The sequence below is a fragment of the Heteronotia binoei genome, chromosome 9 (assembly GCF_032191835.1).
Source record: "Heteronotia binoei isolate CCM8104 ecotype False Entrance Well chromosome 9, APGP_CSIRO_Hbin_v1, whole genome shotgun sequence".
Taxonomy (NCBI): Eukaryota; Metazoa; Chordata; class Lepidosauria; order Squamata; family Gekkonidae; genus Heteronotia; species Heteronotia binoei.
In genome coordinates, this window is record NC_083231.1 from 41397528 (window position 1) to 41541706 (window position 144179).

General features: G+C 41.9%; 2 protein-coding genes across 2 annotated transcripts; one reads left to right on the forward strand and one right to left on the reverse strand.

The window, feature by feature from the left end:
* Positions 1–41595: 41595 nt before the first annotated feature.
* Positions 41596–58903, forward strand: AGA (aspartylglucosaminidase). The gene is made up of 9 exons (XM_060246497.1): positions 41596–42093; positions 46431–46584; positions 48437–48549; positions 49572–49684; positions 52907–53024; positions 55531–55606; positions 56459–56566; positions 57910–58043; positions 58695–58903. The coding sequence occupies exons 1-9, from the start codon at positions 41952–41954 to the stop codon at positions 58793–58795; spliced, it is 1059 nt and encodes a 352-aa protein (XP_060102480.1). The 5' UTR covers positions 41596–41951; the 3' UTR covers positions 58796–58903.
* A 22653-nt stretch (positions 58904–81556) lies between these two features.
* NEIL3 (nei like DNA glycosylase 3) lies at positions 81557–114499 on the reverse strand. The gene is given in 13 exon segments (XM_060246499.1): positions 81557–82066; positions 82068–82196; positions 85898–86072; positions 88226–88560; positions 91474–91483; positions 92006–92179; positions 94579–94659; positions 94661–94743; positions 94936–95010; positions 97604–97817; positions 99736–99870; positions 106183–106289; positions 114343–114499. Coding segments are annotated over 13 exon segments (1725 nt in total). The 5' UTR covers positions 114496–114499; the 3' UTR covers positions 81557–82012.
* Between the last annotated feature and the right edge of the window lie 29680 nt (positions 114500–144179).

Sequence of the window (144179 nt, forward strand, 5' to 3'; positions counted from 1 at the left end):
TAAAGAAATATAACAGTAAATGAAATAGAGAATATTCGCCCATCCCAACCACTACACTATCCCACAGTTACATATTTTATGTTCTCTTTCTTCTCTCGTTTCCATTTTATGCACATCTACAGGATGGTATAGATTTTCAATTACATTGTTTTGCAAGAGTGATAACAGCTTAAAGAGCAGCCCACTGTGTCAGAAGGAGAGAGCACATTTGTACAAGGAAAATGTGAACTGTAGTAACAGGACAAGAGATGAACCAAAACATTATGAACTGGAAGAATGTGTGTTGATGCAACCATAACTTAATGATCAGAACCCCAGAGTATATTTGTATCCTCTGGCACACTAAAGATTAATATGCAGTGCTTCTAGGTTTTAAAATGCTAGACAGGAGCTTGCAGAGTCCAGTATCAATGGCACACAGATTCAAATGTTACAGAATATTATGGACAATAAGAGAATAGTGAATAATCTTACCAACTGAATAATAGCCAGTGTTTGGGTTCCCTTATTGCAGGCTGAGCAGTTCCCATTGGCATACTGGACACTTGGGATTCAGGAGGTTGGCCTGTTTTCTTCCATGATTAATTTTATGCCTGAGGGTAGGTGCCAGCAATGCTCATTTCTTATGTCGACTCCCGCTGCCACATCGACTGTCAGAGAGACAGCAGGAGTGAAAAAAAAGGAAGAAAGGAGCCACCTTAAAGAAATGCAGTGCCACTCTGTCATTTTTAAATTGACACCTTTTTGCAGTCCAATTTCCCTGAGAGAGAGAAAAGGACTTTCATTTCCACCTCCCACTGCTGCCTTGACAGGGAAAGACATTCACCTGTGTTTGAATGCCTGTGGGAAGCAAAAACGTAAAACTGTGGCACAGTGTTTTATAAGTGGGCTCGGTCTACCCCAGAAAGTATGAAATGGTTTGGGACAGGTGGAACTCTAACCTCTGCTGACTGGAAAGCAACAAAGGAAAATGTGTCCACCATGCACATTATAGTGTAGAATATCAATAGATCCACAAGAGCACAAAACAGGCACAGAGCAGTAATATGTCAGCTCATCAGTTGGTAAGGAATGCTATAGGCCTTCAGCACAAGCTTGCAATTAACAGGAGATTTCACCAAAGGACATACAGATTCAGAATGGCTGAACAAATAATGAATGGAAAGCGATCTGTTCCACTGAATAAAATTCTCTTATGTGAAACTAAGGAAACAGAATAGCAGATGCATAATACTGTTTCCAACTATTCAAGCAAAGCTATTGTATTTTCAAGACACCAAGACACCAAAAGGAACTGGCACATCAACTCTGAGGAATGGGAGGAAGTCACTGTGCCAAAAAGAGGGGGGAGATCCCTGCTCTACATGCAGAGATGACCTGTTTCCCCAAGGATGTTATCCAAATCAGTCCCCATGTCAGGTCTGTCCCATGGAGAGTGCCCCTTACACAAGAAAACTCTAAAACATTAGTTCAAGGGCATAAAGGGATCGTTTGAGTCTATTACATATATGGGTCCAAGTCTGGCACAATCATTTATCTAGAAGAAAGGATAGAAGAGAGGAAAACAGGGAATGGAAGGGAGGAGGTAGTTTTATCCAAGGTACAGAAAATAGAGGAGTAAAATCAAAGCAAAAGTTCAAGATAGCAATCCAATAAAATCATTCACATTTGCAGATTCCTACTGTGTTGTTGCTTTACCTTTAAGCTAAATGCACAATTAAAGTCACTGTTAACCCAAGTTGTGTTCCTCCCAAGTGTCTTGTCCAGAGCAAACCAGTCCATAGGGGTTGCCCTAAAGGGGACCAAAAGGTACACTGGGATCAAAAGAGAAAAAGATTGGGATAGCAAGGAAATACCATCTTCAAGTACTTGAAGGGCTGTCATATACAGCAGGGGTGGCCAACGGTAGCTCTCCAGATGTTTTTTGCCTACAACTCCCATCAGCCCCAGCAAGTATGGCCAATGGCTGGGGCTGATGGGAGTTGTAAGCAAAAAACACCTGGAGAGCTACCATTGGCCACCCCTGATATAGAGGATGGTGTGGAATTGTTTTCTGTGGCCCCAGAAGGCAGGACCAGAACCAATGGGTTGAAATTAAATCAAAAGAGTTTCCAGCTCAACATTAGGAAGAACCTCCTGACAGTTAGAGAGATTCCTCAGTGGAACAGGCTTCTTCGGGAGGTGGTGGGCTCTCCTTCCTTGGAGGTTTTTAAACAGAGGCTAGATGGCCATCTGACAGCAATGCAGATCCTGTGAATTTAGGGGGAAGTGTCTGTGAGTTTCCTGGATTGTGCAAGGGGTTGGACTAGATGACTCTGGAGGTCCCTTCCAACTCCATGATTCTATGATTCTAAGTTCTTCAACAGGTGAGAAGCTATGAGGTAGACCAGCTAGCAGTAAAGCAAACCAGCCAAGAATAGGAGATGGAGGAGGTAAGAGACAGCAAGTGAGCAGGAAGACTTGAGATTTGAGAAGGAAAGTAGGACAGGAGAAAAGAAAATATACTACATCTGAATGGATAGGGAGATCTGGTGATTTTGTGCTCATGGTTCTAAAAGAAGGTTCTGGCAAGGAAACCAACTACAAATATGGAGAGCTTGAGATACCTGTTTTATGTACTTAGTATTGCCCGGGCTTCAATGGAGGGAGTTCTAATACTCGCCAAATTCTTCGCAGAGTCAGGATCGATGATGACATTAGGCCAAAGGTGCAGGATCTTGTTTTCTATTGATGGGCTCGAATTTGTTGTGAGGAAAGGTGAGCAATCCAAGCATCATGACTGCACCTTACACATGTACTAAAAAAAGATTCCTACAGGGAAGGAGTGCCCTGTGTAAAGAACAAAATAAATAAAAACCATGCTGTAGATACCTTTATCCTCTGAAACAGCCGTTATTGATATACTATACACGGTTCCAAATCTGTAGGAGCATTGACCAGGTACATCATTTCACAGGATAACATTAAACACATTACAACATATTGGCAATGAGAAGTTTGACTTAGATCCTATTGAGAACACAGCTGCATTTCAGTTTGTACCACCTCTGCGTCCCCCCTGAAATTTTGCCCCTGTGTGTCTCTGGATCCCCAGGAACATCCTGAACCAGGAGACTGTAATGACCAGGGGGATTATTGGGAATCACTTCCATGATAAATGGAAGTAACTGGAAAGGGAGACTAGGATCCAATTCGCCGGCACTGATTCATAGCAATGTATCCAACTCCATATTTTAAATGGCAGCCATCTATTCACTTTTCCCCCCAGAATTACATTATAATATAAGAATGGCACCATCTTGAAATGAATACACCACTGATTAATCAAAATGTCACATTCAACAATATTCTAAACCACCACCAATGATTTGAAAGTAACTAAACCAGCCCTTATGTGAACTACAGGTGAACTACAGCCTACTTTATCAGATTCTTGAAACATTATCCTCCGTTGTCAGATAAGAAACACAAACACACACACCATTGTAGGTTGTGACTATGTAAACAATGGGGCTATACATTCATGAAATACAATGTAGCAGTGATACTTCTATGTATGTAATGTATTTTAAATACAAAGTCTTTGGGCCAAACTGGAGCACAGCATTGCAAAGTTATATTTGCTATATGGCAACTGTGGGACTAACTTTGCTCAGTGTGACACAACTTGTATTCCAATTGGACTCAAACTGCCCTCAGATTCAGTGGTCTGCTGGTGACCCTAGAGCTACTCCTATCCACATACTCATTCACACACTTCCTTGTTGGTTTAGCCACCAACACAAAATCATTTAGTTGCTATTGTATGAAAAATTACTATTCAAAATAAGAAAACAAATTTCAAAATTTTTGTTTACTATCTCATTTCTGTTTTCATATAAGCACACCCTGGTGATTTATGACATAAAAGAAATATACAGAGAGAGAGGGGGGTTTTGGGAGAGGAAAGCTACAATTTTTGAAAAAGCCGCTTTTTAAGGACAACATACATGCTCATCCTTAATGCTGCTTTGATGAAAGGAAAATGCATTCAGGAACTATGAATGGTGACAACACCAGATAGATTTTCAAACAGAAGAATACATGGGGAAAAATGTTGAGCTGCAATTGGATAACTATCTCTCACCTGAAGGCTGAAAAGACAATAGGAGAATTTTCAATGTTTTATTATTTCAATACAGTTGGGGAGCTTCTGTGCTAAGATACCCATTGCTTGGATGCTTCTGATGAAAATCTTAAAAGCAATCCTGTTCTCTGATGTCTGGCTTTAATGCATTTCTATCACAAGCAATTTAACCTTTGAAAACCCTTTATCTAGGAGACTTTGAACTCCCATTGTTATGTAAGCCTTCTGCATTTGGAGATAACAGAAATTAACTTTTTAAGGATCCAAAGGTCTAGAAACCTGAATATTATTTAAGAGATTTAGCTCTAAGCATACCTGCCAATTCCCAATCCTTAATTATTGAGCACAATCTTTAGTTCCTTATCAGCATCAAAGTTATAGTTCCGTTAATTAACTTTCTTCAAATAAATAATCAAAAGTATTGTTTTTAAATGGAATTTAAGTTTACTATGTGTTTTCACATACTTAATTGGTGGCTGGATACAGCCTTGCAAACCAGCCGTGGGCTTTTACTGTATTTGCTTTTTCCTGTGGATTTTTGTCTTGATGAAGTAGCTACATAGTGTGCTACATAGTGTGCCCATCCTTTTTGTTTTAGTCAATATTTCTATTTCCTTTGCAAATTATATGGTTGGAAAGTAGGGAGTATCCTCCTGTCTTATTGTAGTCAGTGGGGATTTGGGGTCCTTAGCAACTCTCAAAATGACATATTTACCTGACAGATCCTTCTCTCTTGTAGATTGTTTTTTTGGTAAACATGCAGAATGCCATTCCTTTCATTAAAGCACTGTATGATTTATATAAATGTACTTTCAGTAATCAGGCATGTATCAAGCTAATTTGCCTTGGCATGAAAACAATCATCTTGGGGGATTTGTTGTGAACTAAATTGAAGCAAATTGATGCATGTGGTATAAGTTCATTCAAACAAAATGGTAAGAAATTATCTATATCCTCTGCTCTATATTAAGGGCATAACCCTAATGGCATTTTGCAGCATCTTAAATGACAACTAAATTTCTACGTCAGCTTAACTTGGAGATATGCCAGTAAAGCTGGTACAATGCCAAATCGGTATTAACTTGAAATCAGCACACCTACGTCAATATAGTGTGATGCCCTAGGACACTAAGGCTTGAAATGAGGGATCCTCCAAAGTCAGTACAGTTGTGCTACAGCAAGGGAAAAGGATAGGTTCCTCAGCATTCACAATCCCCTTCATCTCTGCTAGTGTGATAAACTAATTTAGCTTCATAACAGGCATGAGAAATGTAGAACATGGATCTATGAGATAATTAGCAGTAGACAGTGATATCATATCCATACAAACACTGTGCAATATGTTTCACTCAAGAAGGAGAAGCCATTTGAAGAGGCAAGCATGAGCAGAAGCAAGATATACTTGCCCTTCAGGTCCAATTTCATTGAGGTGTACATCTATTCAGGAAAGACAACCTAGGGGTAGGAATAAGGTCTATGTGACTTCACAAAAGTTGTGGACTTGCAACAGATGATTTGTTAAAGATTAGAAGTACTTCGGGTCAGCCACAGTTCTTGCAGAGCTGTTCTCTTAAGAGCAGTTCTCTGAGAGTTCTCTCAGCCCCACCTACCTCACAGGGAGTCCTTTGTGGGGAGAGGAAGAGGAGAAGATTGCAAACTGCTCTGAGACTTCGAGGGAAGGGTATAAATCCAATCTCCTCTTCTTCTTCTCTTTGGGGATAGATTCTGACTTCGGGTATAGGGTCAGATTCTTGAGTTCTGAGGGGTGGGAGATTCTTTTTCTCTCTCAGCTTGGATAGCAGGGAATGGGCCATGTGAATAATATGTATGTCTTTGAGTTCATTAGTTCCTTCTAGAATTTAAACCTTTGTCCAGGAAATGCCATAGGCTTTCCTACAAGTGAGCTGCACATCTGGTTGAAAGGCTATCCTCCTTTCACTTCATGACCAGGGGTCGTTTTGTAGCAAAATAGGTGGTGGAGCTCATCCAGGGATTGTTTTGCAGCTGCACCTACTATTCAATGGACAAGGAGATGGAACTCTCAGAAAGGTTCAGGAGCTGCGCTTCTTTGAGCTCCCACTGAATCTGAGGTCTGTTCATGACCACCTGTCAAAAAGGGTAGAGGTTTCGACTTCCAGTTTGACGGCGGGGCGGCGCAGCTGTGTCTCGGACCTTCTCTGGCCGAGACTTGCTGAATTTCGGCTTTTGGGGGACCTTTTCGGTCCGTACAAACTCCAGTTGAGGAGTTTTCGTACATAGAAGGGGCGAGGGGAAGGGGGGTCTCACAAGGCTCCCCTAGCATTTCCCCATTTACCTTTATCCCAAGGCCGAAGGCGTCTTAGGGCACTTTAGCTCCAGCCACCGGATCACAGAGGTGGAGTGTGGAAGGCGTTGTTGTTTTTTGTCGGTTTTCTACACATGCTTTTCGACGTAGACGTATTTTTTTTTCCTTCTGGACGCCGTTTAGAGTTTGTTTGGGGTCTCTCCCTCTTTACTTCAGCTGGGCGTCCGCCTGGTAGGGCGGGGCGGAAGTTTTGGACATTTACTGGAAGAACGCGGAGAGGCTCGCCCCGCTACCAGCGTATTTTCTTTTGTTTTGTTTCCCTTTTTTGCCTCCATACAGCTGGAGAGGTTTTCTGGAAGGCACCGGACTGTTTCGGAGGTGCCTGTATTGGTTCGGGAGTCTTCGGAGGTCCTCGGTCGGCAGCGGATTGGTTTGAACTGCTTCGGTGTGTGTTTGGGGCACGCACTTTTTTTTGTGTTCCGTTTGGTGTTTCTTTTTTCTCTCTTTCGCGTTGGTCGCTTCTCTCGTGGCCCGAGTTATTTTGATGTAAAGAAATTGTCGGAGGTGGAATTGAGAAGGCGTGAGAGGTTTGAGAGGAAGACGACAGAGGAAGGCGACAGAGAGAGGTGAGCCGACGGTTAGGAGAGCTGTAAGGAGCTACAAGGAAGTAGACTTTGGACTTTGGACCCAATTAAGCTAGAAGATCTTCCAGGGCGGTGACAGAGGAAGAGGTGACGGGGGAAGACGTTGGATAAGAGTTGAAATGTGGAGGGCGAGGATAGAGAAAGAAGAGTCTGAATGCTGAAGGAAAAGAGAGTTTGACTGGCTTAAGAACTTGAAGGATCACTAAGACAGACTTTATATAGTTAAAGTAACATATCTACAGCTGACATAAGGTGTTGTTCCCAATTTGACGCACTCTGGGACAAAATCAAGAATATATATTGACTTGGTCTTTAAAGATTTTAGTGTTCTGGTGGTTTTGGTTCTGATTGTAATTAATTAATTAATTATTAATTAATTGGTGGATTATTATTATTTTTTAATCAGGCCAACGTTTAATTTGTATGGAGTGATAATTTTTTTCTGATTAGGCAAGGGCGAAGTTTAGCTCAATTTGTAGAGAAAATAATTGAACCTCTTATTTGTTGGTTTCTTTTGTTTTTTTTCGGGTTGTGTTTTTGTTCTGTTGTTTTGCTTTTTCGGTTTTGTGCCTTTGCTTCTTTGGTTCATAGTTTTCTGTAGGTCCTCCAATGTAGTGCATACTCCGCTAGAATATAGAGGCAATAGAATTCTACAACAATTATGTCTCAACAAGGTAAAACTAAATTATCGCCAGGTCATCCGAAAGCGGTAGGAGCTTCACTGTCCCAAGATCCATTTAGAGAAATTCAGCAAAACTTTTTAGAGGCACTAAATCAGATGCAGATCACATTATCCAGACAGATGGAGGGACTGTCAGATAAGTTGGTAGGACTGGATGAGAAATTTAAAGATACTAAGAAAGATATTACTGAAGTTATGAAAATTACCAAATCTATAGAAGATAAATTAAAACTAACAGAAAATAAAGTTGGAGAACTTGAACAGAAACAGGTTGAAAAACTCTAAAGGATAAGGAGGGAAGGTATAAAACACGAATAGAAGACCTGAAGACAATAGTAAGAGATTTTTATACGAATTTGTATAACAAGGCGGAGTTGAATGAGGAAAAACAAAACGATTACTTATCTAGTAAACAACTGACAAAGCTAACAGAAGAAAAGAAAAGAAGAAGATTCTAAATGATCCAATTACTATGTTTGAAATAGAGGAAGCCTGGACTAAATTAAAGAAAAATAAGGCAGCTGGACCTGATGGTATCCCGCCAGAGTATTATATCACCTTCAAAGATATTATTATAAATCATTTTAAAAACTTAATAGATGAGGTCTGGCTTTTAGCTAAGGTGCCAGTATTGTGGAGATCTAGTAATGTTACTCTGATTCCAAAAATTGAGGGAGACGTTGATGATATTCGACTTTATCGTCCTATATCCCTACTTAACGTAGACTACAAGTTGTATGCTCTTATTCTGGCAAATAGAATGAAAAAAATATTAAATACGTTAATTCACCCAGATCAGACAGGGTTTTTACCTAGGAGGTATATGAGAACCAATATCCGGATGTTATTAGACATATTAGAGTATTATGAAATAAATATAGATAAAGCAGTTGCTTTCTTTTTTCTCGATGCAGAAAAGGCATTTGACAATTTGGATTGGAATTTTTTTTTTCAAAATCTTAAATAAAATGGATTTTGGGTCGGATTTCATTAAGAACATTCAAGCAATTTATGATGTACAATATGCGAGAATAATTGTAAATGGAGATTTAACGGAGGAGATAGTCTTAGGTAAGGGTACCAGACAAGGCTGCCTGCTATCCCCTTTATTATTTATATTATCATTGGAAGTCCTCAATAATGTGATACGTGGGAACACAAAAATTAGAGGAGTTAAAACAAAAGGGGAAGAGTATAAATTGTTCACGTATGCAGACGATATGGTTTTGATTCTTCAAAACCCCGTAGAGTCAGTGGATGAGGTCTTAAGAGAATTAAAAGAATATGGAGAGGTTGCTGGGTTAAAGATAAATAAACAAAAATCTAAAATAATGATTAAAAATATGACCCCACAGGAGAGCCTAGATCTAGAAAGAAGAACGGAGTTTAAAGCTGAAAAAAAGATAAGGTACCTCGGTATAACAATTACAAATAAATGCAGTTCTATTTATGAAAATAATTATACCCCATTATTAAAAGATACGGAATCAGCATTAAAAAAATGGCTCAATCTAGGTTTATCTTTCATGGGAAGGGTGGCCTTAGTAAAAATGAATATACTTCCAAAAGTTTTGTTTCTTTTACAAATGGTTAATTTTGCTGCTAGGAAACCCTTTTTCAATAAGTTGAATCAGTTGATAAGGTTATTTATCTGGCAAGGAAAGAAACCTAGGGTGAGATGGAAGATCTTAACCGACTTAAAAGAAAATGGAGGTCTAGGTCTTCCTGATTTTGAGATTTATTATGCTGCATGTGCTACTTTATGGCTAAAAGAATGGATAATATTACAGGACAACCGTATTTTGGCGCTAGAAGGGTTCGACCTTCAGGCTGGGTGGCACGCTAATCTTTGGTACATAGAAAAAACTCCAAAGTATTTCAGAACTCACTTGATTAGAAAATCGCTGTGTGAGGTTTGGTCGAAAATTAAGAGAAAAGTATATGGAAGTATAACCCCCAGATGGATTTCCCCGGAAGAAGCTTCAGTGCAACCTCAGTTAAGAAACAAGAGGAAGGTGATTAGATATACGGACTTGCTTGATGAAAAGAATAAATTGAGAAAGAAAGAGGAGCTAGAAGTGGTGGGGATAAAACCGGATTGGTGGGTAATGACCCAAATAATAACAAAGTACAATAAAGATAAATTATCCGGGTTCACCAAGGAGAACTTTGACTTTGACAGAATATTGACGTCAGGACAAAATAAAGTAATTAACAAAGTCTATAAATATTTGCTGCAAAGGAAGCTTGAGGACGAAACGGTTAAGGTTCCCATGATAAAATGGGCAAGAAATTTTAAGAAGATTATAACTTTAGATCAATGGGCATTATTCTGGAAGAGTAACTACAAGATTGTGAAACCAACTAATTATAGAGAAATTTTTTTTAAGCTTTTCCACAGATGGCATGTTACGCCGGTTCAACTGAATAAAATTAATCCTACAGTCTCCCCGAAATGCTGGAAGTGTGATATAGTGAATGGATCGTTCTACCACATGTGGTGGTCGTGCAAAATAGCGAATAGATATTGGGTAGGGGTTCATAGAATGTTATCGCAGATACTAAAGATAAATATACAATTTAAACCGGAGTTGATGCTACTTTCTTTTGTTAGGAATGAGATTCCGCGGGACGAAGAGTATATAGTAGTCTATATTTTGACGGCAGCTAGAACGCTCTTTGCCAAATTTTGGAAACAGAAGATTTGCCCCAAACAAGATGAACTAATCCAAAAAATATTTCAAGTTGCCGAATTAGACATTCTAACAAATTTAGTTAGAGGGATGGTAAAAAGTGAAGCTCTAGAAAAATGGGAAAAAATTTATAATTGGGTAGAAAAACAAAAAGGATATAACTGATACATATATGTATACTATTGTTATATTAATAATTTAACTTAAGCAGGAGATATGTTTGTGTTTTGAGTTCCCACAACCATCCTCTTTTAATATGTATTCTAACTGTATAAGCTGACAATAGATGTAGTTAATTTGTGTTACTTTGTTTTTTTCTTTTTCTTTACTGTATTGTCTGATATGTTCAATAAATGTTGAAAATTGAAAAAAAAAAAAGGGTAGAGGTTGAATGTGATGAGATCCCAGGACTCTGGGAGGTAAAGGATTCCTATGGAGCATGCCACAACTATCTATCTCTCTCTCGGCTTGACTTCGCGAACGAAGATTTAAGAAGGGTGCAGTAGTCCACGTCTGCTGCAGGCTCGCTGGTGGCTGACAAGACCAATGCGGGACAGGCAGATCCGGCCACAGTGGCTGCAGGGAAGAGTCTGATTTGGGGTTGGTGCTGTAGCAGTGCGATTCTTTCTCAATCTCCTTTTGTCCTCAAGACCAGCTATGCGTGCGTTCTCAAAGGAAGAGACAGCCTGGTGGATGGTGTGCCTCCATGCTTTGCGATCTGAGGCTAGGTCAGACCACTGGTGATGGTTGATGCGACAGGTGCCAAGGGGTTTCTTCAAGGAGTCCTTGTATCTCTTCTTTGGTGCCCCTCTATTTCGATGGCCGGTGGAAAGTTCGCCATACAGAGCAATCTTAAGAAGGCGGTGGTTTTCCATCCTAGAAATATGCCCTGCCCAGCGCAGCTGCGTCTTCAACAGCAGTGCTTCGATGCTTGTAACCTCCGCCCTCTTGAGGACTTCAGTGTTGGTCACAAAGTCACTCCAGTGGATGTTGAGGATGGTGCGAAGGCAGCGCTGATGAATACGGTATAAAACCCACGATTCGGAGCCGTAGATGAGGGTTGTCATCACAACCGCTTTGTAAACATTGATCTTTGTGCCTTTTTTCAGATGCTTGTTGCTCCACACTCTTTTGTGCAGTCGGCCAAATGCACGGTTTGCCTTTGCCAGCCTGTTGTCAATCTCCTTGTCGATCTTGGCATCTGAGGAGATGATGCACCCCAGGTAGCTGAACTGCTGGACTGTCTTCAGAACTGATTCACCCACAGTGATGCAGGGAGGGTGATAATCTTCCTGGGGTGCAGGCTGGTGGAGAACTTCTGTCTTCTTCAGACTAACTTCTAGGCCGAATAGCTTGGCAGCCTCTGCAAAGCAGGACGTCTATAGAATGCTATCTATAGAATCTATACAACTATCTATAGAATTGAGGGAATTATGCTGCTTTGTTTCTTTCTGGTCCTGTTTTGTATGTGATGCAGATCAAAGTGAGATCAGAGGGGTATCAGCTTCTACATGCGTTGGTTGGCTTCCTGCATATACATAGGCATCATCAGCATGCATTTCCATGATTTTTGGGTTCCATAAGTTTCCTCTGTTTCTTGGGATTTGGTCTTTTAAAAAAATGTCTCCTCTCTGATGAGAGAACACAGAATGCTGACTAGCTTTGCTGGCATTGCAAGACTTAGGCTTTGCTGCCCATGTTGACAAATCCAACCCTGTGGCTACTTCCAAGAGGCTACAAATCCAAGATTTAAGCTCCAACAATAACCCCATCATTAATGTAAGTTAAAACAATGTAACATGATGTTGTGCACAGAGGATATGCACTGGTCTCAGTCAGAAATATATATCCCTTTCCTATGCAAAACAATTAGGATGAAATTCTGAGGGACTGCAGTCTTCAAATTCTCCTTCACACTTTTCCTGAAGATTTGAGAAAGCTTTCCTGGTATATGGACCATGACAGTTTTCATTTGGAGAGCAGACAGTGGGAACATTCCTAAATGCATGAATCAGCATGTGTTTGAATTTATTCTTCCATACCTAAGAACTGGGGGGCTATTTTTCTAATAAAAGTGGAACATGTAGGTAAGAGGAACAAAAGTTTGCACTTCACTTTACTGTATTCCATTTCTTCCCCAATACTCATTCATACATTGGCACAAGGGAGAAGTGAAAATGAATGAGGCATTTTGAAGTAAAACAATGGGCTGCAGAATTTGGTGGCATCCTAGACTCTAATGGTGGATGGAACAAAGCTGAATGAAGACTTTGAGAGCTAAGGTACATATATTGGTCTGACTACCTTAAAAATGAGTGCTGCGCAAAGGAGACAGAATTACCTTGAAACATGTCTTAGCCTATGCAGGATTTTGTGCCCTATGTGACCCTGGGCATGATTAAACGGTATGGCATGGCATCCTTAAGGCATTTTAGAAAAATTAGAAGAGTTACCATGATTCAGGGAAAGCAGATGGATGGAGCAGATCTATTTGTACAGCAGGGCTTGATCTTTTTTGCTATAGCTGACCCCTCCCCCCATTCCTACATGGCATGTTGTCCGGCCAGTTTGGAACTCTCCAAAGCAATATATATATATATACTCCCTGGATTGCAGCTGATGTAATTTAGATTTTCTTCTACTAAAACTGGAATGTAAGAAAGAAAAAACATGGTTTTCATATATACATATTGATGTCACAGGGTTTTGTTCCATGAGATAACTAATAAAAGATAAAAGTCTGTTTTATGCATACCATGATTTAAAATGCATTCTTAGGCTCTACAAGGCAAGTAATTTGGTCTCCAAAATCTTTTGTCCTTTCCCAATACTATAGGTTACATAATTGTACACAGAAATTCACACACACACACATTTGCAAAATGCGGGGGGTGGGGGTTGTTAATTAGCATTGACAGCTTCAGGTTGGGAAATTCCCGGTGGTTTTGGGGTGTAGCCTTGTGAGGGTGGGGTTTGGGGAGTGGAGGACATTAGTGGGGTATAATGCCACAGAGTTCATCCATCAAAGCAGCCATTTTCTGTAGGGAACTTATCTCTGTTGTCCGGAGAGCAGTTTTAATTCTGGGAAATCTCCAGGTCCCATCTTGTGGTTGATGGAGCACATAATCCATTTCTGCCTTGCTGTTTTTCCTACCCAATCCCTTCCCTCATCCATATGCACCTCATTTAACCCCTACATGTCTGGGAAAATAAAAATAAGGCTGTAACTCAAAGAGGGAGTTGCAAACAGGGAAGGAGTAAGAAAAAGAAGGGTTGCCTTGCTGCCCACCAGGTCTCCCCTGAAAGTGCTCCCCCATGATTTAGAATGGGTTTGGGAATCCAGGGCTTTTTTGGGAGGAAAAAAAACACAGCAGGAACTTATTTGTATATTAGGCCACACCCCCTGATGCCAAGCCAGCTAGAATTGGGTTCCTGCTCAACAAAAGCCCTGTGGGAACCTATGTTTGTTCATTAATATGTAGTTCCTTCCACTAAATGCTTTGAGGGAGGAAGGGCTAGGGGAACAAAATTCCAGGGTCCCTGGTCATCCTCTGTGGTTGTGAAGCTGGACAAGTCATGTGGTTTAGTTTCATATGGCATTTGGCTTGGGTGTTCTTTTCAATGGGGACCCAAAGCAGCTTGCAACATTGTTCTTCCTTGTCCTTTTTTATCTTCAAATCAACAAGCATGGAGGTAGTTTAGGCTGAGAATGAGTAACTGGCCCAAAGTCACCAGTGAGCTTTCATGGCAGAGTAGGAATTAGAACCTGGGACTCTTAGATCCTAATGTAACAATTCTAGTCCAACTTCTACACCTTGCTGTACACAGAGCTCATCAAAATTAGCATCTTCAGTTTAATACATTTTTCCTGGTCTTTTTTTTTTTAAAGGACAGGCACTGTGAAGGTTATTTAAAACAAACTGCCATCAGCAGCAAATTGGAGGTTCCTTGCCTTTTCTGAACTGTTGAGTATTTGGCCAGGCTGCTAACAAGCTCAGTTTGCAGAAAACTGAAGCCTTTAAAAAAAAGGGAAGGTCAACAAAGCAATCACAAAGGGTCGATGCTTTTATGAGAGCCAGACTAACCTCGACTACCTTGAGAAGGGTTTTCAAAAGCATTGGGGACTGTTGGTCACTTTAAGGCTGCTTTTCAGCCTTAACCAGAGGACCGCACCAACAATTCTAGTATTTATAGAACACACTCTGTGAACAGCTGCACATTTCTTAATAACAGATTATTAAACTTATACCTGTATATAGGCCTGAAGTTTTCTTTATACCAGACAGTACATTAACTATAGCTGCCGAGGTGAAATGACAAACAATAGCAACTTTTTTTATTATTGCAACTCTAGCGCAGCATTACAATTGCCCTGGAATAACCCAAGAATGAGATAAATGACAGTGATCCATAGAATCATTTCTGCCTGGAAAAGGACATTACATATATTTAATTGGATATCAAAATGCTTTTAAATGCCAACAGGCAGATTTCCAGAGTGAAATGGCAAAGAACAATAGTGAGGAAATTTAGAATGTCCCTGGTAGTCTAGTTAGGAAATTCATTTCCACTTGAAATACATCCACATTGGGTGCTTTTAAATTGTTTTAATTAAATTGTATGAAAATTGTTTTAAATTGTTTTGTTTAAAAGGTAGGAAGAGATGGCTCTACACATGGAGATGGGGATGCACAGGTGAACCTCAGGCTCTTCTGGTGACATGTGCCCCAGCGTTTATTCTAGACTCTGTGCCAAAAAAAATCTAAATAGAGCGTAAACATGGGGCATAAACATGTGCATTTGTGGACACATATAGCTAAAGTTGATACAGAATGCTTCAGCCAGAATGTCAAATGCAGTGAGTCATAGAACAAATCACTCCAGTCTTGGTCCATCTACACTGACTCCCATTTACTTCTGGGCCTAATTCAGGGTGCTGGTCTTGATCTTTAAAGCCTTATACAGGTTGGAGCTAGCATACTTGAAAGACTACCTACTGCCCATTCATTTTGGAGGCTCTGCTATGGGTGCCCCTGCATCTCAGGCTAGATGGGTGGCCACCTGAGAAAGAAACTTCTCAGTTATGGCACTAAAATTCTAGAACTTCCTCCCAAGGGAGATACATTTTTATTTTTCTTCTCTACCAGTAAGTGAAGGCTTTTTAGTTTTGTTTGGCATTCCCCCACTAATTGTTATCAGTTGTTTAAAATTTTAAATATACTTTATTTTAAGTGTTGTTTTAATGATTCAAATGTTTTAATGTTGAAATTTTAAAATGTTTTTGATGATCACGTCCTTGGGGATCTTGTTTGGGTGGGGAAGTGGCATAGAAATATTTTAAACAAATGCACAAATAAAATATAATCTACAGGGATGGAGGCACCAACCTAAGGCATTCGCATCATACCTAGAACCTGGAAGCCTGGATAAAGTGTGAACCTGAGCCAACTGTTTCAGGAATCTCATACATAACAGAATAGTATTGTGGCTTGTAATCCAGTATACTGAGTTCTGTCAATACTAAACTGAAAAGTATCTAAATTTAAATGCAGATTTCTATGGCAAACAGAATGTAACAAGTGTAGGCCTGCAGTATTTGTGGGAAAGATTTCCCCCTTACTTTGGGATTCCCTGCACACTTCCTTGTGGGGCCACACCCAGCATGACTCCTTGACCTGTGCCTTTGCCACAAACATGCCCAGCACAGTTTCTGGCTTCTGCAGTGCTGCTAGTGGCAGCATGCCCAGAGTGGAGCCTCAGGCTGCACTGCCACTACTGCTGGACCCAGCATGGCTCCCTGGTGCTGACCTCTGGAGGAAAGTGCATTCTATGCTCTTGTGCAATGAATGCTATTTTACTGGGGGAAGGATTTAAACCCCCATGTATTTTTTTTCCAGAATCTCAAGTTTACTGAAAAATCTGTTTAGCACGTATGTGGTCCTGATCTGTGGATCTGCAGATAGGGAGCACACATCACTAATGGTATATAGATGGTGGAGTATGACTTCTAGTTGCTGTTTTTAAAAAGAACAGTCAATCAGCAGACCAAAAAAATGGAATAAACCTTCCATGAATCACCCAATCACTGCTGCAGGCAGCATTTTTTTTAAAGAAAATAATAATCCCTTGGAAGCACAGGTGTATTGCACAAAGATCTTGCTTCCAATATGGGTAATTTGTTCTGATTTTCAGATCTGCATGGAATGGTACATGCAATAATTTTTTGTGTTCCCAGTATCATATTTAGGCATATTTTTGAGCAAAAGAAGGTATTCTTTTGCATGGCTGTATTTTTATATAGGATTAGTTGGGAATCTGCCTCTGGACTCAAATAAGCACATGTGGGAGGATTACTGGAGGGAGGGGGAGCAGTGTATTTTCCTAACAGCTGCCTGTATGCACAAACATACATACACACAAGGGAGGTTCTTGAGGGCCTCACAGTTTGATAACCATTGTTGTATAACCCACAGCTGGTTGTTCCCACTAGTGACATGTCCTCCCCTTGTATGTTTGACATTTAAACAGCTGTTCTTATTAGCTATGCATTGCTCTTATAAATAGGTCTGTTTGCCTTTGGTACCATATTGCTCTGAGTCTGACATCTCTGAAATGCTGAAAAGTCGCTTGCAAATTGTTTCTTACGGCGCAACATGCCATGGCATCAAAAAGGTTCAAACAACAACAACAAAGGGAGTCCTATAATGTTTCATTACGTATGTCCTGACACAGCTTGAGTGGCTGCTGGGTAGCAAAAGCAAAGTTAAACAACAACCCTCTTTAGTCCTGACCTCGAGCCAATGACAGGCCTGACATTCTGTGTCTCTGCTGGCAAAGTGCATTCCAAAGCCGCAGGGAAAAGCTCAGCGATGTGGTGATTTATAATCATAGCTCTGAACAAATGAAAGCCCACCATTTTTGACACTGGAGTAAAAATTGGAGCTGGACAATAGGGAGCCGAAAACTCATTTGGATACATGGGGAGTTTTAAAATACATCCCTAGGTCTTAAAATCGATCTGGTACCTAATTGGCAGCCAGCATAGAGATCTCCGTGCTGAAACGTATGATGACCAGCTATTGTGCATGTTTAAAACCACAGTGGTGAAATTATGGTCGATGCTATTTGTCTTGGGAAGGGAAGACTGAATGAGACCTACAAACTGAGAATTATAGTAATTCAGCCTAAAGTGTCACAAAAGCACAAATTAATATTTTGGTATCTCTGTGAGACAAACAGTTCAAACTTACTATATTCATAAGCTGATAGTAGGAGTTTTGTTCTTCTAGATCCCCAAAGAAAAGCCCTCAATTAAAGTTTACCCCTGTATTCAACACAGATGCAGAATACAGCATTTATCTGAGCTGTGGAGTCGGCAAAAAAGCAGAAAAAAGAAAAGAACACCGTTCAGGCACCACGTTAAAAGCATTATTAAGCACTGAGGCTCGTCTTTTCTATAACTGAGACAATTTTCAGGCATCAAGAGCCAGTCTGCACAAGATAAAGGGGAGCCAGATGCCCCTGTTGAGTCGGCAGTGAAATAATTTTTAAGTATCATTTCTAATAGCTGTGCCAACTTTCAATTGTACCATCCTTATCATTCCCTTCTTATCTGTTTTGTCCACTACGCAAAGCCAAATACACAGCAATTTGAGAATATAAGAAGCTTGCAACAATGTCTTCATTACCTACAATTTTATACAACAAAAGATAGTGGCAACTAAATTACCCAATCAAGTCTAGACGGAAACGTCACCAGAACGTTCTTATGGGCAAAAATGTTGGAGTCATCAATTCTTAATCAATCTTCCTAAGGCCAATCACACACATAGACCCCCACATACACACACACTTAAAGGGGAAGATGATAGTTTAATAAATAAGATTGGAAGCAGGAAGAGGAAACTGTGAGACTGGAGTGATCATCTGCTAACCGAGTATGCAAGGGCAGCCAGGTAAGCACACAGGCTAACCCAGCAAACAAAGTAATTTTATCTAAGTGCATAAAACACACAGCTAAATTACAGTCAGGTTTGCCCACAGTTTCATTCATTAAAAAAGGAAATTTGTTTGCAGAAGTGGTAAGAGAGCTAAACTGCAGGCCTCTGTTTGCACACTGTGATTTTTCCATCTTTGTACATTGTAATTTTGCAACACCTGAGCATGTATGCATGAAAGTTCTTGTTTCTAGATCATGCCAACTATTCAACTGAAGACAGTGCAATCCCAAGAAGATTTACTCCAGTCTAAGCCCACTTGAAATAAATAGGCTTAGACTAGAGTAACGCTCCTTAGGATTGCACTTTGGTTGTGGAAAAATGCAACTGATCTCTAGGAGCACTAACTGGAAAATAAGGAAGAGAGAGTAGAGAAGGTTGCCATCATATGGCAAAAACTCACTACCAGTAGAAAGAAGGTGATACTTTGTGTATAACTTACTTATACATTCAATCATACCACAGCCATCTTTCTAAACATGTGGAAAGTGTGCTAATGGCTCACTCAGAAGGATGGATGGATAGATAATGGCTTTAAAGACTCTGCATGTATATCCTAGATCAGGGGTGGCTAAACTGTGACTCAGGAGCCACATGTGGCTCTTCCACACATATTGTGTGGCTCTTTAAGCCTCAGCCACTCCATCAGCCGGCTTGGAGAAGGCATTTGTCTCTTTAAATCACTTCTCCAAGCCACACCAGCTGGCAGCTTGGAGAATGCATTTAAAGTTAAAGTTGCTTTCTTTCTACCTCTCCCTCCTCTCCAACTATTTCCTTTCTTTCTACCTTTCTTTCCACCCTTCCTTCCTTTCTTGCAGCTCTCAAACATGTGATGTTCATGTCTTGCGGTTCTCAAGCATCTGACATTTATTCTGTGTGACTCTTATGTTAAGCAAGTTTGGCCACTCCTGACCTAGATTCTATTAGCCACTCATGCCCCCAACTCCAGATAACTAAATCCACAGATTGAGGACACAAGGAGACTAGATAGATTTTTCAGCAAATTCCCTGAAAAGAAAGTGCAGAGAATGCTCTTTCCTTCTGATCTGTGTGGGATCTGTGATAGGCCATTCAGCATCTGCTTTGGGTCCCACTGTAGCAGCGGATGCCAGAAGCTGTTCGGGATGCTACCACAGCAGATGCGAGGTCTGCTCTGGGCCTTGATGCAGCAGTGGCAGACGTCAGGAGCTGCTTCGGGCCATGCCACAGCAGTGGCAGATGCCAGGAGTAGAAATGGGCATGAACCAGCTAATGCATGAAAGTTTGTCATGAATTTTGACTAGTTTGTGGTTCATGAACCAATGTTTGTGGAAGGGCAACTGGCATGAACATGCCATGAACTTCCATGCTGTTTGTTGAGGTTTGTAAGCAGTTCATGAATGGATGCATTTCCAGAAAGACCAACTCTAACTTGTAAACTGTTTACAAAACTTCAAAGCAATGGTGGACTTTGCAAGGAGCCCTCCAAAGCTTAACAGGCACTGCTGGCTGCTAGTATCAGAGTTCCCATTCTGCTCTATGGGATGAGAATGCTATATATAATCTCAGTTCAGCTTCATACCGTCTCCTCTGTTGGCTGTTGGCAGTTAGACAGAGAGGCAGGGAACTTGTTGAAAGTAGAGCATATTAATTTGTTCCTGATTGTGAACTCCTCTCCCCTGCTGGGATTTGGGTGTTTGGTGGATTCCATGCTCTAGACCACCCCATCTCTTTGCTCATGCCAAGCCTCAGCTGAGAACCCACATTTATAAGCATCATGATTGTGATCACCTCTGTGCTATGATGGTGGAAGTGGATGCAAATGGTGCTTGTCATGGGGAGAAGAAGTCCTCTGCCCCCCGGGACCATCATCCCCAGGCACCAAACCCATCCTTCCAGCCCACTGAAGCCTGGCCCTATCAGGGAATCACCAGTGGTCTCAGAGCCTTCTTTCTCTGAATTGTTCTTGGGGCTTCCCACAGAAGTGACAGAGTTATTAGCAATGCCCAGACACCAGTAGTTGCTAACATTCTTTGGAGAGTAGGACTCTGACAGCAGTGATTCATAGGGGTGGTGGAAGCATCGTCCCATATCAGAACTCCCTGTTGCTGCTCTGGCCTCAAGTATCCCCCTCTGTGGCTCCTCCCAGTCCAGCACCAGAAAATAGCAGTCCCTCCCACCTTTTCTAATCCTGGGGCCCAGTTTTCAGACCACATTTTTGAAATATTTTCCCATACCCTGTGCCCCTGTGTGGCAAAATTCCAGGAATGTCACACCCATGTTTGTAGGGGATGCAACCTCCACTCAACACATGTCCTCCTCTGTCTTCTGCAGGCACCTGCAAAGGGGGCACTCCAGTATGTTGTTACCATAGGAAAGAGTAGTGGCCTGAGGAAGGAAGAAGAGACCCACTACCTCTCAGTGGAGAGAAGTGGAGGGGGTGCAGGAGGCCACTCCAAAAGTACCATGAGTGGGATGTCAAGGCAGGCCACCCTCTAAGTGTGATACCTCTAGCTTTAAAAGGGCCCATTCTATACACTCCTGAACCTCTTGAAGCTGTGCCTGACATTTCCACAGAAAGTACATTCCTGAGGGCACTGTTTTGTTTGTGTGTGGTTTTTTTTTGGGGGGGGGGCACAACTCAGACTTCATAAAACCAATCTTCATCAAACTTGGAAGGCAAGTATAGAACTGTCATCTGAAGAGCATGCTAGGGTGGCATTCTACCACATCACAAACCAAACCAGTTTGTTTATTCTGAATTAGCAACATAGATTTGTAATGCAAGTGCATATACTATTGCCACAGGAAAAGCTCCCACCTTAGGACTACATATACTGCAGATTTCACCATGAATGCATTCAACAGTCAAATATGGCATGTTTAAAGGTATTGATCATATGCCAAGTTGGTAGTCCAATCTGTTCAGTTCACAGTGAACAGCCATGAACGTCTTGCAAACATTGTTTGTATTGGATTCCCACCCCCCAAAAAAAATCCTAAAGACACTGCCAATTCAAACTGATCAGCAGCCTTTACTGTCACTAAGGACTACTCAGACTAACCCTGTTTATTGAAACATAGCACTGAGTTATTACTGATTTATTTGATTTGTCTGTTATCTATTTAAACAACTGCCTACTGAGCTGAACAGCTATGCAGCAAGGATGGGAAAGTAGTGAAAGTAAATCCAGCTCTGTAACATTGCACATGTGCAAAAAGTCACTTGTGCTGTACTGCATGGTTAGGAATAAGTTCACTGAAGTTATACAGCAAAGCAACCTGTTGAACATCAACAAAAAGACTGAGGAACTATTGACCCAAATTGCTGGAAAATCAGGTCTCTGTTCACAACCAGAACACAGGACACAAGCCAAATCTTGTGGGTGTTCAAGCATCCTGATTTATGACTTTCCAGGAATTATTCAAGATGGTAGCAATTTTCCACCTAGACAAAGAGTAGATAAAATTTATCCCATGGTCACCCAGTTAGTTTCCATGGCAGAGCCGGGTTTCAGGACTGAGTCTTCCAGCTCTAAATCTGATACTCTAACCCATTACATCACAGGTTTTTTTTTCATTTCTGTACACATTTAAGATGCCCTCCCCACAAAAACACAAGCTAGCTTCTGCAGAGAGGAGAAAGAGAACAGTTAATTTAATGTACGCCACATTAATAATCCAGTTCATACCCTGATCCAGTCTAATGGTATTGCAAACGCACACCTGTGCAGAAAAACCCTGTTAAATCCTGTGTTGCTTTGATCATCCCATTATGCATCATCTATATAACAGGATTTTCTTCCTTCTGCTTCATTTCTTTCACAGACTTATAATGCCAGTGAAATGTATTAAGAGATCAATGCAGCTCAATAAATATAGATCAGTCTGTAAAAAAAAAACAAGCTAAAAAGATTGCTTGTTACTACCACTTACATGCACTATCAAGAACACCTCTTTTTGGTGCTCAGAACAACAGAGAATCTGGGCTGGAGCTGGTTTCTTTGCCTGTTTTACACAAACAGCACAGGGTAGTTTCATTGTTACAGCCCTAAGCAAGCAAGTGCAGCCTGTCTGTGCACTACAGTCAGGAGAGGTGAGAGGCAATGAGTCAAGGACTGGACCAGGCCAAGGTATTGCAGCCTAGTATGTTTCCTCAGTCACACTGATCTTTTCCAAAGAAAGGCAGCTCAGCTGTTTCAGGCTGTCTTGGGCAGGCCCTTTGAAGTTTATATGGAGTGCACAAGAAAGCATGAAAAACAGCTCCCTGCTACTCAGCTGTTTTAAGGCTTTTTGCAAACCTCATTGAAAGGGACTGCATTGGAAGCCTGCCATCCCTGAGCTGGTTCGGTACACAAACGAACCTCCCAGTTCAGTTTGCGGTTTGGGCCAATCCATGAACCAACATAAACCACATTTTTCAATTCATGCCCATCCCTAATTGTGAGATCCTATCCGGACAGATACAGTCCAGGATTACTTGTTTTTTTCCTCCATGGTGGATTTGTCTCATTAATTCAACCTTGCTTGAATTCAATTAATTCAACCTTACCATCATTTCAATTATGTGATGCCTCTTTGTCATTCATTGTCTGTATCACTTCTCATTCCTCTTTGTCTTCAGTACAAACTTGATCTGCTTATATTTAAATATCTGAGAGTAATTGTTGCTGACTATCCTTCCTTTCTTTTCTGTCACTGTAACCATATTTAGGAAGAGCCCCATATCTTTCATTCTAGTCCCTATTACCCTTATTCCATTCTGTTACTCATCCTGAGCCATATTGGCACTGGCACCATATTTGTTTCTTTACTGAAAATGTGGCTAAAGACCTCTTCCTTTATTCATTCCGCTTCATGTTTCTTCACCATTTGCAAGCAATCTCTTAGTTATAAATACTTTGCTTCTACAAACATAATTGTTCTTAGCTGTTATGTTTAATTACCGTTACTTAGCTGTGGCTTGTCTTATATCTCATTGCTGGTCAAAGGGCAAAAAAGATCACATGACTACGCATGCATGCTACCAGGCAGAGGTTTAAATTTTTTCCTATTAATATTCATATTAATGGATTGTCATAGAGGTCAACTGAAGTTCAGACTGTGCTTCATATTTCTTCAGGCCACCAAATTGACACCTGTGCTATAACAAGGTAAAGAACTGAGCAGTAGGAGCACACTGACTTTCCATGCTGGTTAATTGTCCAATAGATGCCTTACCTGCTCACACCTTGTGTAAGTCTTCTCTTGAAAAGGTGACTGAGGAGGAAAGATGCAGAATTAGCTAAGCATGAAGAGAAAGGAACACAAACATGAAGACTTTTCTTTCATTTGAGGGAGGAAAGATGGGAAATAGGAAGGGAAATGGCTTGACTTTAAGTTAACTGAAGACAATGTGATTAGGACTCAGCTGGGTGGGAGAGGAAAATAAATTTAAGAGCAACAACACACACTCCAGCTGTCTATATTCACCATAGATATTAACCCTGTACACACGACCCTTCAATAGTAGGCACAAACATGCTGGCCCCACCCACCACCTTTGAGGGATCATCAGCTTGTGATGTGTAGAGGAAGTGTTCAAATGTATAGTCTCCCAGAAGCCATTGGAAAGCACTGACAACAGAAAGAGAGCACGTTCACAGACACGTCCTCCATTTATTGACACTATGCTGATGCTCACTATCCCACTCTATGTGCTCAGTCAACTTGTGGAGGCATCTTGTGTAGAGGACTATTTAGTCTTTATTTTCAGCTACCTGTCACTATTGAATCACTGCCCCTATTCAAGAGACTGTGAGGGTATACTTTTTAAAAGCAGAGTAAAGAAAATCCTCTACCTCTGCATAAATGAAAATAGGTATGTTCCTACTGCAGTCCAATAATTAATAGGTAGAAACAGAAAACATTATTATTACAAGCAGAAATGATTGTTCAGCTTAATGAGTTGCATCCAGGTGGAAATGGAAGGGTGAGGGTTCCCTTTGACCACCAAAAAAGCTATGCTGAAGATCATGGTATCTACATGGACAAAAGTCACGTAGAATGAATGGCTATAGCAATTACAGGTACCTGGTGACACTGAATTAAAAAGTGTGTGGATCCAACTCAATATTCACATCCATTTAGTACTTAAGACTCTTCTTCAGAATTGTTGACCAGCAGACCATTATCAGTTGTGTACATTTGGGAAAGTTGTTGCTAGAGTGTGCTTTCAATAGTTGTACTGAAAAATTCAAAACTATAACTAAGTAGCATAGAAATATATGAAGTTGTTGTACACTGTCAGGCCGATGGCCCTTCTCCAAGGTCTCAAACATGTTGGGCATGTTCAAGACCAGGGCCGCCATTCTTAGTCAATTTGCATGGAACAGCCAAGTTCAAAGAGAAGTAGCATTTTTCTTGTTAATCTCTCTCAAGCAGTAATGATACACCAGTAAAATTAAAGGACTATATTTATGCAATCCTAAAATATAACTTTATAAATAACAAGAGAATTCTAAGTATTGATTGAGACCATGTGGTACCTAAGTGTTTAACTGGAATATCCAATAGGTCTCTCTGTGCAATAATTGCTTCTGGAAATCTATCTTTTGAAATTGGTGTGTCTCCAATTTTCCCATAATAGAAACTTGAAGTCATCATACCTATGTCCCTTGGTAATAATAATGATAAACTAAAACAGCTTCTGGTAATAAAATGATTAACTAAAGGGGCTTCTAGAGAAGCCCATTTCAGTCCAGATTTATGTTCAGCAATTCTAGTCCTAATTTGTCGGGTAGTAGACCCTACATACAGTAACAAACAGGAACAAATGAGATATATGACTTCAGAGTTTTCTATTAAGACTTTTTTATATGAGCATGGTTGTCTCTGTAAGGATGGTCTGTTTCATTCATTTTACTTTAATGTAGATCTGTATAACTACCAAGCTTTGCCCAGACTTATGGAAAATACTTTTGCCGGCTCCAACTGAAGAAAGACCTCATGTTCTGAAATGCCTACTATTGAATCTGGCCATCACATTCTGGACTGGGCTGGAACTTACTTAGCTTTAACAGAGAAAAGGCTTTTGAACTTGTTTACTTCCATGAATATAGGACTCTTTATATGCATGGAAATAGCGACACAGACTGCAGTGTATCATTGTTATATATCTTTATTTGTAAACATGACACCTTTGCTCACAATTCCTTGTTTCCTGTTTTCTAAGTGCCATCCTGGGCTGTGGAGAATGGAAACTGGGAGGCTAAAATTCCCAAGACCCAAGTGAGCTGTATAGTCCCTTGAAGCCAATGTCATGCTGTGTTCATGGAATGCATTTATTTATTGTTGACATTAAGGCATCTACTTTTTAAACTTCTAATGCAGCTCTGCACTGCAGTCACTAAGCAGTGGCTTCAATTTACTCTGCAGACCAGGACTTTCAGCAAAGTTTACTATGAGGCTGAGAGAAACCCTTGCTTCTTAGATCCTACTTAGGCTTCCCAACCCTCCCGCCCTGGCGGGGGACCCCAGGATTTCCAACCTCTTCCCATGCTCCCCAAAAAAATGGAATCGGGGGGAGAGGAGGGAAACGGCGCCGGGGAGCATGGCAAGTTGCCCGGAGGCCGTCGCACCGCACCGCTGCCGCCCCCTCCCCGCCCACCGCAGTTGCTCCTCCGAGATGGGCCCAGGCTGAGCCCATCTCGGAGGAGCAGCCAAGAGACGGCAGCAGCGCAGGGGAGGGCGAGGCAGGCCAGGAGCATGGCGAGCCGTGAATTCGGGCCCTTCTAGGACCCGGACTTGCGGCTCACCACGCCCCCGGCCCGCCTCCACCCCCCCTCCGCTTCCACCCCAGAGGCGGAGCGGGCAAGGCCACCACGCCGCTGCCGCCTCTTCTCCGCTCGCCGTGGCTGCTCCTCTGAGATGGGCTCAGGCTGAGCCCATCTCGGAGGAGCAGCACGGCGAGCGGAGAAGAGGCGGCAGCGGCGGGGTGGCTCACCACGCTCCCCGGCGCCGTTTCCCCCCCTCCCCCTAGCTCCACCCCAGTGTCTCCTGGCTCCACTCCCAAAGTCTCCTGGCTCCACCCCCAAAGTCCCCAGATATTTCTGGGGTTCGACTTAGCAACCCTACTTGCCACGCTCCCTGGCGCCGTTTCCCCCCCTCCCCCTAGCTCCACCCCAGTGTCTCCTGGCTCCACTCCCAAAGTCCCCAGATATTTCTGGGGTTCAACTTGGCAACCCTAATCCTACTAGATCCATCAGCCAAGCAGCACTGGAGCAAGGCAAGATCAGGACAAGCCATATTCTTTCTTTAGTTCCACCTAGCACCATAGTTTTGTTTGCACAGTCAGATTCTGCAAAATGGCAGCCCTGTTAATAGGTAGCAATTTTCCAAACTTTTTTCCTCCAGAAGAAGAAGAATTGGATTTATATGCCACCCTTCACTCAGAGTCTCAGTCTCTCAGAGCAGCTCACAATTATTTTCTTTCTTTCCTCCCCTCCCCCAACACACATATAGTTTGATGGAGTTCCAGTTCCTCTTAGTAGGACGCACATTTGCTCACATGTTGCAGGAAAATCAAACACACAAATTGATACACAACCTGTCAGCCAATATAGGTATATAATAGCATTTAAGTAAATAAAAATAATAGCAACAGCAGCATGAGAAGCCATTAAGCTTTTCATAACGTCATTTTTTTTAAAAAAAAATCGACAAAGCAGTTGAACTGTTGAACACAAAACATTCCACATATATTTAAAAAAAAAAACTGCATTGTGTGTTCCTGCAAATCTATAGAGATCCGACAATCTCTATTTATAATCAATTTTCCATAACCCCATTAAGAGCAAACAAGGATAAATCTATTATCTACAAGAAGATAAACATTTACTGCACTTTACTGATGTATAGGTGGATAGCAGTATATTCTAATAACCTTCTACATACATAAAATTTGACCTATTTATTCATTTATAGGGATTACTGAGTTCCAGTCAACTCCTCTCCATGTGTCATGGATTAATTTTCAGTATCACTTAACATAAACCTGCATGAGAAAGACAATTTATTCCTTTTAAAAGCAGTTGATCTCCTTTAAAAAAATCTGACTTTCATTTTTCTACCTTATAATAATTTAACCTTGCTGAAGCCATCTAAACACTTCTATTCATAACAAGTTAAGTTCCTGAGGTAAAATATTACTGTCAAGGACAATCAATCAAGATAGCCTTGCAACCCAATGAAATGCCTGTTGCTCTGAAGTACACCCCACTGAGTTTGTTGGAGTTTGCTCCCAAATGTGGACAGGATTTCAGTTTGTGACTCAGGCACAAGAATGGCTTTTTGCTTGTATACCCTGCACCAATAAAAAAAACCCCATTGCTATTTCAGACTTTCTGTTTCCACCATTTATATGCAGGGCTCTTTTTCTAGCAGGAGCTCCTCTGTATATTAGGCCATACCACCCTGATGTAGCCAATCCATCAAGAGCTTAGAGGACTCTTATTACAGGGCCTACTGTAAGCTCCAGGAGGATAGCTACACCAGGGGGCGTGGCGTAATATGCAGAGGAGCTCCTGCTAGAAAAGAGCCCTGTATATACATACAGTTTCATAATCAAACTTGTCAGTTTTGTTCAGAAAACAGTTCAAACAATGCACTTTGTAACAAAACAAGCCATTTTCTTGCTTCTGCTCTGAAGGTTGTATATACTCCATTATCACAGTTTAGCAAGCCAAGGCGGCTGCATATGTGACCTGGAGACTGGTCTGGATTTCAAATATGATCCAAATTAACCAGGGCTGGTTCACCAGTCATACTGCCAAGCAATTTTTTAGGGTGGTATAGTGAAGAAGGCACCAATGCACCACAAAAGCTTGGCTCACTCCCATCAGTTGCAGTGCAAGATGGTATAGGGACATGCCAATGGCAGATAAGTCCTAGCGAGAGAAATGACTGGGAGGCCATGGCATCGATCCAGCAATGTAATTGAAAATATAATTAATTGGGACTGCCAGGTCTCTCAGTATACAACTAAGACTTTGCCACTGCTCAGCAGGGCAGTGAGGTAGAGGGGTGAGCATGGAATCACCGTCAACAGTGTGGCATCATTTCTGAGTCATACTCAGAAGGAAAGTCCCAGTGTCAGGATTTTTTTTGAACAGGAATGCACAGGAAAACAGTTCCAGTTGGCTTGGCCAGGGCTTTGGCTAAAAAAAAAAAGGTCTCTGGAAGAGGGAAAGCACCAAGAAGCCATGTGCTCCCAGACCATGTGCTCCATCCTCTCTGCCACCACCAGCCCCCAAGAAGCAAGAGATGCAGAGCTGCCCACAAGCACCCCCTCAGGAGAAGCTGGGCCTGCTGCTGCCTGCTCCACCACATGTGGCTCTCCTCTCACCAGCTGTGTTTGGGGGAGGGGAGCAAAACAAGGTCTGTCATTGGGCTGTGTGAGAACACACATCCATGAAATGCAGCTGATAGCACTTTACTATTGTGTGTCAATATGCGGAAAGTAAACTGCTGAACAGGTGACATCACTTCCGATGTCAGGGGGTGTGGTCTAATATGCAAATAGGTCCCCACTGGGCTTTTTCTGCAAAAAAAAGGCCCTGCCCATCATTAATGCTACACTCTGACATTCTAGAATGTTAGAAGTTCACATCAACAATGAGATGTCACTTCTGGGTATGGCCTGAAAATGACATCATACTGTTGACATAATGGCTCTCCCAAGTCCCCACCTTCACTGTCCTCTATCACTCTATACTAAATGCAGTTTCACTTGCACAAGCAATATTTATTTTTATATATTTATAAAATGTATATCCTGCCTTTCTTCCCTATCAAGGCCACCATGGTGGCTAAAAATTAAAAACAAAACATTATAAAAATGAGCCCAGTTAAAACCAAAGCTAAAAGACATCTAAAAATCACAAGTACAATTACAACATAAGGTAGGAACGAGTCATTGAGGAAACATGACACCAAACAAAAAGTGTTCACCTTCTGGGAAAAGACAGTGATAGAAGGGGGCAGAAACCTGTTCTATGGAGTTCTATCATTTTGGTGCCACAACCATGAAGGCCCTATATCTTGGGTTGCCACCTGCTCACACTCAGAAAGTGGGAACACCCAAACAAGAGCCTCAGAAAATGACCATAGCAATTGGGAAGGCTCATAAGGAAATCATTCAAGTAGGCAATCATTTTAGATGGCCATCAACAACAGCACTTTGAGTTGAGCCCAGAAACAAATTGGGAACTAATGTAGATTGGCAAAGACTGGAGTGGTATGATCCCTATGACCCACTCCTGTCAACAACAGTGTAAGTGCTGCAGCAGATGTACATATAGCACAATAGAAAGTATAAAAGATGCTTCCAGGGGTGTCAAACATGCCAGAGGGGCTCCTATCAGGTCCCAGAACAACTGGCTGTCATCTGCTTCCTTCTGCATAACATCTTTGCAAGGCTTGTTCAATTGCACAGGAGCTACAGAGCAAAACCTCTGTTTTCTCCATTGGCTGAGCTCTTCCCTTGTGGAGGAAGAGGGGGAGGCAGTAGGGTTGCCAAGGCCAATTTGAGAAATATCTGGGCACTTTGGGGGTGGAGCCAGGAGACTTTGGGGGTGGAGCCAGGAGACATTAGAGTTGGAGCCAAGATCAAGGCTCTGACAAGCATCATTGAACTCCATAGGGGGTTCTGGCCATCACATTGAAAAGGACGGCACACCTTTTCAATGCCTTCCTTCCATAGGAAATAATGAAGGATAGTGGCACCTTCTTTTGGGGCTCATAGAATTGGACCCCTAGTCCAATCTTTTTGAAACTTGGGGGGTATCTTGGGGAGAGGCACTAGATGCTATACTGAAAATTTGGTGCCTCTACCCTGAAAAACAGCCCCCCCCAGAGCCCCAGATACCCGCAGATCAATTCTCCATGATTTTCTATGAGAATAAATCTCCATAGGGAATAACAGAGTTCCCAACAGACATTTCCCTCCCCTCCCCCCACTTTCTGACGACCCTGAAGCGGGGGGAGGGCCTCCAAACCGGGGGATCCCCTGCCCCCACCTGGGGATTGGCAACCCTAGGAGGTAGAGTTTGCTTTGCCAGTGTTTGTATCCTTTATAAAGTTTATATCTTTGCTACCTAATCTTAAATAGATACACACACGGCCTGGCCCAACATGGCATGGCCCGACAAGGTCTCATTTATGTCAGTCCATCCCTCATAACAAATGAATTCGACACCCCTGCTTTACACAGTTCCATTCAGTTTCCTTTTAAAATGTATCTGGAGAAGTACTTTGTGCTATCTCTTGTACCCATAGAAAAGATAGTGGGGGTATAACTGCTTTCGCTTAATGCAGTGGTGTCAAACATGCGGCCCGGGGGCCAAATCAGGCCCCCGGAGGACTCCTATCAGGCCCCTGAGCAACTGGTTGTTATCTGCTTCCTTCTCCCTCTCACTTCCTTCTGCATCTCAACTTGCTTTGCAAAGCTTGCTCAATTGTACAGGCGCTACAGAGCAAAACCTCTATTTTCTCCATTGGTTGAGGCTTCTCCCCGTCCTGGTCCCTTGGGGAGGGAGGGAAAGAGCCAGAGCTTCCTAGTTCCCTGGATCCCGTGGGAGGAATACAAAGAAAGCACCTTTAATACCAACAAGTACTAACGTTATAAGCATGTTTTATTTTAAGTAAAAAAAAATCTTTAGTCGTGTTTATCTATGTCCTTTTAAAAGTCTATATCTCTGCTACCTAATCTTAAACAGGTTCACACATGGCCCAGCCCAACATGGCCCATCCCGACAAGGCCTCAGATCCAGTCCTCATAACAAAATGAGTTTGACATCCCTGGCTTAATGCAAACAGACAGTAATTTTGGTGCTTCTCCTTGCACAAGGATTATGGAGCACAAGAAAATCCTCCATGGGATCCATTCATCCTACTGGGGGTACCTTTCTTGGGCTTACAAAACATTGTGCCCCTTTCATGGAATGATATAGTCATATTTGGGATTTTGTGTTTCTAGTGTAAGAGCAATACATTGCAATGACATTTGAACTGAACGGTGTGTTTTGCCAGCTTGTGTTACATAAGATGCTGCTATGCTAACATTGATGTGAATTGTTTAGTGTGTCGTTTTAGATATCTGCACAACTGGGGTGCAAATCACTTTTATATCCAGGAGCTGTGGCATAATTGAGTTATGGATCATGACATCAGTCTTTATGCAAAGTGACAGTTTTGGTGTGTATCATAATTTTTAGTCCTGGGACGCTTCAGTTCTACTGTGAGATTTATTGATTTTAAAATACATTTTTGCAGACACCTAATCTCTGATTCATCCCAATGCCCAGAAGTCACAGAAATGGATGGCCTTTTTCTCCCTCCTATCAGCAAAGTTTCCAGAGCAGGTTTTGATTACCCAGCTTTTTATTCCTGTTGGTTTACCAACAATAAGTAAAAATATTCATCCAAGCAGAGATGAGCTTTCTGTTCATATTCAAATGCCTCTCAATGGAAAACCCCAGCGGGGTAATTCTAGTGGAATAATATGTACCCCTCTATTTCAGTTGTCGTGGGTGGATATGAATTTAAAATCTCCAGCTGGAATTCAATCAAGCAGAACCAGGCACCAGATGGTTAGCAGTGCTCTAGCCCAACAGATGTGTCCCTGGCTACACAGCTGCTCTTGATATTTGAATGACAATATTTAAATAGTGTAAATATATAATATTAAAAATGTAACTAGAGTGGAAGGGTGGCACTGGCTGGCCTACCAGGTCTTCTCAATAATATATACAACACATAACTCACAGATTCAAAATATTAATATTATGTTTCATTACATTTGGCTGGAAAAGACTGTTTGCCTTGCAAGGCATACTCAGTGTCAGTCATATGCTATATCTTCCTGTTTCTAATGGTCCTTCTGGGTAATCATCATGCGATGTTTTCCTCCATAGAAAAATAAGGGCATGGTTTCTATTTTAAAGCTGGAGTGTTTGGAAAATGAGTCATAATGAATAGATTTTGTAGCAGACCAGCAGGAAATGAAGAGTCATTTGGAAAGAAGTATATAGGGTCTCTCAACAGTTCCAACCAGATAACATTCTCTTTCCCCCCCTCCCTTTTCTCACTGAGTCTCCAAACACACCTACTGTTATGTTTAACAAACAACATTTAATATATAGCTTGCTTTTCTTTACCCCCAGACATAAAAAGCGATTTTTGCTAGGGAAAATCTGTTTGTATTTTCCTTCAGACACAAATAAAAATGTGCCGTGTTCCTAGCAGCAGATGGTTAATTGTGCTGTGTTCAGCACCATAACTGGAAGAACAGTAAATAAGCATGTCCTTTCTGTATACAATATTTTTGTGAAATGCATGAAACTTTTGCACAACCTTGAGAAACTGTAAGTATGCCCCTTTGTCCAACCTGGCAAACAGGTATCCTAGCACAAGAAAAAAAAAAATCATACAATACCTAATGTACACTTGTGCACTTATTCTGAGAACTAAACCGAAATGAGCTCAGACTTCTCAGCAATCTTGTATAGGACTGAACTGCATAATTGATTGTAATCCACAAACAAGACAAGCTAGAATACTTGACTATTTAGGACTAACATTTCTGGAATGTTTGTATCTAGGGTCACATTTGAAAACACCATTTGGTCCAGAACATGGCAGCTGGCTGGATTACTCACTAGAACTTGCTAATTTTAGCATATGCACCCAGGCACATGGAAGGGTGCTGGGTTAGCCTTTAAAGCCTTAATCAACTTGAAACCAGCTCAAAATACTGCTTCTGAGTAACTTTGGTGCTTTCCACATGGAGCTTCCTGTCCCACTTTTTCTCAGCTGCATTTTATTTTGCTCTGCATGACATCATGCTCACTCCAAACTAATAAGTATGATGTGTATGGTCCTGAGGACTTTCCACTTTAACCTGGATTTTAAAAAAATGCACAACCAATTGACTTTAGCTCAAAGAGGAAATGGTGGGATGGCTGCAGTCAAGCATCCATACAGACACATGGCAACAGCCAGCCTGGGGAAGAAGCCTCCACCTTCAAAATGGCAAAGCTAAGCTCCAGTTTGCTCCCATGCTTTCAAGTTTGTGAGCCACAGGTTAGCTGTTCAGGGAGGGAGGATCACTGGACTGTGGTGGTGGCTGCAGTAAGATTCCTACTGTGTCAGGTTTGAATCCAGTAACACTTGTCATCAATTCTGAGTGGAAGGTGGTAGGGCAGCAAGTGGCATGGTGGGGGATATGTAGATGCTGTCCTGAGCACATCCACCCTGGTTGCTCCTGCTGTGGAAGCAGGAGCAATTTTCCCCATCCCTGTGTGCAAACAGCCTTTGCTAAGTATTTCTGTTCTACTTTGTCCCAGCGGTAGACAGCTTACAAATTACAATTGGGGGTGGGGTGGGGTACTAAATCACAATATCACAAAATAAAAATCTCAGTGATCATATATACAAACCAATGCCAACAAACAACAAAATATCCCAGTACAGAAACCCCACAAATTAGTCCTGAACTTATCTTTTTCTTTTTTTCAAAGCTCTTCAGCAATCAGGCAGGTAGAGACCAAACAAAGGGCCTTTTTATGGGATTGCCAACTCTGAGTTGGAAAATTCCTGGAAATTGGAGAGGAGGGAACCAAACTTGGAGAGGGAAAGGCAGGAACTTAGCAGTGTATAATGCCATAGAGCCCATGTTCCAAAGCAGGCATTTTCTCCAACGGCACTCCAATGTCATCTGGAAATCAGCTATAATTCCAGAACTGCAGGCCCGACCTTAGGCTTCCCAATCCCCCCGCTTTTCCGGGAGACTTCTGGGTTCCCAGCTTCATCCCCCGGTCTCCAGAAATCAGGAAGCGGGGGGGTGGAGGGGGGGGAGAACATACCTGAAGCGTTCATGTTGGTGTAGAGCTCCTGAGTCCTGAGCAGTTTGTAAAATTTCTGCCCCTTTAAGGCTGGGCAGGAAGGAGGAAACAGGAAGGGCTTCGGAGAACGGCCCCGCCCTTTCTTTGCTTTCGTTTTCAGAGCAGGCAGAGGGAAGAAGACCAAGTGCGGTAAGTGTTTGTTTGTGTGTGTGAGAGAGGGAGGGGGCAGGGAGGGGGGAATTCCCTGGTATGGAGGCCCTCCCCCTTCCTTTAGAAAGCGTGTGGGGGGGGGAGGGAAATGTCTACTAGGCACTCTATTATTCCCTATGGAGAACAATTCCCATAGGGAATAATAGGGAATTGATCCGTGGGTATTGAGGGCTCTGGGGGGGCTATTTTTTGAGGTAGAGCACCAAATTTTTAGTATAGCATCTAGTGCCTCTCCCCAAAATACCCCCCAAGTTTCAAAACGATTGGACCAGAGGGTCCAATTCTATGAGCCCCAAAAGATGGTGCCCCTATCCTTAATTATTTCCTATGGAAGAAAGGCATTTAAAAAGGTGAGCTGTCCCTTTAAATGTGATGGCCAGAACTCCCTTGGAGTTCAATTATGCTTGTCACATCCTTGTTCCTGGCTCCACCCCCAAGGTCTCCTGGCTCCACCCCCAAAGTCTCCTGGCTCCGCCCCCAAAGTCCCCAGATTTTTCTTTAATTGGACTTGGCAACCCTACCCGACCTAGAGGGTGGCAACATTACCTTTTTAGTAGAGGCAGCAAGAAAAACCCCAGACATATTGGGGGAAGAACCACTAGACTGTTTCAATTTTGGCACCAGGTCCAAAAAATGTGTTTTAACAAATGATGTTCATAATTTGTCTCATTTTCTGATCAGATTTGCCAATTGTTTATTTTTATTATTTTAAATTATTATTTTAATTATTTTAATAATTATTTTAATTTGATTTTGTGGTTAAGGAACTTGATGTGAAAACAAAGACTTTTTTTTTTTTTACAAAAACCTATAGGCCTAAAGTCCAGTCCTGGGCTTTGCTCCACATAATATTGAGCAAGAAGTTTCCAGTACTAATGCGAAGGGAGCCTTTGAAATACTTTGAAATGAAAGGGAAAACTGGGAGCTCATAGACTTTTGCGAAAGCCACTGGACATATTAACACTGGGCTCTATGCAAAGAATATGGTTACACAGTGAAACATAAAGGGTGCTAAGTTTGTAACATTTTGTAAATTGAAATTGACTTCCCATTCTTTACTGCGTGCTTAGGCTCCAACCAGGTTTTCTACTGGTAAAAATGGAAGGACAAACCCTTTGACCACCAACCCTCCCCCCTCCATGCTGGGGATCATGGGACATCCATGGCCAAAAGCAGTGTGGGTTGGGGGGTGCATACAGTGCAGAATTGACTGAAATTAAGCAAAGAAAGCTGGCTACAACCAACCAACAAATTTGAAGGTTCAAGTTGTGAATATATTTAAAAGTGATGATTTAGATACAATAATGCAATATTCAGATAGGATAACCACGCTCTAGCAATGCAACTGGGATGCCTTAAATTCCATTATTGAAACAATAAGCATATATAGGCTCAAACTCAGCATAACTTTCAAGGTTGGGGTTCAGAAACAGAAAGTCACAGCAGTTGTCCAAAAGCTTTATTAGAGGAATGGATCACATTTATGAAAGACTCATAAATTTACAAACAGTTGTAATAAAAGAACAATTCCAAAAATATGTAAAGTGGCCCATTATAGGTCAACTTTGACAACTTTATTACTAGACTAGAAGGCTATTATACTTATTAAAGGGAAACATATTGCACGTAACTTGTTACAAAAAAGATAAAGCAATGATGGACCAACATATTACTAGAGAATAATCTGTTAATCTTTCTTAAAATGCAAATAATACACAAAGTAGTAAATATATACATAAGACAATGAGCCCCCATTATCAGGCAATCTAGCAAGCTATACTTTTCAATGAAACAAGTCATTGTGATAACGAAGCAGAAAGGAAAGCTTTCTTAAGGGCTGTTTTAGTAGTTAGTTAATTTTTACTCCATCTTTTGGCCTGTACCAGGCTCTCAGAATGCTTTAGTTGTTGTTGTTATTATTATTATTATATTGCCTCATCGCAGCCAATGCCAGGCTTTAAGCGAACTACAACAGAAAATATACATAAAATCAATTAATCTAAAAACAGTTTCAACTCAGTGGACAGTCTTTATAGCATGCTACAATATTGCTTTCTAAGCATTGGTAACAGTCCCTCCCCCAAGTCAAGGGGGCGGAGAGGGGGGTGCCAGCCTGAAAACTGTTGCGGTCCTCAGGCAAAAGCCTGGCAGAACATCTCTGCTTTACAGGCCTCATAACCAGTGTTCCCTCTAAGTTGAGTTTTTCTAGCCTACAACTCACATATTTTTGTCTTTGCTCAGGAATGATGGCCGCAGAGCAACCTAATTTATGCAGTAGCCAAATCGTCTGCTCACAACCTTAATGCCAGTAGCCCATGAAGTCGAATTGTTGTTCACAAGACTCCACACTTAGAGGGAACACTGCACATAACTACCATAATTAATTAATTAATTAATTATTGTATGGCATTGTGTGTAGAATAGCCAGGAGATCCTAAGATTGTCTGGCAGTCAGACGTTCTAGTTCTTTTAGCATTATGCACCACTAGGTGGCAAGCTAGACTTGGTATTCGAATACAGGAGACGTTTCAGAGATAGTTTACCATTGCCTTCCTCTCAGCCCTGCTATTCCTTTGAGGTCCCTTACAAATACTAGCCAAGGCTGAGTCTGCTTAGCTTCCAAGATCCGATGGGATTGGGCTAGCCTGGGCTATCCAGGTCAGGGTGTAACTATCATAAATATGTAACACTGAAAAGTTCAACAGAGTTACACCTGTGAAATCAATGGAAATAATAGCCCTGGGTAGCCTACGCGTGTCAGATTTCAGAAGCTAAGCAGGGTCAGCCCTGATACCATTAAGGAAGTCCTGGATCACAATGCAGAGGCAGGCAATAGCAAACTACCTCTGAATGTCTCTTGCCTTTAAAACCCTATGAGGGGTCATCATAAGTCAGCTGTGACTTAATGGTGAGGACCCGGTGCTGGGTACTACATTGTAAATAAAATACCCAGTACAACCACTCGATTTGAACCCTGAATGGGATGCAGAAGGTGCCATGGTTCACTGGTAGAGCACCTGCTTTGCAGACAGAAAGAACACTACAATGTCCAATTCCTGCCATTTTCAGAGAAAGAATCTCAGGTAACAGGTGTTGTACAAATATAGGCACCTTCTGCATTTCATGTTTGGTTCTATCCAAATAACTGAAAATCTGGATTAAATTGAAATTAAGGAATCCCAGATACTCAATCCTTGAAAGTAGTCACATTCAGACATCGTGACAAACTGGAGTTAGACTGAAGACTTCAATTTCTACGCTTCGAGCAAAGGAAAGACAGAGGAAATGTTCAAGCTTGGTAATTAACCAGGTTTATGCCTGTCAGGGACAAATGAAATTTGCTTGTAAAGTCTGAATTGAGCCTGAAGCTGATTCATACCCCATTAAAGTCAATCACAATAGCACACATGGGGAATGTTTATGGTCATCATTCTCCAAATGCAGTATTCCTAAGGTAATTTACAACAAAGACAATGCTACAGCCTACTCTAGTTTACACAGTTACTGAGAGTATAAAATGGGATAACTCACAAATGCACAACTCTAAACTCCCCAGAGAAATAGTGGAATTGTGCATACGAGACATATATAAATACTTTGTTGAGACGTCAATACTCCTGTTTCACTAGGTGCAGACTTCATGAAATATATATTATTTCCAGTTCAACCTGTCGTTCCAACGTAACTTACTCTTTTGACTTACCTATTCTATTTCATGTACAGCTAGCCCTATAAACTGCTAGGGGAGGGGCTGTGACTTAGTGGTAGAATATTTGATTTGCAAAAAGTTCCATCTTCCATCTCCAGTTAAAGGATCAGATAATAAGAAACATCCGTACCTGAAACAACCTAGAGAGCCACCACCAATCAGAGCCAACAATACTGACTTTGACAGCCCAGTGGTCTGACTCTGTAGAAGGCAGTTGCATGTGTGCAGGGCCTTTTTTGAGCAGGAATGCACAGGAACACAGTTCTGGCTGATGGCCTAATGTGCAAGAGTTCCTGCTGGGCTTTTTCTACAAAAAAACCCCCCAAAAAACCTCTGCATGTGTGTTCATGTGCTATTTAAAAAGGCCTCAGAACACAAAAAGAGCAAATACAGGGGGGGAAACCAAATTTTGCTGCTTATTATATAGACCAGATTACCCAAGTCCAAGGTTTTGACTACAGATAAAGACATTTTCTAATCAATTTGACAAAGAATTGGCAGACAAGACAGCAGGTGTAAGGATTTGAAGCCAGGTATCTAGCTGCCTTTCATCACAGATTTTGATAGCTTTTATTAGCTTACTAGTTATGTTTGCATGATTCAAGCCACATGCCTCAGAATCAATAGCTGTTTATGAACATCTCCATTATCCCAGACTTCACTACATCATAATTGTCTGTGTATCTTATTTAGTCATCTTGCTACAATCAAGAATTGTAAATGCAATTTTGTAATGCAGCCAACTGCAAATCACTGTTGATTTTGTCTGCTCGTTTATTAACAGGCTTACATTCTCCCCATGGTGTTCCCCCATCCCCCTTTTCTTCATTCTCCTACTGCTAACAATAACAGTTTGCCCTTCTCCTTGAAGCCATAACAAGAGACACAGGAAGATTAAGAAGTGTCATATCAGAAATGAATTAAAAAGAGAACTTTGCGTAAACAAGATTTGTTCTAGGTTTCCAGGGATTTCACCCTTCCAGAACCTCTCATGCCGAGGTGAAGTTATCAAACTGCTCAAACCTTTTTTAATGTTTTATTACTTCTGTTGACCTTTATTATAAAGGGTTATGCAGTCGGATGGTGATTCAAGTGCTTTCCCAAAGTCTGTTATTTCTTTTTACAATAATAATGTACCTTCAGGCTTCAAAGAAACCGCTTGGACATGGTAAAAATGTTTTGGGTCTTCAAAACTGACCTTGTCATATATAAAATTCTACAATCTTCTCTCCCCCTTTAAGATATAAAAACTATATCTATGAAATCAAATACGGTACATCTTTTATAACTCTTATTAAACACAATTATGCTCTACAATAAAAATGTTCGAAACAAAGCCCCATTTTCAGTTATATTGGGTTGTATTAGGGCTGCTACAATCCTGCTGGGGACAGGGTATCTCCTACTTCCAGTGGGTCTGTCCTGCCACCAATCACCTGGGTGGCAGAGGGAAAATGGGTGGAATGACAGGGTGATCACCAGTGTCACAACACGCTGATAGCATCTTCAGTACTACTGGAAATGGCATGCTGTGAGCGAGCATTTAGTCAAACTCTGTGGTTTTTCAGGGGCAGTCCATTGACACAGCTATGATACAATTTAATAGCAAATTCCACAGGATTCCACATAACTATTAGGATCCATAAAGGTTCACACTCTGGAAGCATGGTTTTGCATTATGGCAATGCCACAGAGCATGTTTTGTTTGTTTTTGTAGTGCAGCTCCATCGGTGTAGATGTGTTGTACAGTTTGACAGGGGGTTTCAGTGGAATTATTGCAAAAATCATAAAGCTGTAATTTTTTTTAAATCATTTTTTCCACCATAGAGGAAAAACAAAGCCTGGATCTATTATTTTGATGCTGCCCCAAGAATTACAATACAACAGTAGCTTTGAATGTTTTAGTGTAAGTCATAAGAACATCATAACAGTCCTGCTGGATCAGACCAGTGGTCCATCTAGTTCAGCATATTGTTTCACACAGTGAGAGTTCCTCTAGAGATCCAATAACAGGCTTTCCTCTGATGTTGCCTCCTGGCTCTGGGGTTCAGAAATTTACTGCCTCTGAAAGCAGAGGTTCCCTTCAGTCACCCTGGCTAATAGTACTAGCCAGATAGACCTATTCACCATGAATCTGTCTAGTTCCCTTCTAAAGCCGTCTGTGCCTATGGCCATCGTTGCATCCTCTGCAAGCAAATTCCATATTTTAATCACTTACTGTTTAAAGATGCAAGATTCAGGTAGGTAGCCACGTAGGTCTGAAGTAGCAGAACAAAATTTGAGTCCATTGGTGCCATTGGACTCAAACTTTGTTCTTTGAAAAAGTTTTTTCTTTTGTTTACCCTGCCCATCAGCTTCATCGCATGCCTTCAAGTTCTAGTGTTTTTGAAGAAAATAGTGGCTGTGGAACGTGTACTTAACCCACACTTTCCACAGTGAACAAAGGAGCAAAAAAAACAACAACATTGTGCTTCTCTGTGTGGCCTGGTCTTGCTGCTGTGAGACAGGGTATTCCTAGTGTGAACAATGTATCCAGGTGAACAATGAGATCAGGCCACGGGGGAGGGGGGGGGGCGAGGTAATTTACAAGACTGCACCACCCAGCATCACCAGTCAGGCCAGGGCCGTTGTGTTTGGTCTAGTAGCCAGTAATGAGAAGGACATTTGTCTATGGGCACTATGTCCTTAGTTTTAGTATGTCTCATGATGAGACTGAGTGGCCACCCTTCTAGGCTTGCTGGTGAGTGGTAAGATGGGGCTGGCCTACCCAGATTCACGCTGACTGGTCATTGCAAAGGGCTGCCTGGCTTGTCCTCACTGTGTCATGGGATGGGTCGGGGGCCCCTCTGTTCAGCCCTCGCTTGCCCCACGTGTGGTGGATTGGAGCCATTGGCCCAGCATTGCTGCAGCCTTCCTGGCCTCGCTATGGCAAGGGAAGGTGCCATCTGGCTAGACTTCGCTGCCGCCTACTCGCGAGTAGCCCCGCGCCTGCAGCCTACCCGCCAGTACGCAGCAGGCGCGGGGGGCAGAGCTGTGCTGCCCTGCCTAGGGTGCTAGAAAGGCTCGGGCCGGTCCTGCACGGGAATCTTGAAGTGCATATAAGTTAGCCCCGTGGGCCCAGTTCTCCAGTCTTAAGAGTGCAGCCCTATACTGTGCTGTATTGAAATAAAGATCACTATCACCTCGCCTCTTCCTTGCGTTGAACCCACTATATTACGGGTGTCCAACGGTAGCTCTCTAGATGTTTTTTGCCTACAACTCCCAGCAAGCCCAGCCATCAGCCATGCTGGCTGGGGCTGATGGGAGTTGTAGGCAAAAAAAACCTTCTGGAGCGCTACCGTTGGCCACCCCTGCGCTATATTATAATGGCCATCTCCTTCCCCTCCCCCCGCTCTCTCTGTCAGCGCATGTTATCCAGTCCTGTTTGCCTACTCTGCAGCCCTTTACAAGAATTTGTATTATTCCTGCCGCTTTCCCAGCCTCCCTTTGCAAACGTGAACAGGGAGAACTAGAGGTGCATCGTAAGGAAAAGAAAGCAATCCTCCCCGACCTCTCGCCCTACCGGGCAACAGGAAGACAGCAGCCGATGACAACAGCGCCGAGCCTGGCAGAGCAAACTAATCTCCACCCTGCTGCGCTACGGCGCATACAATTGACGTCCCTGCACTGCCGAGAGGCGGGCGAAAGCGAAAGAGGCTTTTGAGCCGCTGCGCGGGGACTAAGAAGAACGTCAAGCGGCGCTAACAATGGGAAGCGGGAGCCCCTCGTCTGAGCTGTGGTTGTCGGTCGTGCTGCTGGCGGTGGGAGGCTTGGCCCCACTCAGCCTCGGGGCGTCTGACCTGCCTCTGGTCATCAACACCTGGGCATTTAGGAAAGCTGCAGAAGCAGGTGCTGTGTACGTGCGTGAAAAACTTCTCCCGTGCAAATCTTCCTTAAGCTTTTCTAACCCCCGCAGTTGACGCTCCTTCCCGTGCAGTTTTGCCCCATCTGCCGAATGCCGGTGATTTGCTCCAAATTTAAAGGAGAAGTTCAGAGATTCTTGAACACAGCTGGGTGCCGCGGGCTGGGAGGAGAATGACACACGAACTTTAGAAGGAGCGTATAGCCCCTGCCCCCTAAGAACAAAGCAGTCCCTGTCTCTCAGATCCTTCCCAAATCATGCCCCGGCGCTGAGGCAATGATGGCGCAGACAAACTCAGCCTGAATCAATAAAAATCCCCTCATACGGCGGGGTAGGGTAAGATTCCAGGGAAGGAATCACCTTTGGCATGTGGGCACTACCACTCGGGAGGCACATATGGCTCTTTCACACATATTGTGTGGCTCTTGAAACCCCCAACGTAGCATCAACCAGCTTAAAGAAGGCTTTAAAAAAAAATTAAATCACTTCTCCAAGCCAGCTGGCAGCTTGCATTTAAAGGTTAAAGTTGCTTTCTTTCCACCTCCTTCCTTCCTCTCTCTCAAACATCTGCCATTCATGTTCAGCTCTCAAATTTCTGACATTTATTCTGTGTGGCTCTTACATTAAGCTAGTTTGGCCACCCTGACCTATGGGATGTTTAGTCTTTTTCCAGGTATCCCGTGGCTTCCTGTAGGATTCTGTCCTTCAGTCCTTTTGCAAACAGTTTGCAAAACCAATCCTGCAAAACATGGTAGCATAGAAGGCCATCCTAGCTGTAGCTCAGGGTCAAAGCTGATGGCTACATCTCCTTTGCCCAGGGGCTTTGGCAGCAAGCCCTGTGGTGCAGAGTGTTAAAGCTGCAGTACTGCAGTCCTAAGCTCTGCTCACGACCTGAGTTCGATCCCCGGTGGAAGCTGGGTTTTCAGGTAGCCAGCTCGAGGTTGACTCAGCCTTCCATCCTTCTGAGGTCGGTAAAATGAGTAACCAGCTTGCTGGGGGGGAAGTGTATGACTGGGGAAGGCAATGGCAAACCACCCCGTAAAAAGTCTGCTGTGAAAACGTTGTGAAAGCAACGTCACCCCAGAGTTGAAAACAACTGGTGCTTGCACAGGAGACCTTTCCTTTTCCTTTCCCCTCTCCTGAATACTTATCATTGCTTGCTGAAAATTAGTTACCTCTTAATGTCTGTTGACCTTCTGCCCATCCATGCCCAGTTTAGTAAAATAGGAATTCTGATCCACAGTACTAATTGTTGGGGGGAGGGGAGGAGTTGGTTGTATAGGTTTTATTGAGAGGTCCGCCTCAGGAATCCTGTGGTCAGCTGTGTGGTGTAGATTAGGAAGTCTGTTATCAGCTGTTTTTGAAGTCTGCCCCACAGGTTACACAAAAATAAGATTAGATAAAACTGATAAGGCCTGTGTATGCCTTTGAGATTCTCCACAACAGTGAGAAATATGAACTCCTACCTCAGATTCCTGAACTGGGTGGGAGCATGGCTCAGTGATAGAGCCTCTGCTTCGCACGCACAAGGTCCCAGTTGCTATCAGTTGCTGGCATCCCCAGTTTAAAGGATCAGGCGATGTGGAAGATCCAAAAGCTGCAGCCAGGCAGCATAGAGATGATCAACTTTTGTTAGAGCTGTGGTCTTATTTGGTAGAAGGCAACTTCATGTGTTTATGCCTCCATGCGAAAAAAAGGGTTTTTCTTTGAGTTCACCCTGTATAATATGTGTTGGTTTGATTTGGATCATGAAGTAGTTTTAGTGCCACCAAATGCTTTCAAAACCCTCACACTGTGAGATTTGTAATCCATCATATAAATAGGTTAACATTTTGTTTTCGACATCTTAATTTTTTTTTAGCTACCCCTGTTCCTCTGCTTTTAAACAACAACTTGACACACACGACATGCTGTGTTTTCCACATCTCATTTCCGTGCCAGAAAAGCTTCCCCAGTTAGCTTTGTGTGTGTTGGGCTGCTATTAAAAGAGCAAGGCTAGTCAAAGGTGGGGGGGGGGACCTGTAGGTTGGCAGCCCTATGTGGAGCTTACTTTTACTTCTAAACATAATGAGTTCATTGGAGACTCAAGCCTGAAAAGAAAAATGCGAACAGACATGCTGAGGTCAAACAAATGGCCTCTTTAGTTCTGTAGCCTATGAACGAACAGTGGTCAGTGCCAGATACAGTGAGGGAAACTATACAAGAGACAGGGATATTGTAGAATGTGCCCTTTTTCCTGCTCACTTCAGTTTTAGTTGCCTCAGGTTTTTTAAAAAAGCTTGGCAACTGATATCCTTTGACCATCTTGACTAGTAGGGAATTGCATCCAAGTGGATAGATGAATGTTGAGGAAATCTTCTAACACACATGCATGCCTCCAAATCTGCAGGATATTTTAAGTTCTTAGAGCAGACTTAGTTCCCCCTCCCTCTTGCAGCTGCTTGGAGCTCATCAGGCCATCTAGTGGCAGTGGGGGTGAGGGGGAAAGAAGACGTTTTTAAAATTTATAAATGATTATTTTTATACATACCTAGGGATTCCTATGTGCATGGAAATAGTTTGCAAAACCATTGTCTGAAGGGGACTGTTATGTTACTATTATACTCCATATTTGACGATGAAGTTTTTCTTTTATTCAATACATTTTTATCTTAGATTTCTACAAAAAGTGCTTGGAGCTATATGCATATTAAATAGATATTAAAATATCAATAAAACAGTAAAAGTCATAACTGCAGCATAAAGCAATAAAACTGTCCCCTGTCCCTATGTCTTAAATAAACACCATATCATAGATCAGGGTGGTCAAACTGTGGCTCTGTGGCTCTTTCACACATATTGTTCAGCTCTTGAAGTCGCCATTGCCCCATCAGATGACTTTAAAAAGGCATTTCTCTTTTTAAATAATTTCTTCTAGTCAAGCCAGCTGACAGCTTGGAGAATGCATTTAAAGTTAAAGTTACTTTCTTTCCACTTCTCTCTCCCCCCATCTATTTGCCTGCCTTTCTTCCTTCATGTTTTGTAGCTTTCAAACATCTGACTTTATTGTATGTGACACTTACGTTAAGCAAGTTTGGCCACCCCTGTCATAGACAATTAAAAAAACAAATGGAATAATAGATTGATACAAACTGGCCCAGTAAAAATTAAAACTAGGTCCAAAATAAAACAATTGTAACCAGTGTTTGGAAGCTCCATAGTAGTTGGGAGAGTGGCAGACTTTTTCTGAGGTAGAGAATTCCATTGTTTGGGGGACACAGCCAGAAAGGCCATCTCTCTTGTGCCCACTAATTATCCCTCTGAGCTGGTATGCAGAGCACTTTTCCAATAATAATTTTGTAACTGCTGCTTTCAATACATTCTGGAAAAAGACCTTATTGTAAAGAGGCATTAACTATCTGCCCTATCTGCTGAACCAACCCTTCTCTGCGAACATTACAGTGCAGTCCTACGTACACTTATTTGAGTTGTTTTCAGAGGGCTTAATTTGGGGGGTTTGATATTGATGTATGTGTGTGTGTTGTTTATAGTTTGAGATTAGCCAGTCAATTTGGGATCAAGCAGGAATATTTGTGGGGACTGTCTCTAACTTGTCTTTAAAGAGTCCTTTGTTCTGGCTGATTCATGGCTGTATTAGGATGCAGAGGTTTTTTTTAAACAGGTCTGATTAGAATAAGGTCCTATCTTGCAGGTTCTGATGATTAAGTTTGTTTAATTGGCAAGCGCTCTGAGGTAACTTGGATTAGAAGAGTAGCCAAGCCAGACACTTCAGATTCTCTGATCCAAGTCTTCCTCAGTCTATGTCATCAGTACTGAAGCATCACTCCGTCCGGCATGTGCGGCAAGGAGGGTTGGCCTTGATGGTCTGCATTTTTCTACACAGCTTTGGTGTGTGGACATGGATGAGTGAGGGTGCTTTAGATATCATTCTATGCTTGGAGCCAGGGTGGTACTGCCTGTAAACTGGTACACACTTAGAACACTAGGATTTTTCCATAAGACAGCAGAAACACTGCAAAGGACTCTGCTTTCAATTGACCACTAGGATGGGAATAAATGTGGTAGCCCTAATTTCTGCAAAGAATTTGTCCCCATCCCTGGGTTATACAATCAAAGCATGCTCTTTGGGATTTAATTCTTTTTGTAATTGTTGATGAACATTTATGAAAATATTTGATTATTATACACACACACACATGCATATTGTGTGATGTTTTGCAGGGATGGGAGTTGTAGTACTTTAAAGACCAGATTGTTTTACTTTTTCATACAAAATGTCTTATGCATTACTATATGATGGCAGAGATATTGTTATTGATTACAGCTTGGAGCACGTTACAGGCAGGGGGCTCTGAACTTGATGCTGTAGAGAAAGGTTGTGGCCAGTGTGAAATTGAACAGTGCGATGGAAGTGTGGGGTATGGAGGAAGTCCAGATGAACATGGAGAAACAACATTGGATGCAATGATTATGGATGGGTAAGAAATCCATAAGGGGAACACATGTGTGCTTCATAGACATAGGAAATCCAGCGTAAAATCTGCAAAATCTTTTCTATTTGCTTCAGTGGAACAGACTGTTCTGTACCTGCTGCGACCACCATTTTTTAATTTGAAGTTTACTAGAGGTTTTGTTTTTAATAACTATTGTTATTTACTTATAGTCTGCCTTTCTTTCTAAGGCTCAAGGCATATTACAAAATTATAAAAGCAATACAATAAAGGAAAACCATGTAAGACATTTCATAAGTATTGCAACAACTGGATTACAAACATTAGAAAACAATGCAGTACAGGCAAGATATTACATATAATAAAGCACAGCTCTCCAGAATGTATCAGTTTTTCACATTCTGTGGAACAATATAAGTGTGGGAGCCTTCCTGATTTCCTCAGACAGATTGTTCCACAAAATGGGAGCCATAACAGAGGATGCTAAGGTATGGAAAACTATTGCTGTCACCCGTTTGCTTTGTAGTGCTTTCAGAAGACTTTGATCAGATGAAAAAACTTTCACAACAGATCGTATTAGAGACTTGGAACCAACTACATATTCAAATATTACATATATATATATACTGCCAGTATAACATATCTAAACTGCCAGTGCAGCATCTTAAGAAAACCCATTACTCAATCCTTTGCTAGAAGCAGGAGAATCTTATTATTTGATCTTGCTCTCAAACACTTGTATCAAGGGAATAATACAAGTCAGAGAAACAGAAGTCAAGTTAGCATTGTGTGCAAGGGATGCACTGTTATTTCTAGAGGGTCCAGAACAGAGTCCCCAAATTGATTGATCTTACTACAAAATCTGGACATTTCTTAAGCTATAAGAGAGAATTCAGTGGTTTGTCAGGCTGCTCAATCTATCAGTATTGCACTGGCCTTCAAACTGATCAGTCCATTACACACACAAAAAAATTGCCTGTAGGAAACAGCACGAAAAATTAGAAGCCAGACTCATTTTTCACAGGTTTTTATTGTGTTTTGATGACCATGTTTTTCTAATCATTGCTGCTACAAAACCTAATCCTCCTAACCTTTTCACAGGTTCTTGTAAATTTATTAAATTTTGGTGTAGTGGTTAAGTATGTGGACTCTAATCTGGAAGAACCAGGTTTGATTCCCCTCTCTTCCACGTGTAGCTGCTGAGTGACCTTGGGTCAGTCACAATTCTCTCAGAGCTGCTCTTTCAAGAGCAGTTCTCTCAGAGCTCTCTCAGCCCCACCTACCTTACAGGGTGTCAGTTGTGGGGAGAGTAAGGGAAAAGAGATTGTAAGCCGCTTGAAGCTTACAGTAGGCCCTGTGCTAAGAGCCCTGTAAACTCTTGGAGGATTGGCTACGTACGTCAGGGATATGTGGCCCAATGTGGAAAGGAGTTCCTGCTACAAAAAAAAGCCCTGATTAACATCATGTTTTGAAATATTAGTGATGTTTCAGATGATGGAAGACTGTAGTCGTAACACTTTGGGGTCAAATTAGAACACTAAAGAATAATTTATTTGATTCTGTTTGTCTCCTGCCCTCCAAGGAGATGGGTCATGCCCTCAAAGTAATATGCCTGCTTACACATATTCCTCTTGAAATATTTCTCAAAATTGATTCCCATTTTCAAACCTTTTTTTTTGGGGGGGGGGGGGCGAAGCATGTAGTGGGAAGGGGGGACTGGTGGGAGTCTGGATCCAACTCAGTGCTTTGTTCTTCACAAGGCATGTGTTTTGTGTTGTGTTATGAAACTTGGAATAGTCCTTTAAGTACTCCTTGCTGTATGTTTACCTGTCTTTTGGAGTTTAGTTTTTTTTTTTGTTTTTTGTTTGTTTTTGTCTAGTAACACTATGAAAGTAGGGGCAGTTGCAGATCTCAGAAGGATAAAAAATGCTATTGGCGTGGCACGAAAAGTGATACAGCACACTAGGCACACCTTACTGGTTGGAGAGTCAGGTAACTTTCAATCTGCTGTTTTGAAATAATAGTTTTAGATCCATGCAGTGGTGAAAACCAATGGCCCCGTTTGACTTAATGGGTATTAATTGGATCCTATAGAAATCAATGGAATAAATTAAGCAAACTAACTGCTTTTAGTGAAAAATAATCTAATTTTAGCTGGATAGCTCTAAACTGAATTTGGTGGCTTATCTTTGCCCTGTTTATTATACAGTCTGACCCTGTGTATGTTTACTCACAAATCGAGTCCCACTGAGTTCACAGCAATTATTCCTCAAACAAGAGCAGTTTGTAATTGTCAGTGATAAATACAACAGTAACCAAGAAGATGTTGCCAATCTAAAAATTGTTTCTGTCGGAATTTGAGCATTAAATAATATTCTTAGGATACCTATGGTTGTCAACAATAATGATACAATCCTTTAAGTGTGAGTAGATATCAAAGTATGTCCCCAAGGCAGTTTCCTATGTTCCATACGTCTCTGAAGGTGTAAACAAAATAAAAATAACTATATGAAACTTGTTTGTAATGCCAGCACAATATCTTCAGGGAATTCAGGAATAATCACTGGTGTCTAAAATATTTTTGAAGCATTCTGTGCCTGTTCAGTAGCATGATAGTAATTTGATTTTTATTATCATGAATCATTCAGTTATGTATACCTGTTGTAAATTTATATATTTTTTGCCTAGTTTGCTAGTAGTCTTAAGAAGATCTAAAGCTTCTTGTTCCAAAACCAAATAAAATATTGTCAGCATTTCTACTGTGAACAATATGCCACAAAATAAGAGACCTATCTTGTAAGGCAGGGCACACATGCAGAGCAGTGATATAGGAACTGACCATTGTAATGGTATGTCAGCATGATGCTGATGTGGTTTAGTTTAAAGGCAGATTGCCACAGTTTCATGTAGATGGTCTATATCTGAGCTAACGGATATCACTATCATGCATGCCTGTTATATGAAATATGGAGATGGTTGTTTATCTCTTTTCTTTCTCTCTATTTTCCTCAAAGCCACCATGTTTGCAGAAAGTATGGGATTTCCAAGTGAAGACTTGACTACACAGAAATCTCTTTCAGTGTATTTAAATTGGCTTAATCAAAACTGTCAGCCAAACTTCTGGAAGGTAGACTACAACTTTTTTAACCCCTCTTTTACTCTAGTTGACTGCATTGCTGTTTACAGAAGAATTTTTTCATAAGGTTAAAAATAAATTGTAATAGGTGGGTAGCCATGTTGGTCTGAAGTAGCAGAACGAAGTTTGAGTCTAGTGGCACCTTTAAGACCAACAAAATTTTGTTCAAGGTATAAGCTATTATATGCAGGTATCTGATATCTGAAAAAGTGTGCTTGCACATGAAAGCTTATACTTTGAATAAAATTTTGTTGGTCTTAAAGGTGCCACTGAATTCAAACTTTGTTCTGCAGTCAAATAGTGTGTCATTTATACATCCTAGAAATAATTTCTGGATTTAGCTTTCATTTGGACTTGGTGTGGATGTCTGTAGTCTGATTCACAGAATTTTGTTATCTTTGAATGCATGCCAGATTTGTCATTGGAAGATGATAAAGGAAGTATGATGAAATGTTATAGGAAGAAGGGTAGCAAGTGTTAAAATTGAAAAGCTTGTGCCAGTTGCTGAAGGAGAGGATAAGATGTTTCTGAGGAACTATAGTTACAGGAAGCCACTTAATTGTTTCAGAGAGTTCTTTGCTGAACCACTCCAAAGGAGCTACACATATTCAGGAGCCACTGTGGTTCCTCTTTAATTGTCTGAATACCAGCTGAATCATCACTAGCCACTGATGTTTCTGGCTCCTGAACTTTTGTCTGTCATTCTTGCTTTTTCAAACAAGTGATGTTGTGATAATGGGTTGTGAAGGCAGATTCTCCCCTCCCTACTTTCTTTTAAGAGTCTTTCCTACTCAGGGATTTCAACTGGATCCCCTTTGGGAACTGATTAAAGTCCTCAATTTTCTCCCATTTGTCACTTCCATCTTTCAACATTGTACCTTATATGCTTCCCTTTCAGTATGGAGCATTCTAGTTGATGTGCTGTGATGGAGTGCACTTACCATAAGCTTAGAAGTGCTGTATAAACAGATAAAGGGCTGTGAAGGGTTAATTCTTCACAGAGGCAAAGAGCCTTGAGTGATTGGCAGTTCCAAGAGATCTGGTTGGTTATTATCAGCTGAACAGAGAAAGGCTTCTGAACTGGATGCTAAGGAGAATTCAGTCTGATTTCAGCCCTAGCTGAGAAGATTTGAGTACTGGTAGTTTCAGATTTCAGCCTTGGCTGAGGGCAGTTTAACACAAGCAAGAGAACTTGGGGGAAAGCTGACAAGGAAGTTTGTGAAGTAGGTGAAGACTCCCATTTGGTCCAAGGAAAGGGGATAGATCTTTGAAAGAAAGAAGGAGTTTCCCTACCCAGTCAGAACAGGGTGATAGCTCTGAAGAGTACAGAGATCCTTGGTCTGGTGTGGTTAGAAACTGCCTTTAGAGACCTTAAGAGTTAATTAAGAGCCAGTTAAAAACTCTATAAGTACTGGTGTTTCAGGAGAAGGGGTCTGGGTACTGGAAGAGTGTACTAGTGTTTTGGAAACCAATAAAGCCAGAGAATACTCAAAGAAAGTGTGCTGGAGTGTTTGGAGAACACTGGAACAAAAGCATCTCAACATAAAGATTTTAAGTAACTCTAAACGGCTTAGGAAACTCTCATTACCCTGAAACAAAAGAACTAAAGTCTGTGCATATACTTTTAACCTCAGAAATTTTACAGTTGATTTCACCTGACCTTCCCCCTCCATGTTTAATAAAGTATCTTGTTAATTGGAATGTAAAAACTTCTTGAGTGTCATATAAGTTAAAGGGGGCTTCCATTCCTTCCCTCAGTTCCCAGGCTGAGCAAACAGCCAAATATTATACTGTGACAGGGTGGGACAGCCAGAATTCTTCAGGAAAGAAGAAAACAGACAACTAGGGAAGTGGGAGGGGGCATCATACATGCTTAAAAGCCTAGTTGCTTCAAGATGACATGCTTAAAATTAGGATTTGTGAAGTGACTGGGAACAGTTTATTTCCCCAGCTATTTGTTGTTGTTTGTTTGTTTTGTACATGCATATGATGTACTGTTTCATCATTGATCATTTTGGTGATCTTGTTAAGAGTATAAATGCCAGTTCCATGCAGAAACCAGTATTATTACAACATCTTATATTATGACTGCAATCCTAAACTGGCCTATTTGGAAGGAGGATTGACTGAAATCCAGAACTTCCACATATAATTTAAGATACAAATAAAGGTTTTAAATCATTAATTTAACATTCTTTATTAGGTTGGCATTCTAAGATGCACAGAAACACCAAAGGATTAAGTCTGAAAACAGATTTTTTTTTAAGTGAGAGACAGCAGTGCCAGATGTGATGTGAGAAAACTGTGTGTTATCACACAAGCCAGAATCACTGCTTCCTCCATAGCCAGACACACTTGAGCCAAACTGGAAGATAATTGAAAATTCCAAAATTATACCACCAGATTCTCCACCACCATTATTTCATATTTGAGTTGGGAGCAAATTGTGATAATACTGAATAGGTTTTCTTACTGGCTGCCAGTGAAAATGCCACATCTGAGACTGTCTCCTGCATGTTATTTCATAGAAAACACAAGGCATGCAGTGCCCTGCTTAGAAACAAAGATCACTGGAGAGACATTGGAAGTCTTGCAAGGGCAAATTTGAGTTTGTTAAACCACAAAAGTCCTTGTAATTTTTAGTTGTGTCACCAATGAAAGGAGAACAAAGGAGTCTTGCAGTTTGTGAAGTGTGTGCAGTGGGAAAGTGGTAAGTTGAGTTATGAGGCTTCAGTCCTACAGAGACTAGCAATGTAGCTTTAAATATATGCAAGTTGTCTTATCGTAACCAGTAGGGATGCTCGTAAGGCTTGGGAAGAACTGATCTTAAATTACAGCTGTAGGTGGTAAGAAATATTATCATGCTGACTTTTTGCACACAGTATTTTATTTCTCTTCTGGCTATTCTTTGCAGGACACATTTGCAAATCACATAACAACATGAGATCTGAGAGGTTTTTTTTGTAACTGAAGTGTTTCAGTATTGAGTGACTCTAAATTGAGATATATGCTTTTGTCTGTTCTTTGTTTAAGGCATCGGAACTGCAGTAATTTGCTTTCAACAAAACTTTGTTCTTGGCATATAAGAAGAAGCGTATATTATCCTTTTAGTATGGAAATTGGCTTCTATTTTTTGACTTACAAAAAGATACAGGTTTGTGAGATGTCTTTGTCTTTCTTAAAGATTTAATGTGAATACAACTTTGATTGCAGGATGTTACACCAGATGCTTCAAAATCATGTGGACCGTACAAACAGAATGAAAATTTCAGTACAGAAGAGAAGAACATCTTGGAGAAAACAGTCCAAGTTCATAATCATGATACTATTGGTATATTTTTCTGCAACTGTTCCAGGCAGTAAAACTTAGTTCTTTATGTCATACTTGACAGATTTGATGACTAATACCTGACTAATTTGATGTGATTTTATGTAAGATACAGATATCTGACTCAGAATATTCATTCCCTGTCCCCACCCCCCCAGGGTGGACCCAAAGTGGCTTGCAGAAATACAGCCATACAATTTAAATAAAATAAACAAAAGCACAGCTTAGAAGTTAAAGCTGGCAGGATCCCACTCTGACTTTCCTGTTCCAGGCCCTTGTGAAATTAGTAGATAACACAAGAGAACATCAGTGATGCAGCAGTATGAGGACTAAACTTGGTACTTAGATACTGTGGTCACCTTAGCTTATACTTCTCTATTTAGCTTGAGAGTCTGGACTACTGGCACCCTGTTTCTTTCATAACTTTTATGCAGATATCAAGAAAAGAATTTTAAAAGGTAGCCATATTGATTTGCAGTAGAACAGCCAGAGTTAAGTCCAGTAACACCTTAAGAGACCAACAAAATTTTGGGGCTCCAAGATTCAAAGAATCTCCATTACTGGTGGTCACATGCAGCTTTCAGCTCAAACCAGTTCAATACATCATTAACAACCTTCAGCCTGTGCTGGACAATGACACTCCTTCTTTTTGCTCACAGGTAGCCTTCTAACCATAAACAACTTTTCACCCACAACAATGCACTTCCTAACATGGACAAAGACTGTGGGTCCAGGACCTGCAACAAACCAAGATGCCAACTTTGTCCCTGTATTCACTCTGACAACACAATCACCTGTCCTAACAACACATTTCAGGTTCATTTACTTCTTCATCTTCCTGTGTTATAGATGCCATCAAATATCAGCAGTGCCCTTCCACTCTCTACAAACAGGTCAGTCCCTACACACAGGGCTTTTTTTGAGCAGGAACGCAGTTCCGGCTAGCTTGGTGTCAGGGGTGTAGCCTAATATGCAAATGAGTTCCTAATAGGCTGTTTCTTTTTAAAAGCCCTGTGTGAAACAATGGTGATGTCAGGGGGTGTGACCTAACATGCAAATGAGTTCCTGCTGGGAATTTTCTACCAAAAAAGCCCTGCCTACACACACAAGAATAAATGGGTATAAATCTCCCATTAAAAATCACAACACTCAAAAACCAGTGGGAGAATATTTTAATCTTCCAGGATATTTCATTACTGATCTAAAAGTGGCAGTCTTCGAAGGAGAAAAATTTCAAGGGGAGATTACAGTGGGAGATCACTGAACTTAGATTCACTCACAGATTCAGAATGATGGGCCCACCCCTAGGCTGAATAAGGACATAGGATTCTTTCCTCACTACAAATGCTTATTTTCTGCCCTTTAAACACTTCACCTCTGCTCTAATCAAGATGATTACAATGCATTGTACTTTTGCATCCTGTGTCCCTTCTTTGCAACGCTCCTCACATCTTCTGACTAGGATATAAGGACTCCAGGATCTCCATTCCAACTTGGATTTGATGAAGGCAGCTATGACTCTCAAAAGCTTATACCCCGCCCCCCCAAAAAATCTTGTTTGTCTTCAAGGTACCACTGGACTCAGATTTAGCTAAAGGAAAGCTAAAACATACTGCAAGAATAAAACACAATATGTGGTTCCATTCTTAGTTTTCTGGCTGGTTTTCTGCATCATTTCTTGCTAAAAGTACATCGAGATAACCCTTGCTATTGAAGAAATCGTGTCACAGTTAGTGAATGCTTTTAGTGACTTGATTCTCAAAGCATACATAGATCTGGCAGATCTTTCCAAATACCAAGCTCAGGTTCACACTGGGAAAAGTTTACTAAGGCAGGGCAGGGAGTTTTCTGGGTTTGGTTTCTGCCATCTGCACAGCAATTATATATGGAATTTACAGAAGCACCTAAGTGACTTGGGAGCACATGTCGCATTGACAGTCACTTAAGGGGACACTTCTAGTGATTAAATTTGTCATCACCAAGCAATTAGTACTTTAAAAATGTCAAATGCTAAAGCTCTTACTTAGGCGTGAACACTCATACCTTGGCAGCCTGCCTGAGCCAGTACTCTTACAACCATAGTTCCTTTTTAAAAATGTGACTTGCCGTGAAGGAGAAGGAACAGGTCCTGAATGGGACAATGTAGCATTAATAAGGCATTTTGCCTGCTGCAGGCAGATTATCCGTTTGCTCAGTTTTTGCTCTCCAACAGTAAACATGACATTCAGTCATCTACAGACTTTGCAGAGTGAGACTTTCCTGCATCCTTCTCTTGCTGCAGCCCACTGAGCCTCTCTCAAAAACTTTGTTCCTAGAAGTCAGAGTGTGGTCCTGGCCACTGCTGCCAAGCAGGATCAAGGCACCAACAGCAGGCTGGGGGGAGATCTAGCCTCCACAAACAGAAGAGTCAGAAAGTGTTGGGGTTAGCAACAAGTAACTGGCAGCTGGCCACTATAGTACATTTCCAGGTGTGGCACACAGGGCAGTTCCTTTTTTTTTTCTTTTGTAGGTATGATTGTGATTGGTCAGAATGGAAGCATTGCTGCAGGGACATCTACAAATGGTGCTGTCCACAAAATCCAGGGGTTTGTATTTGTAATAATATAATTATTGATGGTATGTGCATCTAAATATTTTGCGTAGCTGAATTGTAAAGCTAACAGTTTCTTGCACTCTGTATATTGGCCACTCTATAATGGAGGTGCATTTTATATAACTGGAACTGTGGAGGAAAAGAACGTTGGAAAACTTGGTTCATGAAGAATCACTCTTATTACACAGCAATAATTACTTATTACAACACTTTATTATTTAGGACTGCCTTGAAGTGAACGCATATGCTAGTGGTTTTTGGTAAAAGCCATCATTTCACATCTAAATCCAACCAACCATGCATTCACTAGACAAACCTTAAGGAAGCATTTGTCTTTTATGTTCAGACCCAGATCTCTTATTTATAATAAGGGGGCTTTTACTGACCTAGTTTCCAGAGTTGTTGTGAAATGTTTTGAACTAGGTTAATATTTATGACAATGGAATCATGTCAGTATTAAAAATAATGGAATTGTTCCCCTGTACAGGAGAACCAAACTTGTCATTAAGTACTGAGACCTGGATCTAGTTCTCACTGATTTTGCAAACTACAATTTCAGGCTGCAGGTGGGGGTATGCATGATTAAATGTGCTGCCATAAAGAAACAAGTGAAAAAAACCATGCTGGAATCCTTTTCCCTAATATCTAGTCTTTCTGGAAGGATGTTTTCTGTAGAGGAGTGTTCAGTAACATGAGTGACCTGCAACCTAAACTGGTAAAACCCCACAAAACTGTTCTGCCACATGGAGAAATCCTAAAAACTGCTTTCTTACATGTGAAATATCAAAAATTATACTCATTCGCCAAATACTCTATTAACATTATTTTTACTCCCCTGGCTTAGACGTGTGGGTGACTCTCCCATAGCTGGAGCTGGAGCATATGCTGATAGCACAGCAGGAGCTGCCGCTGCCACTGGAGATGGTGATGTTATGATGCGCTTCTTGCCCAGGTTTTTAATGTTATGATTTTTGGGACAAGGCACTTTTCATATGATTTGGAGGAGATTCTGAGTGAAAAAGGAATTATGTGCTCACTGGGTTTCCACTTAAAATTCAGAAAGTTGTAACAGCTAAAGAATGGTAGATATGCTTGCTTGATTACTGGACTGTGAGTTCCCATGCTCATTTCTGCTACATAGTCTCTTTCCTCTAACAAAGAGGAGCCTGTGCATGTGTCATGGTTAATATAATCTTCCTCCCAGCTTCAGAGGTGGGTTATTCTTTTATGAAGCAAAATAATCTGTGTGCATGGAATATGGAGCTTCTTTCTCCAATATGAGAGTATTGATTTTAAGAAAGATTTAGATGTCTGTGGAAGGCTCCCTTCATAACTACCATAAAGGTTCCAAGATCTTAAGGCAGGCAAGTGATAGGCTCATCAGCAGGGTAGTTCACAAGTTAATCCCACAGTGGCTGCAGCCTTATTTAGGGTGTTTCCCTACAGGTGTTGCTGGGTCCCACATTAGGCTTCTCCCCGCAACCTGAGTTAGCTCCACTACTGATGAGGAGTACTGGGGCCCAGACCCTGTGATGACTTATCAGTCTCTCCTTCCATTTCTTTAGCAGAGGAGATATTGGGCAGCCAAGCATGCACTTCTGCACCTGGTCTGTACCTCAGCCCTTTTACCTTCTCTGCTCTTGGGGTGCTTTGGGAGGCTGGTGGTTTGGTTGTAAGCAGGTCCATACTTGAGCCTCCAGGCAGAGCCCTGCTGGTTTAGGGGACAGTGCTGGTGCTGAATCAGGGTCCCACGGGAAAGTCCATCTCACTGGGACGGTCTGCCAAGGTGCTGCTTGGTGGCAGGTTCTCCTCCTCCTCTGAAGACTCCTCTTTTGATGCTAACCTAGGGCGGTCCATGACATGGACACACCCAAGTTCCAGTCCTTACTCAGGCATGAAGCTCAGTGGGCAACCTTGAGTCAGTCTTTGTCTTATGTCCCAGCCTAAACAATTTCACAAGGTTGTTGTAAAGATAAAATGAATAAAGGGGAATCTGTGCATGTTGCTCTGACCTTCTTGAATAAAAATGTAACAGTCCTGTGAATGTAAAATTGTTTGTGGAATGGAAGGGTGATTCCTTAGTATCTCACTCTTCTTTTTTTCTAAAAGAGTGGTTCTCATATATAATTTCCTGTTAAAAAACCAGGTTATTCTGCAAAGGGCTCTAGGGAGTACTAAAAAGTCCACAGCTTTCATACATTTGGTTTATTAATGGAGGTTTTAAAAATAATTTGCTTGGAGGGGAGTTTCTGGGACAGTTTGAGAAAGCTTGTCTATTCATTTACTTTAAAACAGCTATCAAGCCGTGGAATACATGAGAACAGGAATGGAGCCAACGGTGGCATGCCAAAAAGTTATTTCTAGAATTCAGAAGTATGCCCCATTCTTTTTTGGTGCTGTTATATGTGCCAATGCAAGTGGAAGCTATGGTATGTCTTCAGCATTTTTTCCCATTTTCATTTTACATTTGCATAACGTAGCAAAATGTTGATTCTTCACATATCCTCTGTTTGTCACATCAGTCAAGGTATGACTGTGACTCCTATGAAAATATTTAAACAGTGTCCACATTCTCATTTGAAAATAACATGTGACTGCAGTGACTTCAAAGCACTCAGAGATCAGTCATGCTGGGTGACTCATTAGCTAGCTGCTGGATCAGCCAGAAGTATCATTTTGCTAATCAATATGGCTTATTGGGTTAGGCTGCTTATTTGGAGTTCTTTTATCTTTGATTTCCCACAGTTCTGTGTTTGAGAGATTAGAGATGCAAGGACTCATTACATTCCCCGGTAGAAAGATGTAAATTTAAAACAAAATATATTAAACTTTGAATTATATTTTAAGGATATGAGGTCCAGGGAGCTGCTTGGAGGCACTTTCTTCTTCAAAGATTAAAAAAAGAGACCTTTAAAGGCAATCTGAATGCTGAGTTAATTAAGGCTATAAAAGAACAATTACACCATTGTAGTCAAGTTATTAGTGGAATCCTTAGATGTTAAAAAAGACAAGCAGACAGATTAATGTGTCTCTCATAGTTTGCTCTCTTTATTTTCTTATCTTTCCCCTTCCTGCCACAGGTGCTGCCTGCAATAAAGTTCCAGGATTCACACAATTTCATTTCATGGCTTCTAATCCCACTTTGAGGCAACCATCTGAACAAATAATAGACTGCATTTGACATTGTTTTCTTCTTAACATTAGTATTTACATGGAATAATTGAAGAAAGAATGAAGCTTTGGGGGCTTCCATGTTTACAAATAAAAATTTGCACACTTTTTCTATAAATGCTGTGAGAGGGGGAGAGATAAATTTGTCCCAGGTGGCTACTGATTAAGCACTTTTCGTTTCTGGTTGCAATACTTGAGTAAATATGGAATGTATAGGAGGGTACAACAAACAAGTTCAGAAAGAGGGCAAGTTAATTTGTCAAGTTCTGCCAAAGTTATCATCTTAACTGTGATTCCTCATAGTTGTTTTAAGCGGGGGTCATTTTTGTAGAAAAACAGGTGGTGGAGCTCATCCAGGGATTGTTATGCAGCTGCACATACTATTCAATGGCTAAGGAGGTGGAACTCTCAGAAAGGTTCAGGAGCTGTGCTCCTGTGAGCTCCCACTGAATCTGAAGCCTGGTTTTAAGGTTACCAACTTGAACAACTTAAAGGACTGTGCACTACAATAGATTCACAAAACAGTCTTTCCTGGGGAGATCTGTATCAGTTGACCTTGTTTCCTCCATTTGGAAAGATCTATAAATGTATTTTTTGTATTTGAATGAGGAATACTTCTGAGTAAAACCCCTGAAATTGGACCCATGTTGAATATGGCCACTGTTGCAGCTATCTCTGGCAATGTAATTTTGTAGCAAAACAAAGGACAAAAGTGCTTGATTGGGCAGCATTGTAGTAGCCACAATTAGCACTTTATCTAAGGTTATACAACCAACTATGTTGTTAGATTGCCCACTTTGGTTCACTAATATAAGGAGCCCATGTGTCCAATGTATGACTGACGATCACCAAAATATCAGCAAGACTATTGTTTACCTTAATTGAATATTACTTTTTCCCCCTACAAAACACTTTAAACATATTATACATGCCAACATAAAACTTCCTTTGTAATAACTTGAACAATAATGTTTTGCCCCCTTTTATGCAGAAACAAAGTGCAAGATTGTTCCAACTGTTTTTTCCTCCTTGAATTTTTAATCATTAGGGGTTTTTCCCTTACTAAAAAGGTAAAAGTAGTCCTCTGTGTAAGCACCAGTCGTTTCCGACTCTGGGGTGACGTCGCATCATGACGTTTTCACAGCAGACTTTTTATGGGGTGGTTTGCCATTGCCTTCCCCAGTCATCTACACTTTCCCCCCCAGCAAGCTGGGTACTTATTTTACCGACCTTGGAAGGATGGAAGGCTGAGTCAACCTTGAGCCGGCTACCTGAACTAGCTTCTGCTGGGAGTGAACTCAGGTTGTGAGCAGAGAGCTTGGACTACAGTACTGCAGCTTTACCACTCTGCCATGGGGCTTCTTTTTTCCTTACTATGTTTTCTCTAAATCTTGCCATGCCAGTCAGTTTGATATTTCAGAATCACTGATTTATTGTAAAGCTCAGTGGATGTAACTCAGCCTAATTTAGTTTGTAGGTTTGTTGTGGCAAATAAGGTAGCCCCACACAGATGTCCCAAGTGCCTTGAAGATAAAGCATCATACAAATGTACCAGCTGTTCGGCTGTGCCACCTAAAGTCATTCCTCGGGCACATGTTTAGTATTTTCTTTATCCAAGTGAAGCAACGTGTTCCCCACCAGTCCTTCTCTTGAACATTTCAAATCATAGCCATTAAGTCATAGAAGACAAATTCCAGAATATCTTTCAAACCTACTGACCTTAGACCCTTAGAATCATGCCCAAGACCAATGTAAGGTCATTCTGACTCAGATGCAAAACCTTGTACTGCACTTCTTACAAATGTTCACCAATAGCAGCTGGATCCACAGCATGTTCCTCCTGTCATCCTTCATGCTTCCCAGATTGCTGGTGTCTGGGACCAAAGTAGATGATGCATGGACATAAACTGGTATGAGTTTAATCCCATGAGCCATTTAACTGCCCTTCCAAACAGACCTAGGGATGTCTTTGTAGCAGCTTTAATCCTGAATGTATGTGTTCCAAAGTTTGGAGCCAGCAGCCCCAATTACCTGATTCCCTGTTTCAGCAGTCCCCAAAGTGGTGCCTGTGGCACTCTCTAACACCTTTCCTGATGCCTGCCAAGTGTTTTTAGAAAGTGGGCATGGCCTGGTGAAGCTTTTGTCCAGCAAGACTTCTTATTGGTCACTGGAGAATTGATTGGCTGTGCAGATTTATAAAAAACGTTGCTTTGGCTGCAGCTGCCATCACAACACGTGGATCTTCACTGACTAAAAGTAAGCCACAACAGCTGTTTTGTGCTTGGCTACACTTTCTGTGGCAGCCATTTTGTGGCTGTGCCCACCACACTGTATCAGAATTCTAAAGGTGCTTGCAGACTGATAAAGGTTGGATCCCTGCCCTATTTGATCAGCATCCAGCACAAATATCAACTTGGTGACACACAGCCTTCATTGTCTTCCCCTCTAGATTTAGTCAAAAGTATTTGTGGAAAGTCATTTATGTCTCAAACTATACCGTACCATTTAGCCCATTTCCTCTTTTCCCTCAATATGGGGAGCTGTGCTTTTTACTTTTCGGTTCCTGAGCATGTATCCGTTCATTACTGATTAGCATAAATACCAAAACAGAATATGTGTTTGCAGTTCTAATGCTCAAAGAATACTTTTCTTGTTCTTCTGTTTGCCCATATTAACTAATGTCAGTCAAAGTTCATTAACCACTCCATGTTTAGAGAATATATTCTTTGGCTGATTCCCTTTGTCATGTTCTTGCCAATTATATTAAAATCTTTTTATATCAATTATATAAAATGTCAGTTATATTAAAAACAGTGTTTGACTTTAGGACCATTCCTTGTGGGGGGGAACCCTCCCCTACAGTCTCTCTTTTGAAAAATGTTATATGGTGTCTGTGTTCTGTTGCTGGGGATGTTAAAGGTCTTTGATCTTCCTTTCAGCATGAAAAGCCTATTTGTTTATTAAAGCTAAATACTTAGATTGAGATGGACATTCCTTTAAATGAGAATTTTGATAATGATTGTGTCATTGGATTCTTGATCTTTAAAGGCTGAGACAAAGCACCTCAAACAAAAATAAATCTTCCAAATTTCTGTTTACAGCTGGAAATCTCATTTCCCTTACTAGACACAAAAGATATATGTAGTTTCTTTTTTTGCCATGAAGAGATTATGGTATATGAATGCTATATTGGTTTGCCTGGATGATTAAAAAAAATGCCTAGGGTATAGATTGAGGGCACATGGTTGACAAAACTATTGAAGTTAGCCACAGGTCTGTGTCAAGTCAGTCTCTGGACGGGAGGATTCTGGGGTCTCTCTACAGCACTTTGGATTTCAAGATTCAGAGCTGTGTAATTCATATATTTCTACCAACTGTTAACAAAATTGCAAACCAGTAAGATCTAGCTGCACAAAAGCCAGTATCATAAAGGTATTAATTTTTATGCCTCAAATGTAATACTACTGAAGTCCTAATGCCTCAAAAGTGTTGTTTGGCAAAAGAGCTTAATAGTGTCATAACTGAAAGTGTGGGTTTATCATATGAATCAAGAATATACATAAAATATCCATGTCTCCATAGCATTAAAATTACTAATGGCCTGATTCTGAATTTGGTCCCACAGTGAAGAACATGATGGAAGGGACCTGCAGTTTGTCAGAAAAAACTATAAGAGTATAAGGGTAAATGCAGGTGAGGGGGCTAACCCACAACCCAAACTGCATTTGCACTTGCACAGATATCAACAGTTAAAAAGAAAAAAATGAGATCATACTGTGGTATTCATGAGATCTCAACTGCACTGTGGGAGTTACAAGAATGTCATCATACACAGCAGCAGACGAAGAATGGAGAACCATTCTTGGAGAGGAGAGAAGAAGTACATGGAGTGGGCAGGGGAGAAAGAAGAAGAGGCAGTGTTGGGGAAGAAGTGAGGGCTGTCCCTTGCTACTTATCTAAAAAGAAAACTTTAGCATGTGACTGATATATTAAGTACTCGGAGCTACTCCAGATGTTCTTGTGAGCAGTGTGAGAGCCTAATCTCCCCAACAAGTTTTTTATAACAGAGGGAGAATTAAATACTATTGTTTGTCTTCCGATCCACCCACCATGGCCTGGCTGCTAACAAAAACCTCAACCAATAACAGTACCATATAATAACTTCAAAAAATGAAGATAACAAGACAACCATGGACTAAAACTATAACAAATTATAGCATAGTATAGCTAGTAACAGTTTGATATAACCAAAATACCATCTTAACCTGGTGCCTAAAAGACAGTAAGAGAAAGTGACAGGTGGATGTCTGTGGGAAGGGTATTCTATAATTGGAAACCATTTGAATGCCTGGAAACAAAGTTGAAACCAGTTAAGACCTCATAGAATCACCAAGAATCAGACATGACTGAATGGTTAACAACAGGACAACAAGAAGAAGACCTTGAAAGGGCTTTTGTAGTTTGCAAATGCTGTAAACAAAGGAAAATTCCATTAGCTGTGGTTTGTATCACTGTAAATAGAATGCAATCCTCAAAGAAAAAGATGGCCTCTCAGGGTCTAAATTAGGTGGGGGGGGGGGGGTTGTCATCCATGATTCCATTAAAAACAATCTATACATGGTTACCTGGATATTAGTACTGCTTTCTCGCTTGTGATTGCTGGAAACTTTTTCTGAGTGTCTACATTCTATTCACCTTTCAAAATTAATAGCATCTTTTTTTGTATTGACATACTTTGTCCCGCATTAGGCATGTCAAATGCAGGGATGGAAGGATTTCAAATGCAGAATCACTCATATTGTTCCTAATAAGCTAGAAAGCCTTTCACAGCTTGTCAGTTTGTCTGCGTAGATTGGATCTATGAGTATCTGACATGCTTCCTTCTAACATGTTCTATTATTCTTATTTTGGTAGAAGCCTAAAATATCCATTAGGTTGCTCTCTTACAATTTGTTGTGTTATTTGAAAAAGCAAATGGGAAAGAGTTTAATTTGATTAGTGATAGCAAAAAGTCCTCATCTGATTGGGAGGGAAAGTATAAAGTATAACCCCCCCCAGCATATTTCATAACAAACTTCTTTGAAACAATCATTTTATACACACCAACAGGCGCTGTAGAGACCAAAGAAAACTGTCATATTTCATGCCAAGGATGTCTTGTCTGTAGCAGAGATCCCCACTGTTCTGATAGCCATTGGTACAATTATATACAGGAACCCTGCAGTGATGCCTTTCAAAAAAATACAATCCAGGGAACAATTGGAGGTCAGCTATGCAGAAGACAAGACACCTCTCTCATTAAATAAAGGTAAAATGGCAGCAGGCATCAGCTGTGAAATGTCCAAGATGACACTTCTTAAAGACAACATTTTCTTTCAAATCATTTACAGTCTTGAAACTTTTAAAAAAATCTTCAGTAAATTAATGCATATAAATACAGAATTAAGACATATAAAATTATACATATTTAACAATGTACTAGGTGACATGGAGAGAATGTATTTAAATTATGTACTTAGATTTTAGTCCAACATTTCACAAAAGGGGATGAAGGGCTGCATCATACATCACTTAACAGTTTAATAGGTTCTCAACAAGAGTTAACATTTTTGGAAGTTAATAATGGGCTTTTTTCTTATCACTTAGTATGTTTGCACAAGTGAGACTTGTGTGCATGAAACAGTCAACAAAGTTTAACCATCACAGAAAGCCTTTAGTATATCTCAAAGCAAACACATCTAAACAGTTATATCAGAGATTATCACAGAGAACCTGCATGTGTTTTGAGATATTTGCCAAGGTCCTGCTCTGGCCTTCCCTCATTCAAAAGTATTGTGGGTAGCTACCAGAGACAGGGGCAGTTTGGTTGTGGTGCCCAGATTATGTAACACTGAACTGAAACACATGAATTAGGCCTTCACTAACTGTTGATGTCTCACCATCTATTACTCAAGCCTTTAGTAGCTTTTGTCTCTCTGCAGTTTGTGAACCTTTTCTTAATAATATTTAGTATCTTTTGTTTACTACTTTTCTGTTTTAGTTTGTTTTATTTTTTTCATTATGGCTATGTTTTGAATAAGCTGTCTGAAATAGTAGGAAAGCAATGCTTATCTCAGAGCAGGAAGGAAAGTGCCGTTGTCAGAACTAGGGAAGAGCAAAAAAAAAAAAAAATCCGGAAAAATTTGGATTCAGGGTTATTTGGGGGGGGGGGCAAATAGTCCCAAATATCAGATTTAGCAGCTGAATCTACTTTGGGAGATATCTGGCTTTTCCCAAATATATTAATCCATTATGCCCTGTGGGCCACTGAAGTCAATGGCAAAATAAGGTATAATGAAAGGCAACTTGGGGGGTAGACAGTTTGAGGGAGAGGCACCAAATCTGCAGGCTAGCAGCAGGAGCATCTCCCCCACAGAACTGCCAACTTCTAAAAAGATTGGACTGGGAGATCCAATTCTCAGGGGCACCCAAAGAGGGTACCTCCATTCCCCACACTTTCATAAGGCAGGGGGAAAAGGTATCAATTTCCCCATGGAAAAATTGACATGGGAGAAGGAGATTTGAGGGAGAAACACCAAACTTGTAGTGTACCTGCAAGAACCTCTCCCCTAAGGAAGTCCCAATTCCAAAAAGTTTGGACCCGGGTTTCCCATTCTATGGGATCGCAAATTGGTTGTTCCCCCTTCCCCATTGTTTCCTATAATGGGAAAAACTTGTAAACTCAACAGTCAGATTCTCCTAGAGAATCTCTGCAGTGGAAAGTCAACTATGGTGAGAATGCTTGTTTGCAAGGAGCATAGTGGTTCTATGTGCCCAAGCAGAACAAGTGCCACTATGGCAGTGCCAGTACCATACATACAGGACATTAGTTCAAATCTGAGAATCTCAATTACAAACTGGTGCTAAGCAGCAGAGCTGTGTGCCAGCCTAATAGTGACCAGCCCAGTGACACAACCCTACCAGCTACTGCCCAGCTGCTGAACTCAGTGCCCTTATGGCCTGGATATACTGAAATATGGACACAAATCTGAAATCAAGATTCACAAAGCTGAGCAACTTGTTTTACTGCAACATCATTTCAGAAACAGAAAATCTGGGGCCTCTCCCTCAAACCCTCTCCTCCCCAGCACCCATACATTACCCTATGTTTTGCCATTGAATTTCAGTTTTTAATGATTAAAAACTCTTTATTTCCCCAACATAAATTAATAAACGTTTGTTCTAGTGTATGTGGTCTTCTAGTTAAAATAACACTCCACTACAAGCTCTCTCACACTTTTATGATATAATCATATGCTTTCCTGAGCTCTTTTTACTAGACAACTCAAACCAGTCACAAAAGTATATTTAGTAGGTATGGCTTGTTCAGTGACAGGTAGGCAGGAGACTGGGAACCTCCACTCCCCCCCCCCCTCCCCGTCTTTCCACAGAAGTGCATGAGAAGCATGTTATCTATGTAACAGATACTGAAGTTCTCAAATACAGCTGAAATGCTACACATCATTTCAGGGTGTCTATTAAACCAGTCTGGCTGCCTTTTGGGGGTAATGGGAGAAGCATTATCGACACTTTCCTTCATCTCAAAAATTAAAAACTGGCTGCCTAGCATATATATGCTATCTTGAAGAAAGAAGGCTAGAGAAAGGTGGTTTATATAGCTGTTCCTCTCTTTCCCAGAAACTGTTTGTTGGTGTGATTGAACACAGTGAGTGGATTGTGAAGGTCAAAGGAGGAATGGAGTGTATATAAATGAGGTGAGGTGTGCTTGTCTCTTTCTTCTACCTTCATTAAGCTGGATTTTATTTAGATGGCTGAACTTCACCTTCTTGCTCCCGGCTTATTGGTCATCATGCTTTTTAAAGAAGCATAGCTGGTACACTAAACTTGAAGGCAGGGAAATCTACTCACAAGCTTTTCCTTTCCAAGTAAAGAAAGAGCTTAAACCTTGCTCCTCAATCAGGAGAAGTATTCAATCAACCAGACAGAGTCTACAATCACCTAAGTAGTCATTCAAGTACCCTTCTCTATTTGTGGAGACCATTCTGTAGTTGTTATCTGAACAATTACAATTAACAGACTACATATTATGTTGGTCAAACCAAGTGAATGCTGTTTGATTAATACTGCCCTCATGGGCACTTTTGGTTTGCTTTTTTTCTTTTAACCATCAAAGCAAAAATTCAGTTTTCTGTTATTGTCAAGAAAGTGTTATCAAAGATAACCCAAGCAGTGAGGAAATGAATTTGCAACATGATATGCAATTTAATGGATTGTGGTGTGCATATTAAATGCTGATAATGTATTTTTAATATCATAAACACAAATGCAATTTCAACCATACCACATTATACATTACTTTTATTGCATGGGAAATGGATCCTATTTTTCAAAGGACATTTGGGCTGCCTCCTATTTATTATGGTTTTATCTGTGCATTTATTCTTTGCATAGTAAAAACGCATCAGGTATTCTCTTCCCAGATTGCTGTACTTCGTCAAAAGAAACCAGCACCTTTGTTGATGTAAAAAGGTCCTTAGTAATGAGTCATGACCACTCTATGTCCATCCTCCATTTCTACTGGCATATGGAATAGCTGCCTTCAGATTTCCCAGACCACCTATGTAGTAACAGATATTTCATTAGGTAAATTCAGTATTTATGTATTTGTATTTATCTCACACATTTCTTCCACCATCATGGAACCAAAGTAGAATACATGGGGTGTTTTCGCACTCACGTTTTACTGGCGCCACGACCCTCCTGACGCCGGCGAATCTGCATGGATTTCGCACCAGAAGCGCCGGCGCACCCAGAAGCGCCGGCTACTTCCGTCGCTAAACCAGCGCAAACGTTTTCCTGCATCTTTGCGATTTGCGTTTGCGCTGGCTTAGCGACGGAAGTAGCCGGCGCTTCTGGGTGCGCCGGCGCTTCTGGTGTGAAATCCATGCAGATTCGCCGGCGTCAGGAGGGTCGTGGCGCCAGTAAAACGTGAGTGCGAAAACGGCCATGGAGTGTCTGGTAAGTCTGCCATCTAGGCATTATTCAGAGCTTAAGCTGTAATTTACCACTGGGTTCTGTCCACAAATTGAAGCAAGTTTGTTCCACACAGTGTAGGCACATCTTTTGATAGAAACATTTTAGTATGTACCGCTGCAGTTATAACAATTTCAAATAGATGGTGTATATACATTCCCAACAGGAACTAAGACTACTGGCTTATATCAATGCTGTACAACAATTGTTAAACTAGCAAGTGTTTTTCATTATATTTATTTATCAGATTTACCGTATATCCCACCCTCTTCTAATAGGCTCAAGAGAAATGACATGATATCTTTATAATTACATATAAAATATCATTAAAAATTATGTTGGGACATATTACAATCCCTGGCTGAACAGTTAAGTATGAAGCAAGAATGTGGTGTTTTTACCAGCTTCAGAGGAAAATTTGGGCAGAGATGATTTCTCCTGTCATGATAGTGGCAGTGGAGAAGTAAAGAGTGTCAGCCAAAGATATCCTTTCTAACTCTGCTGTTAAAGACCCAGGAATCCTCTCTTGAACAGAACCTGGCAACTTGAGGCATTTGCATCAGCTGAGAAGCCTTCTAATGAGATCTTCCCGTAACTATGACGAGGCGAGAGGTGTAACGAGATCCTTGAAAGAGACCAGAGATGCAGTGTTAATTACAACGGGAAAAAGCGTTTTAAATATTTCCCCCTCTCCAAACTGAATCCTTGCTTTCAAAGAGGGCCACAATTGACAGCTGATATACTATTGCCATTACATTATCTCCCCCTCCCACTCCAAGCAGCTCCCAGAGCACAAGCCCAAACAAGATGAATGACTGTGTAATTCAGCTAAAAAGCTTCTGTGGGTTTCAGCCATCACTTTTTCCACCTCCCATCTGTTAGTATCCTGAAATCTGATGCGCACAATTGTTGCCTAACTTGCACTTAACTACACTTAGGCTTAAATGGAGCACTCGTTGCCAACACTTTGTATTCATCATCTACTTTTAAATTGCCATTTAGTACTTGGTCTTCTTTTTCTTCCCTCTGATTAACAATGTCAGATTTAAATATTAACATGGGCAGTATGTGGGGAGGAGGGGCTAATTGCTTTTATAGGCAAGAGAGCTTGACTGAAGCAATGCAGCAGAGCTTGTATGTTGCAAGCCAGGCTGGATTGGAGTACAAGCAAATGGACCACACTCTGCTCTTAGTAAACCCTGTTATGGGGCTGAGGGAATGGCCAGAGCAGGAACAGCTGCTGCACTATGCTCTGCCAGGTTTATTTCTTTCCAAACAGCCATTCAAGGCTCCTGGAGAGAAGGAGATGCTTACGGCAGCAACAAACAAAACTAAGTTCTCTCATCCCTTTTCTGGTGTTCTTGTGCTAATATTAAAATAGATTGAGGGCCTAAGTACTCCTCTGCCCTACTGGAGGATGACTTGCCTCTTTCAGACTGAAGGACTGAATCACGATTAAGCGGTCCGTCTCACAATCGGTACTGTTATGAGGAGACATGGAAAGATGCTGACCTGTTTAGGGGAAAGGACAGGAGAGGGCAAAGGTTAAAGTGGATGCAAGAACAAATTGCAAATATGGGACAGAAGCCAGAAGGCTGGATATTTTTTAACTCTTTACTGTGTTCTTTAACAGTGTCCTCAGAAACAATGCCCCAGTCTCAGGAGTGAATGCAGACGAAAAGTCGTCAATCTTGTTCTCGTCTGTACCTTTGGCTTCAATAGGTCTTAACATTTCTCAAATTGAGCTCACTCCTGGGCAATTCTGTAAGCTTTATTGACTCTAGCAAGGGTTGCTGAGGGGTTCATAAGCTATCTGTCCCTAATATGGGGAGACTGCTAGCAAAGGGCTGTCGAGAGACAGGCTTTGACCTTGTGTGGCAAGATCAGAGCTGCACTACATCAACAGCAGCCTCCACCCCATGCTCACACACTTGTGCTGTAGTCTTCTGCAATCCTCCTCCAAAACAGTGTTCCATTAATCCCTGGTGGCACTATGGGGATGAAAGGGGGGGGGGTGCAATAAGAGGAATGAATCAGCCAAAATTTTTCTCCTCCTCTTTTTTTAATATAAAGGGAAATTAGGGTCTAAAGTGTTTCCTTCCATCACAGTTACTCTTAATAGTACTGCAGATCTCCCTTTTGAACATTCAAGAACAAAAAAATATAAAAATTCCCCTGTATTGTGGAATGCCCTCCCCGAAAACATCAGGGCTCTGCAGGACCTGCCACAAGGTCTGTAAAACCGAATTATTTAAACTTGCTTTTAATGGTTGAAGGGAGGTAGCTATTACTCCATGGTACTGATAATCCTACTGAATCATTATAACTGAATCAAGAATATCAGAGTAATCAGAAATGCACATCTTGGTTTTAATGATTGTAAACTGTATGAATGATTTTATTGTGTATTTTGTTTTTTAAGGTTTTATGTGGTTTAATCTGTTGTTAGCCGCCCTAAGCCCGTCAGGGGAGGGTGGGATATAAATCTGATAAAATAAAATAAAAATAAATAAATGGGACATTGCAGGAGACTCTTCAAGCTTGACACTGTTCTAAAAAGAACTGTTTACATTTAATGAGTTCCAGTCTCAAAGTCAAAACATCTAGATATGAAGACTTGTGGTTCCAAGCTCTTGAGAGGGAGGGTGTTTCTGACCTAGTAATGCAATGACTCTAGTCAGAATTTTCTCCTCAGAAAAAGGAAGGGTCTGGTTTTGTCAGGACCATCTGGTTTCTTAATTGACAGTTAATCTGGATTCTAAAGGTATCTGCCACCAGTGTTTGAGATGCTAAGGGCCTTCTGCCAATGCCATGGTTAGGACTTGACAGAGTGCTGGAATGTATTCCTAAATAGATACTAGGGTTGCCAAGTCCAACTCAAGAAATATCTGGGGACTTTGGGGGTGGAGCCAGGAGACATTAGGGGTGGAGCCAAGATCAAGGCTGTGACAAGCATAATTGAACTCCAAAGGGAGTTCTGGCTATCACATTTAAAGGGATGGCACACCTTTTCAATTCCTTCCTTCCATAGGAAATAGTGAAGGATAGGGGCACCTTCTTTTGGGGCTCATAGAATTGGACCCCCGGCCCAATATTTTTGAAACTTGCAGGGTATTTTGGGGAGAGGCACTGGATGCTATACCAAAAATTTGGTGCCTCTACCTCAAACAACAGCCCCCCCCCCCAGAGCCCCAGATATCCGTGGATCAATTCTCCATGATTTTCTATGGGAATAAATATCCATAGGGAATAAAAGAGTCCCCAGCAGACATTTCCCTCCCCTCCGCCCGCTTTCTGATAACCCTGAAGTGGAGGAAGGGCCTCAAAATCGGGGGATCCCCTGCCCCCACCTGGGGATTGGCAAGCCTAATAGATACTACAGTGTACTATAATCAATAATGTACTATTGGTTTATAAATATTGGTTTATCCATTGCTTTTTTTAGAAAAAGCCCAGCAGGATTTTATTTACATATTAGGCCACACCGCCTGGCCTGGGAGTACATGGCTGCTGTATGGCGGGTCGGGCCAGCTGGAGCCCTGGCCAGGCCAGGCGGAGCTTTGCTCCTGTGGGTTCCAGCAGGGAAAAAAAGCCCTGGGTTTATCTTTTTTCCTTCCGTAAAATGAATACTGAAATTCCTTCTTGCTTGAAAAGGTGTGCTGCATGGTTTTCTTTTAATAAATGGTTTTAACTTTGGAACAGGTTTCTCTCTCTGTCTCAAATTATGTGGTTCTTGCCTTACTGAACCTGGTGGGAATGGGAGTTCTATAAAAGGTTTCTCTGCTCCAAAAATTCCCTAACATAAACTACAGTTTGTTGGTGACTGGTGCACACTTAGTTAATCGTGCTCACACTCTCCAATATCTGCTTGAGGGGAGAAAGCTGTGAGGAGTGCATGAACATAATTATTAACTAGGAAGCCAACTAAGGTTTGTTTATGATGTCTGAAGGCAGATGTTGCTCCCCTCTCAAAAAATTTAAGGTTTACATAATTTCAAAGATCAGTTTCAGGTATAATAAGAAAAGAGGTGACTTTGTAGGGCTGCCAGTCCCCCAGTAGCTTTTGCTTCCTGCCACTGCTCCAAGTGATGCCAGGAGAAAATACCATTTCTGGAAGAAAAGTCACACCTCTCTAGCAATTGCTGGAAACTAACATAAGAGCCACTTGCTTAACATAAGAGCCAAATGGAATAAGCATCAGATGTATGAAAGCCACAAGACATGAATGTCAGATGTTTGAGGGCAGGCAGGCAGGCAGATGGAAGGCAAATAGATGGGGAGGGAGAGGTGGAAAGAAAGCAACTCTAAATGCATTCAAGCCACCAGCTGGCTTGGCTTGGAGAAGTGATTTAAAGAAACAAATGCCTTCTCCAAGCTGGCTGATGGGGTGGTGGGAGCTTCGAGAGCCACACAATATGTGTGAAAGAGCATGTGGCTCTTGAGCCACAATTTGGCCACCCCTACTATATAGTAATATCATAGAATTTCCAGCTATTCCTAAGGAAGCATGACATCACTTGTGGTGTTTTCCCTGAAGTGATACCATGCCATCACTAATGGCTGTCCCCTCTCCATTTCTGCCCCCTTGTTGCCAGAGTGGGTCTGGAAAGACTATGCTTTTGGCCATCTCTGGCTTGATTTGTCATCCTGTCCTCTTCTTTCCCACTTATTGTCTCCTACCTGCTTTGCTCACTATTTCCCCCCTCATAGAGTGGTAGAAGTGAGAAGTGTTGGGAGGCAAGCAACTTAAAGCCTACTGCTTATCTTCAAGCAGAACGCTTCATGGCTTTGTCTCTTCATCTTCAGATAACTGTCACATATTCACCCTACCCTCACAGCATTGAACTTCTTTATACCTCCCAAATGGATTGCAAGAATTCAAAGTCAATGGTTTATTTTTTTTCCTTCTAAATATTATCTTCAAATTATTCTGTGCCCTTACCTGCTTACTCATTTTGATCTCATTAGGAGTACATCTACATGTAGTCTTCAGCTCCTTCTGTTTTTCCACCCCCACCATTATGTTATGCTTTGAATAGCTATAATATTTTGTATAGACTTCTGATACAAAGCAAATCTACAAAAATGTTTTCTTATAAATTGTAGTCCATCAAACATAACTGTAGACAAGTCACTTTATTATACAATAATTGCAGATTAAGTGATCGGCTATGGTAGCACAGCCATTTGTGCTAATTTTAAACATATTCTAATGTAGTGCATGTATGCTCATTATACCCACTGCTGCCTACTAATAGGAAATTCCAGGAAATCAGATTGTCTCAGTAGGTTTTGCATCTTCTGGTTTAAAAGGCAGCTAAAAGCTTTGATCCAATATTTACAATTCTATTTACAGTTATTGTTATCAAAATGTAGTTTCTAATGCTGTGCCAAATTCTACCAAGTTTTGGGAAAATCAGTTATGTAACAGATTAACAAATAATTAAAAGCCTTCGACAACAAATTAAAACCTTTGCTTTAAGCTTCGCGTATTCTTTTTCCAGGTGATCACTTTCCACAATCAAAGAGAATCAGAGCCTTGCTTCAAATAGTCCCTGGCTCAGTCTTTCTTCTGAAAAGGGGTAGTTCCTTCAAAATGTTGGAGAACCATTTCTAATAAGTCAGTGAGGTGGATCTAACCATCCTTCAAGTAGCCTTCCTCTAGCCTAAGGATCCTTCCTCCAACATAAGTGGGTCTTCCTTCAACGGAAGAACCACTGAAGTTGGAAGAAAGCTTCTATGGTTGTAACGTACTGAAGTCGGAGACGTTCAAATGGCAACATGCTTTATTAGCGAGTACATCACAAAGATCACATGGAGGGGCCGGGTCCCCTGTTATATACATTTCCTGGAACAACCTTCTTCCTGGTCAGGTTCAATCCTGGCCAATTAAACTTCCCGCCACTGATCGTCATAGGCAGGCTGTGTTCATCCCTTCCAGGCACTGCCCACAGGCGCACTGTGCTGTACCTTCCGGGATGAATGGCAGACACAACACTCCTACCCTCCCAGTTCAAGATACATAGTCTTTCAAATGAGCGGGTGGTTGCTGCTCTCTGTGTAACTGCCGAGGTTCGATCTGGGGAGCTGGAGCTGCTGCCTGGGGTTCTGTAACTGCTGGTTCCTCGCTTTGGGGTGCGGTCGGCAGAGCGTTGTCTTGAGCCTGTGGAGGTATCTCCTCCACCCTGTCCCTTTAAGGCTCCTCCACCAGCAAACCTGGCAAGCCCGGCAGGGTCGCTTCTTGCGGCAGTCCCATGCTCTCCCCACTTCCCCTGGCCCTGTCAGTTCCTCCGGCAGGGTGCGGTGGAGAAGCTGGTCTATGTGTCTGCGGAGGAGCTGCCCCCCTTCCAACGAGATCTCATATGAGTGGGACCTGGTGAGCCGCAGCACCCAAACTGGTATCCACTCTAGCCCGCTTGCAAAGTTCTTGGCACAGACCAGATCCCCCGGAAAGAACCCCCTAGTGCCCTCCCTGGTCTCAGGGGAGCTGTGGAGGTCTGGGGCCTGGTCAGGGTGCAGCCTATGGAGCCGGGTGGTTAACCTACTGCCCATGAGTAACTTGGTGGGGCTTATGCCCGTAGCTGGGTTAGGGTTGATCCTGTTCCCAAATAGGAAGCCTGACAGTCGGTGGTCCCAATCCCGTTGAACTATGCGACCCAGGGCCTCCTTGATTGTGCAAACCATGCGCTTTGCTTGGCGTTAGTTGCAGGGTGAAAGGGAGTGGACCGTATGTGGTGGATGAGGTACCTATTCAAGAATTCCTGGAACTCCCGGGAGGTAAAAGTGGTGCCGTTGTCCGTCATTACAGTGTCAGGGATCCCATGGGTGCAAAAAACCCTCCATAAGGTTCTGACTGCAGCCGCAGTGGAGGTGGAAGCAACTGGGATGACCTCCAGCCACTTCATGTAAGCATCCACCAAGATAAAGAATATTTGCCCCTGGTATGGCCCCGCAAAATCTAAGTGTAGCTGAGACCTTGGCACCCGATTGGATTCCTAATGGTGAACGGGGGTGCCGGACGGAGTTGGCTGGGACTCTTGGCAGGGTGGGCACCTCCTAACCTACCTCTCTCTCTTCATTTATGTCTGGCCACCATACATAGCTCTGCGTCAGAGCTTTCATACACACTATCCCAGGGTGCGTCTTGTGCAAGGCTTCGAGCACTTGCTTCTGGAGTGGGGGAGATACCACCACTCTGTTGCCCCACAGAATACACCCTTTGTGTAAGAAGAGTTCCTCCCAGTGGGAAACAACAGGCCTGAATTCAGCATCCAATTTGCCCATGGGTCAACCCCTCCCCACCCAGTCTGAAACGCATGCAAGGTTGCGGTCTCTACCCGTGGACCTGGCTACCTCAGTGGCATGGAGGGGCTGCTCCGGTATAGAATCCAGAAGCATCATGTGGTGGGCCGGGGCCGGATCGGGGTCCATCTCTGGCAGCGAAAGGTGGCTGAGGGCATCTGCGTGGCCCATTGCCTTTCCAAGGTGGTAGACTAGCTTTTAGGTGTAGGAGTTGAGAAACTCGTTCCACCGCAGGACCCACTGTGACAGGATCTGCGGCATCTGGCAGTCTCGGGCAAGTAGGCCGAGCAATGGCTTGTGGTCTGTGGCAATCATGAAGCACCTACCATACAGTTAGTCATTGAATTTGTATACACCCGCCACGATTGCCAACTCCTCCTTGTCTATTTGGACATAGTTGCGCTCAGCCTGGTTCAAAGTCCAAGAGTAATAGGCCACAGGGACCTCTCTCCCATCTGGGAGTTGGTGGCCCAGGACAGTGCCCACACCGTAAGGGGAAGCATCACAGGCTAAAATCATGGTGGAGTACCTAATTTGAAACCAAGATGTCCTTGACCGCCTGGAAGGCCACGGCTTGCTTTTTTCCGCAGACCCATGGGGCGCCCTTATCTAGGAGTCTGTATAGGGGTTCGGCCAGGACTGCTTTGCGGGCAAGAATGAGTAGTAAAAGTTCAGGAGCCCAAAAAACCTTTGCCGCTCTGCCTTGCAAGTGGGGCCTGGGGCCTGGACTATCGCCCTGGTCTTGTTGGCCATTGGGTGAATTCCTGCAGTGTCCACTGCAAACCCCAGGAACTTCACTGTTGGCACCCCAAGCGAGCACTTCTCCCGCTTCACCTTGAGACCCTCATTCTGGAAACGGCGGAGCACCTCTCGAAGGCGGCAGAACTCATATGTATGGGCACTTGTTGGGTGCTGCTATTAAAACGTCATCGAAAAAGGGCTGTACTCCAGGAATCCCTTTAAGGAGAGAGTCTGTTAAGCTTTGGAAAATTCCTGGAGCCATTCTGACCCCAAATTGTAGCTTCTGCACCTTGAAAGCACCCCAGCGTGTAACTATGGTCAGATCCTCAGCCATTTGCTCATCCACCAGAAGTTGTTGGTATGCTTGGGCCAAATCCAACTTCCCAGAAATCTTAGAGCCAGCTAGGGGAGCAAGGACATGTCTGACCACCGGGACGAGGTATGGGTGTTCCTGTAGTGCTTTATTAATTGTGCATTTGTAGTCTGCACAGATGCGCACATCCTTGTTCGGCTTGACTGGGGTGACTATGGGGGTTTCTCAAATGGTGTGGGAGATGGGCTCTAGCACCCTCTGGGCCACGAGGTGGTACAGTTCTGCTTCAGTTTTTGGTTTAAGAGCAAACAGAACCCGCTGAGCCTTCAGCCTTAAGGGCCTAACCGTGGGGTCCAGCTGCAGCACGATAGGTGGCCCCTTGTAGGTTCCCAGAGCCTCATTGAATACTTCTGGGAACTCCTGGCACACTTGGTTGAAAGTGTGGGCCTGCATGTGGTCCGCCCCTACAATTTTGATGCCCAGGGGCTTAAACCAAGCCAATCCCAAAAGGGTGGTGAACCGGTGCTTCACCACAAGTATGTCTAGGGCCTCTTTAAAATGTTTGAATTACACCCTACCTCTGGCCCACCCCATGATCTGCACCAGATTCTTTTGAAAGTCCTGCAATATGAACTCCGCGGGCCAGAGGGCCAGCCAGTTGTGAGGGCAGAGTTTACTAAGGGTCTCCTCCAAAATTATGGAGATGGAGGATCCCATGTCCAGTTACATCAAGCAGGGACCCCCTTCTATCAAGACCTGCACTTTGACCTTGTTGGGGATGTCCAGGGGCAAGTTCATTACCTGGATGCTGCTTGAGGCCATTGTGTGTGCGTCTGTCGAGTCATGGTGTGCGGATTAGGGCCTCCTGTTGGTTCTGACCTTGCAAACTTGGGCAACATGGCCCACTTTTCTGCAGCTTCTGCGCTCCGCATTGCAGTAGGGACAGTCTCGGTGCTTGTGTGGGTCCCCACAGCTGGCGCACTTGGTGCTTGGCTTCTCCACTGCCCATGGTCAGGTTGGTGTTTTCAGCCTGCTAAGTGGCTGACAGCGAAGCTGGTGTGCCCCTTCCTCATTGGAGCCATCCAAGATCAAGACAGTGGTGGCCTGGTTCGTAGAAGGGCTAGTGTATGTCTGTTCGATGGTGGTTGCTTGTCAAAGCACTTTCGCGAGGTTGATGTGTTTGTCTTCATATGCTAGCAACTTTTGGCGCATTTTCTTCTCCTAGATACCAACTGTGAAGCGGTCCAGCAGGATCTCTTCCAGGTCCCCTGTGAAATCGCATCTCAGGGCTAATCCACGGAGCTACGTAAGATACTTGGCGGCGGACTCAGCGTGTCTCAGTTGTCTCATGTAGAACGCATGCCTGTGTGTGAGACGGGATGGCTGGGGCACCATGTGGTTCGTCATCACCTTGACCAGCTGTTCGTAGGTGGTCCTTGTGAGGGTGGTCGGCGCGATGAGTCGCTTCATCAGCTAGATGGTCTCCACCCCGCACGAACTCAGGAGAAGCACCTTCTTCTTGGCCGCTGCCTCCATTTTGTGCAGCTCTATGTAGTAGTTGATCTGGTCCACCCATGATTCCCATAAGCTGGGCTGGGTGATGTTGAATGCCGGTACGGTTTATTCAGGAGCAGTAGCCATGACCTCAGCCATGGAAGCACTAGAGCTCGGAGTGCTGTAGGCTGCTCTCTGCTCACTGGTATCCCATCCTCATCGCCAGTGTAATGTACTGAAGTCGGAGACGTTCAAATGGCAACATGCTTTATTAGCGAGTACATCACAAAGACCACCTGGCAGGGTCAGGAACCCTGTTATATACATTTCCTGAAACAACCTTCTTCCTGGTCAGGTCCAATCCTTCCCAGTTAAACTTCCCGCCACTGATCGTCATAGGCGGGCTGTGTTCGTCCCTTCCAGGCACCGCCCACAGGCGCGCTGTGCTGTACCTTCCGGGACAAAAGACGGACACAACAGTAGTGGTGTTTGGGCAGTGCAGGGAGAAGGGGGGGGAATTAGGAGACAACTGCCCACTGAACTGGAGAATGTTCAGTCCCCCACTTTGGCCTCTCCAACCCCTGCAACCAAAGTAAAAAGGGGAACACAAGCCTTGATAGCATGTACTCTATGTGCTTCCTAAAAGTCTCTTATTTGGAAACCTGCTAGACGAAGGCTGTAACTATTTATGAAGTAAGCAGAAATCACCTTCTTTTGACACTTGACTAGACAAGATGAGGTACAGATAGATATGAACAACAAATGTTTATTTTACAGAAAATGAAGTGTTTAACAGGGCAAATGTTTTGTGTGGATTACTTCAGTATATAAAGTGAAACTGGCTCTCAGTTTCACCTCAACAAGAGTATTTTTTCAATTTTATTTACATTATTTATAGTCCACCTTTCTCACAGGGACTCGAGGCAGATTACACATAGTGAGTCACTACAATCAACAAAATGGGATATCCCGTAATCAGTGCATCAGGATTTTAAATGTCTGGAATCACCAGAAAGAGCTGAAGCATGGAATAAGTACAAAAATTATACAATAGGATCCTACTTATAAGCTATACACAGCAGTACTGATCACAGTCCTTAATCATTTATCCATGTTTGTGAACCATTTTGTGTAGTGTAATCATATCACCTGTGCAGAAAAGCCCTCTTGAATAATTCAGTTCTGCACAGACCCAGGTGGGCGGCTGCATTGGTTTGCAGAAAGCCAGAAGACTGTGAGCTTTCCTGACCTCCCCAAGCAGGCCATTCTATAAGGTGGGAGCCACAACAGAGGAAGCACATGTATGGGCACTTGTTGATTTTACCCATTTGCAGGTTGACGCCTGCAGAAAACTCTACTTAGATAAGCAAAACTATTGTGGCAGAGCATAGGGGAGAGACTATTTATGTGACAGTCAATACTACAGAGTGTTAAAGCTGCAGTACTGCAGTCCTAAGTTCTGCTCATGACCTGAGTTCTCTAGTGCAGTGCTGTTTATTCCTTAAGTGCTTTGAAATACCATAATTTTGAGCCAGCTGAGACTGAAAGCTGGGTTTTCAGGTAGCTGGCTCGAGGTTGACTCAGCCTTCCATCCTTCCGAGGTCGGTAAAATGAGTAGCCAGCTTGCTGGGAGGAAAGTGTAGATGACTGGGGAAGGCAATGGCAAACCACTCCGTAAAAAGTCTGCCGTGAAAACATTGTGAAAGCAACATCACCCCAGACGGAAACAACAGGTGCTTGCACAGGGGACCTTTCCTTTTCCAATACCTTAAACTGAGTCCAGTGACAAATGGACAGCCAATATAGCATCTGCAAAATACAATATGCATGTTCTGTTTAGTTCCCATTAATTACTGAGCTGTAGCATTCTGGATCATTTGGAGTTTCTGAGTTGATTTTGAGGGGACACCAATGTACAGTGCATTACAGTAGTTGATGTTATTTTGGCATGAATCCAGATAGCCAGATCAGCTGTATCAAGGTAAGGGGCCATTTTATAAGCTAGGCTGAGTTAGTAGAAAGCATTTTCTGTAGCTGCATTAACTTGCTTCTCCAGTAATAATCTCCTAGGCTTTTAACTGAGTCAGCAAGGGTCAGCCGAACTCCATCAAAAGTGAAAAGAACAATGTCCTCCAGGACCTCTACCTTCCTTACTAGCATCACCTCATGAAAGGAGCAGAAAGCCAAAAGAATGGCATGCCTATACACAGATAATCAGAGAAACAACTATGGAATAGTCAGGGGACATCAACTGCCATTTTAAATTAGCATATTTAAAACAGGAAAAAACAGATGATGTTAAAAAACCACATGAACGTACAGATGGCAGTACTTAGACTTGGGCTGTTCTAAACTCTGGCTTTCACAATATGTTGTTTTTCTTGCACATGTCCCCAAACACTATCAAATGTAGTTATAGGCATAATTGGTTTCTGAGAGAATTGTGTATTTTTTGCTTCTTGTGGTTAGGATCACTATATTTTTGCTCTAACAGAAGCTCTGTCTTTAACCACTACATGACATAGAATGGGAAATTACAGAAATTTCTGCTTCACCTGTTGAATTTCTGCATTTAAAAGGAAAAAAAATTGGCATATATTCTAAATATAGAATACTTGTTTGTAGGACATCTATCAGTGGACACAAATATTGCCATCTGAGATCTTGTCTGCAGTCAGTTCTTACTCTGAGTCAGTCAATAACAGTTTAAGGCATATGGAGCGTACACACCTCTGACTTTCTGCACTGAAAACATCTGAGAATACGTAGAGGTGTATTATTACTATACTAAAACTATACTGCTTTGAGAGAAAAAGTTGTGTTCTTTCGTGAAACTTAGCACATCAGCAGGGGAATTTTCATTGTTATTCTTGTTTTACAGAGGCTGACAGGTAAGGTTTTACAAGATCTCAAGGTAGAATTTGGATTTAATACTAAGTCTCCAAGTCCAATGTTTTGTGCAGCAAGACAAGTGTTTTCAAAATGGTGTGGTAAAAGATAAGTGAAAATCCTCTTTCACAAGGTGCAGAAAAGGCATCCTCACGGGATCACTCAGATAGTTCAATGTATTCCCCCATCCCCTTTATCAGTGGTGGCACTTTCATTGTGGTGTCTGTCTGAAGAGCTTTTAAGGTCACACCATCTGCAGACAGTCATAGCAGCCCATACTTCAAGGTAGTCTCAGCTGGCTCAAAATTACTTAAAAGCACTTAAGGAATAAACAGCACTACACTAGAGTTAAAAGTACTGTAACAATTAACTGCTTTAAACTAACCTAGTGAAATCTTAAGAGGTCACCTGTGGCTGACAAGACAAAGGTGAAGTGCAGTTCAATTCGGTAGTGGGGGGGATTCATTCTAACAGACTCTGATAATAGAAATATACTAGATAAGTGGCTACAAGGAGCCAAAGGAACTAGGGAAACCAGTACCCAGAGTATTCAATTTTCCGTTACATAGCAACAGGAAAAAATACTATGGTGGAATTAAATTGCATTTTAAGAACTAAAAACACATGAATACATGTTGCTTTTATGAGTTACAAACAACAATAATATTAAATTCCTTTACAACCACACCACAATGTGGATTCTGTACAAAAGAAGTACTTCAGCCTGATTCTGTGAAGCATTAAGCAGACCTAAGTTGATAAGAGTTTTAAATTCAATGATCTGTTGTTGTCTTATAACTGAATATTTCATCTCAGTGCAGGTTCCAATATAGGAAAAGTACTCAGACAAAACCCTGCTGAAACCATGGCTACAGGGTCACCTATAGCTCTATCGTGGTTGACAGAACTTGTTAGATACACATGAACTGTTTAGTCTTTGACTCAAACAACAAGCTTTTAAGGACAGCTTGGTATGAACAATCAAAGGCTCATGAATGCTAGAAACGTTTTATTGAGCATATTAATCTTTCATAACTGAGTGCCAAATGTATTAAAATCTATTCATCTTAAATGCATTGAGTCAAGTTATGTTTTCCATAAAAGTTTTATTAGAATATGAAAAAAGCATTGAAGGACAAATGACACAGATAAACTCTTAACTAAAATATATGTTTACTGACAAATCACAGTACATTGCAAGACATCTGTGTCAAGTGCACACACACAATTCATTCTGAGAGTTTCTACAGTTAGAACAAACAAGAAGTAATTAACAGAAAATAGCACAAACAGCAGTAGGGACAGAAGTAATGTTCAAATATATAATCTAGATAGATTTGCAATCAGAAAGTGTCATTTGATCATGACCCTCCTAAAATGTCTCCTACAGAAGAGAACTGTAGAATACATAGTTTAAGAAGATTAATGTCAGATGGTGTATTGGAGATGAATCACTCAGCATCCTGGGATAATCTTCATTCCTGGACCATTTTCTGCCCACTGAAAAAAAGTCACACTGTTTATCCTTCTCAAGAGGGCACACAAAGAAATTCTTTCCATTGTTAGGGCCAATCTTTAACACTGTCCTCATAATGCAGCGCTTCTCATGATTGCAGAATGGAAAATGCAGGTCTGCCCACTGTGGAGAGAAATCATTTTCTCTTTAACACCAGATGCAGTAGCCAAATTTCTTTTACATTGGTGGCAGAAAGCCTGCCTTTAATTCTGACAGGTAGATGGCAACTAATAAGAGTCAAAATACCCCCCTTTTAAAATAGTTTCTTTCAATGTCTGATTTCTACTGGTTTGACTTTGTGGAAGGACAGGTTTTGCTAATCTCATCCAACTCAGGAAATTATACAAGTTCCACATACATTGCTCAAAACAAAAGATCTCACTCGCTAAGAATTGTAAAACTTGGTCTGAAGGTCAACTGATACCACTGTTTTAGTTACTATAAGGCATGGGGGGAAAGCATCAAAGCTGAATAAATTGAAAACACACACAAAAATCACGTTTAGTCGGAAAGTGCTAATTCCTTCTTTATTACACTTTATGTACTTTTAATAACTGCTATACCTGTTTAATTTCTGCCTATCATGAAACAATTAATTGTATAAAGGCTGGGTAGACAAAGAAAGGGATGAGAGAGCCAAGTAATGAATGTGTGAACACAGCCCTCTCTCTAGACAGCAACTAAGCAGTTGTGGGAAGGAAAGTCAGAAGAATCACGTCTATCCTAAAGGCAATCTGATTTTGAATGGAGTAGGTTATAGGACCATACAAGTAGTCTTGTTTCAATTATACTGGTTTCCAATTTGCTGCAGGGCTCAATTCAAGGTGCTGATATTGACTTTGAAAGTTTTATCTGGCTTGGGACCACCATCTTAATACCTACTTCCATATGAAGCTACCCGACCTTCCCAGTCATCCTTAGAAGCCCTCTTCAGGTACTCCTGACATCCAAGGCTAGACAGGTGGCAAACCAAGAAAGGGCCTTCTTGAACATGGCACTAAAATTTTGGAATTTCCTTCCCAGGGAGATTTGTCCATCTCCCTTGTGAGGAAAAGCCCCCTACTTTTCATACATGTGAACATCATGTTCACCAGCATGGTTGCCAGGGTGCCTGGAGATTTGACTCTCACACCTCTGCTCTAAGAAGTGGACTTTGCTTACACTTTCTAAGGCTTATATGGCAGCTTTGCATTCTACATCTCTGAAGAGTGGTAGCCAGAACTACAGACATGCTCCAGCTGCTCCTTGTGTGCCCAGTCTTGGCCACTGCAGTGGAAGAAGCCACCATGTTTCCAGCCTGGCTCCATGGACCTAGAGCTAACAACAGCAGAATCCAGCTTGCTTTCCTGACCCAAGCTTACCCTGCCAGGCTGAACTCATTCCTTCTTAGTGGGAAAGTCACACGTACACACCCTGAGCCTGCAAGCAACCCATCTGTTTTAAGAATGGATTAATAGCTCCACTGTTGATCCTAATTGCTCAGCAATACCAGAACAATAAATCTTGCCCAGCAGAAGATGAGAAAGAGGAAGGACATCTCCTGTCTTCATCAAGTCTTTTGTCTAACCCGGGTGGTACCTAGGCCAGCATTTGATTACCTATTGTCACCCTCCTAGTTAATCCCATTTAAACTTAAGTATCCAGCCATTCCCATTCTTACTCCAGTCTAAGTACCCTGGGGCCAACACAAGCAGCATTGCAGCTTGGAAATTTCCAGGTTCACTGGACTAAGGTGAAGTTCATTGGCCAAAGCAGGCATCCAATTAGGTGTCAGTAAGGAATGTCCAGCCTTCTTGAACCTCCCATCTCTCCTCCCTTGGACCTCCCAGTCCCTAAGGGTCTGAGGAAGCCTATTTAACCTCTGACCCAACTCCACTCGTGTGTGCTTTCTATTCAGCAACCCCTATTACCCGCTGTCTAGATCCATCCCCAATTCTGGCCACAGTGTTGGGTCCATTTCCCCTGTCCTCTTAAGTCGCCATTGGAAACCTTCCTGGAAGACTACGATGGTAAATATGACCCTGTTTGTCTACCCATATATGTTCCCCTATCAATCTATCTGTGTTTCCTAGACCTGTGTGAATGTGTGAGTGTTTTGTATTTTTACCTTGTATGAAAGAACTATTATTCTAAATAAATTACAATTGGTTTTACTAAATTAGAGTCCTTTATTGAGCATTGACCATCTGAACGGTTGAGCCTCGTATACACAGATAATAAAAGATTCCTTTTTAGGGCCAGCTGTCTCTCAATCTAATTCCCCAATCTCATTTTGAGAGCAGTTTCCCTAACACCCTCTATTGTTGTTTTCCACCAGCAGGTGAAGGCCTTTCTGTTTTGTTGGTGTTCTCCCGCTAACTGTAATCAGCCTTTCTTCACATTGTATCAGTGTGTTTATGTGTTTTATTTAATTGTTTTAAATATATAAAATATATTATCCGTATTTTAACATTGTTTTGATTGTTTGCCACCTTGGGGGCTCTAAGTTGGGTAGAAAGGTGGCATAGAAACATTTTAAATAAATGAATAGCTATCTCTTCCCATAGAGAAAGACAGCACTTTTCTTGGAAATACCATTGAGTATTTAGCTAAAAAATATTATTTCAATCTCTCCTTTCCTCAGTATTTCCACTAAGTACTGAATGGTTTGTGTTCATCCTCCCACTTCCTTGTCTTATTTAAATCTTCAGCCAATTTTCCTCTGTTTTGCAAACGAGAGGGATATGCTACAACAAACCATTAGGAGTCCTACCCAGGCAGGAACCCCTATTTGGTTATCTGTAATTATCACTCTGTTGGGTAGGTTTGCTATTTAATTTTCTATACAAAAGTAAATTTAATTTGTTATTGTAAGTCAGGCCAAACTTGTTTAATTTGGAGTCATGTAGAATAAATGTCAGATGCTTGAGAGATGGATGGGTGGCAGGAAGGAAAATAGATGAGGGAGAGAGAGGTGGAAATAAGGCAACTTTAATTTTAAATGCATTTTCCAAGCCACCAGCTGGCTTGGAGAAGTAATTGAAAGAGACAGATGCTTTCTCCAAGCCAGCTGATGGGAAGGTGGGGGCTTCAAGAGCCACACAATATGTGTGAAAGAGCCACATGTGGCTCCTGAGCCACAGTTTGGCCAGCCCTGTTGTAAGCCATGAATTTGAGACAGTGGCTCAGGTCTAATGATGCAAAAGCAGGAACATAAAACGACTCAGTTTTTGCTTGTTCAAGGTCTTGTGCTTTTCTTCCTGTATATGACATGGTCATAAATTAGTTGTACAACATCTTGGGCAAGTAGAAACACAAGTGAGGATAAAATGTCTGACTCAGCACAAATGGTTGTTGTAGTCTTTTTCTTGCATTTCCACTTGCACAAGAGCTCTAGTGCAAGCATAAAATTTGCACCAGATCAAAGCACATGACTTATTGTGCTAATGCAGAAAAAACAACCACTTAGTAGTAAAAATTTTCCATTCTTCATCCTAAACCACACAAAGAACATGTTCAGAAAAGATTTCTGAGTTGAATTCTACCAGCATTTCCACAGGCCCCAAAGCAATGAGGAACCTCTTCTGAGCTCCAAAGACACTGTTGCTGGGCACTGAGGGAGTAATTGTGGCCCAAATCAGTGTTTGATGGGGCTGCAGTGAAGAGGGAAATTAGATAAGATCGCTCCTTTTGTGGCAACGGGAAAAATGGTAGGCTACAACCCAGTCATCATCATCCACAGTCCATTCTGTTCCTGAAAGAACGAATGAAATCCAAGAGCAACCATGATTAAGAAAGTGATTTGTCCCCTTCAAAGATGTTAGATAGACTGTCATCTCACATACTTTAAAATAGTCACACCGAGTCTCTCTAGGTAAAGGACAAGCGTAAAATTGCCTGCCCTTGTTTTCTCCGTCCTTCCTTACCACTCGGAGAATGCAGACGCGGTGGTGTTTACTGCAGTGAGGGCTGCCAGCATTTAATGTACAGGAACCATCTGTCATATTAACTGGAGGTGCTCTGTAATGACAGGTTACAACATAGAACCTGCATAAAACTAAAGGGATTAGATACGGCAGAAGCGTTGCTCCTACCCATTCCCCCCTGCCACAACTCTCACAAACTCTTTCCTTTCATACACAACTAACAATAATGTATCTTAATAAAACACAAGTCTGTCCTTGATATTTTATCTACCCTACTAGTTTTCTCTAAGTAAAGCCAAGGCTTCCATGCTCAACATACTGGGGAGTGAAATGAAATGCAAGTGACAAATTTAAGTCCAAAAAATTGCCTTGACTCTTATTTTTATAAACTGCGCCAGTCTAGCATCGCTAGCATAAATTTTGCACTTTTATGTAGTTTAAAGACATCCTGAATTGGCAGCAGCAAGACATACTACAGGCCCAATTCCGTCCAATTATGTTCTCCCCCTCTGGAAAGCTATTACAAGTGTCTTAGACCAGGCCATGGGGATCTCTACCTACTTGTCTGCTTCACAGACAATTTTCCATGCTCTTTGATCAAAGCTGCTTTAATGATCCCAATCATATTCCACTGAGGAAGCTGTCTGACTGGCAGAGCAGAAAAGTGCATTTTATGAAGGTGGCAGGGAAGCTTTACTCGCCTCTGATACTACCGTCATTGGGATAGCTGGAGACCATCTCTGTTCACAATATGAAGGGCATGTTCCTTGACAGCTAATGTTTAAACAAGGCCAGTTCTCTTCCTGTTACAGTGACTGAATATCAGCCAACCTTTGGGCAAGTGTGAAACTTCAAAGCATTACATAGTGCCATCCTAACACTCACTTAGTATATTTAAAACATCCCATAGCCTGCTAGTTCACTTCACTAGGGAGGAAGACACAGGGGCAAGGTTGACACATTTACAGGCCATCATAAGGGCAATAACCTCCCCCCCCCCCCCCGACCCTATGCATGGACCTCCGGTTTTGTGGCAATCAGGCTATAATTCTTCCTTTCTCCTACACTCACCTTGGAGCCTCATCTAAAAAATTAATACAGAAGCATTAATTATAGTGACTTTTTAACAGCAGTTGTTTTTATTTTGCTGTTTTTAGATGCGGATAACATGTAGCGCAACTGTTTTGAGTTTCTGACATTTATATTCGAGAGAGGTCAATCTTCTCAAAAGAGTAAATAGATATGTCAGACATTTTAAAAAACCCATAACAAGTGGATGAGCATTTCAGTTTCCCAAGGAATCTTTCAAAATTCAACATTGTGAAATTTAGATTCAGTGGATACTAGGATGAACAGCCCACTACAGGAAAGTGATTGTCCCTCTTTGTGTGTTTGATTATACTGCTGATCTTGCTGTACCTGATCAAAAATGGGTCAGAAGTGGGGTTCATCCTACATTGACTGACTCTTGAACTCATTCGAGCAGTCATGTGACACACCTATTCAGGGCTTTTTTGAGCAGGAATGCAGTTCCGGCTGATTTGGCATCAGGGGGTGTGACCTAACATGCAAATGAGTTCCTGCTGGGCCTTTTCTTCAAAAAAGCCCTGCACCTACTACTCTCCCTTCCTCTTTTCCTTGCTCCATACTCAGGCCACAGATGCCAATCCACATTGGTAATTTATCATAGTGGGCATAAAAACCTATGCCACAGTTTAAATTCAAAAACTAAGATGTAACCAATAAGGAATGCATATGGATAGGAATGTATTAGGCACCCTTTTAGACAAGCCGCTTGGACAGAGTTCCAAATTCAGCAGCATTAATTGGAAATTTGATGTAAATATCTAGACATCTGACATCTTAACTCAGGCATGTTTAAGAACCAAAATGTATATTTATCCAACCTAGCCCTATTAGTACACATATACAATACATTGGTCATGCCATGTTAACTTGTACCTTGCCATACATGCAGTTTGATATTTGTCTGGCAAACATTTCCTTTTTGTCTGGTCTTTTCATACCACAAGGAACTCTGCAGCATATGTGCACACAGAAGCCGGTACACATTTTTATGTATTTGATGGAACACCTTTTACACCAAATTCCTCACAAACCCACAATAAATTAAAAGCAAACGTTTTTTCTATAACAACAATCTTGGGCATCAACTGCTGGGCTTCAAGTTTGTGTTTGATGATATATATTTTACAAGAATTGTGTTTAGATCTGGAAACAACAAACCTGCTCATTAAATTCCCAGTGACAGTCCCAAAAGATGAAGATGAGTAATCAATCTTCTGTTTCTTCTCCACTGGCTTTAAAGAATTATATTGATAGGGGAAGGGTACTGGTGTGTTTACTGCATAGTGGTAGGTGCTGTTATGATCATTTCTTGAAGAACCATGCAGAGAGCTTCCATCTGGAGTTAGGCTTCTATTATGGTTTAGAAAAGTGAAATCTGTCATAGCCATAGTTGTTGTCCCAAACACTGTTGTCCTGTTGATCTTAATTTCTGTTCTTGGTTTTGTGAAGTTGTTACAGGGGTATTTAACTAAATCAGTTACAATGTCATCATTCTAAATTTAAAATGGAAAAGGTAAGAAAAAGAAAAGGCATCCCAATTAGTCTCTGCTTTGGACCACCTCCCCCAACACGTTTCTCTCTTTACATCTCTGTGCTGCCTTCACAGTGGCATAGGTATTCATGGTAGCACAGTGGCCACAAACCAGCTGCTGTTGTGTTTGAATAGTTGTATGACAATAACCTTGGATGTGGGCATAAAACCATATTTGCAAGATTTACAAGATGCAACCAGCTCAATCCAAGAGGGCTCAGATGAGCATTACATTGCAACAGAAGCAACCTTCATGCCACAGATCCAAAGAAAAAAAGAGCAACCTTTCCCCCTTGTAGGCCAAAATGCCCTCAAAATGAGGTTGGGGAATTGTCAGGTGGGCACCTGGCTTAGTCAGGATCTTTTTACCTGTGTACACAGGATTCCACGTCCAGAAAGTAATGCTTAAAAATATTAGGAACTCTGATTAAGTAAAACAATTAAAATTTATTAAGAAAATATAGGCTTCCATACAAGATAAAATACTCATAAAATCATACACACAGTCCTAAGAAAAACAGATAGAGAGATAGGGGAACACCTGGGTAGACAAACAGACTGATATTTACTGATCGTAGTTTTCAAGGAAGGCTCCAATGGCAATGAGCGAGGAAGTAGGAGAGAGGGCCCGAAACTGATCAGGAATCGGGGATGGATCTAGGCAGCAGAAGTTGGGATACTGCTAGAAGCACACCTGTGGGTAGATAGTCCACAGATTAGCCCTTTGGGGATGGGAGGTACGAGGGAGGAGGAAGGTGGTCAGCTGATGCATGACCTCCCAAAAAGGGGAGGTTTCGCAGTGACCATAAGGGCTGGACTACTGCGACAACCAATAGAAAGTTCATTGTGGCACCTAATTGGGTGCTTGCTCTTGACCAATGGACTTGCTTGGATCCTGGATACCTGAGTGAACTTTCAGGTTGAAATGGACCAAGAGGAGGCTCCAAAATGACAGTTGGGGAGAAGAATAGAGGAGATTAGTGGGTGGAGAGATACTTAAGACTATTAGACTTATCTAAAAGGGTGACAATAGAGAGTCAAATCATGGCCTAGGTAACACCCAGTTTGTACAAAGGAACTTGGCTCTGGCTGAAGATGGTCTTCCTCTTCTTCTGTCTTCTCCTTGGCACTAGTCTTTGTCTTGAGTTCCGTCAAACAAAGAAAGTGGCGGTTGGACAAGTAACCACTCCTGTGGTGGGTAGGTTGCTTGCAGGCACAGGTGACATATGGTGTGTATGTGAGCCGTTCGCTTCGCTGGAATGGAGTCAAGCCTGGTAGGAAGACGGCTGTGTGTGGTGTTAGCCCTCCTCGGTGGATTCCATGGTCAGCGCTTCAAAACCATTCGCCTGGATAGCTCCTGGCGGCGCAGTCTCCTCTGCTCCATGGCTGGAATGGACGTCATACAGAACAACGGGAAGCCATCCATTCTCCTGTTGGGCACTCTTGTACTGGTCTTGAGTGCCTTTGTAGCGTTATGGCTGCTAGTACTGCATAAGTCCCTTTTGCCCCTGGATAGGTGTGCTCACACTCTTTGGCCAGACGTGTGCGAGTCACTTCTCCAGGTGCTCTGGCAACCAAGGTCTGACGGACTGCAGAGATAGTAGTTCACCTGCCTTGTTTGTCCAACACCCTAATGCACCAGGAGGCCCAGATCAGTAGTCTTTCCTTACCCACTCTTTGGACTTTTGCAGTCCATTCATCTTAAAGATAGTGATGTCTCTGATTGCTTGTCCAATTCCTGCAGTGGTAACATGACAGCTGTTGAGACAAGAGATAACAAGTCCAGAGTGCAAAAGGCTCTGGCATTTTTAAGAATTGTATTTATGGGAGGATTTTGTCAGGTACGGCTTTCAGTTTCCAAGTGATTTGGTGACAGCAGAAACCACACCTGCTATTGTGTGTTACTCCTTCAGAGTACAGTCAGGCTTCCTGGGTCTGAAATGGGTCAGCTAGGTCACATAAGCCTCAGATGTTCGCCTTTAATGGGTGGGGGAAGGAAAACCTTACCATAGGTACACAAAAAAGGGAAAGGAGACTATGGCAGAGATCTATAAAGGATAGTGGGGACAAGATTAGGGAGGAGAAACATAACAACCAAGAAGGCAAGATGATATTGAGAAGGGCCTTAAAGGAGGAGAAGGTGACTTGTCAGTTAGAGGAGGTCTGTTGCAATGGCAGAAGGCAGAGAGAAAGGACTAAGACAGGACTAAGGTGGCATAGTAGATAAGTTAGTGCAGCAGACAGAAGGCAAGAATGGAAATTGTATAAAAGGAGGGAGATAGAGCAGTAGAACAGAGATTAGCAGATTGTCATTGCTGCAGAGTTATGACAGAATGAAACACAAATCTCCTCCCCCCCCCCCCAAAAAAAAGCTGAAAGTGCTGCCATTGTTCATAGCCTGGGGTTTGTCATAACCAGCTTTCAAAAATAAAGTTTGGCTTTAGAAGTTCCAACAGATACTTTTAAAAATCACCACTTTTTATTACAGGGTTTTAAACACTTCTCAGACACATGCAAACTTCCATTGTCTTTGAAATGCCACCAGGGTGGAAGATAGCATTTGTCCCTCCCAGCTATAAAGAAATAGATTTCTCCCCCCCCCCCTTGCAAAATATATTCCATTTCAATTTATGAAACATTTGGTCTGACAATTCAGGAAGTTGCTGAAATAGGCAAAAAGTACAAAAGGTTTAACTGAATAATTCATGCCACATAGGATAGGATAGGATGGGATAACAGCTGTGAAAGTATATATTTCAGTTACAAAAGGAACATGCTATTATACAGCAAACAGTTGTTCCCCAAGACAACATGCTCTGGGGCTTATGATGCAGATTCTAAGAATAAACACATCTGCTCAAGGCGATTTTGCAACCTCTCTCAGTCTTGACTCTCTTAAAAACACTGCATTTCCTCTGATCTTTATTTCCTAGTCTGAAGAATTAAGAACTATTCTTTTGCCTCCCCCACAGAGATGTCTCTTTTAATCTACTTGGGCAGAGACCAATACCTGTAAAGTACCATGCATGCTGCTGCTGCTATAATACCACTTTTATAATACCACTGATCATGGGTGTTTAGAACATGCCCAAAACACACCCCTGAATGTTTAGCAGCATCTCTTTTCCCATTGTATTTTACAAGTTTTTGCAAGAAGTGCTGGTAATAGAATCAGGTATCTATAGTGCCATGTAAGCTGTGCCCTAATTGCTCTTGAAAATAAATTGTACTGGCTTCCTCATAATACATTTCAGATTGAAATGTTAGGCAAGCATTCAAATCATGCACCAGGATCAGAGTGTTAATACACACAATTACTCTAAATACATATTGCCTCTGTACCACGTACAAAAGTCAGTTCCAGGCTACATTACACTGGCATGCAATCATACAAACCACATCATTACTTACCTTCGGGCCTTGGAGTCAAGCAAACATCACAGATTTTGACAGAAGGCTTATTTATTAGAGTGCAACGCCTACAGGCCCACTCCTCTTTTGACTTCTGAGCCACTTGTTCATTAGAACGTGACCCCCTGCTGTATGCCCAGCCAATTAAACCATTTCTTGTTGGCAGTTTGCTGTTCAATGAAGGAAAGAGGAAAATTGATGTTAACAATTTGAGAGGTTTGTTCTGAAAGTTGTGTTCTACCAAGAAAGCATGGGGGATACGAGACTGGACTTTAATAATTCCACCATCAGAATGGAGGGAAGATTGTGCTGCTGTATCTGCTAGGAGGTTCTTATCCTGTCTTTTAGACTTGCGCAACTTGAACTCTTTCAGTTTTGCCATCAAGTCATGGGCTAGGAACTGAATCATCCTACTCTTCAAAACAGTAACAGACATCAGATAATTATTATTTCACTCAGTGACTGAATACTCAGCCTGGGACCAACATACCTGCGGGACCGTCTCTTCCCGTATATGCCCCGGAGGTCGCTTCATTCGGCCTCCCAAGATCTTCTGACTGTCCCCGGCCCAAGAGATGCCTGTCTTGCTTCTACCAAGGCCAGGTGTTTCTCAGTCCTGGCCCCAACCTGGTGGAATCAGCTCTCTATGGAGATCGGGGCCCTACCTGGCTTGCTAGCCTTTCGTAGGGCCTGTAAAATGGAGCTGTTCCACCAGGTTTTTGAGTGAGGCGGCGGGCATCTATTCATTAGATCAGTTGGCCTCCCCTGCTGTACTTTCCTACTGCGCTGTTTTGCTGCATCATATTGTTATGCCATCTGGTCCTGCTGAACTATTCTGTTGGACGGTATACTGAAATTGGTTTTACTGTAATGCTGTTTTATTGTTATGTTGATTTTATTGTGATTTTACTATTCATGTTGTACTCTGCTCTGAGCCCCTATGGGGAATGGGTGGAATATAAATAAACAGATAATTATAATAATAATAGCCTGGTGCCACAACAGCTATCCATGCAAAGTGACAGTGTTCCAGAATTTTTTTTCCTGTCAAATTACAGATGACTTATGAGAACCCCATGGAGTTTTCAAGGCAAGAGACATTCAGAAGCAGTTTGCCTTTGCCTGCTTCTACATCCTAACTCTGGATTTCCTTGGTGATCTCCCATACAAATACTAACCAAGGTTGACCCTGATTAGATTCCAAGATCAGTTGAGATCATGCTAACCTTATCTATCCAGGTCAGTGTTCCAGTCTTATTTCAAACTCTTCCACGTTTCAAAATCTGGAACCAATCCAATGCTGATGGAAGCCATTATCAGTCACTTGCTTCTTTTACTCAGCCTTTTTCAACGTTTTGTTCACCTTATCCTTTTAAAACGTTTACCTGACCTTATACAGTGATAATTTAGCATTATATATTTGCTAGAAACCCAAGCACACCTAAAGAAAAGTAATCAAGACTGAAAGTTATAGAACATATAATAAAGACAAAAAAAACCCATCTGGTGACAGAGATGCGTGTGCACAGCAGCCATTTCAATACAATGTTTTCCCTTCAGCTGGGAATGCACACATATACGCATGGCCAATAGCTGGATTCACCTGTATGGTCCTTTTTATTAGGGGAGGGCCTGCAGCTTAGTGATACAGCATCTGCTTCACATGTAGAAAGTCACAGGACCAGCATTTCCATTTAAAAAGATTGTGTGATGTGAAAGCCTTCTGAGAACTCAAGAGAGCCACTGCTAAGCAGACTAGATAATGCTGACACTGATTAACTAGCAATCTAACTTCATGTGCCCATCTTGTAGTTTAACCCACATTTATCATCCTGCTAACATAAGAGTCCAGTTGCATCTAGTGCAGTGTCCCAATCCCCACAGTGGCTGATGACCACAGGCTATCCTTCGTTAGCACCTCTGTGGTAGTCTTTCGAGTGTGGCCAGTATTGAATGCAGGATCTATCACATGCTGACCTCTGTATGGATCCATTCAACCCACATTCTGAACATGTCTATTTTTGTCATGCTAAAATAGGCCTTTGTTAAAAAAGCCTTCTACCTTTGAGATTTAACACTGCTTAGTGATCACATGGGTTGTGCTCTTTTTACAGCTTAACAAACTGAATAACTGCTGACTGCATTTTTTCATGAGAAGCAGAGGAAATAAAATGAGATGCTGGCATAGCTCCTGTCGGGGCATCTGTTCCTGAGGCTCCTTGTTTTAAAATCAGAGCAGGAAACACATATACACAACTACAATGCTACAAATATGTGAAGTATGTAATGATTCGGGATAGGTAGTTCTCATTGTAAATAAAAGCTCTGCAAATGTACCAGAAAGGGGAGTGAATTAAGCTCCCTTAGTTTTGCTTTGCAAAGTGTAAGGATACCATAGGAAAGGAAGAAAAGAGAGCAAAAATACAGTATATAATCTGAACCTGCAGGCTGGATATTGACTGTGTACAGAAAGCAGGAACATTGGGCAAGAAGTTACTACCTTCTCAAATCAGCTTTTTCAAAATGCATCTCACATTCTCAAAAATATTGTGTAAGGTCAACAACCTACCCAGGATCCACCAGCTGAGGTTTGTCCTTTTGACACTGGGGGAAGAAGTATGCCATCCTTCTACTTTCTCCTAAACGGCACTGTAATCTTTGCCCTGCACTGGACACAGCTGAAACACTTGTATACCTTGTAATGTTTATATAAGGCCAATCCTGTCTTACGACACTGAAAGAAAACAAAAATTATTCATAGGCCTTAGGAGGGCCTAGATTTCACTTTATGTTCCCAAGCAGCTAAAAAGAAGAGCTTCCTCTAATCAAATGGTAGGATAAGGAAAAAAAATTAAACACTTATATTAAAGACAGCATGTATATTTTGGCTCTCATAGGCCTTTTGTTGAAGGTTTTTCTTCCCTACCTTGTAGAAGAGGAGAGTAAAACCCCAAATCATTTTCACCAAGTGACAGATCTGCTCATCTGTTAACTGAGAAGCCTATGATTTAGGACCGGAAGGTTTAAAAACAGCAGTGAAACATCACCAAAAAAATACTCACAGCTGCTTCATTGTATATTTCAAACAGGGTCATATTTATGACTAGCAGCCCAAGCTTAAAACAATCACAGTACTTGTAATGGCAAAAGCAAAGGCATTTTTTAAAACTATAAAATGAACATCACCAGCATCAGTCCCATCTTCCGGTAAACAGGCCACAGTGCTTTTTGATGAAGATCTTGGTCACAGTCATGCTATAGCCACCCCAATTCCCTTCTAGTAAACAGGCCCCAGTGCTTTATGATGGTGAAGGTCTTAGTTACAGTCATGCTATGGTTACCCCAATTCCCTTCCTCTCCAGATCAGTCCAATAAACTGTTATGCTAAATCAATTCCATGCATTTCTTGCCAACGACTTAGCAATATAGCAAACACATATACACTAAAAGCCAAACCAGCTTTAATCTACTTCAGGCAATAAGCAAATGTTTGGCATTTAATTTTAGATGAAGACCAACTTGCTAGCAAAAAAAAGCAGAAATCTGCAAAAAAAACAAGAATCTTTATGCCATATGGCAGCACAGTACTATTTTTGCCTCATGAAGAGCTCTGGGTCCTTGAAGTCATCCCAACTCATTGGAAGCACTAAAACTCTTTATCTGGGAATTGTTTTATTGCATTGCATATGGCATAAAGACTCCTAAACCCTTTGTGGGTTTCCACTACTTCTCCCCATGTCAGTTTAAGGCCCGAATCAAAAATAAGGGACTAAGTATCAGCTGCAATTAATTACTAGATGGGCCTTCCAGTATACCTCATAGAGGAATGTAAGTTCAGTCATTGCACGATCTACCATTTGTTAGATGCTCCAAATATTTTCTGTTGAAAGAGATCATTGCGGAAAGGTGAACATGCCCCTCGCCTTCCATCTGCTCTCAGTCTGGAAAGAGAACTGTGGTTCACACATCTGTTTTAGAGTGACATGTGGACCTCACTGGACTCTTACTTTTCCCAAATGAGATGACTCTCCATTGTTTTGATTCTTCTTTCCATACTGCATACTAGCTCCTACAGAAAATAAAGTAGTCTATGAACCTGTCAGTATTTAACACCAAAGGCTGCCAAGACCTGATTCTGACCTGAAAAATCTGTTTTTATTTTCCATTTTTAAAATTTATGTAACATATCTCAGTGTAAAGCTGTGATGGCATCGGTGTCTGCTCTAACACAGCAATAAAAGTGCTTTTTCTACAGTAAAGGTGGGCTACCTTCCAACAGCGATTACAGCTTTCAACGCTCAGCTACTGTCTGGAACAACAATGAGGCTATAGATCAACCACTAATACAATTCTTGCATCACCTGTGAGATCCCGAAATATGTGCCTGGTACCACCCTTAGACTGGAACCTGGCCAGCATCTGATCTAGGGCTTAGATACTGCTTTAAAACTCAAAATAATGTTCTGAAACGCCAAAGAATGTTCTCTGAGAATAATAGCTTATGATATTATATGAAACAAGAGAATTTCTTCAGTCCATGGAATCAGGCTATAACAGAAATAAAACATTTTTGCATTAGGGTGGCCCCTATTCCATAAGACTAACAAGCAGTTGATTATGAAAATTGATACCAGTAGTACTATCTGCCGTGCTATGTGTGTCTGGTATTCTCTACATATGGGAATCCTAGCATTCTTTACAATCTCAAATACTTATTTAAGTCTTACAGTCCCAGGATACAGGTGTACAATTATGCTTGCAAGATTAAAATGCACTACCATCTCTGATGGCATTTTATCAGCTACACCATTTTGATAGATATTGCAGTTCCAGCTTAGGGATCATAGAAACTGTGAAGCATATTTTATTTGAATGCCCATGGAATAAGGAAGCTAGAGAGAAATGGATCAAGACAGTTATGCCCAGTGAAACAAGCCTCTTCCAGACATTTAAGCTAAATTCCTTATTCAGGCCACAGGAGTTCGAGGAGCTTGTGACAAGGTATCTTCTCTAACATATTTGGGACTCAAGACCAGTAGGTCAGACAAGAAAGAATTTTTGTAACATCCAGCTTGATGAAGAATTCTGTTACGCTTGAAAGCTTGCACAATGTTTTGTGCCATTTTGTCTGGCCTTGTAAAAGGTATTACATGGATTCTCTTTATTGTTCAAGCTGAATATGGGCCAGATATACATCTACTTGCTTAATCTATAGGATGTTCTATTGATCTGTTTAACTTTTGTTAACAATGCCCAAGTGCAAATAGTCTGAAAGACTGTACATAGAAGATGAAGAAGATAAGAAGAAGATATTGGATTTATATCCCACCCTCCACTCCGAAGAGTCTCAGAGCGGCTCACAATCTCCTTTACCTTCCTCCCCCACAACAGACACCCTGTGAGGTGGGTGCGGCTGGAGAGGGCTCTCACAGCAGCTGCCCTTTCAAGGACAACCTCTGCCAGGGCTATGGCTGACCCAAGGCCATGCTAGCAGGTGCAAGTGGAGGAGTGGGGAATCAAACCCGGTTCTCCCAGATAAGAGTCCGCACACTTAACCACTACACCAAACTGGCTCTCCTAACTGGCTCTCCTACTCTAACACCTGGATGGAGACCACTGTCAAAAAGAGCTTCGTTCTTTATTATGTTTCCCACTCCAGGTAGGACTGCCTGATCAAGCAACACATCACATAACAGATGGCCCTTCTGCTTCTTAAACTCACTGTCTGCTCTCACAAAACTAAATTTTGGAGAGCATACATCTAAGTCTTCCAGCATCCTAATTTTCCATTCACTTTCAGCAGCATTCCTAAAAGACAAAAATAACACTGTCAAGATATGTCACTATAAGTTGGTAGTAATTATGTCATGGTTACAATATGTCATGAACTAGTTCTGAGAATTAACAGATAAAATGTTCAAATGTAGCTAACGCTAAACTGCATGTAGGAGAAAGCAACTCATCTTTCAAAAGAAGTTACTCTTGTGGCTCCATCTCAAAAAGCATCCCCTCCCCACAAAAAAGAATACAAAAAAGGACTGTTAAAATGAAGATAATTACATTTTCTCATCAAGAAAATACTTAGAAGTGGTAGAAAAAATTACTAAAGGACAGCAGGATGGGGCAGGAAGAGACACTACAAAAATATCCTCTTGCTTTCTGAAGACACTAGATCTCAATACATTAAATAAAATGGTCAGACAATAGAATCAGGTTAAATATTTATTTACTTACCTTATTTTTACTGCACTTTCCCCCTCAATGTAGACCCAAAGCAGCTTACAACATTCTTACCTTCTCCATTTTATTTTCACAACATGTAAGATAAATTAGGGTGAGAGTGTGTGATTTGCCCAAAGTCACCCAGTAAGGTCCCATGCAGAGTGGAGATTCGAACCTGGGTCTTCCAAATTCTAGTTCTGCCCTCTAGCCGCTACACCACATTGAAGTAGAGGCAGAGGAGAGGGACATGGTATTGTAAGCCTCTTTGGGTAACCTTTGTGGAAAAGAGCAAGATACAAACATCTAAATCAATCAATAAATAGAAGTATTTCTTTATACAATGCAATATTCTTCAGTGCTGCAAGATGCAAGAGGGTTGCACCTAGTTTTTATGGCTTTGAAAAGAATTAGAGACCTACGTTAGATGGTCTACAGCTAAAAGTTGAACACTATATTAAGGGGCTTTTTACTTTTTGATAGTTGCCTACCTATTAATGGTCATACATATATATTGTATAGCCCACCATCTGTTTCCTTGCAGGAGCTTAGACCAGGACTCACCCATATCAAAGCTAAAAGAGCAATCCCATGAAAGAAAGCCATAGCTCTCCAAGATGTGATAATTTTCTCCATGTGTTATAACTAATTGCCTGAAATAATGAGATTCAGTCAAGAATAGCAGACTGCTCCAATTAACTGATAAAGGTGATGCTAGAGGGGAAATCTTCATTTAAGAAACTTCCCACTTGCAAACTTCCATCGTCCTTCGAATTGCTATTAGATGACTGCTATTCCTGAGGCAAAGAAATGTCTCAAAGGGCTGGTGACCCTTTTCACCTAAGAGACAAACAGTGTTAAGCTTGGTGGAATTTTATATGATTATCTTTGCAGTTACCACAGGAGTCACAAATCTCTCCAGAGCCCTTTACCTTTGACTGGCTGCTGGTGGAGATTTCTTGAAGACTTTCCCCCTAGAATCTTTGAAAATAAAGATGTTGCATAACTTTAGCAATATATCATCTCTGTGTGGTTTATTTACTGCCCTCCTTCAACATTCGTACTGATAACTATGGTAATTATGCTGTGTTTGTTGGCATCCCAAGAATAATCTATTGCCTCTTATTGGATATTGATAGCTCTACTGGGGATCATCTGATTCAGCAAGTAAAGCAATTAATATTCTATATTCTATAGTAAGGAACAGCAGATTTCCCTCCGCACTTATTTGTGGGTAAAAAGAGCGCAAATTTACATGGGAAATTATGATTATCATAAAAAAGAATGGCTATTCTACATTAAATGAATGTGATCTTAGCAATGGGCTTCCTAACATCTCTTTTCCTCTATACACACATGCACTATATCCATGAAGCAAATTAAGTGGACTACTTGTCTTTAAGTGAGTTCTTCCCTTGATTTATGATACCTTGTGACTTCAGTACAGCATATTTCCATTTTCTGTAATATGGAGAAATGGCTCACAGAAAAGGATAGGCTGTTTTACCATAGTTCTAAAGTTACATCATAGAAACAAACCAAATCAACAGTAAGGTGTATTTCCAAGACAGCTGATGCTCCACTTCTGTTTCGGCTTGCATCTGAATTTATATGTAAAGAGCCATCCGTGCCAAAGTGGATCCTGGAAGATAAATGCTTTTTGAAGAAAAAAAAAATCTAACTCATAGTTCAGAACTTTTTAAATGTTGCAAGCCAAGAAACAGTGATAGTAATATTAAAAGTAGCCCAGAAAAAATATAAGGATGCAATCCAGCATTTTTAAATTTAAACACGACCTTAAATTGCAAATCCCATTTGGTTCAGTTCGAGAAAGCACCTAACATTGTCTGGATCATGCCCTACATAAAAATAACACTGGGGAAGTTATTAATCATTTCCCCTTTCACTTTTTTACTGTCACAGCTTCCTCTAATATTGAGTTTATACAATCAATATGTATATTTCTACAGTTACTGACATGCGTAAACAACCAGCTAGAGTTTCAGCATAAATGCTCTGTCTGGATAGGACAATACTCTCTGGACAGCAATATATAAGATCATGTGGGGTGGGGTTACTAATTTTTTTTTAAAGTTTCTGCCAGAACAACAAAGTATTTTAGCCTTTATAGCCTAGAGAACACACAAAGAAAATGACAGCTTCTAGTAAGAGACTACGGCTTTAAGCATGCAAATATTAAGGTACCAGTGTTGTGCATTAGTTAGAATATAGAATTAGGATCTGGTAGATGTGAGTTCAATTCCCCAATCTACCACAGAAGCTTATGGGGATAATAAGGGACCCAGGAACGACAAAATCTGGCCATGCTGAGGCAAGTCCAAAGGGCCTTTTTAGTAGAAGGAAGAGGCAGCTGGCAGATAGCCTCTTTCCTGTCCCTTAATCATGCCTTTTGTCCTTGTGATATACAGAAACCTAAACATTTAACTTTGCTTTACTAGCTTGCCACATACTTTCATTCTACTCTAAATGGATAAAATGGAATAGAGGATAACACAGCGGCCAGGATTCTTCTTGCACAGAGATGAAAGCTGCAGGAGATTCCCACAAGAATGGACTTGGTGGGGAAAATTCTGGAAACAGCTGAGCTGGACTACTTATTCCAGTTGTTGGCTGGGAAATCTAAAGAAGCAAGAAAATATTGGTTGAAACTACATATTTGGCTAGATACTCGACTCTTAAGATTCTTTGGTGTGAACTTATATTTCCTTTCTCCTGTATTTTTTACTATAAGACTGCCTCTGCTGGAAAATGTCAACTTGAATAGGCACTCCAACAAGAAGACTTACAATATAAATGTATTTAAAGGTTGCTGATTTAAAGTTAAGAGATAATAATATGTGACGATATAGGTATTCTAAGAAAGTATATTAGATGCAGACCTGTATTCTAAGAAAGTATACTACATGCAGACTAAGATGTATTTGTAACTATAATTCTCTATTCCCTCTTGCCCTTTACCCTTAACTTTTGAGAAAATTAATAAAACTTTTAAAATTCAAAATGGAACAGAGGAGAACCATGTAAGCTGCTTAATATAAGAACATAAGAGAAGCCATGTTGGATCAGGCCAATGGCCCATCCAGTCCAACACTCTGCTGCACAGTGGTCAAAAAACCCCAGGCACTATCAGGAGGTCCACTAGTGGGGCAAGGACACTAGAATTCCTCCCACTGTTGCCCTCCCAAGCACCAAGAATACAGAGCACCACTGTCCCAGACAGAGAGTTCCATCTGTGCTAATAGCCACTGATGGCCCTCTGCTCCATATGTTTATCCAATCCTCTCTTGAAGCCATCTAAGCATGTAGCTGAGGAGCCTCATGGTGCAGAGTGGTAAGCTACAGTACTGTAGCCCAAGCTCTACTCATGATCTGAGTTTGTTCAGGTAGCTGGCTGAAGGTTGACTCAGCCTTCCATCCTTCCGAGGTTGGTAAAATGAATACCCAGCTTGCTGGGGGTAATGTGTAAATGACTGGGGAAGGCAATGGCAAACCACCCCGTAAAAAAGTCTGCCAAGAAAAGTTGTGATGTGATGTTACCCCATGGGTTGGTAATGACTTGGTGCTTGCACAAGGGGCTACCTTTAGCCTTTCTTCATAGGGAAAGTGTTCCTGGCATGCTTGGATCCCCACTGAGGAAAAAGAAGAGATGTGAGTGAAATAAATAAAATAATCAACATATTTTCAAACAGTTGCATAGCTTTAGGCTTGACTGTACATGATTAGCTGTTAATATACTGTCTCCCATATAATGGAATAGGGAAATAGGGAGGCAGACTGGCTACAGAGGAAGAGATTTTACAACACTATGCAACTGCCCTCACTGAAGCACATCCAGTTGAATAGTGACATCAATCCGCAAAACAAACAAAACAAAAGGGCATGATGAGAAGGGGCTGTTGAGCAGAGCATTCCAGAGACTGGGCCTCACATGCTTGAGAAAAGATATGCATTCTCATCCATAATCTATCACTACAAAGTTGAATAAAAGACTTCAGCCATTCAAATAAAGATAAAATAATAGTACATTTACAAAAGATTTGGAGTCATGAAGGTCAGTTAACAGAGGGGTTGGCTGGGAAAATCTTGGATGGTCTAGAAAGGATTAAAGTAACCAAATTTAAAGAACTGGAATATAAATTTTTCACAAAATGGTACAAAACTCCCGCACAAATAGCCAATATATTCCCAGGAGTGAGCTCCAAGTGCTGGCATTGCAAACAATTTAAGGGTTGGTTTGCACATATGTGGTGGGAGTGTGAAGAGGTTAAACCCTTTTGGGGGGAAATTATTCAATTTATTAGAAAAGTCTGCAATGTACCATTAACCATTGGCTTTAATATGATGTTGTTAAGCACAATAGGAAGTCCGGCACTAAGTAGACCCATGCAAAACCTTGTCAAGGCAATGATACTAGCGGGGAAGGCGGTCATCGCTTTGGGGTGGAAAGATAAAAGTAAATGGTCAATAGAAAGCTGGCACAGCTATTTGTTTGATTACATACAGTCTGACATCGTGGCAACAATCAACAAGGATTCCACGTGGGAAGATAAAGTCAAGGAAATCGAGACCAGATGGAACCCTTATTTAGAGTGGATCTCAGGAGAAGCAAGGAAGGACATTCAGTGGAAGATCAGGACTCTGTGCCCTTGGCTGAGGGGAAAAAAGAAGATGGGGAGGGTTGGGGGGGGGAGGGTTATTTGTAATTTCAACATCCATATGCTGTAATGGCCAATTGTACTAAAGTCAATAAAACATAAAAATATTTTTTTAAAAAAAAAAAAGACTTCAGCCAAGCGTGATCTGATTTAGGACAATTTAAGAAGGTAGGGGATGGATAGCCACAGCTATGTTTTGAATCTATACTCTTCATCAAAATGCTGTATAACAAGACTACTGGATTAAGTTTTTCACCAAGAAAGAAGCCCTCCCCAATGAAGGTACAGGCCGTTTTCGCACTTAGCGTTTGCTCCCCTTTTTCCGCGGCGCAATTATGTCCAGAGCATTTTTCTCGTTTTCCCACTAGTGACTCTTTGCGGCGTCGCCTTCCCTGAAGCCCCGGCTCAAATCGTTTTCCCACTGGCATCGGCTTGAGTCCGATGCCCTGTCAATCATTTTTTTTTTAAGCGCAAGTCTGGTCGCGTAATGACGTACTAACGTACTAACGTAACATCGAGCTGCTGCCTCCCCTTCATTTCTTGGACAAACCGCATCACGTGTGCTGCTGCTGCTTATGGATTGGCTGCAGCTGTAGAATCCTCCACAGCCCTTTATGTATTAACGGAAGCATTCACAGTGGAGAATCCTAGCACTAGATTCCCCCCCCCAAATTCTGAAGCACTAGATCCCCCCCCCCCCAAATTTCCTCCGCTCTCTTTCCCCTCCCCGGCTGGCGCTTGCAACGGGGACCTGACTGATTCCTGCTGCCAGAGCTCCCCCCCCCCGCTCCATTCTCTCCTTCCCCTTCTGTGGCGCGTGTGAGGAGCTCGGTCGCGTCTACTTTCTAACCGAGCGGAATGTAGCCAGGGAGAAGAATGCAGGACTCCAACTTCCCATTTTATACATGGCGATTTTGTGCAGGTCCAGAAATCCTGGTGGCACAGCTGAGGGAGGCATTCCCTTCTTAAAACACACACACATGGACGCTGTGGCCCGCACCGGCACTACATTCCCCCCCCCCCCAGCAATGGTCGTTTTCGCATTATCGAGATAACGCAACAGCGGAATAACGCAACTAAAGTCAATAATAAAAAAAAAATTCTAACGAAACCAATTGAAGTGCCAATTGAGGCTATTCCAGGAGGGTTTTTTTTTTTTCTATTTGTTAATTTCGAAATATCGCTATTACGCAAAACTGTGAAGTTTAAAAAAAAAAATGGCCGTGCCGGCACTTTGGGGAAGCGCCGCGAAATGCTGATGATTGGCCAAGCGGGTGGATGGGGTGGGAGGACGGAAAGGGAGAGGGTGACGCCCCCAAAGCAGTCGATCCGGCGTGGATGGATTTCGCACAGGAAACTCCGCTGAGTGGATCCGGAGTGGATCCGGAGGTTTTCGGAAACTCCGGCAACTTGCTGAAAAACATACTCCGGCGTAAAATCCCTGAAGCGCCGGAGCAAAGCGCAGCGCCGGAGCAACATGTGCGAAATCCAAGAGAAGATCCGGAGGTAAATGGGGCGCTACGCCGGAGCAAACGCTAGTGGGAAAACGGCCACAGTGTAAAATTTATCACAGGAAAACACAGATTATAATCATCAGTGGGTATGCAAATCCCAACGTGTGTCAAGCCCACAACTCCCATTGTCCTCACTGGATCATCCACATCCCCATGCCATGCCTTTGCTGGCTATCCTGACTTGCAACACCTCATCTTGCAACACCTTAGTGTTGTTTTAGTGTCTGCTTCTAGCCTGAGGACTATTTTATAGATATCACTGTATTCTGAGTACTTTCATGCGCTAGCTTTTAAACATGCTTTTCACTTATGTCTTGGCTTTTTTATTCTTTATAATTTTTAACATTGTTGGTTTCCTTATTGTATTGCATTTTTTTTTTTACATTTTGTGAGCATCTTGAAAAGGCCTCTGAAGATGCAGCATATACATTTTCTAAGACCACAAATCTATATTTCCAAAGAAGAGCTGGAATGTTGCCCAAAATGTTTGAAACAAGTTTTATTCTAACAAATACCAGAAGATTGGCAGCCATTATAGTTGCAGAGAAAACTTTCAATATACAATGGCATACTTTGCTAACTGTTCAGACATCATAAGAGGATTCAGAGGGACTGCAGTGCCAGAATTTGATGTCTGTACAGTCTCCAGTATCTCTTTACAAACCAGAACTCTGGCTCCCCAAGGTTTCGTTTTTTCTTTGCTTTACTATTTCTCATTTCAGCAAAAGATTCTAAGTCCTGAATAAGAGAGTCAGTGATCGGAATGAAAGAAAAAACCAATTAAAATATATACAGTATACAAAATATTCCATTCACATATTTGAATCTCTTAAAAATACTGATTCATTAACTTTTTTGGAGGGGGGGCATGGGAGAAGAAAGACTATTTCATACCTACATAGAAATTGCTCAACTCTACTCAAGCATTTTCCCAAAGGAAACAAAAAGCCATAACAAGAGTATAGGTGATGCTTCAAACTGAAAAACAGTCATAAATTCTGAGAGGACACTAGGAAGTAGTCCAAACTGAAAAGTGTACAATAAATTATAAGAGTCCATCTACAAACACTACACTTTAGATTTCCCAGGCAAACCATACTGTTTTCTTTGCTTTTGAGGGGGGGGGGGGGTGCTTGCTTAGTTATCAACTCACTGTGCCTGTCATGGGGATGGGGGGAGCAGTTCTTTCTAAGGCTTTCACATCCTGTTTTACAAGTGCAATATAAAACTCTGCTTCAACTACCTTCCCTCTATTAATAGATGTTATTTTACAGCTTCCTTTGCAAGATATATAATTTGCCTCCATAACTGTTGAATCATCCAGAACTGTGTTTCCTTTGGGAGCTGTCACACCAGCACTTCTCACTACTTTCCCTATTCGTTACTTAACTCTTTAGATCACAGCCTCCTGAACTGTTTTCTCTTTAGTAAATTAAAGCACAAGATCCAGTAACAGTTTTTTCCATTGGTCTAAATCATGGGCATTTAAGTAGGGCATATGAGTATTAAATACAATATTTATATGAAAGGAAGTTGACATTGAATGTAAAACAACTTCCCTTAAAAAGTTATACCTATAAAAGGATAACTTGTGTGTGAATTGAAGACAGACCACTCTTTTTCATGACAGAATACAACATGGGATGGTCCTTATATGGTGTGGGACGATAGCTCAGTGGCAAAGCATCTTCTTGGTATGCAGGTTAACAAACAAGGACATAAATTGTTCTGCCATGCACAAACATATGTGTACTTTTTTCTTACCTCAAAGCTTGCTCTCCAAAGTACATTAAAAACTCTTTCCCCAGAGTTTTCACACATCCATTAAGCACACTCAAGACATCTCGACAAGAAATTTTCTTTCCAACTGCCTAAGCGGTTAGGAAAATGTTTATTTTAATTATCAAGCACAGTAAAGCAAGATTTTTTTTAAAAAAAAAAACACCCCATAATTTGCACACCTTACTCATATTCAGTTTATGCTAAAATAAGCAGAAATTCCTTACAAGACATCAGGAAGGGCTTTGTTTGTACATAAGAATAAATAGAACAATAATAAAAAAGTTCCCAAATAGTATGCGGTATCCAAGTGTGGCCAGTGAAGGCTTGAAAGACAGGCTCAAAACTGAAATAGCTATTTAGGTTGGTTAGAACTAGAAGGGAAGATGCTTTACCTCTTTTAAGTACAACTTTAAGCAACAGCTGCCTAGAACAAGGTCAGAAAAACATGTCAGAACATAAGAGGCCTGCTGGATAAACCACTGGCCCATCTAGTCCAGCAGCTTGTTTCACACACAGGCCAACCAGTTCCTCTGGAGGTCCAACAACAGGATATAGAGACTAAGGCTTCCCCTGATGTTGTCTCCTGGCGCTGGTATTCAAAGATTTACCCCTGCATGTGGAGGGTCCCTTTAGTCACCATGGTTGGTAGCCACTAATAGACCTACCCTCCATTAATCTGTCTAATATTCTTTTAAAGCCTCTTCTTCTTTCCACTCTCTCTATCCCATCTCTTGAGAAACCATGCCCTCTATTTAAACAAACAAAGCCAGAATATTACCTAGATTTATGGCACTTTGCACCTACAACAGCAGTCTGCTTTTTATCACCCTCCAGTGTTTTTTCAGCCCTGTTTTGTCCTAACACTAACAAACACATATCCCTATTTGTGATTCTTTAATCTGCTAAAAACATCCCCATGATTCTACACTGCCCACTTATATTAAGAATTGCTGCTTCCATTCCCATTTGTCTGATTAAGTTTGCTTAAGAGCATACGAAAGCTTACATTCTGAATAAAACTTAGTGGATCTAAAAGGTGCTCCTGTCTACTGATTTGTTCTATTGCTTCAGACCAGCACGACTGCCTACTGGGAGTTATACTGTAACTATAACTACATCATCCAGCAATGAATAAATTTCCTTTTGTCTGTCCTGAATCTACAATCCATCAACTGCCCTGGATGCCCTCAAATTCTAGTAATCCAGGAGACAAAGATCTCCCTTTCAATTTAGTACAGTAGTTAAGAGTGGCAGACTCGAATTTGGAGAGCCCAATTTGATTCCCCACTCCTCCACATGAAGACTGCTGCGTGACCTGGGGCCCATCACAGATCTCTCAGAACTCTCTCAGCCCCACCTACCGCACAAGTTGACTGTTATGGGGAGAGGAAGGGAAGGTGATTGTAAGTCACTCTGAGACACCCTATGGAAAAGTGGGGTATAAAAACTAAGTCTTCTTTCCACTCTCTCTATTCCATAATTTTATAAAGCTCTTATTAAGGCCCCCTTAGTCATCTCTTTTCTAAGCTGAAAACAGCAGACATAATTCAGAACAGCTATTTTCAACTGTATTATTTCATTAATATCAGAGACTCCAGGGGTCTGCCATTGTTATTCACCAGAGGGAGGGAGCTCAAGAAGGATGTGATGTCATAGAGTCTACTTCAGGGGAACTGATCTGTGATCTGGAGATCCACTGTAATTCCAGAAATACTCCACCTTCAACCTGGAGGTTGGCAGTCGTATCTAGCCATAACCTGGGACTGAAGTGCAATACAGTATTACCAAAGCATTATGGGAGTTCTTTTAAAGCACTTAAACCATCCTTATCACCATCTACAAATGAACTATGCCAGGTCTTAGATTAGAGAATTTTATTTGTATCACATGCAGAGGAGAAAAAGGCAGACCTGTAGTTGCTACAACAAAATCTTTCAGTTTAAGATGGCTGTGCCCTGCCTCAGAGCAACCTTGTGCTTTTTATTTGTATCATATATAAAGGAGAAAAATGCAGACTTATTGTTGATACAACAAAATCATTTCGCTTAAAATGGCCACCCCCTGCCTCAGAGCAACCTTATGCTCAAGCATTACTGAAAGGGGCTCAGATTTCAGATGAGTGACAAAATGGAAAGCAACAGGAAACATATCTAGTAATGGCTTCTACTATTAAGCAAAGCGCAATTTATTTAATGACATGAGCATCTGAAGGCCACTTTCACGTTAATTTTTCATTACAAGAATGGCTTACACATGAAAACTGTTTCTAAGTAAAAAAAAATTATGTGGGATTTACACCAGTGTCTATTCAGAAGTGAGACACTGATGTGCTAAACTGATTCCACATACCCATGTATAAATCTTTCCCACTGTACAGTTTTGTTTTGTTATTTTGACACACGATTGACTGAAGAGAAACATTCCAGAAAACAATTCTCGATATGAAAAAGGCCCCTTTGTTCGCATAAAATCCAGCTGAATTAAATATCTCAGAAATATCTAATATATTGGGGATTTCTTCTGAAATGACAAACTGATTGTGTCTGTCGGTTAAAATCTCTGTGTGTTCCATGTTTCCTGCTGGCCTAGACCCAAATTTATCGCTGGCTGCTTCTCTGTAAATGGCTTCAAACTGACAAAAGATGAAGCAACCAATTACATACATCAAGGCAAATGTTAATCCACAGAAAACATGTAATTGCAATCGAAAGAGAGGAGGGCTGAAATTTGGCACCTGAAATCTTAGCTATGTACACTGTGGATACAGATTAGCACCTTAGGGCTGGAGGATCTCTCTTTGCCTCTATGGAGCACTATCTATTAGCACATCATGTCTGAAATGATAAACCATAATAATTAACCATATTCTCATAGTGTTTCAACATTTTGTAACACAATATTTAACTTAGTTTACACAGAATATCTAAATGGCAGCTGTAAAGCAATGTTTTAATGCAGAGCCATCAGCTGAACACAATATAAAAAGAAACTATTCATATAAAAATTGTTTGAGGATTGTGGTCTAAATAAACTGAACACAGCTTCAAAGTTATTTAGCTATTCATTTGCCACACAGCTATAAATATGCTGACATTGTTTATGAAATCTCTTTCTTGTTACACACTCAATAGTAAATAATTGAAGGGCCTAAGGTTGCTGTTTTCTCAATCACTAATTTGCTTTTTAATTTTTAAATGTCTCTGTGAAATAAATAGGTTGTTAACTGAAGGTCACAGTGTGAATTACACTTATTTTCGACATGGCAACGACCCTCTGCTAGACACACAGAATCATCTTGTAGATGAGAATGACTCCAAACTTCCTTCAGGTATTGTTTTTATGTGGACAGGACACACACAGCAATGTCAATCTAACAGTTAAGATGCCAGTTGATGATGCATATTAGGAGTGAATATTCCAATTACTGTCTCCCAGCAAGAAAGATCCCACTAGCAATGGCAATTGTCTTTCCAAATGGTTTTCTAAACCAGGTCTGTATAACCTGTTCTCTACCAAGCCAGAAGCAGATTTGTAGCCACACATTTTGGTTTACCAGGTGCCTGACAGTTCCACTATTTTTTTCAGTTCTATCCCAGCTAGGAAGTTAATTCAGACCCTGGTGAGGGATACCATAGAACAGGTGTGGGGAACCTCCATCCCGAGGGCCATATGCAGCCCTCGAGGTCACTTGGTGTGGCCCTCGGGAATTGCTGGGCCGAACCAAGCCATGTGGCAGCCTCTCTGTGGCCTGGCTGGCCAGCGAGGATCGTGGGGCCCAGTCGCGCTGTGCAGCAGCCTCCCCAGGGCCAGGCAGGGATCACAGGGCCCAGATGTACTGTGTGGCAGCCTCCCTGGGGTCGGGTTGCCTGGTCAGAATTGCTGCAGGGCCTGGAAAAGTTACTGTCACAGTTCGGTTTTCACTTGAATATCCCAGATGGTGTGGCCTAATATGCTACTGAGTGTGTTACCTAATATGTTAATATTAGGGGATGTGGTCTAATGTGTTACTGAGTTCCTGCTGGGCTTTTTCTACAAAAAAGCCCTGGACCTATGCATTTGCCTAGGGTGGTGGGTCAGGTGTGTGTGTGTGCGTGCCAGATTAGGCTCTCCCCACATGACTTCAAATAGAAAAACAATTAATTGCACTAATTTTGCCAGCCTGAATCGTTCTTCCATGGTGGAGCACTTTTTTAAGTTGATAATTTTTTATGGCCTGCGAATGATCTTATAAATATCCCTATGGCCCTTGGCAGAAAAAAGGTTCCCCACCCCTGCCATAGAAGGAACTCTCATTGTCACAGAAATGGTCACATAATTAAACAAAAACACGTTTATTTTGATGACTATATCAACTAGGGAGTTTGGAGCATGCTGTGTTGGCAGCAGCTCCGGGACCCAAGTTTACATGAACATCAGAAGATCATGTTCATATGACTGCATGACCGATTGCACCAAAGCAAGGACTTCATCCACTTAGAAAACTAGTAATTAGTGAGAAGAATTATGGACATACCATAAACCTGCTAGTTGCTTCATGTTTAGATTTTGGGGTGGCTGGGGGGAGATCACTATGAAATACCATAATCCAGAAATAACTTTTCTCATGTAATCTACTAATATAGACCAGACCCAATTTAAGCCCATGGCAAAGCACAATGCCTTCTGCTGCTTTGCTGTTATTTAGTTTGATGGACAGCTGCAAGGCTACTTGAAAAGGAAGAATAATGACTGTTTTCAATAAGGCAACATAATGAAACTGCAAGAGCACACGTGTTAAAATGACTCTGCAAGTTTTAAAAATCACAGATCCTTCCCCAGGGATATATAATGCCCCTTTCTATCACCATCTACCACCAGCAGGCAAAGGTTTTTTTGTTTGGCTTTACCTTAATCATTGCCATCTTATGTCTGAATTTGTTGTCTGGTATTTTACATTCATGTTTTTAAATCTCTGGTTTTTAACTGGTTTTATTATGCTTTTTTTAATTGTTAGCCACCTTGGCAGGCCAGATCGAGCAAAAAGGTGGGGCAGAAATGGTGTAAATAAAATGTGAGAGTAGATGTGCTGTCAATGATTGACCAGGCATGGCAAAAGATGAATATTATATACAAAAGTTTACAAACCAAAACAGAGCCCTCTGTACATTTTTTCCAGTTGGAGCTACTAGAGACAACACAGCCTGATGATAGAACACTTTGAGGATTACGTTGCCTGTAATGAAGTTTTCTTGCCTGCATTTCAACAAAGGCAGAAGTGGGGAGAAGAAACCCTTCTCCATCTACCCACCCCACCAATCAGGAATGCAGCCTTGGCTCTTCACAGCTCATTAACCCGAGCTGCTCATTTATATTCCAGCATCTTTTCTCCCTATAAAGTTCCACAAGCCCCAATAGAGTAATTTTATGCTGGCAGCCAAGTGATCAAAACTTGTAGAGAAATTGCATGCTGTGTACATGGAAAGCAAGAAAAAAAAATCTCCTTGTCCTGCTCATTCACACCAACAGCATGCCTCATTAGTACATTTTTAAGCAAACAAACAAGTCCGTTCACCCAGTAAAAATTATTTTCCTTTTGTGGGCCAATTTCAGCATGTGATCTCTCCCTGGACGGTATATTTCCTAATGACAGTTGCTCTATGGTGGGTATTGTATAATAGGCTTCTTTCTAATAAATTATATTTTAAAATTTGCCATCTCTCTAATTAGGCAAAGTGACTTGAGGACACTTTCCTCATTATTTCTTACATGTGTTAGATGTTTGCCGGAGCTGCACCAACTCTTCAAATTAATCAGACTCGTTATGGTTGATTTATTATGTTAATGACAAGAATATATTACAGATTGCTGGTTATTTCTTTTTAAGTGTTTTGTGGGGGGGGAAACACAAACAGCTGCCAGAAACCTCTTCAAGCTCACGATTTACTGAGGAGATGATTGTGTCAGTTATACCAACATCATGTCAATCAGTCATGCTTTTTGCAGTTCTAACATGTCAAAAATTCTTGCATGCCAATCAAGGGCTATCTATGAACTGGACATCCTTGCATTCCATCAGACCTCTGGGAACAGAGTCAACAGCATTACAAAGGACGGTGTATATTCTTTGATGTGGCCTGTAAAACTGATGTATTACAATGGTGCAATAAATCTTAATACATAGGTCCCCGTAACAAACATCCCATGCAAGTACTGAAATTACTTGATAGAATTTTTGTTGAAAGTCAGAATACAGGCCTACTTCCAGTGGATTATCTACAGCCTTTCAGGACCTGGAATTTACAAGCTACAAGGGCAGGGCACCAAGATCAGGCACCAGGAAGAAGGGGTGTCAGTATTATGACCTCACCACTATAAACGCCAGGTACATGAGTAGCAAAAGAGAGACAGGAATGACAAGCTGGCAACCCAAGTGATGTAAATGAATGGCAAGTTTCTCTACCACAGTAGAGGAACATGTCAAGGGTCAAAGTTATGGAGGAATCCTCTCCACTGTGACCTTGTCTTTCCGCTATATTGTGTAAAAACAGCAGCAGGAGGCATGGAAAAAGGCAGTCCTAGAGAGGCTTGCAACCATGGGTTGAAGACTACAGATGTCTAATACATACAATGGGTACATTAGTTGAAATAGCTGCAGACTCACTAATGCTAGTAATCTACTGTACTGTAAGGAACACCGTTTGGCCCTCAGTAAAACTTAACATAAGATGTGCCTGGCCAAATCTACATCCTGTGTCACACAGTAGCCAGCCAGCTGCCAACCAACAAGGGCATGGGGGACAAAGCCTCTCTGTTTTCTCTCAGCACTGGTATTCAGAGGTTCAATGCCCTTGGACATGGAGGTTCTCTTTACTCATAGCAGCCAATTGATTAATGTTATCTTCCATGGATCTGGCTAATCCCCTTTTAAAGTCACCTATACTCATATAAAAAAAGGTAGTCTCCTGTGCAAGCACCAGTCGTTTCCAACTCTGGGTGATGTCGCATCACAACATTTTCACAGCAGACTTTTTTTCTTACGGGGTGGTTTGTCATTGCCTTCCCCAGCCATCTACACTTTCCCCCCAGCAAGCTGGGTACTCATTTTACTGACCTCGGAAGGATGGAAGGCTGAGTCAACCTTGAGCCGGCTACCTGAATCCAGCTTCCACCAGGATCAAACTCAGGTTGTGAGCAGAACTTACTATACTAATATAGTAGTTAATAAAAAGCAATCCACAGAAGACCTGCTTCCAGGTTAAGATGAAGAGCTGCATTTCAGAATTAGTTTTCAAGGAGAAAAATTACAAAACCTGGGTAATTTAAACCATTAATCTGATGGGAACTAAATTGGCTAGGGTCATAGGTGCCTCATCATTTTAAAAAAATAATCCTGGATGAATAACTGTAAATTGGTTTAACAAAACAAGGCAGACTGTGCAGTCAATACTTGCTGTTCTTGGGAAAGGCCACTGTACTTTTTTTTAGAGATGGCATTTCAAGTCATTTGGCCCAGCTTTTCATATTTTCTGTCTCTATAGCCATATGCTTGTGTGTTGCACTAAAGGTATCTGAAGAACAACACTTCCTGCATTTGATGACTCAATATATAAATCTAATACAGATTAATCTAATATAATAAATCTATTACACAAAAATATGCCGTAAGAAATTAATTAGTCTTTACAGCACAACGGGACTCTCCCCCACGCCCACCCCGACTGACCTATTTGAAGGTACTTCCCTGCGTGGCCCCAGGTTAGTTTCAGCTAGGTGGTGCCTGGAAACCTCCTGAAATCTGTAGTCAAGACCACAGAGATAGTGCCCTGTAGAAAATTGCTACCTTGGGCGGGGGGGGGGGGGGGGAGGACAATGACATGATACCCCTTTAAGGTCCCTTCTCTCCCCAAACTGCCCTTTCCAGGTTCCACCCCGTCTCCAGGAATCCCAAACAACTGTTGGCAACCCTCGTTTTAGCACCTATGTTTGATTTATGTGATATAATCGGACCGTTTCTGACCATGCATGAAGTGTTTCCCACTCTATCAAGGATCAGGAATCAAACCAGTCGAAAATAACCCCTTCCTCTCTTGATGCCACCGCAGTAGTGTTGCTAATTCCTAGCAGATTATTTATCTTTACACTGGTTTTTCAGCTACTATTTACCGAATTGGTAGAAGAGGAGATGGCAGCAGCTCCTATCTGTGCTCTGGGCTGTTGCAACAGCGCCATTCCTTGCACACTTTTCACTATCTGTCCCTGAGCTACACAAGCGCGGAGCCTCACGCCGTTCAGCGTGCAGCCTGGACCTTCTACCATCCTTGCAAACAAGGACTCTGCGAGTTTTGGGCAGCCGCAGTTGTCAAATCAACATTCTAGAGAGGAGGAAGGAAAGACGCGGCTGACCTCATTCAAATTTGGCGCCTGGGAGACGTTGCTGAGGCTGCTCTGCCACGGCATGGCTAGCGCTTCCGCTTCTGGCCTTTGTGATTCATAGTTAGCGTCTTTCAGGCTGGAGGAGGGTTAAGGGAGAGCACGGAAACTTGAGTGTGTAAAAAGGGCATAAATTGGAGGGGGGGGGGAGGGATGGAAACTCGGTGCTGCCCGATCACCTCGGAGCAGAAAGATACCTGACGAAGGCGGCTGGGCGGCCCTGCACTCTCCTCTCCTCTGCAGGAGAGGGGAAGCTGCGTATCGACTTCTGCTTCTCTGCGGTGAGAACAGGCAGGCCTGTCTCTTAGCAGGAGAGGTGAGGCCGGGCGCGGTGGTCCAGTCTTTTCCCTGATGAGGACAGTGCCAGTCATTCCGCTCGGGGAGGCTGGTCCGTCTGATGCCGGGGAGAAGTGAGGCCGCGCTAGACGGCCCGTTCTGTCCCTTGCCGAACGGGACAGTGCCGACCCCTCTCGTTGCGCTGGGGTGGCCACGGCGGGGTGCTGGCCCCCAGGACTGCCTGGCTTTGTATTGGGAGGGGGGCAGGTGGGCGCCAGTCTGTTGGGCCACCAAGGCTCTTACTGGTGGCCTTTAAAAACCTTCTGCTCATGATTGGGGCAACACTGCAAGTTGTTTTCAAATACTTGGAGCCAGTTCTGAATGAAATGGATTTTGTGAATATAAAGGTCCATGTTCTCTTTGATTCCTAATAATTACTTTTTGCTTCTGGGTTTAGGGAGCAGGAGTCACTATCCTTGGATGTAGTGGAGTGTTTTTCGTTTGTTTCTCTTTAAAGAGGAGTTCATTAGCACTTAAAAGATCAACAAAATTTATTCCCGCATAAGTTTTTATGATTCGGAGCTTTCCTCATCAGGTGCGCATCTATAGGCAGAGACTATTACAATTAAAGCTACAAACAGAATCAACTGCTGTGCAGTGACGTAGAATAAATCTGATATTAAAGAGTCGGAGGTTAGCTTACTTCATTAACAGCAAGGATGTTTTCCATTTTATCAGTTTGTGGAGATCAGAGTAGAATCCAACAATATTATTGATGGTGGATTAAGTCCAAAAGCAATAGCAGCCTTACATGTTTATTGGGACTAACTAAGCTGTTGCAAATATATGATTAAACTTTCCAATTCATGACAAGATGGATGAATGCTGAGGGTGGGGGGAACTACCCAGATATGGAAGCTGCAGATTTTAATATTTTAAAATTGAATGAAGGCGGTGTTACCCATATTTAGAATGTATTCAGGTAATTAAAATAACTATCGTATATGCAAGGCCTTGGAGAGATTGCAGATGCTATTCCAAAGATATATATATAGAGAGAGAGATTCAGAGTTTCTAAACAACAGGATGTAAAAATGTGATTCCCTATCAATTTCAGTCATAATATACATTCTGAGCATCATATGAGAAATTATAATCATCGGGAGGAACCATAAACTTTTATTTTTATTTTCATCTATAACCTGCCTTTCTTACTGGGACTAAAGATGGACTACAGGTATGTTAGAGCTATTCAGTCAATCAGCAAGCTGGTTACAAAACATGGTAACATTTGAATAACAACATTCAAACTTAACAGCAAGGATTCATATTAAAACAAAGCTAAACTTTAGATATATGTTTTGTTGCATATTGAAGGGTTTTGGAGTGGGAAATGTGTCCTGAAGTGGTTGTCCTGACCCATTAGTTTTAGTAAGATGGCTGAATTCTGTCTTATATACCTGGAATCCACTGCAAATAGGTCCAGAAAACAGTCAGCAATATTATTACCCTTATTTCTATCCTGTCTTTCAATCCAGAAGGGTTGTCAAGACTTCCAATGACAGTTGGGATTGTAATCTCCTCCCCACTGCCCAAGAATGGGTGGGGGGCAATGCTTCAGTTGAGCAGTGAAGGTTGTGTGGACAGGTACCCATCTGAATACTTTTGGACATTCCCTTTTCAGCATTACTGAATACAGTGTGCCAGAGAGCCACATTGTTATCCTTTACATGAGATGAAACAGTAGCATTTCTGTAAAGGTGATCTTCTGTATCAGGCCCGTACACAGATTCGGACATCACACCTTGTACATGTTCTTCAGGGAAAGGAAGACTTTGCCCCAGCATCTATTTAGAACTTAGGCCAATTTCGCACTCACCTTACTCCGCTCTCACGTCCGTCTTCTCAGCGGAGAATCCTCCCGATTTCCCACTATTAGCTGCAGCAAACATGGCGGTTTTCGCACAGCAAACAGAAACTGGTTTTAGCAATGTTTGCTGCAGCCCCGGTGCAAATAGTGGGAAATTGGGAGGACGCTGCGATGAGAAGATGGACGTGAGAGTGGCATAAGGGTGAATGTGAAATCAGTCTTAGATTTACTGGGCTAAATCTGACCAGCTTTGGGGCTGGTGAAGAATGGAGAGATCCCCTTGATCTCTTAAACAGCTATACTGGGGATTATGGGACTTGCATGGGCAAAAGCCATGAGAGGCAGGAGCTGTGATAAGAAGTGTAACTGAGCTTGAGTGGAAAAGCTGGCTGGATCCAATGCTTTGTGTCCATATAAACCAACAGATTTTTGAACACTTACTGGCAACTCACCTTATAGACATGTATACAAACTGAATTTAGTCTACAGAATGCTAGTTGTCTACCACTGGGTAAATCATAAATAGGTGACATTCTATTCTTTCCATGGTTTTCTGGGAGCGTTGCAGCCTCACTTTTTTATTTTTAAGAATTTAATCCCCGCAGTAGCAGGGATTGGTTGATCCATAAGTCCAAAGATAGATAAATAAATATATAAATAAATAAAATGTGCTCATGAAAATGTATGGCTTTATTTTGTCACCACTTTACAGGACTATTAAAACAATGCAATATCTGTGCAGTAAGGAAAAGTCATCAAACTTGTTTTTGTTCCAGAGAGAGGAATGGAAGAGGATATCTAAATTCCTCAGGGCAAATCCTCAGGAAAAATTAAGGGGAAAGGTAATTCTGTTTTTGAAGTTACTGATTTACAAATTATTATGAAACTTGGAACAAACACCTCCCAAGGACTGAACAGGGATATTGGTTTTTTATCTTGTTACATATGCTATACCAGCTCTCACTGAGTAAAGCTATACATCCACAGTATTCCAATGTATTTCTCTTTTAGAACAGTATCAGAATAATGTGGGGTATTTTTGTATTGACATACTCAAATAAGGAATATTGGCTGTTTATCTTATTACATACACTAATCCATCTTCCACTATATTTTAATGTATTTTTTTCCTAATGGCAAACTAGAATGATGTTTAAACCTCTTGAGAAACTAATGCCCTCTATTTAATCCCAGAACTAACAACAAACTCTTATTTATGGCACTTTACACTTATGACATCAATCTGCTTTTTATCACCCTCCATTGTTGTTTCAGCCCAGTTAACAACACTAACAAACACAGACCCTAATTTGTGATTCTTTTAATCTGCTAAAAACATTTCCTTTCTCTATATTTAGGACTGCTTGCCATTCCATTTTTGTCTGATGAAGTCTGCTTAGAGAACATTAAAGCTAACTTTCTGAATAAAACATAGTTGGTCTTAAAGGTGAAACTTGAGTACTCTTTCTTCCCTCTAAACTGAGTAAGTTTGAGCTAGCTCACAGTTGTTTAGTCTCCAGCTCACACAGTTTTGTCTTAGCTCTGGAAAAAATGGCCCCTTTGCAAGCTAATTTATGCAGTAGCTCACAACTTTAATGCCAGTAGCTCATGGAGTAGAATTTTTGCTCACAAGACTCCACAGCTTAAAGGGAGTATTGATCAGGACGACTAGAATTTTGCTCCCCCAGACCCTTTTACTCTTCCTTACACAGTATGAATTTGTATCATATTGATACTTTAGAAATGTTTTTGTTGGAGTAATTATGTTAATAAGTCTTGAGTTTTATGAGCTATAATACAGGAGTTTACTGGTTGAAAGCTTATTTTGGCTGTACTACTATGGGAAGAATCTTAAACAGGTCTAATCAGAAGTAAAGCCCATTAAATGGGTCTTAATCTCAGGAAAGTGTCTCTAGGATTTCAAGCTATGCAACCTGTATGTCAGCCACCTTCCCCAATACACACACTGTCAATTCACAGTGTGGGATTAATTATATTGATGTGACTTAACAGATGTTGTGAGGGTGACTATGACAATGTGTGTTTAGATTTTTGAACATAGAAAGGGACTGATGAAAGAGCCAGTGTGGTGTAGTGGCCATAGTGTTTGAGTAGGATCTAGGAGACTTAGGTTAGAATTCCCAATCTGCCACAGAAATTGCTGGGTGACCTTGGGCCAGCTGCACACACTAAGCCGAATCTGCCTCACAGGGTTGTTGTGAGGATAAAAGGGAGGAGAGGAGAACAATGTAAGCTATTTTTGATCCCCACTGGAGAGAAAGGTGAGGTATACATGGAATATTGTTTCAAAAACATTTTCATAAGAGTTTCATTGGCCTTGAAGTTTGTCTGAAGGACAGTTCACACATTCCGCAAGTGTGCAGGTTTATCCATCTAGTGAGGTACAGAAGTGAAACTTGGATTTGTGTGCCCTCCTGATTATGTGTGATCTCTTTGCTGCAAGAACATAGTTGGAAGAATTCTGCATACAGAACAGATGTTTAACCCCCACTTGACATATTAAGATAGAGAAAAATATTTAATTGGTGCTACAATGAAACATCTTAAAACAGGAACCTCTTCTGCTAGATCTCTGCTGTAGATCTGCCGATCAGTTTATTAGAGAATGCTGATATGGAAACCCTAAGTAAGTGATGGTTATGCCGAGGAATTTTCTCCTCTTTCTGTTTCTTCCAGATGCCAGGATTCCAGGTGCCTCATTGCAAGCCTTTTATCAGCTGCTTGCATATGTGCAGCACTTCATTTTAATTAGCCTCAAGATCCAAGTCTCTGATGAAATAGCAGGGGTCCCTAATTATCTTCACCAACTAGTGATCTGCCCTGAAAATGAGGAATGAATAAGGCATTAGGCAGTCAGAGGCCAGTGGTACAATCAAGGAGAAAAAATGAAAAAGCGAGAGATGAAGAAATCAGGTTTTTTTTCCCAATGACTTGTCAGATCTCAAATTAGTTTTAACGGTCTTTGTGTTTTGTTTTTTTTAAAGAATTTGGTTGATTTTAAATATTTCATATCTGTCTCCTTAATGTTCACACACATAACATGCACATATGTCATTTGAAATAACTTTTTGATCTTTATGATCATTATTTAAATCATTTATTTAACCATCATAATTTCCCACGAAGTGTAGATGTTCATAAAATGAGACCTTGTGCTGTTAATCTGATAGAATGCTCTTAATGTTTTTTTTTTAACCTACCTGCTATCCTACCATGTATGTATGGTAGACACAGTAACTAGCTTGCACACATTTGTTCTGATTTAGGCTGCATTTGTGATAATTGGTCATGTTGCCTAGCATGCCATCTCTGATTCCATGTAAGTCTGCTTTGTTGAATACGATACTAAGCACTGATGCTGTGAGACCATCATAAGTTGGATCCATGGTCCTCACAGGTAATGCCTACTGCTCAGAGATGTCCATTGTTATATCCCTTCGGAATATTATGAAGCTAGGTTTGTTTCAAGAACTCATCTCCTGCTGTTTCTGTCTTTTGAAACTAACCTTTTCTCACTGTTGGACTACTGGCCTTTTCTCCTCAATTCCTGAATACTATTAGGAATATCAGATAGTACACAGTATGAGTTTTCAGTTATTGACTTTCTTTTTTTCTCCCCTGAGAGAACTTTTATAGTGTTGCAAATCAGCTGGAGCTAAAATGAATTAGAAACAAAGTTCAAAGGTGCATGTTTTAAATACCAACATTCCAAGATAACCATATATATATGGTTTCCCGGTGTAGTGAATGCCGCGTGGTCACTGTCCGGCTATGCCTCGCAGATGGTCACTGTCCGGCTATGCCTCGCAGATGGTCACTGCAATGGCCTCTCCTGCATTACTGCATCCGTGGCAACACCTTCCTGCTGGTCCCCTCCATTTCTCACAGAGTTTGCCACGTCATGGTGCGACCGAATGTCCGGCGGTATAACCGGATGGGCAGGCTGGGCTCACCAACCTCGCCAGCCAAGAGAACGAAAACTCTAACATCAAACCCGGGCAGATAGAGCTCGTTAATGTAACACCTACCACCTGGAGGACTCGCTGCCGGCGTCCCGGCTTACTGGGCCATGGCAGATGACCCCAAGGTGAAAGGGTGGAGCCAGTACCGTGCACACTGTGCTTCACCTAAAAATTCCTCTGCGCAAGCCTGAAGGGCATATCCACAACCCACAACACACCCAAGTCCTGCAGCGATGGGCAAGGGGCGAAATGGCAGGTGGAAGATGCCACTGGAAGCCGCAGTCCCGATCCTGCATGTAGGCGGTTCAGGGTATTGGTCGCCTGATGCTGACCTGGAGATGAAAGCATTTTTCGGCAGCACCCTGAACGACCAAGCAGCCTTATCTAGGGACAGCACTGCTTGCTCCGCATGGAGAGGGGCCTAGAAAAGGTGGCCTAAACAAAGCTCGTCTCCCCCCCCCCCCCAGGTGGCTAGCCGCGGTCAACGGGCATCTTTACTTGCGGTCAAAAAATAACAAAGAAAAGGCATGCATCTGCCTCACAAAGTGTGCAAAGACTAAAGCTTGCGTGTTGGAACATCAGAACCATGCTTGACACAGTAGACAGTGGTCGCCCTGAACGACGCTCTGCTCTAGTTGCCCACGAACTTCTCAGGTTGAATATCGACATAGCAGCTCTCAGTGAGGTTCGTTTCCCTGAGGAAGGTAGTCTTCAAGAACACGGTGCTGGCTATACCCTCTACTGGTCGGGTAAGTCAAAGGTTGAGAGTCGCCTTTCTGGCGTTGGCTTCATGGTCAGGAATTCCATTGCTTCTAAACTCAAAAACCTGCCAACAGGTCACTCAGATCGCATCATGTCTATGCGCCTCCCACTGCAAAACAAGCAGCATGCAACACTCTTCAGTGTGTATGCCCCAACCTTTCAAGCAGATTCTGCAGAAATCTGTGCTGATCTACGCTACCTCGTACGGAAGACCGCTACAGAGGACAAGGTGATCATCCTTGGCGACTTCAATGCCAGAGTAGGTAAAGACTCGGAAGCCTGGAAAGGAGTACTTGGCAAACATGGCATTGGCAACTGCAATGATAACGGGCGCCTCCTGCTAGAATTCTGCACGGAGCACCAGCTCACCATCACCAACACTATCTTTCAGCAGAAGAACAGCCTGAAGACAACCTGGATGCACCCACAGTCCAAGCACTGACACCTTATCGACTACATTCTGGTGCTCCAGAGAGACCTTCGAGATGTCTTACACACCCGAGTAATGCCCAGTGCGGAATGTCATACGGATCATCGTCTTGTATGCTACAATCTCCGTCTTCACTTTAAACCCACACCCAGGAGAGGAGGTATCCCTCGGAGGAAGCTTCAGGTTGGCAGCCTTCAGTCAGCCGAAGTTAAAGCTGCCTTCCAGGCAAAACTCTAGTCAAGAACTGAGGACCCCAGTTGCCCCACAGACCCTTCTCCAGAAGCACTCTGGGAACACCTAAAAACTACCATCCTGTTGATCTCTGAAGAAGTCCTCGGGTTCTCCACAAGGAAGAACAAGGACTGGTTTGATGAGAACAATCAAGAGATCCAAGAATTACTAGCGAAAAAGAGATCTGCCTACCAAGCACATCTTGCTCAGCCCTCCTGTCCCGGGAAAAAAGCAATCTTTCGCGCTGCATGTAGCAACCTCCAGCGCAAGCTTCGAGACATTCAGAACGAGTGGTGGACCAAGCTTGCAGAGAGAACCCAGCTGTGTGCAGACACTGGTGATTTAAGAGGGTTCTACGAAGCCCTGAAGGCAGTATATGACCCATCATATCAGGCTCAGAGTCCCTTGCGTAGTGCAAACGGCCAAGTTCTCCTCACAGACAAGGTATCCATACTGAACCGGTGGTCGGAGTATTTTCAGGTTCTCTTCAGTGCCAACTGCGTAGTTCAAGATTCAGCAATCCACCTCACCCCACTTCAACCAGTGAAAACAGAGTTGGATGAGATCCCCACCCTAGAAGAGACTGTTAAAGCCATCAAGCAACTGAAAAGTGGCAAGGCAGCGGGAGTTGATGGAATCCCACCAGAGATCTGGAAGCATGGGGGCACAGTACTACATAGCACACTTCACAAAGTACTTGTTACCTGCTGGAAACAAGGCAAACTACCACAGGACTTTCGCGATGCAATCATCATCACTCTATACAAGAACAAAGGGGAAAAGTCAGACTGCTCCAACTACCGGGGGATAGCCCTGCTCTCCATCGCAGGCAAAATCCTTGCCAGAATACTCCTGAACAGACTGGTACCCACCATTGCAGAAGAACTCCTCCCAGAGAGCCAGTGCGGCTTCAGAGCTAACAGGAGCACCACCAACATGGTACTTGTTCTCAGGCAGCTCCAAGAGAAATGCAGGGAACAGAACAAGGGTCTATATGTGACTTTTGTCAACCTTACCAAAGCTTTTGATACCGTTAGCAGGAAAGGCCTGTGGCAAATCTTGGAACGTTTAGGATGTCCCCCAAGGTTCCTCAGCATGATCATCCAGCTACATGAAGACCAGCGAGGCCAAGTCAGACACTGCAACGACCTCTCGGAGACCTTCCCAATAGGCACAGGTGTAAAGCAAGGCTGTGTTCTTGCACCAACTCTCTTTACGATCTTCTTTAGCATGATGCTTCAAAGAGCCGCAGTAGATCTAGATGATGACGATGGTGTCTACATCCGCTATCGCACCAATGGCAGCCTGTTCAACCTGAGGCGACTAAAGGCTCACTCCAAGACAATGGAAAAACTTATCCGAGAGCTACTGTTTGCTGATGATGCTGCACTCGTCTCCCACTCGGTATCAGCTCTGCAGCATATGACGTCCTGCTTTGCAGAGGCTGCCAAGCTATTCGGCTTAGAAGTTAGTCTGAAGAAGACAGAAGTTCTCCACCAGCCTGCACCCCAGGAAGATTATCACCCTCCCTGCATCACTGTGGGTGAATCAGTTCTGAAGACAGTCCAGCAGTTCAGCTACCTGGGGTGCATCATCTCCTCAGATGCCAAGATCGACAAGGAGATTGACAACAGGCTGGCAAAGGCAAACCGTGCATTTGGCCGACTGCACAAAAGAGTGTGGAGCAACAAGAATCTGAAAAAAGGCACAAAGATCAATGTTTACAAAGCGGTTGTGATGACAACCCTCATCTGCGGCTCCAAATCGTGGGTTTTATACCGTCATCACCTGCGACTCCTTGAGCGCTTTCATCAGCGCTGCCTTTGCACCATCCTCAACATCCACTGGAGTGACTTTGTGACCAACACTGAAGTCCTCAAGCGGACGGAGGTTACAAGCATCGAGGCACTGCTGTTGAAGACGCAGCTGTGCTGGGCAGGGCATATTTCTAGAATGGAAAACCACCGCCTTCTTAAGATTGCTCTGTATGGCGAACTTTCCACCAGCCATCGAAATAGAGGGGCACCAAAGAAGAGGTACAAGGACTCCTTGAAGAAATCCCTTGGCACCTGTCGCATCAACCATCACCAGTGGTCTGACCTAGCCTCAGATCGCAAAGCATGGAGGCACACCATCCACCAAGCTGTCTCTTCCTTTGAGAACGCACGCATAGCTGGTCTTGAGGACAAAAGGAGATTGAGGAAGAATCGCACTGCTACAGCACCAACCCCAGATCAGACTTTTCCCTGCAGCCACTGTGGCCGGATCTGCCTGTCCTGCATTGGTCTTGTCAGCCACCAGCGAGCCTGCAGCAGACGTGGACTACTGCACCCTTCTTAAATCTTCGTTCGCGAAGTCAAGCCGAGATATATATATAAATTTCTAAATTTAGAACTATGGCTTTAGACTTTATGAGAAATTCAGCATCTAGAGCTTGACTTAGTTAGGTCAAAATTTAAATATCAGTGACCAGGTTCAAAATTTGTCATCCTGTAGTAGAAGATTATTGGAATAAGGAGTTGTGACTAAGGGTCCCTCCTGCGGTAGCAAGCTTATATATACTCCCTCACCCCTTCATAACTAACCCTGGTTATATGAGATATAGTAATCTATGGCTGTCACACCAGTTAAGGCTGGGGTGTTCTTTTCTGGGGGGGAGGATCTTAACTTGGGGAAACCTGGATCAACACATTCACCCGGTTTCCCACGATTCCATTGGCAGCACTTCCTTTATTGGGAGGAGAGCACTGCCTGTATTACTGATATGTGAAATACTACAGGAGAGTTTTAAAAGCTATATTAAAATTATATCCACTTAATTGCGCTAAATTGCAGCAAAAGGTAGCAAAAATTGTTAATAACTGGTGTAAAAGCAACATTAGTCCCAACAATAATGATGGAAGACTTGTGAAGAAGATTATTATGAAAGTGATTGATGTTTTCACATAAGCTTGTGCAATGCGATGGGAAGCTCTTTATAGAAGCTTCCAGGGCAGCTAGTTAGCATGCTCTGGGAGAGGACCATTTGTGTCTGCAAGGCATACTTTTTCAAAGAGAAAACACACACACATACAAACACACACACTGTGGCTAATAGCCACTGATGGACCTCTGCTCCACACACACACTGTGGCTAATAGCCACTGATGGACCTCTGCTCCGTATTTTTATCTAACCCCCTCTTGAAGGTGGCTATGCTTGTGGCCGCCACCACCTCCTGTGGCAGTGAATTCCACATGTTAATCACCCTTTGGGTGAAGAAGTACTTCCTTTTATCCGTTTTAACCTTTCTGCTCAGCAATTTCATCGAATGCCCACAAGTTCTTGTATTGTGAGAAAGGTACTTCTTTTTCTACTTTCTCCATCCCATGCATTATCTTGTAAACCTCTATCATGTCACCCCACAGTCGATGTTTCTCCAAGCTAAAGAGCCCCAAGCGTTTCAACCTTTCTTCATAGGGAAAGTGTTCCAGCCCTTTAATAATTCTAGTTGCCCTTTTCTGGACTTTCTCCAATGCTATAATATCCTTTTTGAGGTGCCGCGACCAGAACTGCACACAGTACTCCAAATGAGACTGCACCATCAATTTATACAGGGGCATTATGATACTGGCTGATTTGTTTTCAATCCCCTTCCTAATAATTCCCAGCATGGCGTTGGCCTTTTTTATTGCAAACGCACACTGTCTTAACATTTTTAGTGAGTTATCTACCTTGACCCCAAGATCTTTCTCTTGGTCAGTTTCTGCCAGTTCACACCCCATCAACTTGTATTTGTAGCTGGGATTCTTGGCCCCAATGTGCATTACTTTGCACTTGGCCACATTGAACTGCATCTGCCACATTGACGCCCACTCACCCAGCCTCAACAGATCCATTTGGAGTTCCCCACAATCCTCTCTGGTTCTCACAACCCTAAACAATTTAGTGTCATCCGCAAACTTGGCCACTTTACTGCTCACTTCCAACTCTAAATCATTTATGAACAAGTTAAAGAGCATGGGACCCAGTACCGAGCTCTGCGGCACCTCACTGCTTACCGTCCTCCACTGCGAAGACTGCCCATTTATACTCACTCTCTGCTTCCTATTACTCAGCCAGTTTTTGATCCACAAGAGGACCTGTCCTTTTACTCCATGACTCTCGAGCTTTCTAAGGAGCCTTTGATGAGGAACTTTATCAAAAGCTTTCTGTAAGTTAAGGTAAAGAACATTTATCGGGTCTCCTTTGTCCACATGCTTGTTCACCCCCTCAAAGAAATGTAACAGGTTAGTGAGGCAAGATCTTCCCCTACAGAACCCATGCTGAGTCTTCCTCAATAACCCGTGTTCATCAATACGCCTACTCATTCTGTCCTTGATAATGGTTTCTACCAACTTTCCCAGTATTGAAGTCAGACTGACTGGTCTGTAATTTCCTGGATCTCCTCTGGAACCCTTTTTAAAGATGGGGGTGACATTTGCTACCTTCCAGTCCTCAGGAACGGAGGCAGATTTCAATGAAAGATTACAGATTTTTGTTAGAAGATCCACAAGTTCAACTTTGAGTTCTTTCAGAACTCTTGGATGTATGCCATCCAGACCTGGTGACTTATTAGTTTTTAATTCGTCTATCAGTTGTAGGACCTTCTCTTTTGTCACCTCAATCTGACTTAGGTCTTTCAACACCCATTCCAAAATTAGTGGTTCTGGGGCAGGCAAAAAGTTCTCATCTTCCACAGTGAAGACAGAGGCAAAAAATGCATTCAGCTTCTCAGCCATTTCCCTATACTCCTTCAGTAATCCTTTTACCCCATGGTCATCCAAGGGCCCCACTGCCTCCCTGGCTGGTTTCCTGCTTCTAATATATTTGAAGAAATTTTTATTGTTGGTCTTTATGTTTTTTGCAATATGCTCCTCATAGTCCCTTTTTGCCTGCCTGATCACAGTCTTGCATTTGATTTGCCATAGCCTGTGTTCCTTTTTATTAATCTCACTTGGACTGGTTTTCCACTGCTTAAAGGAGTCCTTCTTACCTTTTACAGCTTCCATTACTTTGTTTGATAACCATGCAGGCTTTTTCTTATACCTGTTTGTGCCTTTCCTAACTTGTGGTATATATTTTATCTGAGCTTCTAGGATTATAGTTTTAAATAGTCTCTAAGCTTCCCCAAGGGTTTTGACCGTATTTACCTTTCCTTTCAGTTTCCTCCTTACATGCCTCCTCATCTCAGAGAATTTACCCCTTTTAAAGTTAAACTTGGTTGTGGCGGTCTTTTTGGGCAACTCCCTATTTATACAAACGGTGAAATCAATAACATTATGGTCACTGGTCCCAAGCAGCGCAATCACTTTTACATCTCTCACCAAGTCTTGGGCATTACTTAGGACCAAATTCTGCTCCCAATAACAATGCTAGATTGAAGACCTTTCAGCCAAAGCAGAAAATTGGGAGTCAGGGCTGCGTACACTCAAACCAGGGGTAAAATGTACTCTGTTATGCTGCAAATCATGAAAATACCTGTTTTGCTGGGATTTAAAGTATTCAGAAGGCAGAAGATGAGCAAAAATGACATACAGTATATACAGTAGCCATTGGTTTTTCAGCTGTACTGGATGTGGCAGGAGTAGAGATCTCATTCTGTTCTTACAGAAAGTTTAATACTATGAGAAAGAATTGGATAAATTAAACAGGACCAAGTTGAGCATTTTATAAAAGGCTTTGAAAAATTGGCTGTGATATCTGAGGGGTGATAATTATAAATAGAAAAAAATCACAGATTTTTTTTTTAAAAAATAAAACTCCTTTTAAAAAAGAATGAAATCTCTGGACTTGTAAATCATTGATATTTGCAGACTGGACTTGACAAAGGCCATGAATGATCTCATCAGCCACTAAGGTTCAAAGCTGCATTACTGATAATGAAGCTTAAAAGGCTTTGCTGTTCTTTATGTAATCAAAAGTAACATATCACAGTCCAATACTGCATCAGTAAACAGTTTGAACTCTATCAATAATCCCTTTAAAATGTCTGACATCATATGCAGCTACTGTAAAAGAAGTCAGGAAGGTGGAAGATTTGTTCAGATAATTTTCAATTGCCTTCATTTTCACCCCCAATCCTGTAATGGCATAGTAGATGAACTTCTGTTGTACAGAAGCAGAAATACAGTGTTCTTTATCTCAAGCCCTTCAGTACCAATCAGTAGCGACATCTCTAACAGATTTAAAATGGCCAAGCTAATACATATAAAACAGGTGAGGTCATACAATTTCCTTTGTATACAAACTTTAATATTTAAGTAAAGATACATGCTTTCAGATAACAAAAACAAAAAAACAGCCATTTTTAAACAAATGCTGTGCAAGCAGAAGTTTGATTCACTTATAACTCCATTAACACTTACATGAGCACCTTTATTCCACTATGCAGGTAGCTTTCAGTATGAACTTGGCCTTCAATGTGGCAGTCAACTGAGCAGAAGCCTGGTTCATTCAATTTCTTCCACTCTTAATGGAGAGAGGACCAGTACATGAATCACACATCTGTGAAATCAGATTCAAAGTGAAGGCCATCTATGGGGTAGAAAAGTGGCTTCCATTGCTCTTTCCTGTTTCATTCGACACCCATATCAACTGAATGTTTGAACCAGAATTCTGGTATCACATCTTGCCTTTGTGAGCTGATAAACACGAAGGACGTAACGGTACCTTTGTGACCTGCCAGCAGACTGTGCATGTGGATGTGCTAGTTTCAGCATTCCGTTTTTTGCCTCTACTCCCTCCATTCATACTGTTCTATGCCTGTGCTTTCATCTTTCTTTTGCTCCTTTGGCCCACTCCCCTCTTCTGCTTCTCCCATTTGTCTCTTGCTTCTCCATTCCTAAACTTCAAAGTGGTCTATAATTTCTTCCCTCATCTCGTCTTCCTTTCCGGAACACCTGCATGTACCTTCCCTAATCACTTCATTTGGGCCTCAGACTTTTCTTAGGACCTTTATTAGGGTTGCCAAGTCCCCTGCAGCCTCCGAGTGACATCATTGTGCCAGCAATGTTGGGGGAAGATCCCCCCCTCCGCCGGCTCAATGCAGGCTGGTGGGTTGGGAACCTCCAGGTGGGGAAAACCCTGCCCACTCCAGGAGCTTAGAGTAACACAAAGAGTAACATGGGAAAGTGAAGCAGGAACAAAGCCTGAAGGCATCCACGAAAAACCAGCCTCAAATTATGAAAAACTTTATACAAAGTACTTCCTACAAAAACAATACTTCTAATAAATACAATTACAAAATACCCCGGAACCAAAGTCCTTCTGTTCAATGCCAAAGTTAATTTTTTGTGTAGTGGAAGTCTGGGGAAATCTTTGACAAGCCGTGAAGTAGGAGTCCAATGCTTTGACAGTCCTTTCAACAAGGAAGGTGTGTAGACGAAAGCACAACACTATTTTGCATAGGCAGCACAACGCAATTTCGCAACAGGGAAGCGCATATAGCCCTGTTTCACCCAAGGCTTTAACAAGCTGCACAAAAGATAATGTCAAAAAATCACCAACAAGCTGAAGAACAGAATGGAATAAAACATACAAGCAAACATACAAACCTTCACTGGTCTTGAATAATTCATACATCACAATAGCTGAACTTTTTTTCTGCATATTAGAACGGCACCACATGGCCACACCTCACATGATATATGTATGAACAGGTATTAAACATTACTTTGGCGCTTAAAGTTACATACTTTAACTCTTAAAAGTTCGACATAGTATCCACAGAAATCTACAATAGAATTTACATAAAATTGTTACTACAAAAAACAAGAAAGATCCCAATCATTATTTAGTCCGTTTGGTATCAGGGAGTTCAATTTAAAGATCCAGTGCATTTCTTGCCCGAGCAACCATTTATGCATATCTAATTTACACTGAAGCCGCAGAGGAAATTTTTCCAAAACAAAAACCCTCAAATCATTAGGATTATGTACAAATTGGCAAAAATGCTCTGTTAGAGAAGCTTCAGAAATTAAATTCTTCACACGAGACTTGTGTTCCAAGACATGTGTCCTGACTTGTACTGCCACAATAGTACCGGATGTGTAGCCAATGCCTCGCATAGTTGAGTTGGTCGAGACAATTGGAGCTGCCAATTTTATTACCACCTTAGATTTGACAAAAGGTTATTGGCAGGTGGCTGTGGATCCTAAAGATCAGCAGAAAACAGCTTTTGTAACCAAAGAGGGACTCTTTGAACCAGTGTTGAGAACTCCAGAGTTTTCAAAGGAGTTTACCCTCTTTACTGACGCATCTAATGTTGGGGTAGGTGCAACATTAAGTCAGCAAGGAGAGGAAGGACTGTATCATCCAGTTCTGTATTTGAGTAGAAAGTTATTGGACCGAGAGCAACACCTCTCAGTAATTGAAAAACAGTGTTTAGCGATTGTGTGGGCAATAGGTAAATTGAAACCATACCTATGGGGAAGGAAGTTTACACTGTGTACAGATCATTCTCCCCTGAAATGGTTGAACCAGGTAAAAGATACGAACAGCAAACTGATAAGATGGAGTTTACAGCTCCAAGATTACAACTTTGATATACAGCATATCCCTGGGAAGCAAAATGTGATTGCAGATGCACTGTCAAGAAGAATGTAAATTTTGAGAAGTCTATTTGTATAGTAATGTTATAGAAGATATTAGTCTGTATAACTGATGAAGAATGTATATAGTTTTGAAGTTGGTGTTATAACAAAAGGTGTGGAGTTATAACATAGTGTAACCCAAGCAAGTGTGCCCATGTCCCATTGCTCAGCAAAAGGCTGAGACCTTTTGCCTTGCGCAATGTCTCAGAAGGGGGAGGGACATGTGACGGAAAGCTAGGGGTTAACCAGAAACTGAAGACGCACAGGGCCTGCGTCAGGTGACCTGAGGGTGGGGGCAAAGTGCTCGGAGCTCTCAGGGAGGGAAAGTGGTTGAGTGACAGAATCTGCTGAGGCAGTCATTCAGTCAGTGGGTGTCTGACAGAGTTGGTGCCTGTCAGAAGTCTGTCAGTGTTGGGGCCTGACAGAGACTGAGTGGGTCAGTTCGTGCCTGACCGAGGCTGGGGGGACAGCTGATCCTGTGAAGGAGCTTGAGACAGTGACGGGAAAGTCTTCCAGAGACTGCAAGCTCAACAAAACCAGCCAAGAGGGCTGTGTGTGAGGAACAAGTGTGAGTCAGTCAAGACCTGAACAGTCACAGACACCTATAGACAACTCTGAAGATCTAGTGAGGTGGTTGAGGGAGCGGATGTGGGTCTGAGACACCAGGAGGACTGGTAGTAGTGGCTCCAGTCGTGGGGTGAGACTTGGCACATCATACCCAAGAGGCCAGCCTTTGCTAGAGGTGGAGAGAGCAAGATATAGGGAAACTGTGAACTGTGTAACTGAGAGACTCAAAAGAAGGAAAAAGTGATTGTAAAGCCTGAACCAACTGAGCAACGTGTTAGCCTGTGTAAATATCTCCCATATCCCCAAGTTAAGACTTTGTGTTATAATAAATCTGTGGTTTGAGTTAAAGTTCTTGAGAGCCTATATTTTTGGGAAAAACTACAAAGCTGCTGTGGTCCCCTACGAAGAGAATTCTATTTCCATCAAATAACAAAGTAAAATACCCCGAAGAGACTGAAATAAAGAGATCCAGTAAGGCCGTGAGGTTGGCGCTGCTATAGCTGTGAAACAGGCAAGCTCTTTTTTAAATGGGTGGGATGACAACTATCGTATCTTAATTGACGAGTTTTATCAATTGATTTCCTATAGGGTTTAACAGCTAAGGTATTGTCCTGTAATTTGTACACTACAGTATCCAAAAAGGCCATAGATTGAATATCGGCCTTGTGACTAAACTGAATAGATGGATGGATACTATTCATCCAATCTAGCCAAGAATCCACTCTGTCAACATCAGAAAAAATAGCCATGATATCATCTATATAATGACGAAACCATATTACAGAAGAAAAAAATGGATTGACCAAAGCATTACAATAAAATTCTTTCTCTAAATAGTCCATAAACAAACAGGCAACACTAGGAGAAAAGGGGCTTCCTATTGAGACCCCTTTGACTAGTACATAAAATAGATCCTGAAACCGAAAAAAATTGTGCTCAAAAATTATATAAATAAGCTTGAGTAGAAAATGAGTAGGGGGCAGACGTTCCTCTCTAGAGTCTAAGATGTTTTCCAACACAAGTCTCACCTCATCATGAGGAATGTTGGTATACAAAGCATTGACGTCAAGAGACACCAACACTGCATTTTCTGTCACCTGAAGACCTTCTATTTTAGCTATAAAATCAGTAGTATCCTTAATGTAGGTTGGTGACAGCGCCACAAAAGGTTTAGAAAAAAAATCCACATACTGACTGATAGGTTCTAAAAGGGAGGCAGAAGCTGAAACAATAGGTCTTCCAGGAGGGGGATGACCAGCTTTGTGGATTTTAGGGAGTATATAAAAGACTGGTGTATGTGGAAATTGGTTGCAAAGTCATTCTTTTATTTTTGATCAAAAATATACCCCATGTTATTTGCTTCAACCACAACAATTTGGATTAACCTCTTAACTTTACCAGTGGGGTCAAAATCCGATGATTTATAGTAAGTCATCATTCAATTGACGGTATATCTCCTGAAGATAATCAGAGGTATTAAGGACAACAATACATCCGCCTTTATCAGCAGGTTTGATTATGATTTCTTCGTTATCAATTAGAGACTGTAAGATTTGTTTGTCCCTATTGGAAAAGTTACACCATCTGGATTTAAACTGTCTTTCCACCTGTTCAGTCTCATGGAGAACAAGCTTCTCTTTTGTTTTCCAGGAAAAAAGAATGACTTTTAACCTACACCTTAAAACTAAATCTCTTTGGAAGACAGCATACTTTGTTTTTAGGGATTCCATACTACTTCTGCTTAAAAACTGGCTTTAGACCTTTTCTGTACACTCAGTTTCTAATTTTTATGGTAGTTCATAAGTATTGGAATTGGTTTGAGCATGGTAGTTCTGCACATCTGCCTTTCCCGTGCATTTTGATAGTGTAAAGTCAGTTTATTTTTTCCACACACATAGCTTAAATAATTGGGATTGACAAAAGAACGGTGTTGTTGTTGTGACATTTTTTAAAAGTCCTAAATATTGCTATAGTGTTGTAATGATGTTTAAGCAGGTTCTCTGAATTCCAAACTTTCATTTTTTTAAAAAAAAAGGAAAGTAAGGCCGTTTTCCCACTTACCTTACCCCGGAGCGACGTCCCTCTTCACCGCGCTGCGTCTGCGTGGATTTCGCACAAACTGCTGCGCAGCACCAGGAAGAGCCGCGTAGTTCCGAGGCTTTTGCGTCGCAAATGTAAACTGCTTTTTGGCGGTTTACATTTGCGATGCAAAAGCCCCGGGACTACGCGGCTCTTCCTGGTGCTGCGCAGCAGTTTGTGCGAAATCCGCGCAGACGCAGCACGGTGAAGAGGGACGTCGCTCCGGGGTAAGGTAAGTGGGAAAACGGCCTAAGTCTCTAGTGCCCCTATTGCAGAGAAATGTCTGTTGCATTATAACTCCCTGAAGAGAGGCACTAGAGACATACTCTTTTTTTTTTTTTTAATGAAAGCTAAGGATGCATAGAGCTTGCTTAAACTAGCATTATAACACTGTATCAACACAGCAATATTTTAGGGCCTTTAACAATACCGAAACCACTCATCTTCAGGGCTGTAGAATGGAAAGGGAAAAATTTGATTATGATGACAGAAACATTACAAGGAGAAAACCAACTCAAAATTGGCTTCCAGAAAAAAATATTGTGATAAAAGTGGTTTCAAAAGAACCAGAAAAAAACTGGGGGATTTTTTTTTTTTTTAAAGAATGAAGTAAAAACTAAAGGCATGAAAATGTGTGCATGAATTAGAGTAAACCATAGTAGTTTGAGGGCAGACTCAATGGAAAGAAAGCCATGCAGAAAAACCCTTAGTCTTTCAGGTGTAAAATATAAAAGCTTTGTGGAAGGATCTATGTAGTTCAATGTCAACAATGTGAATTTTGTGAATTGTAGCCAGAGACCAATAAGGAGTTCATAAAGTTTTGAAATAATTGGCATAATGTGCTCCCTGTAGTTAATACACCTAGGCAGGTGGGTTGGCTTGTTGTTCATCAGCTGTATCTTCCAAGTAATTTTCAAGCAAACAGTGGTGATAAATTGAGCTGCAAAAAGATGTCTATTGAAGTTCCATGGGGAGCAGAGTTAGTGATGGTCTTATTTAACATGTTCATTAATGATCTAGAGGAGAGATTAGACAGCACATTCATTAAACTGGCATATGCTTTAGAGAAGTATTAGGAAGGTAAAATTCCCAGACAGATTATAAACATGAACATAAAACTGGGGGGTTGCAAATTCCTAATTTCATTTTTAAAATAGCACATACATTTGCCATTAAATATTATATGCATTCAGGTCCAAAATTCCTGAGACCAGGCCTTGAATTCAGTGCGAGCTCACAGCAATGCAGCTCCTGAAGCTTTCTGAGAATTCCACCTCCTTTCCACCTTATCCATAGAATAATAGGTACAGCTGCATAACAATCCCTGGATGAGCTCCACCACTTATTTTTCTACAAAATGACCCCTGCCTGAGACCTTCAAATTCACATACATGTGCTCCTGTTCATGTATGGAATTCCTGAGACCTTGGGTTCCCCCATTTACTGGAACTGTAAATGCATAAATCTCTCGGACAGCTAAATTCCACGCGTTCATAGACACAGACTGGAAGACTGTACAGCAGAATGTGTGAAATAAATGAGTTTCTGTATCCAAAAGAAATACTGGGATTTGGAGAACAATGTCATGCAACATTTCTACTATAACATTCTCTTTTTTACTGAATAATTTCAAATCCTTTAGTGGAGAAAACATCAAAGGAACTCAGCAGGAGCCATCTCTTTTTAGCCTGGCAGCCCAATCCAATGCAATGCATATTGACTTTGAAATAAGTTCCAACAAGCTTACTAGCATCTATGGGACTTACTTTCAGGTTTTAATTTACATATATAGTGTCCAAAAACAGGTTTTAATTTTGTTTTGTTTTGTGTATGAAGCATAAATTGTATTGGGCATCCTGCACAGAAATAACTACAACCCATTCCCTGAAGTGTGTGGGGATTTTTCCTTCCACTCCCACTATTCTTATTTGTCTCTACTGGAGCTGTACATATTTGGCAGCTCTGGAAATCAGACTCATGCAGCCTTCAAGATAGAATACAAAGCTTCCTGGCTGCTTCCAAGTCATGAATATATGGAATATGTGAGTCCCATGTACACACTGACAGATAACATGAGAGACTTAATACCAGAAAAAAAACAAAAAAGAGCAGCATATTCTCTGCAGGGAAAAAATCTATCACCTAGACACAGAGCTCTGGTATATTGCAGTTTTAATGTGCACTGTCTATATTTTGCTCAGAGTAACAAATGGTCTTTGCAAATAAAAGTACAAAATCCACATCCTCCAGAGTGAGCTAACATTCAAGAGTGTATCGGTTGCAAGCAATATTACACTTCTTAGGCTGTGCTTGGAAACCTACTGTGAGTTTTGTTATGAACGCACGCTCAAGACGATGCAGCAGCGCTCTCGAGAGGAAGTGAACATTATAGCAGTCTCTAAATAAGCCAGGGAAAGCAGCAAGCAGGGGAACTGTAATAGAGGCTCTGTAGTCAGTGAATCTGTCAAGTGGGGAGTGGGGGGGGGGGAGCAAGGAGGTGACAGGCTGGGTGGCAAGAGAAAAATGGCATAATATACAGTGAGTTAATGATGCCAGCCGTTTTAGCATTTGAGAAGGTAAGGAGTAAAGACAAGGTGGTATCTAGTGATTTATAGGAGAAGGAGGACAGGCAATACAGTCTTTATAAGGTGTGGATTTTAGGCCATGAAGAAGCTCACAATTTAAGGTCCTTTCAGCTGCCCATCAGTGCCATATTCTCAAGCTACCAAGTAAATTTGTTGCGTTGTGTACATGCATGCGTGTGTTTGGATGGTGGGTATCGGTCATTATAAAAGAGTTCATCTTGTGTTATATACTGCTCTTATAGTAAGATTTCAGTAAGTCACTATTAAACAACCACCAGAAAGACAATCATTAGTTCTGACTCTCTTATATCATTTGTTATTGTTTTCTAATAGTCAGAATAATCCGCATAACTTCGCCATGGAGTGTGTGTCCCAAATCTTAGCTGCCAGCTCTTTTGACTGTGTAAATGTTTAAAATAAATCCAGATACAAGTATATGTAAGCTGTAAGAGTTGGTCTTTGAACAGAGGACACCACTATAACACACACACACACCAGAAAAAAATTAAAATGGTTGATAGTTACAGGCAAGGGTCATTTTGTAGGAAAAAAGAAGCAGGAGCTTAGTAACATATCTTATTTGCATATGCCCTGGGATCTGTGTGCAGTGAGGAGTTCTCATGCAGACCCTGGCTGGAGGTTCAGGAGCTGTGCTCCTGTGAGCTCCTGCTGACTTCAAGCCCTGGTTATAGGCTTATATGCTTTCTTAAATGCAAATAGGGGTGTTGAACTCATTTATTATGAGGGCCAGATCTGACATAAATGATACCTTGTCAGGCTGGGACGTGTGTGTCATAAAATGTAATGCCAGGCAGCAGAGATATAAACTTATAAAGGACATGAACACAAAGATTTTTTTTAAAAAAATAAAAATTACTTAATAGATTAGCACTCTTGCAATATTTTGTTTATTTAACAATATCTAATAACCTCTTGCTCTGAATTATTGTCTCAAAATAAGGGGAGGGACGGTGGCTCAGTGGTAGAGCATCTGCTTGGTAAGCAGAAGGTCCCAGGTTCAATCCCCAGCATCTCCAAAAAAGGGTCCAGGCAAAATGGTGTGAAAAACCTCAGCTTGAGACCCTGGAGAGCCACTGCCAGTCTGAGAAGACAATACTGACTTTGATGGACCAAGGGTCTGATTCAGTATAAGGCAGCTTCATATGTTCATGTTCAAAATCTGGAGACAATGTCTGTGCTGTAGCAACCTTGAGTATGGTGTTCAGGTGTGTCTGTAAGTTGCAAACCTACTTTTGGTTTATTAACATTCATTACAGAAATCTCATGGTCAGTGCTTTGAGCTGAAGACCCAGGAGAAAACATGAAATGGCTGGGCATTGTGAGCTTTTGTATATAAGTTGCTTTGTGCGCTGGTTGGCCAATGAAGAAAATTGCTCTGTAGCTCCTGGATGATTGATCAAGCCTAGCAAAGCAAGCTGTGATGCAGAGGGAAGCAGATGACAATGAGTAACTCATGGTCCTGATAGGAGCCCTCCAGCAGCCTGATCCAGCCCTCAAGCCACACATTTGACATCCCTGTATTAGAACACTGAGAATCATAGGTTTTGGTTTAAAAAAAATCATCCCATCATGGTTGTAAATGGATATGATAGGAAGGAACATGTCATGTGTATATTTAAGCACTGAGCAAGGCATCACTTGTGCATTGCTAGTTTTCCTAGAAGAAGTAAAAAAAAAACTATGGTACGGTATTTTGAGCAAAAGGAAAGAGACCAGAGAACCTTCTCCCACTGTACTGATCTCTCCTCTGGTTATTATGAGGTTAGGCTACTGTACTACAATCAATATGGAGCTTCCTTTGAAAACTTTTTGGAAACTGGAATGTTGTCACTAGGGTGTTGACAGGCACATCCCACAGTGAATATTCTAAACTGGAGCTGATCTTCCAGTGTGTTTCCAGATGCAATTCAAGCAATTGGCTTTAATTCTGGTTTGGACAGCAGGGTATTTGCACTGCCTGGTTTCATATTGTCCTGCCCAACTCTTGAGATCATTTGTGAAGATGCTACCAACGCTGGGAGTTGTTGACAACTGAGGAAATATTCAAAAGTGTGGCTGTGTCTATTGTAACAGCATAAAACATAAAGTTCCATGGTACCTTACATTTTGTTAGTATTGTAAGCTCATGCTGGAATAATCGTTGTTAAAAGTGTCACTGGACTTCTTGTTTATTTGGTTCAGAATAGAGCCTTTCCTTTATTGCCAGATGGAATTTTTTTTTTTTCAGTTAACATTTGAATCAGTTAATGTTATTATTTATTCTGGGCTTCCTTTGTTTAGCCTTTTCTGTCTTTTCCTGCTTTTTCAACAGTTTTAGCTACTGCGATACTAAATCATATTTTATTGTTCTTATGAAAATGGAATAATTTAGTTTGTATGTTGTTTATGTTTTATGCTGTGGCACTTGATACTGATGAAGCTATTTATAATTTTATCTATTGGTTTACTTTTAAAGTATTTTATTCTACTTTAAAATATATTCTGCTATTGTTCACTGTATTGGGCATATCTGAGGAGGGAAAGCCTGTAGCATAAATGATATTGGGTCACTATGATCGATGACACTTAGGAACTGGATTGTCTTGCGCATCCAAGATGGGTGAGGTTTGGAGGCTGTTTGTTTCTCTGTCTGAATGTTTTCCAGTCCATGGCAAATTCTGAGGGGGAAATCTTTCATCGGTATTGGCAACTTTAATACAGCTGTAGAAATATGCTCATCTAGCAAAAGTGCCAAGTTTTTAAAGGCTATCAAAAATAATGTCTTTACCAAGTAAAAAGCACAAAAGCCTTTTATTGTAAGGCACGGCAAGTGATAAATGGGACACAAGATGTGATTTATGGTGGTCACCAGTCACGTCAGTGAAAGGAGTTCTCACAGAGACAGAAAACCAGAGTTCTCACGGAGACAGAGGCTTGCTTACCTCTTTCAGTTACAGAGATACTGGCATCCCCTTTAATAATAGTTCAGTTTTTGTGAGTGCAAAGACACTTTGATATGGCTTCACCATAAGGGACTATGGCACACCTCAGCTGTTTGTAAGGAAAAATCCAGTGCTCATGTTTTCTAAGAGGATTTTTTTTAAAAAAAGAGAGAGAGGCTGCTGAAGAATTGTTAAGTGTCAAATCAAATCAAGAATTCTCAAGATCAGCGTAATCAGACTAGGCAAAGTATATATTTGCTCAGGAAAACATCTGTTAAAGAATCTCTCCTGAGTGTCATCCACAAGATGGCAAGTTTTACTGCTGTATCTGTATTTTCATCGTTGATAGGTCTATGAAACCACACAACATTTTACATTGCTTCACTTTAATGATCAGTTTCCTAAAAGGGTAACTGCCTGTTTGTATAATAATAACGGAGCAATCTCTTAAGGGCCTTTTATGTATTATATAGTGATGTATAAAACATTTAAATAATGTCTTTCTTGACTGAGGATGTGATATTCAGGCATAACAGAAGGCATTGGGGGAGTAGCTACTCTTTTACCTCATAGGGCAGACATACATAGCCTCTACAACTGAATGGGGGTAGGTTGCCCCACTCCCAGTACAAGTCCTGTATGCTTAGAGCCAGATGTGGCCAAACTCTTGAATGATTAACAGTACAATCCTAATAACAGGGGTACACCAGTCTAATGTCATTGTCTTCAGTGGATTTAGAAAGGTATACCTCAGTTTAGGACTGAATTGTTTGTATTGGAAGTCATGTAGAAGAACAGGAGCTTCCACAGCATGGAAGCAAAAGGGTTTCCAGTCAATGGTTTTATATTCCCTTGCAGGGACTATTTAAGATTGCCAATCTCAAGATGGTAAACACCCAACCTCGCTCTCTGTGAAAAATATATAACAACTTACTACCAATTGTAATCTACATTTGCTTTCTGTATGTCTCATTCATTTAGTTTCACTTCACAACAATGTTTTCATATCACTACGGAACGTTTCTGCAAATTCCATTCATATAATATAGATAATTTTATAGATAAATTTATCTATTGCCTTCCCCGGGCAGTACTGGAGGTTGTATTGGCACCCCACGAGGAAGATAGACCACCACAAAACCCTCGGGGAAAGTATCTGTGGCATCTGGCAGTCAGGGGCAAACAGACCCAGGAGGGGCTTGTGGTCCGTCAAGATGGTGAAGGGCCAGCCATGCAGAAAGTCATGAAATTTTTTCACCCCCACCACAATTGCCAGGCCCTCCTTGTTAATTTGCACATAATTGCTCTATGGCTTTTGCAGCGTCCTAGAATAGTAGGCTACTGGGACCTCGCAGCCGTCTGGTAGCACGTGGGCCAAGATGGTGCCCACTCTGTAGGGGGAAGCATCACAGGCCAAAACAACTGGCAGCTGCTCATCAAAGTGTTAGAAGTAAAAATGTCCTTTACTGCCTGAAAAGCAGTGGCTTGCTGGTGACCCCAAACCCACAACGCCATTTTGTCCAAGAGTCTACGTAAGTGCTCCGCTACCGCCGCCTTGTAGGGGAGGAAGGCATGGCCCTTTTTGGCCCTGGCCCCTGCCTCCCTCTGGAGATCCAGGACTGCACGATCTGCTTCAATTCTGCAGGGCCTGTAAAACAGAGCACTTTCACCATGCTTTCAGCTGAGGCAGTGGACGTCAGAGGTCCTTTGCGTGGGGCGCGGCGCTCTGGGAGGGGAAATACCTCTCCCGGTTTTTGACGGTGCGCCGCTGAAAGCGGCGGGCTGGGTCAAGAGCCTGGGAGTCCTACTGGAGCCTTCACTATCAATGGAGGCCCAGGTAGCGGCCACTGCCAAGTCGGCATTTTTCCACCTGAAGCGGGCAAGGCAGTTGGCTCCTTTCCTGGAGCGCCGGGACCTGGCAACAGTGATCCATGCGACGGTCACCTCAAGACTAGATTACTGCAATGCCCTCTACATGGGGCTGCCTTTGTGTCGAACCCGGAAGCTGCAGCTAGTGCAGAACGCAGCGGCCAGGCTGTTATTAGGACTCCCGAAATGGAAGCATATACAGCCGGGGCTGTGTGAACTGCACTGGCTGCCAGTTACATACCGGGTCCGATACAAAGTGCTGGTTATCACCTTTAAAGCCCTATATGGCCGAGGACCTGCCTACCTGAGGGACCGTCTCTCCCCTTATGAGCCCCAGAGAGCACTGAGGTCAGCAGGGAAGAACATGCTGACTATCCCTGGGCCAAAGGAGGCAAAATTACAGAGTACCCGGGCACGGGACTTCTCTGTTATAGCCCCGTGCCTTTGGAATCAACTCCCGGAGGAGGTACGGGCCCTGCGGAATTTGGACCAATTCCGCAGGGCCTGTAAGACCACTCTTTTCAAGCAGGCCTTTGTAGACCATTGATAGGATGGCTGTTTAATCCACCAACGATTTTATCTAGTGACCCCTGCCATAATATAAATATACAGAATAACATCAAGAAGATCACTGCCGTCTAAATTATGGAACGACCCAGACAACTGGAACTGGTTTTAGATTGTTGTTTTTAAACTACTGTATAATTTAATTGTTGTTTTAATTTACCTTATATTGTATAATTTTATTGAACTGTTGTTAGCCGCCCTGAGCCTGCCTAGGCGGGGAGGGCGGGATATAAATAAAATTTATTATTATTATTATTATTACCGGCCTCCCCCTTCTTTCCATCCCAGTGCTTTAAGTCCTGCTGGACCTGGAGCATAGGGCATGTTTGTGAGGCAGATTTTGCCATTTTAGTCTCTACTGTTGCTATGTAATTTTATATTTTATATTTTTAATTGGTTTTTAACTGTTGATTGTTTTTACAATGTAACCCACCCTGAGCCTGTTTTACAGAAAGTGTGGGCTAAAAAATGAATTAAAGAAAGAAAGAAAGGAAGAGCATTGTTCTTTCTTTGTTCTAAAGGGGGGGTCACTGTTGTCTCAGAGGGGTCGAATCAGGTTATAAATGAGCCAGGCAGGCCAATGGAAGGGAACTCTCTCTTCTTTTGCATGTACTTTCATGTGCAATGTCATTTTGCATGTGCTTTCATGTGCAAGGTCATTTTGTAGAAAAAAAGGTGGTGGAGCTCATCCAGGGATTGTTATGCAGCTGCACCTACTATTCAATGAACAAGGAGGTGGAACTCTCAAAAAGGTTAAGGAGCTGTGCTCCTGTGAGCTCCCATTGAATCCGAGGCCTGTGCAATGTTATTTTACTCTCAAAACCCTTTACACTATGCAGCCAAAGGTGTACATAGGCTCCTTTTTGAGTCAAATAATATAGAATAATAGGAATTAAGTGTATTAAAGTCCAATGTCATTAGCAGACAGTCAAGCCTTTATGAGAAACTGTCATACCCTTTCATCAAACATTTGTCTTGTGACTCCATGCGGTCTCCACATATTCAGATCAAAGTGAATGACCATTACTTGTGGGGCAACATTTTTCTCCTTGTCATCAAGGCATTCTACATAAGGCAACTGGGTGATGGGGAAAGCCCTGCCCCAACAGCCAGGATGTGCCTTTAGGTTTCAGCAGGCTTAGAAGACACCTGCGAACTCTTTGTGTTTTGCATCAGGAGAGGCAAGCAGCTGAACCATGTGGCTCTTCCCAGTGAGTATGTGCGAGCTTAAGACAGCAGAGTCCCTGGATTCATTTCAGAAGTTGTATGGATAGTAAAGAATTAACTGGAACCTGATGGGATACAGGAAAACTCCACCCCCTAGAGTAGACCTCTCTCTCCTATATTCTCATTTTCCTGTCTGAGGAAGTTGGTGAAAATGCAGCAGATTGTTACAGTCAGCCAGGTTTTTTGTAGAAAAAGCCCAGGAGTAATTCATTTGCATATTAAACCACACCCCCTGACACCAAGCCAGCCAGAACTGTGCTCTTGTGTGTTCCTGCTAAAAAAAAAAAGCGCATTCAGCAATTTACATGAGTAAGTAAAGCCCAATTCAGTAAAGCACTCAGAAGGCCAGCACCCTAGGCAATCACCTAGTTTGCCTAGTGGCAGGGCTGGCCCTGGCAACACAGTAACTCTCCCTTCCAGGGCTTTTTTTGTAACAGGAACTCCTTTGCATATTAGGCCACGCACTCCCGATGTAGCCAATTCTCCTAGAGCTTACAGTAGGCCCTGTAAGCTCCTGGACAATTGGCTACATCAGGGATGTGTGGCCTAATATGCAAAGGAGTTCCTGCTACAAAAAAAGCCCTGCTCCCTTCTCCTTTTCACTTCAGACCAGCTTCTGGGCATCATAATTTTATTTGTTTGTTTGTTTGTTTGATTTATATCCCATCCTCCCCGCCGGAGCAGGCTCAGGGCAGCTCACAACAATAAAATAAAAGCAATCAGTTTAAAAATTGCATAACATTAATACGACAATTTAAAATCCAATAATTAGTCATTAAAACAATCTGTTGCTGATACCATATGTAGTTGTTTCACATCTGATGGCTTCAGTGTTCTTACATTTTCTCCCACAATAACAGTATCAGTTAAAGGCTAACTGGAAGAGTGTGGTTTAGGCCTTGTGGAACTGGGCAAGGTCCTGCAAGGCCCTCACATCCTCCGGTAGCCGGTTCCACCAGTAGGGGGCTGCTATTGAGAAGGCCCTCTCTCTGGTAGATTTTAATCTTGCCTCCCTTGGTCCAGGGATCACTAGTAAGTTTTGGGATCCAGATCTAAGTACTCTCTGGGGAATGTGTGGGGAGAGACGGTCCCTAAGGTAAGCAGGTCCTTGGCCATATAGGGCTTTAAAGGTAATGACCGGCACTTTGTAGCAAATCCAGTATACTACTGGCAGCCAGTGCAGTTCCCACAGCCCCGGCTGTATGTGCTCCCCCCTAGGAAGCCCCAATAGCAGCCTGGCTGTTGCATTCTGCACTAGCTGGAGTTTCCGGGTTCGAGACAAGGGCAGTCCCAAGTAGAGGGCATTACAGTAGTCCAAACTCGAGGTGGCCGTTGCATGGATCACAGTTGCCAGGTCGCTGTGCTCAAGGAAGGGTGCCAACTGTCTCACCTGCCTAAGATAAAAAAAAATTGGATTTGGCAGTGGCTGCTATCTGGGCCTCCATTGTCAAGGCAGGCTCCAGCAGCACCCCAAGCTTCTAACCTTGTGCGCCGTTGTCAGTGGCTCACAATCAAAAGCTGGCAAGGGGATTTTCCTCCCCAGACTGCCACAACTCAGGCAAAGGACCTC

Coding starts and splice junctions, on each gene's coding strand:
- AGA (XM_060246497.1), top strand. CDS start 41,952: ATGGGAAGCGGGAGCCCCTCGTCTGAGCTGTGGTTGTCGGTCGTGCTG. Junction 42,094..46,430: donor TAGGAAAGCTGCAGAAGCAG/GTGCTGTGTACG, acceptor TATTGATTACAG/CTTGGAGCACGTTACAGGCA. Junction 55,607..56,458: donor GCTGTCCACAAAATCCAGGG/GTTTGTATTTGT, acceptor CCCCTGGCTTAG/ACGTGTGGGTGACTCTCCCA.